This window comes from Tursiops truncatus, chromosome 1 (assembly GCF_011762595.2).
Source record: "Tursiops truncatus isolate mTurTru1 chromosome 1, mTurTru1.mat.Y, whole genome shotgun sequence".
Classification (NCBI taxonomy): Eukaryota; Metazoa; Chordata; class Mammalia; order Artiodactyla; family Delphinidae; genus Tursiops; species Tursiops truncatus.
This window is the reverse complement of record NC_047034.1, coordinates 35659262-35803440: the sequence shown is the minus strand read 5'-3', so window position 1 is coordinate 35803440 and position 144179 is coordinate 35659262. Positions and strand designations below refer to the sequence as shown.

At 37.3% G+C, this 144179-nt stretch overlaps 2 protein-coding genes, 1 long non-coding RNA gene and 1 pseudogene across 12 annotated transcripts; 1 reads left to right on the top strand and 3 right to left on the bottom strand.

The window, feature by feature from the left end:
* Positions 1-25044: 25044 nt before the first annotated feature.
* On the bottom strand, positions 25045-57869 carry CD55 (CD55 molecule (Cromer blood group)). 10 transcript variants are annotated; one of them, XR_012330903.1, is made up of 11 exons: positions 57619-57869; positions 56613-56795; positions 55007-55198; positions 54516-54615; positions 52510-52595; positions 48291-48479; positions 43848-44465; positions 40280-40300; positions 38791-38831; positions 35429-35501; positions 25045-33729 (listed from the first exon to the last, which is right to left on the bottom strand). XR_012330903.1 is itself a non-coding variant. In XM_019918443.3 (10 exons), the coding sequence occupies exons 1-10, from the start codon at positions 57716-57718 to the stop codon at positions 33681-33683; spliced, it is 1611 nt and encodes a 536-aa protein (XP_019774002.2). In that variant the 5' UTR covers positions 57719-57869; the 3' UTR covers positions 25045-33680. The 10 variants fall into 10 exon arrangements, 8 of the variants coding, with proteins under 8 accessions (XP_019774002.2, XP_019774001.2, XP_019774005.2 ...); XR_002172872.3 differs by lacking the exon at positions 38791-38831 and having other exon boundaries at positions 25045-32750; positions 33630-33729; XM_019918443.3 differs by lacking the exon at positions 38791-38831.
* Positions 52824-53227, top strand: LOC109552887 (DNA-directed RNA polymerase II subunit RPB11-a pseudogene; annotated as a pseudogene).
* A 25573-nt stretch (positions 57870-83442) lies between the features above and the next one.
* On the bottom strand, positions 83443-96031 carry LOC109552930 (uncharacterized). Its single transcript, XR_002179839.3, has 3 exons — positions 95824-96031; positions 86380-86547; positions 83443-83956 (listed from the first exon to the last, which is right to left on the bottom strand). It is a non-coding gene; the product is annotated as an uncharacterized lncRNA (long non-coding RNA).
* Positions 96032-136959: 40928 nt separating this feature from the next.
* On the bottom strand, positions 136960-140967 carry LOC101329658 (apolipoprotein R-like). The gene is made up of 4 exons (XM_019952149.3): positions 140837-140967; positions 138987-139157; positions 137689-137864; positions 136960-137097 (listed from the first exon to the last, which is right to left on the bottom strand). The coding sequence occupies exons 1-4, from the start codon at positions 140919-140921 to the stop codon at positions 136960-136962; spliced, it is 570 nt and encodes a 189-aa protein (XP_019807708.2). The 5' UTR covers positions 140922-140967.
* Between the last annotated feature and the right edge of the window lie 3212 nt (positions 140968-144179).

Below are 144179 nucleotides of genomic sequence, written 5' to 3'. Positions count from 1 at the left end.
TGTGCTCTGCTTGGGCGTTCCCTCTCTCTGTTGCGATCCAAAATATGTCACCACATAGAAGCCAGAACAATTGTAGGGGTTAGCTATTTGTTTCCATTTTCTCAGGCTGTAATGTAATGTCTAAAAACAATTGTTCCCTATATTTTATTCAACTTACTTGTTGTTTATGTAGCAGGGCAAGTCTGGTACTAGCTATTCTCTCTGGCCAGATATGGAAGTATGAATTACTATATTTTTAATTTTTAGAATTTCTGTTTTGCTCTGTTTTAAACATGTCTGATCCTCTTCATTATGTCTTGTTCTTGCAATACAATTTCTACTCCTTACCTCTCTTTGAACATCGTAAATATTCTTAGCTTAAGGCATGCTCATATTTTTCTATTATCTGGGATAGATAATACATGGGATTTCTCTAGTTCATTGCTCTCTCTCTCTCTCTCTCTCTCTCTCTCTCTCACTTTCCCTCTCTCCCTTTCCCCCCCTACCCTCATCCCTAGTCCTTTATCTCCTCTAGTGAGTTATACATTTTTACTAGGAACTCTTCTTCAGTGGGAGTTGTTTCCACAGTAATGAAGTGTACTACTTTGTGGTTTCCCTGTGGGACAGGAGCACATTTGACTTTGCCAAGGCCCCACAGGTTTCAGTGTTTATAAGAATTTATCAGTTGGGGTTTTCCATATAGATAAGAAAATGCAAATTCATACGGCACTCTAAGGTTTAGAGGCAGGCTTTCTATTTCTTTTTTTCCTCCCTTTTGCTTCTTTGCTGCCTCACTGGCTTGGTGGGCAGGGTATTCTACTTTCCGTGTTATAGACTGGCTCTCAGATGTATGAAAAGGCCCAGTTCTAGGTGCCAATGTTGTCTGGGATTTTGGGCTCAAGTCCAGAACCCTGGTAAGTGTTAAAACCATGGTCCCCATAGGGATTTACTTCATTCTGTCTCCTCTATGGGTCACTGGGTTTAGCTCTTGCTCACTACATTGATTTTGAATATTCTATTCATTTCTTCTACCTAGGGATCTCTCGTTCTTAACTCCAAGTTCAGCTATGTATTTTCAAAGTTAATTTGCACTTATCGTACCCAGTTTTTCTAATTATTTTGTGTGGGATGAGAAGTTACAAAAGTCAGTCCCATCTACCATATCACCTTGATGTATGTGGAGTATTAAGAAGAGCATCATGCCCACTCTCAATTTCCAGAATCATAGCTTTTAACTCTTGATGAAAGTATATTTATCCTATACTTTGTTCCAAAAATAATGTTAGATGCTAGTGCATGAATTTATTATCTCCTTATTTGGTTATAGGTTACTTAAATGGCATGGAGCATGTTATTTCAATTTGTACGCTCTAAGACTCCTAATGCAACACTGGCCGAATACAGTGTGGAATAAGTATCTGTTGAAAACAATACAAGAGAGCTTTCTAAAAGGTTATTAAAAACTTGTATGTATTAAGTTCAATTTTTTTAAATGAAATTTAAGGCAAAATTTTATTGTTTTTATTTGACTCAAGATACCTGTTAATTAGTTAAGTATGTAAATGATCCCTAAACTAGTAGCTATTTTTAAAGTTTTCTCTATTAAGCTGGTAAGAAAATATAACACTAGAAAAAACTCAGTAAGAAATAATGTCTCCTCATAGAAGCAATGTTTCAGTTCACTAAGGTAGAAGGTGACAAAACAGATCCAATCCTCCAAAATTTTTTTGCTCATCATTAAGTAATTTAGATATACAAAGATACATAGAGAATGATAAAATAAACATCTAGTAAACAGCATAAGAAACAAAACCTTACAAATGGGGGTGAGGGATCAGGAAGGAGTGGGTGGTGGCACCCTTGGGAACCTGTCATTGGACCACTCAGGGACAGTCTCAGAATCTGGAGCCAGAGCAGAATGGGATGCAGAGGCAGGGGACTCTTCTGTGAGGAGGAGGTGAGAGCTGTAGGAGCTTTGAAGTCTCACACTTGTTGCCTGTAGCTCCACAAGGGGTGGGGTCTCCCAGAAGGCTTGTGCAGTGCAGGACTGAAAGGGTCTTCAGTTGACCTCCTAGCTAGAGACTTCAGTAGTTAGAGGCACCCCATTCCTCTTTACTTAAAGAAAATCCCTAGAGACACTTAGCTGGAAACTTATGCAATTGAGTTGCTCCAGACTTCCCTTAAGGAGGAAGGAACTTCTGGCTGCTTTCTGCAAAAAATGAATCATTTGGAAAACTTGGGACTCTGGATAATTTTTTAGACAATTTACCTAAAGAGGATACAGAGAGAATTGGGGACTGGGGGCATGATACAAACTTGAGAAACTTAAGGAGCACAGCGGGGGGGGGGGGGGGTAATTTATTTGCGTGCCTGATTCTTATATCAGAATCTTAGGAAACCTCTCTCCAGAAGGATCCAGGATCCCTGGAGGGGCAAGTAGTAAGGAGTAAGGGCAGGTTTTAGGAGCGAGGCAGCCCCAGTACTAAGCATGACAGACTTGATGGGCTTGTTGTCAAATTGAGAGCAGAGGGCCATGTTTCATTCCACAGGTGACTCCTCTTTCAGAGAGGGACTCTAGAAGAGCCCTTAAAGAAAAAATCTAGCTCATATTGAAAAACGGCTAAATGCAATCAAATATCTGTGATTTACATGGAATTTTAAAATTTAAATTAGAGTTTACTAAGAAAGAGGAAAAGCAGCAATGATGACAGTGATTCTCCGAAGTCAGATAAAGACATCCCTGAACTTGAGTCTATCCTTTTGGCACTTATAATAAATAGATTAACTTTGCTGACAAATAAAATGTTAAACGTAAAGGAAAGGAAGGATTCTGTTTTGGAAGAACTCATACCGAGCTTGCTTCAGTTATTTTTAGAGCAGATTCTCTGCAAGAATTGCTAAGAGAATTGACTCACTCCAGTACCAGGGGCTTTTGAAGCAAATGTCAGGCAGGAATTCATTTCCAGCTCTCTATTAAACACTAGAATCAGCTTACTAATGCTAGAAGAAAGTTTTGAGAGTCTTTAGTTTAACTCATTCAATTTGCAAGAGAGGGCATTAAGGTCCAGAAAGGTAGGTGAGCACAAGTCAGGGACAGCTGGGGCTGGAATCTGATTTCCTGACACCTAGTTAATGTCCTCTCCAGATACAACCAAAAGCTCTTCTGGGCTGGAGAACATGCTCCAAGTTGGCCTATATGTGAAAAACAAGATAATATTAACTTCTGGTTGAGAAGTCATTTGTCCAGACATAATGGGACCTTTCCAAGTGCAGAAAAAATGTGAGCTAGCCTGTACCTGTGATAGGAAGGAAGAAAGTCTAGGTTTCCAAACTCAATTTTAGTCCTAAAATAAAAATCTGTGATTAGCTTTGAGTATGCCTGGTTGGATTATTAGGGCCACAAGTAATTCCAGTCCCCTCTGTTTTCAGAAATGGCTGACAAGAAAGACTGAGCTTGAGATTAGATCTTTGGGTTTTGCATCTCATTATCTCTAAAAGGAGCAAGAGGTGGGAAGGAGGGGGCCAGGAGGCAGAAGTTAAGAGAAATTGAGGTTGCAATTCAGTTACCGTTCTACGTGGAGTATGTACTCAGAATCTACTTTTCTACAACCGCATACAGCAGGTTCCTAAGGTACCACTAAGTACAAGGACCTCCAAGTGAATTTGGAGACTAGTTGTGCAGACTGGTTGTTCCCATGAAACTTGATGGGAACAGAAGAAGATGTGACTCAGCTTTTATCTCTCTCCTCCATTTCTATTGTTACATACTTGTATATAAATCACAATTCCCTTGATGGGAATAGAGTGAAATGTGAAAGGGAAGTACAGGAGGAAGGAAACAAGAACTTTTTCAAGAGAAAGAACCTGACCTTACTCTTCTCTACAGCCAGCCTCCAGTCCCCACATGCACACTTCTTACATTACAGTGTCTTATATATACAATCAACACTTAGCTTGTTTCCTTTTCTTTTTCTTTTTCTCTTTTCTCTTCTCTTCTCTTCTTTTTCTTTCTTTCTTTCTTTCTTTCTTTCTTTCCTTCCTTCCTTCCTTCTTTCTTTCTTTCTTTCTTTCTTTCTTTCTTTCTTTCTTTCTTTCTTTCTTTCTTTCTTTCCTTCCTTCCTTCTTTCTTTCTTTCTTTCTTTCTTTCCTTCTTTCTTTCTTTCTTTCTTTCTTTCTTTCTTTCTTTCTTTCTTTCTTTCTTTCTTTCTTTCTTTCTTTCTTTCTTTCTTTCTTTCTTTCTTCTATTATAAACAAATGTCTTCTGAACTATATAGCATCTTCTCCTAGTCACTCTTCTAATTTATGGCAGAAATCTTAACCTACCAGTAATCCACCCAACAGTATTTTAAGAAGATGGTTATAGGAAAAGAGTGGGGTGGTAGAAAAATATATATTTGTATAAATTGTATGTATTAAAAGCTTCTCAAATTTCTGGAGTTTTTTTATTTTAATGGTCAGTTCAATTCAACTTGACATACATACTTTTATGAAGTATTTTTCTATCTTATCTGCCCATAACCTTCTTACATTCAGGGACCTCATCATTCTCTTTATTATGTAATTTTACAATAACTTATGTTCCTATTGGGCTTAAGCATTTGTATGAGTATTATTTCACTTAATCATTATAATTGTCAAGTGGGGAGAGGTCTTATAAAAAGTACTGAATTTTGAATCTGGAAATCTACCATAAATTTCCATTTCTGCCATTACCTGTTTATTGAGGTTGGATAAGTTATAAGATCTCTTTGCACCACATTTTCTTCATCATAAGACAGAGTCATAAACACCTTTCTTACCCCCTGGCAAAGTTGTAGGAAGGGTTGAGAGTATGTGTGTAAATGCAGGAAGTACTGTAGGTTTGTCAAGTGTTTATTTACATTGTTATGGGTAAAGAAATGAAGGCTCAGAAAGACTCAGTTGGTAAATGAGGGAGAGTCATTACAAAAGTATTTAAATTTTATACCTGGAACTTTTTAAGGACAGTGTTAATAACAAACCTTAGCTCTAAATGTTAGGACGAGGCAGAGCTGATACAATGGCCATATAGCTAATTGACTTCTTCACATAAATAAGAAGTACCAGTATCTTTACTATATGTTTTTAGAATTTTACATTTTTTAGGAAGACACCTTGCTAATATTTCAAAAACTTGATGCTACTATTTGAACGGAAGAAAGTAAAATTTAAATAAAGATATCACTCAGCAGAAAATAGTATTTCCTCCCTTATAACAGCAAGAGAAATTGTGGAGACCCTAATGATATGTACCCAATAACAACCACAGTAATTCCTATTTATTCAGCACTGCAGATGTCTCACAGTGTGGAAATACAGGAAATAAGGATAAGATGTTTCCTTATTGTCCAAGTACTTGAAATATATTTCCACCACTAGATGGAGACATAATCATAACTGACAAAATTCACTTTCCTCTTCAAAAAGAAAAAAGGACATCACCCTCTAATAACTGCATATGGAAAAGAACATATGCATTAGCTATACAATATGATAATTTGAAAAATCTTGTTTTAAATAATTATATAAAGATATAAAGCAATGACGTGAAAATTACAATAACTCTCAAATTCAGTATAATTCTTGTACTTCTGATGATGAAGATAAATAATTTCACTTGTTCCTCTTTCTGAGGCATCAAAAAAGATAAATTACAAATTTATCAGAAATTATAAGTCTAGATGATTCCTAGTTTTCCTAAAACCTAAAGACAACACAGTGCTTTTTGTCTCAATAATTTTTCTACAATGAATAGTTCTTTTGTCTTGATTTACATTGGGGTTTTTTTCCCCCCCCTACAGTAAATAATTCTGTTTTCTTGGGAGCAGTGTGGCATACTGTCCTATCACAAATTACCTAAACTTAGTGAAAGGCCTTTTTCTCTGAGTGGGACTTTCAGTAGGGGAAAGCCTGGACCGGCTGCTTAACTGTAAGCCAACCTGGTTAAAATATATTTCCCATCATCTCTCCTACAAAGACTCTCAGAAGCATATTATATAAAAGTCATTCTATGGTTTGTAACATATCCCCTGAAAGTATGGGCTTCTGAATAGTTATTTTAATAATGTTAGCCCTGGTTATAATATTCAAATTCATGTATGTTTTATCAAAGATATAGGTACTTGTGAGTCTTATTTTTAAGGAAGAGCTTTGAAATTTTGTTTATTCCCATTATTCAAAAGATAAAGTAAAATCCAGAGTTTTGTTGAATTCCTTATTCAAGAGGAGAATTAAGAGTCTATGTCTCTTTTAAATTAACAACTGTTTGAGGGTTGAATGATTAAGCTGAGGTGGGGTGTATGCTGACAAATGTAAGATCAACCTCCATCTGGGGCTCAGAGGGAAGGCTGTCTGCTTCCATCGCTCCCTGTTGCTGTTTGTTACTGAGGTTGGATCCAGTTGGATTTTTTTTTTATAATGACATGATGAAGTCTACAAGCCTTTGAACTTGAAGGTGGGTTATTAAATTCCTAAGTTCTGCATTTCTGGTGGGATACCTCACCTGATTTGAACCCTAGTCTGATTAAAGGCAGGCAACAGGTTTCTTTGGGCAAAGTGAGGGCCCAGAACGGAGGTTTTGTTTTTGCAGTGTGAGTGGACAGCAGTGGAGCTCTGGAGCTCTGTAGACTAACCTCTGACCTCCCCAGATACTTTGCTTGGTATCAGGACACTGCCACCCCCTGGTGGATAAATATCCAGTGTTATGGTCTAGTTCCCCAAAGCTCACTCCTGGCAGTGATTAGGAACCTGTGGGTAGAACAGTCCTCTGCAACGCCAGCCTCTACTTGCCCAGTTTCAGAGTTAGTTATCTCTTTCCCTTTTTTCTTTGGGCAAAAAGGATAACCATAACCTCCACTTTGCACAAGCATTTGATGGAATTCTACCACTGAAGATGATTGTTTTTTCTTCCCTGAATTAAAAGGTGGGGAATGGGGTATCCAAGTGAAATTCATGATTTATAAATAGGGGCTCTAGTCTTTTAGAAACAGATTAGTTTCAGGATCTACATATTTCCTGAGAAGTGAAATGAGTATATTGAAGATAACCCTGATGTATTCTGAATATGACCCAGGGAAAGTTGATCAAGATCAGTTTATGTGCCTATTTCTTTAATAGAAAGGCAATAACGTCTTTTGAATACGATGGAATTTCCATAGTATTAGTATTAAAAAAGAGGACTAAATGCATATGTAAATCTGGGAGGAGTCTCTAAAATTCAAAAAAAAATTAAAAAAACAAGATAACATTCCTAATATTTTAAATGTGCTAACTCTGAAACTACAGCAATAAAACTACAGCAAACTCCTCTGTAGAATAGATGAAAATGTTAAGTACATGCATTGCAGCCACTGTGTTTGCAAAGACAACAATTATTTATATAGGATCAAGAAATTAGTATTTAGACAAGCAAGTCTTAAAATATTTTCTCTATTTGAAAATGTTGCCTTCCAAGTAAAAATACCGACTTATTAAATGTTATAGCATCATTGGATAAAGAAATAGTGCACTTTGATGAGAGGCGAAATAAAATACATACACATAGCTGTGTAGAAAAACTTAAATTATGAATGAAAATGTTTTTCTGTCCTAGTATTAACACTTTCTATCCTTTAATCTACAGTTAAAGCCCTCTGTGTCATTGCTGAATTACAACATAAAGAAAAACAACATATTAATTAGCAGCAATCCAGTAATTAATAGTCATGAAAAGGCCAAAAGAGAAAAACATTGGCGGCATTAGGCCTAAACTGTTTTCTGCAGTAAAAAGATAACATTTAATCAAGTAACATACATATAAATAACTTTAGAGATGTGCTTTATTTTTATTTACTTATATTTATTTTGATATAGTTATAGCTTATTATGTCCCAGGCACTATTTTAAGCAGTCTACAAATATTGACAAATTTAATACTCACAAAAATCCTGTGAGGTTCTACTATAAGATTTCTAGATGAGGGAACAGAGAGGTTAAATACCTTGCACAAAGTAACACTGCTAATGATCTCAACGTACAGTTGACCCTTGAACAACTTGGGGGTCATTCACGCACTTGAAAATCCTCATATAACTTTACAGCCAACCCTCTGGATCTGAGGTTCTGCACCCAAGGATTCAAACAACTGCAGATCGTGTAGCATGATAGTATGTATTTTGTGAAAAAAACACACACATAAGTAGACCCACACAGTTCAAACTCATGTTGTTTAAGGGTCAACTGTACTTTTCAGTTTAAAAATTAATAATATAAAATGTCCTTTTGCAATATACTTAAAGTGAATTTATCTAGTCGTCTATAAACTAATACAGTATAAACAGTAAATACTATACTTAGCCGTTGTATTAGCTTGAGCTGCCATAACAAAATGCCATAGACTGAGTTGCTTAAACAACAGAAATTAATTTTCTCACCTTTCTAGAAGGTAGAAGCCAAAGTCAGAGTGCCAGCCAGCATGGTCAGGTTTTGATGAGGGCCCTCTTCCTGGCTTGTAGATGGCCACTTTCTCACTGTGTCCTCATACAGTAAAGAGGGAAGGAGGAAAGCAGAAAGAGAGAGAGGGGGGGGGAGGTTCATGCTCTCTGGGGTTTCATATTGTAAGGATACTCATCGCACATGAGGTCCCTGCCTTCATGACCTCATCTCAACCTCATTACCTCCCAAAGGCCTTATCTGTAAATATCATCTCATTTGGGGTTGGGAATTCGGTGAGGACAAAACCAGTCCCTAGCAGCCATCTTACAAGTGACACTCCCACAGTGAAATGACCATTGAGATGCTACTAAATCCTGCAACTCCTCCTTAATCAGTAAAGATCCAATTATTTTTAATATAGGTTTTATGTAACTATTTTTTTCAATAACACTGCATTGAAGAAGCTGAGCCTGTGTTATTTATTGTATTAGATCTACTGGAGATTATTTATATATTTCCAGTGCAGAGTTCTGGGCTACCAACTACCACCAACCCTGCGGCTTATGAATGTGTACGGGACCCTGGGACAGCTCTCACCTATTTGTTCCAACTGTGGTGCTACCTCTGGCACCTCTGGAAGATGGCACCTGAGGATGGTGAGAGTGGTAGCCAACGTCCTTTATCCTCTGTTCCCCCCTTTATGGCATCCAGAACAGTCACCCACTTCCTCTACTGGTCCATGTGTAAGGCATTATGCAGGGGTGGCCACTTCCATCCCTCCCTCAGAACTTTCTAGATTATTACTCCACAAAGCCAATGAGATCTTCTCAATTCTCTCTCTTGCATCCAACCCACATAGAGATATTGTGCTATGCTTGGACAGTCTTAGGCCATTCTGGAGAAGAGATAGGCATTCTTAAAGGAATAGGCTGCTTTTTCACTTCTCCCACTCCAGCTGATGGAAGGCAGGGATTCAGTCCACGTTAAAAAAAGATTCCATTCTAAGAGCGCAGTGATTATGGCGTAAAAAGTCCAAGGCTAAGACATATAATAAATTCCAAATGCTAAATATAGCACAACTAGAAAATGAAGTATTATTTACATTTTTCCTGGCTGGATAACACTTGCATTTGTAGTTATCATCAATGAAGCCAATATTATAAGGTTGATGACCTTGGAGAGTCATTGAAAGCCAGTGTTCATTGAGAAATGGAATATTTCCTGCCATATCAGTAAATAAAGGATGTCACAGTCATCAGCAATTGCAGCCCTCCAACGTGAGTAGGAAACTCAGGAAGGAAAGAATACCTGCCATCTAGCAGCCATCAGACTGCAGCCACTTCCTATGGTGAGCCCTGAGGAAACTCAGGATGTGTCCAGTATCTGGATACTGGACCCAGATAGCTGAAGTGCATATCAAAGGAATGATTTTGGTGAGCCCAAACTCTTGCATCTTCCCATATATAGAAAAGCACTAAATTCCTTAACTTGAGATATCTGGTTTTCTTTAATTTACAATAATCTTTTGATGTTCCTCACTACCTGCCCTTTGTTGCAAAACTATATAACCTGATTCCCCACCTCGCCTCCTCAGCAGTTCCCTCAGGGTTACTTGAGATGCTGCCTCCCAGGCTTGAAGTCTTAAAAATTCCTGCTGAATAAAACATAACTCTCAACTTTTAGGTTTTAAGTCTACATCATGGATAGTATAATGGATAACCAATGTAATGAGTCATGATATAATTAACAATGAATAAATGATATTAGGGAAACACAGGGATAGGAAGATCTATATCAATATAAACAGGTTCTAAAGAGCCATTGCACTGGGAGTAGTAACAATGTTGCCATCTTTTTCTGCCAGTAGGGGATATGAAATTACCCAAGAATAGCATAATAGGCATATTCGTCAATAAAAAATTGTGGAGAATCTAGGAGCAAACGGAGAGAAATCTTCTTCAAATTATTGAATATTCTGAAAGTAAAAGTAACATGGTTAAAGTTTTATGTCTAAAAGTTAATTCAGCATCAATGTGTGCATTAAATAATGAAATAGTACCTGAAACTTAAAAAAAAAAATACCCTTTATCCACATGAATTAAGTTGGCTTTGGAAATGACACCTATTACACATTTTCTGCCCAGCAATCCTCCCCCCTGGAAACTGACATAGCTGATCCGCAAAGTCACCAGGTTGGATGTTGTGATGAAATATTGTTGCATCGCGACATCATGTCTCTGGCCAAAGAGACTGACCTAAGGGTTGATTGGCCCTTGACTGACCAGTGTCTGCATCTGTTCCCTAAAATGTGGTTGGGTCGAAGAGATTCCACCTTCAGTCTGGGTGTGTCTCCTGAAAACAAATGCCAAACTTGGGAACTGTTGGTTGTCGTGTCTCCTGCCATATATGGGCAAAGTAGCAGGAGGATCTGTGCTAAGAAAGACCAAAAAAAAAAAAAAAAAAGCAGGCACACAGGAGAGTTGGAGAGAGAGCTCTGGCTGCTTTTCCTGTACCAGATCCCACTGTTTGAAGACAGCTATATGATTGTCAATGGGGTCCGTGTGACCCTTAATCCTTACAATATCCCCTCACACACATGAGCACAATTGTTTTTAAGTTTCATTGAGTTGATTTCTGTAACCTACCAAAGGTGGGTCTTAAGAAAACCACAACTAAAACAATCAAAATCACCTATTAAGCTTCTTTTATTATAAGAAGAAGTCAGGAAAAATAAAACCCAATAATTGTAAAGCATTGGTGTTATATGTAAATTTCTTCTTGGGTTTTTAAATACCAAAAACTATATGATTGAAAATGCTAATTTTATTTATTATTTCATTAAGATTTTAAGCAAACTAATAAAACGTAAGATTTTAGAAAATAGCCTATTTCAATTAAAGTGACATTTTATTCAAATTTTGATTGTGGTTTATTGAATGAATTTGCTTAAGATGATATTTTCTTCTATGCCACTTAGCTAGGAGTATCCAGGTTAAAAACAGAATTGCAAAAGTTTGGCGAGAAAGAATTCTGCAAAAACTAAAGAAGTAGGAAACTCATAAGGGAAATGATCTAGAAAAATATAAATTAAATAAATCTGGTTTCAAACTCAATTATAGTAACTTCATAAATACTAATGTACTGTAATTCAGCATTTGGTACCCAGAGACTGGGGTAGATGGACCCCTGATGTATGTACCAGAATATTTCAGACTTTAACAGAAGACACTTAAACATCTAGCTACTCATTCTGTACATATATGAATACTTATGTCTAAAACAGTGGTTCTCATACTTGACTATGTGTAAGAGTCACCTGCGATCTTTTACAAATTCAGATTCTGGATTCCTCACCACTGGAAAATCTAATTCAAATTATCTGGATCTATAACAAGGCATCAGTATTTCTGATGCGGTGAGTTTAATAAACAGCCAACTTATGGAATTACTGAGTACCTTACAGCAGGGGTCCCCAACTCCCAGGCCGTGGACCTCTACCTGTCTACGGGACCTCGGCCTGTTAGAAACCGGGCTGCACAGCAGGAGGTGAACGGTGGTCCAGTGAGTGAAGCTTCATCGGCCACTCGCCACTCCCCATTGTTCGCATTACTGCCTGAACCATATCCCTCCCCCGCCCCCAGTCTGTGGAAAAACTTTCTTCCACAAAACCAGTCCCTGGTGCCAAAAAAGTTGGGGACCACTGCCTTACAGAATTCTTTGTCACTGTCTGATAATTTTGTAAATATACAAGCATTATGTGTAAAAAGAAAATATTAGCAATTGATTCTATTTGGTTTTTTATTAAATATAAAACTAATGGGTATACTAGGACATCTATAGGAAATCTGCTGTAAAGCTGGAGGATTACTTGCCACTATGTGATAAAAGGAGAGAGAGTTTGAGATGAAACCTCCACAGAAGTTGCAAATGGGCTTTGAACATTCGTGTTATGCTGTGTTCCTTTAAAGGTAATTTATAAAGGTTAAATGCATCTCAGTGATATTTTTAATGAGAACTATCTCATCTTCTAAAGTAGTATATTTCTAAAAGCTAGGAAGAAACAAAAATTTCTTCTTTAATAGCTCTGTGAGCACCTCATTTGAATCCTCATCAATTGTTTGATTGATTCTGCCCTCTAGATTAACACTTAATACTAGCAGAGGAAGAGAGGAAATCTGAGGAAAAAATTGTAAAAGAAGCATGATAACCCTAAAAATAAAGCAAGAAATATTTATCAGGAAACCAGCAGTAGAATTCAGAATCTATAACTGTTTATAACTCACAAAACTAGCTTATAAAATATTCGTACCACTGTAAGAATTTAAATAGACTAATAATTTCAACCAAAAACTATCATTTTCAGTCAACAATAAAGCAGGATAAATATCACATCACAAATATATATATATATATATATATATATATATGTTCATTTTGTCATTATTTACTTATTTGTCTTAAATAAATATCTATTAAGCACCTTTAATGGATCAGTACATTGAAAGGGGTGGAAGTGCAATGCTCAGTAGGATAAATATGGTTCCTGCTTTCAAGGAGTTTACAGTTGAGTGATAAGACATAAAATTAAGCAAAACATACAATTACAATAACAAAGAATGATAAGTTGTATGGAACAGTACGTGGGGGATGTGAAAGTGTGCTTTTGGTGCAGCATAAATTAAGAGACAGAGAGAGGTGAAAGGTGTGGTTAGAACAGAGGGGCAGGCAGGCAGATCATAAAAGGTCTCTGTTTTGTTTGGGTGAGAGGCAAATTATACTCAGAGACTGAGATCGTTTTTTTTTCCAATAGTCTAACACAGGTTCACTGCGGGAATTTCACAAGCCAGTAGCATACAATAATAAGTCAATCAAGAAATAACATACTCCAAACCAATGATAAATTCATCACACTATTGTTCCAGGCAAGGGGAGATAAGAGGAATAAAGTCCAAATTTAGTTCGAGAGTTTTGGTTTCTAACCGAGAACCGACGTCCAGCGGCCAGCGCAAAAAATAAAACTCTTGCTAGAGCACTGTTGCTAGGGAACCGACGAACCAGTGTTGGCCGGCCCCCTAAGCTGCTCCCAGGGTTTTCACTGGGACCTGTCACCGGGCTTGAGCCTAAGTGCCTAAGTGCCTCGCCGGGCAGGAACAGATGTCCTTTCTCTCCCTGAAACGGTTGCATGGTTTACTACCACTGCCCACCAAAAGTAGCCTGGTCACAGCAGAAGCAAATGTCTCAAGATCTTCAGAGAGCTAGATCAGCAAAGGGTAGCTTTGTCCTGACCCAAAGTTTAGGATACTCCTCACAAAATCTCTGTATCTTCAGTCTAAATGTACCCTCGTCATAGTTGCTTCCCCACATAGCTGCCGCCCCTGAGGGGCCCCTCAACATCTGACCTGCAAGTGCTTATCAACGACAACGGAAGGGATGATGACATCCTGACCTCATGCTTATAACAAAACAACTTTACTTCTAAAAATGACTTTTTTTTATATTTGTCATAAACAAGTGGATTAAAACGACTCCACTTAAGTTATACATAAGTGGATTTGAAATTATATAAAACCAATACAGGACAGTCATTAAGACTGAAATCTACAGAATAAAACTAGCATCTTGTGTGAAGGTTCTTTGGAGGAAAAGAACTGAGAGAAAATGTCACTCAAAAGTTTTGTCTTTAAAAATGAAATACTCATATATTTCATCAAAACGGGACTAAAATGTTCTGTTAAAACTCATGCTCAAAGAAAAGTTGTGATCATCAAAAAGAAAAATTAAAAACACATATTAAATAAAATCTACCTTGAAATATTTGAAATAACAAAATTTCTGAAAAAATATTTTATTTCAGTATGTGGATAAAATAAATGAAACAAGTTAAAATAAACCATCATAATTTTAACACTATGATTAAATAGAAAAAATAATGAAGCATTTTCAGGTAAAATATTTAATACAGTTTCAAAAAAATATTGATATGATCTTATCATTGCTACCCAGGTTTATGGAACACTTATCACAACACATATTCTACTAAAATGAGAATATAAATCTTAGGAAAAATTACAAAGCAACATTATTGTTTCAATCAGTCGACCATTGTTGTAGCATTATTAATTTAATAAACCACATTTTCCACACCATAATATATGATACCTTAATCATATATTAAGATCCCTCATAGAACCGAGTCTATTCCTAAATTTTATTTGACATTTTATTTAATTTTATTTAATTACTTCAAATGTAAAATTCCTTATAATTTAATAATTTTGGTAGAATTAGAATTAACATAACATCTAAATTAACATAAAATTTTATATTTATTTCTTGATAAAAATGGTTTCCATTAGAAACATTTATTTGAAAATTCAATAAAATCTGGACAGATAATACCAGTGTAATGCTAGGAAAAATGTCTGTAACTTATTAGCCAAAATTTGAGAAAATTTCCAGATGTTTGAATTTGCCACTAAAAGACAATAAATTTAATTATCTTGGAATGATCTAATACAAGATTTAAATCAAGCGAATCTCTTCAAATCATTTCTCAATAAACTTGTATTCACTTCTACACATCAAATAGACATTAAAAAAAATAAGAAAATATAGTGATGGGATATATAAATAATGAAACCTCAAAGAATCATGCGTTGGTGGGCAGGCTATAATAATGTTAGAGGTGCAAAAGCAGTTCAGAAGTCATTCACGCTTTTTCTATTCACTTTGATACAAGTTTGTAATGAGAATAGTTAAGCATCTGAAATGAATTCTTATGAGACCTAGCTTAAATGCATAAAAGCAATGTTAAGAATTTCTTTCCCCTTATGAGAAAAATACATTATTAAAATGAAAGATTAATTTAATAGAAATACACATATACAACAAAATATATAAAATTATGAAAATTAAAAGCTATTGGTGAAAGAAATAATCATGATATACTCTTAAACAGAATGTGCTAATCTTGTTTGCTTCTTAAGATCTATGTATCTATTTTTCCAGGGACAAGTGGATGGTATAGTGGACAAAAATATATAATTTTAAAACTTCTGTTGGAAGATACATACATGTTTAAAACTTGATCAGGAAAATGTTTAAAATATGTGTGTGTGATAATTTAAAATACTGTAAGCTTTGTCATTTTTAAGATGATACCTAATTCACAAATATGCTAAATTACCAAGATCTATTACCAACTAAAAAGATACTTAAGATGGATAAAGAAGATGTGGCACATATATACAATGCAATATTACCCAGCCATACAAAGAAATGAAATTGAGCTATTTTTAATGAGGTGGATGGACCTAGAGTCTGTCATACAGAGTGAAGTAAGTCAGAAAGAGAAAGACAAATACCATATGCTAACACATATATATGGAATTTAAGAAAAAAATGTCATGAAGAACCTAGGGGTAAGACAGGAATAAAGACACAGACCTACTAGAGAATGGATTTGAGGATATGGGGAGGGGGAAGGGTAAGCTGTGACAAAGTGAGAGAGTGGCATGGACATATATACACTACCAAACGTAAAATAGATAGCTAGTGGGAAGCAGCCGCATAGCACAGAGAGATCAGCTCGGTGCTTTGTGACCACCTAGAGGGGTGGGATAGGGAGGGTGGGAGGGAGACACAAAAGGGAGGAGATATGGGAACATGTGTGTATGTATAACTGATTCACTTTGTTATAAAGCAGAAACTAACACACCATTGTAAAGCAATTATACTCCAATAAAGATGTTAAAAAAATAGATACTTAAGTGGATTGTAGTTTTTGCTAATTTATTTTAATCATAATTTATAAGATGATATTATTGGACTAGAACAAATAAAATATTGACTACCCATGCCAATATTTAGATAATAATTATTGTTTTCTTTCTCTTTTAAAATGAATTTAAAATCTTGATAGTGGCCACAACTTTGAACTTCTGTAGAGAAAAAAGAGGGTAGAAAATGGGAGTTACTTTTAGAGGCAGCAGAGCATGCTGATAAGTAGCACTGCTATAGAGTATCCCATTTCTACTTCTTTTTTGTGGAACCATAGGAAAGCCCTTATGTTACAGAACCAATCTTGGTGTCCTCTTGCCTGTATATAGTAAAGCCAATATACTGACACCAGGTTGTGGTGAAGGGAAGTGAAGCATTTACTGCAAAGAGGCAGGCAAGGAGTCTGGGCAGCTCAAAACCTCAAACTCCCAATGTGTTTTAAGAAAGCATTTTTAAAGGCAAGCTGAGGGAAGGGAGTCAGAGGGTGTGTGATTAGCTTGTGCACAATTCTGTGTTTGGCTGATGGTGAAGTGACAGAATAGTGTCACAGGCATTAACATTATCAATCTTCAGGCTCTAGTTGGTCTGGGGACTACTTGCTCATGGTAATCAAGTAGTTAACATCTTCCATTTGGTGGGGGTTTTAGCATTAATTCTCCTGGCCCAACTGTTATTTTTGTCACTACATGTTCACATCCCTTGAATCGTTAATTCTTGAGCCAGGCTTTTGTGACTTAGGGAAGGCCTGGGAGACTATAGCTTTAGATTTATTCAAACACAGATTTTTAAAAGTCTTTGTCTTGTTTCCATTAAAAAATAACAATTGGTACTGTGAAGTAGAGGACAAAACCCAGTGGGAATGCTTTTAAAAGAACCTGCCTTCCTCTAACTTTTCACTGTAAACTATTCTGAACCACCTTAAATGAGGTATCTGCTGAGAAAATCTATGGATACCATGCTGTGGGAAAGCAGAAGCACTGAGAGATTGTATTTTTGTAGCTTCTACCCATTTACTTGTAGGGAACCACAGTATAGATGGATTCAGCATGCAATTGTTAATTAATTTATTGCTTTACTTAATGAAGTCCTAGGGGAGCAAAGTTTACCACGCCAAATTGTCTCTTTGGCATAAGGATTAATCTAGGCTGATTGTTTTTAAGGCCCAAAAGTCTCAGGAAGAATTTTGACCTTCCCCCTAACTGCTTAAAAGAATGTAGATAGAGGACCTGTTCCAGGAAGGGAGCTATCATCATAGATAACTATGGTATGTACCAGGCATGATAGACAGGGAGGAACCTAGCAACGTCTGTTTGTTAAAATTCCTCTCTGTGTCCCATTATCTTTGCCTGGCCCAGCAAACATTTGTTTACCAAACATTTGCTTTTCCATCCCCACTAAATTGCCTTCCCTCCCCACTCCCCTCTTGAAGCCCCAAACCCCTACCCCAACATCCTCTTTGATCTTGAGCTGAAGATGGTATTTAAGATGAGGGTCAGGCATTTTAGTGAGTTATTCAGTTTTCCTGGGTCTCTCCCAGGTATATATGCTACTAAACTTTTGTGTGATTTTCTCTTGTTTATCTGTCTCATGTCAATTTAATTCTTAGACCAGCCAGAAAAAAGTAGAAGGATGGAGAAAAATTTCTTTCTCCCCAACAAAGTGAAAGAGATCTGCTAGCATCAGGATAAGAGAACGAATGTTTAATGTCTGTCTTTTAGGAATAGATATTTCTGTGTTTAGGTTAGAATTATCTACTTCGGGGCAAGAAGTTTGTTCCTTTGTGAGACCTATAGCTTCAGGAGACAAAGTTTTCTAGCACTACAGGTAGACTAGGAGTACAGAGCTGAAGCTCTGGTGAACTCCTATCTTTAGTAGAAGGCTGTTCCTCACCACAAGAAACTGCCACCATCTGGAGAGTGAGAATGCAACGCAGGTGAAGATCTGGTTAGCAGAAGTGGAAGCTCAGGGGAGCTGCGTAAAAGGAAAGCTGTGTGTATTTTTTCTTCTGAATATGTGCTTCACTCTTGAACCTGTGTCAAGCAGGCAAGCAGAAAGATGACCTTTTATCTGCTTACCTAAACTTGTTCTGAGTATATACAGTTCTTTCTTTTCTGTGGAAAAAAAGTGTAGTCACTGTTTAAGGGTCATTTCCTCCCTACCATTTGTGAAAGCCAACATGAATGGAGATGGGGAGTGGCCAGAGGAGGATTTATGCTTGAAGCTGATAAAAGATATTTTCACATATTGAGGTATGGGCAAGACATTCTGGATTATACATGAATTAACTTGAATTTTATGCCAACTAAAACAGCTAGGTTGTGGTCTATCAAACATGTATTGCAATCTGCTTTAATTATTAGGAAAAGGGCACATTGACCAGAAATAATGTCCATGTTAAAGGTTAAATGCATTTTTTCCTGGGACGCCAAGGCAAGTACTCCTTCAATGATAAGACTCCCTTTCCAGGTGCCAAGGCCATATTTTTTTTTTTTTTTTTTTGCAGTACGCAGGCTTCTCACTGTTGTGGCCTCTCCCGTTGCGGAGCATAGGCTCCGGACGCTCAGGCTCAGCGGCCATGGCTCACAGGCCTAGCCGCTCTGCGGCACGTGGGATCTTCCCGGACCGGGGCACGAACTCATGTCCCCTGCATCGGCAGGCAGACTCTCAACCACTGTGCCACCAGGGAAGCCCTAGACTAGTTTTTATTTTAGGGTTTCTCTTTTTCCTGTTAAACCTTTGGAAAAAAGTTTACTCCTGTTCTGTTTCTTCTTCTGAAACAACAATTATGCATATGTTAGATCTCTTTTTGTCTTTCATGTCTATCATCTCTCAGGTACTGTTTTTCAATCACAGTACCTTTTTTTATGACCTTTTTATGTTGTTTTACATGCCTTTTCCATTCTAGCTACTATTACAATTATGACTGTATTTTTCATTGTGTTTAGTCCACTTTTTACTATGACTAAAGAGGCTTTCATTTCTATTTTATCTCCTTTTTTATCCAAAGCTCTGTCATTTTACTTATATCATTCTCTGTAAATGTTGTCTGTTGGCTTAAAAATCTCTTTTTTGAGCTCTCTTTCAGAGATCACATTATAATTTCTTTAAGATTCAAAAGAATTATATTTATCTGAACTTTTCCACTATTTTCTTGATCTTTCTTTGATGGAGTTGGAGGGCTTAGGTTGCTTGCTTTTCCTTTCCATCTTTACTAATCTTTTTTTTTTTTCCTAGTTCTGGCCATACCACGCAGTGTGGAGGATCTTAATTCCCTGACCAGGGATCGAACCTATGCCCCCTGCAGTGGAAGCATGGAGTCTTAACCACTGGACTGTTAGGGAGATCCTGTCCGTCTTTAAATGAGGCCAGTTACTTGTCAAAATATAAGGTGGGAGGAGCAGGCTGTTGTCTCACACAGCCTACCACAATGTTTGTTATGTCCCCTGCCTGAGATGCTCTTCCCTCAGTTTTTAGCATGATGGAGATCATTGTGGCTCCTACTAAAGTCTTTTTGTTTTTTCACAGTTTCCTGTATTGGGATATAGTAATTGTTACTTTGCTTTCCACTTTCACCCTCCTCCACCTCTAGCAGTGTTACTTAGTAGATTACTGGTTTATTATAAGAGGATATAACTCAGGAAGAGCTCAATGGGAGAGAAGCATGGGACAAGGGATGGTGAAAGGGTAAGGAGCTTCCATGCCCTCTCCAGGTGTGCCACTCTCCCCACATTACCAAATGTTCACCAACTTTAGTTTTAATCTATCCTTTTTCTTAATAACAAAGGCCTGCAAAAACAGTTTTCTCTGTGTTCCACATGGTTTGGTGAAAATTGTTCTTCTTTTCACTGTTTTTTAAATTGTTCATTTTTCAATTTTATCTTTAATATAAGGGTGATCTAAGAGTGTGTTTCTTAATTTCCAAGTAAAGATTTTGCTGATCACCTTCTTTCTTTTTATCATTTCATATTTACTATTGTAGCCTTTTTTAAAAGTTAACACACTTTGTGACCAACTATATGATGTCCATGCACAAAAGTTTTATGGACATATGAAAAACAAAAAATATTTTTTATTCTGAAACACATTTTCTCCCACATTTTTACCTCTCTGGAATTGAGGTGAAATTATGGCTGTCAACCCATAGAAATAGTGATGTAATTGTGTAAAACGTTCAGTTCACACATTCTGCTAAGATCAAGAAGTCAAGAAAACACCAGCATCAAAGTGTCTTTGTAAAGTAAGAGTAAAGGAAAACCATCACATTCTCTCTTTGAGTGATATAAGATTCTTTTTCTATGCCGTTCATCTCTTTCTGTCTACTATATCTGATTCTGGCAGAGGTATATTGAAATCTCATTATAATTGTATTTTATCAAATTTAGTGAATTACTAATAATTTTGTTTATATATTTAGATAGCTGCTATGTAGTTTGATATCTACATATTTATGAGTGGGTTTTTTTGTAAAATTTTCCTATTATATCAATATTTTATATTTGCCCATCTTTTTATATTCTATCTTTCTTTACTGATTTAATCATGTCCCTATAGACAAGTTTTGTTTTCTAGCCTAGAGCATCAGTCTTTTTGCTTTAATGGAAGGATAAGATAGTCCATTCACATTTTATATAATGCCTGTAACTTATTTTTGTTGTTACCTATTTTATTTCATTATTTCCTTTTTTAACTTTTTCTTTTCTTTCTTTTTTTTTTTGTATAAATTCATCTCACTTGTTCTTTCAAAGATTAGTTGTGTGTTTTCATCCCTTTCATTGCTCACATGATGCTCTCAAGATCAGAAATATATGAATGTGTATCTTTCTCCATACAGCTGCATTAGCCCAAATTTCTTCTTACATAAACTAGATGAGATCTCTGGAACACTTTTTTTTTCTTTCTTCTTCCTTCCTTTATTCTCTGTCCTTCTCTACTGATGAGGCTATTGGGAATAATGTTACTTTGTTCTTTTGCAGATTTCCTCAATCCTTAAAGCCTCACAAAGTCATTATTTAAAACTTACATTCCAAAATGGTCTATATTTATTGAGAGTCAGGGAAGATTCAGCCTACCTCCTTAGTGCTTTCTTGACCTTTTGGGGATCAAAAGAGTCTAGAAAAATCACATGGAGCAAATATCAGTCTTCCTAAGTAAGTTCATTAGACCAGCGGTCCCCAACGTTTTTGGCACCAGGGACTGCTTCCGTGGAAGACAATTTTTCCACAGATGGAGGGGGGACGGTTTCAGGATGATTTAAGCACATTATATTTATTGTGCACTTTATTTCTGTTACTATTACACTGTAATATATAATGAAATAATTATACAACTCACCATAATGCTGACAGGAGGCAGAGCTCGGGCAGTAATGTGAGCAATGGGGAGTGGTTGTAAATACAGATGAAGCTTCACTAGCCCATCCGCCGTTCACCTCCTGCTGTGTGGACAGTGGTCAGTGGTGGTCAGTGGCCCAGGGGTTGGGGACCCCTGCATTAGATCACTGAACATCACACTTTTCCTTGGGTTTTATGGCTTTTGTTCCTTTGTCTCGAGGCACCAGATATCTTCTTCAATACCTTGCTCAAGACAGGGAATAAAGGTTTATAATATATCTAGCTAAAACCTCAAGCAATCACAAGTTCAGATAATAATTAACTGTTTGGAGCTTACAGTAGCCATTGGCTCAGGCAAGGCAACTAGGTTGGAGTTGGGAAGGAAGAAGGAGAAAGCCCAGTGAAGGTCTCCAAATCCCCAGATTTTCCAGTGGTTTGTTTTGAGAGACTTCATATTATGGAACCATTCTTGATGCCCCAGAATAATCCGTGTTTGATCATGATTGAGCTTTCTTTTAATACAGTGTAGAATTAAATATGCTAATTTCATCTGTATTTATACCATTTTGTACTTATATTAATAATGTTTATTCTATTTTAATAATGTTTTACATTTCTATTCATAAGTAAAAGTACAATTGCAGGGATTTTTTTCATGCAATCTTAATGATGTGTTGGTTATCTTTTGTTAACTCTATAAAATAAAATGATAAGCTTTCCAAATTTATATGATTTGGAATATTTTGAATAATAGAATGAATATCTTATAAAAACTCACTTAAAAAAAGATCCAGTCTTGAAACTGGGGCCATTTGAAATTACAGATCTTTAACAATGTTTCTGATTAATTTTTTGTCATTTTTGAGGCCTTCTGTCCTTTTGGGTCAATTTTAGTCATTTATACTTTACTGAAATGGTTTCCTAAAATTTCAAATTTGCATTTCCAAAGAGCTCGTTTTTTAGGCTGATGTGTGTTGAGTGATAATACATGTCAGGCTCCATCTATGCAATGGACATATAATGAAAAACAGTGCAATACCCCCATAAAGCTTATATTTTAGTGAGTCTGGGGCGGAAAGAAAGCAATCATGCCATTGTGTGATTGTGCAAGGGTGATATTTTTTCCATCACATACAGTTATATGACAGTTCTTTCCACAAATATTTAATTATGTAAAATACATTGTATAGTTTCATTAATGACAAATATCAAGTTTTCTCTAATTGTGTTACACAAGGTAAAATACTACATTTTTACAAACTTACACTTGGATAACAGGAGAAGATAATGTATCTTTAGTAAATTATTAATTTTTATAAACCTTGATGATTGGTTTATGTTCTTAATCTATAAGCAGTAGACGCCAGTGAAAGGGTCACAGTGGTGACATTATTACAAGGATCTGAGGAATGCATATGTTGGTGATGCATTATCTCCTAAATAATAAATAATTTCAAGTATTAACACTACTTTTGGGACGTCTGCACTCCCAGTGCAAGGGGCCAGAGTTCAATCCCTGGTCAGGGAACTAGATCCCACATGCATGCCACAACTAAGAGTTCATATGCCACAACTAAGGAGCCCGCCTGCTGCAATTAAGGAGCCCACATTCTGCAACTAAGGAGCCAGTGGGCTGCAACTAAGATCTGGTGCAACCAAATAAATTAATAAATAAAAATTAATTAATTAATTAAAAAAACACTACTTTTTATAACCATATGTACCTGTTACGTTTATTAATAAAATTTAAATTTATTTAAAAGAGAAAAAATTATTTGATCACCAGGTAAAGTGGTATCAAGACTTCAGAAGCCTCACAATCCTCTACCAAATTCCCATTAAAACAATGAAAAAAAAAAAAAAGGACAAGACCCTAAAAATTCTGTATTATCAGATGGGTGAGAATGAAGCATAGCTATAGATTGTCATACATAATGGCAAGTATATGATGACTCCCCCTTCAAAATGAGAAAATAAAGCTTGACTCAGATTTAAGGTAGAAATATACCCATATAAAATGGATGGGTATAAGTCTTTAAAATGTCTGTAAATGTATCATTAAAGTATTTTGCAATCCACAAAACTCTTATCTATGTCACATAGGTGTACATTTGTGATCTCACAAATCTTGAACTTAAGTATAATTTTTGGAATGGAAACAGAATCAACTAATTTTATGCTCTTTGGAGAAGAACTGTGTATAGAAAAGGAAGACAATCTGCCTGGCCAAGATTAGAAGAAAATCAAAGATCTTGGAAATATTCATCCAAACACAGTAAAGAGCTCCATGACACAGAGATTATTCCTCCACATTCTGTGACAAATTTATCACCACTGTGAACTTTATATCTAATTCCACTTCCTTATTATGAAAATTAGTAATGGACATTGTGTTTTAGGAAAGCTTAATGAAAATAAACCACATACGGTGACATTATTTTCAAATTTGCAGAATAAAAAAAAGATACTATAAACATCCAGGCAAATTAATTGTGTTATCCTCCAATAATCAAATTACGCCTTTGCAACTCTAAACACAGTAAAATAATAGCATAACATTAATAGAGCTTTCAAGAAAATATGTGATTCTAAAGTTCAAAACACTCGTGAAAGCAACTGGATACAGGACGGATGCGATAACCATTTACCTCCTCTTTCTTTTCAGTAGAATTCTCTATTTTTGCATCAGTGCAGAGCCACCTGCAATAGACAATGTATCTACCAAACTTGTGAATAAGTAGAAGTCAGTTGCGTATAAGGAGAACTAGTATGTGTTAATTCCAGAACGTGACCTTAAAAGGAAGAGGTGTGTACCTTTTCTGTCCTTTCTTAATTTCTTGTCTTCGCAATGCAGACATAATCTTTGGATTTTCACCAGCCATCTTGGATCATAAGTGGAAATTATGTTTGAGAATGACAGAGAAACAAGGCAAAATAAGCTGGGGTCTCTAATGATTTTGGTACCAGGTTTGAGTTCAACCTGGAAGTCAGTTTGCTGGAAGTCAGTTTATCTAAGAAATACATGAATTTCCATCACACTTAAGCCCTTGTTATTTTTGTTCTATGTTACATGCAGCTGAACTAATACTGAGATTGCAATAAAATTTTATTCTTAGCTATAGAAGTGTTTAGCATGAACAAATTGCACTACCATTAAAACTACTAGTTGCATTCTATGATACAAAAGCTGAAGTCTTTCTTCTATCATCCTTGTTTTATCTCTCTCCCACCCTCTTTCTATTCTTCACAGTATTTGGTTACATAGTAACTAATCAACGATAGGTTCATTGAATGAAGGAATGAACAAAGGGCCTCTTGCACATAATGAGCTCAGAGAGACATATGCCTCCATTATGAATAAGGATTTGGATCATACAGTTGAAATTAAAAAAATAAAATTGTATACTGAAATTAATATTTTATTAAAAGGAGTGTTAACTTGCAAAAATAAATTCTTATATCCCTTTTTTCTCTCTCATGAGATATGTGAATCTTGAAAACAAAAAATGAAATTAGAGAAATGACATCAAAGCATTGACTCTTTTATTCACAATACAGAACTCTTGGAATCAATAAACTATCATGGCCACAGGAAATCAGGTTCTTGCCCACCAGGAAAAATCTAGAATTACAAGCAAACGTAATGCCCACAATCCAACGTAGCAAATGAGTCAAGTGAACAACAACAATGGTGGGACCAACTTGCCTTGGGACAGATAATACTCCATGCTACAGACAACTTTATGAAGTAGAAATTGTTGTGCCCATTGTACAGGTGAGAAAACTCAGGCATGGAATGTTTAAGTAACTTGACAAAGTACTAGAAGCAGTCTTCAAACATAGACTGCAGTTCTAGAAAGTACTCAGATGAAAAAGCCAATCTCAAAACGTTACATGCTGAATGACTCCATTATATAACATTCTTGAAATGAGAAAGTTGTAGAATGAAAAGTAAATTAGTGGTTGTCATGGGTCAGGGATTAGGGGGCAGGGAGGGGTAGCAGGAGGGAGATGGGTGTGGTTGTAAAAGGGCAACAGGAGGGATCATTGTAGTGATGAAACTTGTACTGTATCTAGACTGTGGTGTTAAAGATGTGAACCTACACATATGATAAAGTTGCACAGAACTAAATAAATATGCAAACAAATGAGTACAAGTAAAACTGAAGAATCTGAACAAGATGTATTAGATTGTATGTTAATATCTTAGTTGTGATATTGTACAATAGTTCTGCAATATGTGACCATTGGAGGAAAATGGGTAAAGGGAACAGGGGATCTCTCTGGGTTATTTCTTCAAAAAACTTGTCAATCTACAATGATCTCAAAATAAAAACCTTAATTTAAAAAAATAGAGTAACATATCAAATTTAGTATTTATCTAAAAGGACATTGGGTATGCTGTAATGTAGTATGCAGAATTTGTTATTGTTTCAATTTATCTAACAACTTTTATAAATTGTATTTTAAGGTGTTATACATGCTGTGAACTTCAACTAAAAAGTAAAAAAATAGTAAAAGTAAATGCATTTTAACTTTCCATAAAAAGAGTGTTCAGAAAATTAGAGAAACTCCTTCTTGCTGTTAGATCAAGGGAGGCTATTTTCTTTAAAAAATTTCAAATCACAAGTGTAACATATGTTAAAAAATGTAATGTTATAGGAAACAGCCAATGGAAATCAACATTTAGACAGGAATTCACTGTGGGTGAAATTTTTTAAAATAAAAAACTATGATAAAAACACCAAAATAAGTATTTTGGGAATTTAATGAAGTATAAACATGCATTAATAACTAAACTAAAATAGGGCAGGTATGAAGCACAGATTGTTAGATATAAAACAACTAGAAAACTTGGAAATGAATAATGAAATCATTTCAAATTGCAATCTCAATTAATTGTATTACCTCTATAGTTGACACAGTTTAAGAGAGAATCAGTGGATTGGAAGACCATACTTCATAGCAAAGAAGAAGAAACAGATTAATATAAAATAGTTCAGACTTGTGGAACATTGGATTAGCCACATTTCAGTGCAGAAAACAGAAATTCCCTTGTTTCTTTAAAAAAAAAAAAAAAGAAAGCTGGGAAGGCTAGAAGTCAGAGAACCATTTTTGGACTATTGACTTCAAAGCCACATCATTGAAGTCATGAGCTGGAGCTCAGGAAGCTACTGCTATACCACTATCTTTCACAACAGATTTTTATTCCCATGAAGTTTGTGACTAGATAAAGCAAAGTGGAAAATGGCCACCACAAACATTTACCTCTGTCCGCTCTTAGCTTTCTAGAAGTAGAAGCAGCAGGAATTTGGCCTATGCCTTCATTCTGACCTCCAAATACTGCTTTTACATGGTAGACGTCATTTGCCTCCAGATTCCCAGCTTCAGTGGAATCTGAGAAATACAGTTCTTAGTTTTCTGACCTGTTTTTAAAAATAACGCTTTGAAAGAGGGTTAAGAGAGGAAATGTATATTTCTAATATAGATTTAGGATCAGTTTCTTAAAATCCCTGCTGGAATTATAGATTGATGTGTGAAAAACTGACATCTTATAATTGTGTCTTCCAATTCATGAAAATGATATATCATTTTTTCAGACCTATAATTTCTCTCAGCAAAGTGTAGAATTCTTTCATATGTTTTGTAAAATGTATTTCTAAATATTTCATGTTTTGGTTGCTAATGGAAATGGGTTATTTTTAAATTTTCTTTTTCTAATTGTTCATTACTTGTACATAAAATTATAATTGTTTGTATATTAACATTGTATCCTGTGACCTTACTAAATTCATTTATTAGTTCTAGTATTTTCTATATACATAATCATATCATTGGCCAATAAAGACAACTTTACTTCTACCTTTCCAATTCATTGACTTTCATTTCTTTTTCTTGCTTAATGGCACTGGTTAAAACCTCCAGTAAAATATTGAATAGAAGTAGCAGCGTAGATATCCACTCTTTGTTCCTTTTCTTAGGTAGAAAGCATTGAGTCTTTCACTGTTTAGTACAATGAAAGTTGTAGGTTTGTTAAAGATGCCCTTAATTAGATTAAGAAATTTCCCTTTTCTTCTTAGCTTGCTGAGAGATTTTATCATAAATTGGTGTTGCACTTTATCAAACCTCTCTTCTGCATCTATTTTTTTTCTTTATTTTCTTTACATATTTTTTTTCTTTATTTTATTAATATGGCGAATTACACTGGTTGATTTTTGGATGCCAAATCAACATTTTACTCCTGGTATAAACTCGATTTGATCATAATGCACCATATTCTTTTATATATTGTCGGGTTTGTTTTGCTAAAATTTTGTTAAGGATATTTGTGTCTATTTTCATGAAGGATATTGGTGCATAGTTCTCTTTTCTGATGTCTTTGGCCTCATAAAATGAGTTTGGGAGTATTCTCTCTTCCTCTATTTTCTGACAGAGTTTGTGTAGGATTGGTATAATTTCTTCCTTAAATGTTAGAATTTACCAGTGAAGCCATCTGGGCATAAGATTTCTTTTGGGAAAGATTTTAAATGAAAATCCAGTTTCCTGAATTAATATAGGACTATTCAAGTTTTGTGTTCTTATTGGGTCAGACTTTATAATTTGTGTCTTTCAACTAATTTGTTCATTTCATCCAATTTTTTGTTGAATTTATTGGTATAAAGTTGAATTTATTGGTATTATTTTTCTTTTAATGACCAGGCTCTGTAGTGAGTGATGTATTCTATTACATTATGATACTGGTAATTTTTGTCTCCTTTTACTCTTTATCAGTCAAAATGGAATTTTATCAGTTATATTGATTTTTTTAAAGACCTAACTTTTGATTTCATTGGTTTTTTCCTATTATTTTTCTTCTTTCTATCTCAAAGATTTTTGCACTTACCTTTATCATCTCCTTTTTTTTTTTGGACTTGATTTTCATGACCTTAACACTTTGGAAGTATACAGCCTAGCTATTTTGTAGAATGTCCCTCAAACTGTTTTTCTGATGCTTCCTTATAACTTGATCTAGAGTATATATTTTTAGCAGGAATACCACACCCAAATGACGCTGAGCTCTTCTCAAGGTGTTCTATCAGTATCAATTTCATGTTATTTTTCCCATTATTGGTAATGTTACTTTTGATCAGTTGATTAACATAGTGTCAGTAAGGTTCAATCTAGGCATTTACCCACAACCACTGTACTGAAAGAATTTTGGACAAGGCCTCCAATAGCCTCCATATTATAAACCTGAAAGTTGAATATTCATCTTCATCTTTCTTTCTTGGGTTCCCTGACACATGTTCTCCTATTGACGACTCCTAAGTATATCAAGCCTGGACACCTTCTCTGAGCTCCAGATTTGTATTTTTGACTATTTGTACAACATGTCCACTTTGATGTCTGAAAGGTATCTCAAACTTACCATGTCTAAAAACAAAAAACAAACTCCTGATCTTTCGTTTACAAAGTCTTCCCCTGCTCTGTAAGTGGCAACCTCTTCCTTCTTGTTGCTCAGGCTAAAAATCTTGGTGTCATCCTTGACTCCTTTCTTTTTAACTGCACACCTAATGCTTTAGCAAATCCTGCTAAACTGAACTTCAAAATATGCAACTTCAAAAGATGCATTCCCATCACTCATCTCTGGGTCCTTACCTCTCCACCCCAGAAACCTTCAGGATGCTTGGCTTGGAGACTTTGAGATTGTGAGCAACATCTGTCTTCTTTGTTGTTTACTGGAATCTTCTCTCTTCCTGGTTCTGCTTCTACCTCCCTCCCCACAGATTAGTCTATGATGAAAGCTAGGATTTCAGAGAGAAAACAAAAAACAAGGAAGAGAGCTGTCTTTAAGCTTCTTTAAGTTTTCTGCTTCCATTTTGTCATGAGGTTCCCATGGCAAGGAAGACCAAAATTTGGCTAGCTGCTTGGAATTGGGAGAGGAAAAACTACAGGGAAAAAATTTTAACATTTTAGTAAATTAATTACCCTACCAGAGTAAAAGAACAATTACTCTTTTTAAAGAATATATAGGAGACTTGAGATGGAAGTAGTGACAAGGGGAAGCAAGGAAAACACCATCACCACCTCTCAACACTGAAGTATCTGAAGCCTGAAAATGAACCAGCCACCACTGGAATGGGCTGCAAAGGAAGAATCAACTTTAGGGAAGATGCTGTTTTTAATTTAGGCAAGGGGGTGGAGGGAACACTCAAGGTGGGCGAGTGGAAAATGAGGCATTTCCACTTTGGGCATTAACCAAAAAACAGTCTCAGGGTGTGATAAGACAAAAACTACTAATGTTCAAGTGTTCCAAGAAATTTGATAGTAATTGTGGGTTAACTATTATAAAATGCAAATTTCTGTGGTGAGCAAGTATAATTTCTTACAACAAATAATTATCAGTCTTGAGAGTAAAGGCAATACAATCTTGGCAATTAAAGTATAATATTTAGGGGACTTCCCTGGTGATTAAGACTCCATGCTCCCAGTGCAGGGGGCCTAGGTTCAATTCCTGGTCAGGGAACCAGATCCCGAATGCTGCAACTAAGATCCTGCATGCCACAACTAAAGATCCCACACACGGCAATGAAGATCCCACGTGCTACAACTAAGACCCAGAACAGTCAAATAAATATATTTTTTAAAATAAAGTATAATATTATAGGAGAGCTTACCTTGGGAAAATATAAAACTATTCAACTTCATGATAACAGGATACAAATAATAAGTCCTACAAGAAAATCCCACTACCCCTAACATACCTGTTCCTATTATTATTTTCTTCAAGGTAACTGGTTGTTAGATATTTTTTCAGCTTTTACCTTTATCTAAGTAGTAAGATACAAAGGCTAACTCAATGTATTTTATTGTCAAAGTTCAATGTTTTCCAATATCTAAAATTCTTGCTACCATAAACTTGTGACCATTGATTCCAACTTTTAATTTAATCACAGCAGAATAAACTATTTGGAATTTATAATTTTACTTTTACACTAAACACATGACATACCATAGTCCTCTCTCCAAGCCTTTCCTACTTTGAGGTTGCTGCACTATTTTCAGTCCCCAATCCTGCCATGTGAATCTCATCTACTTGTCCTTTCTTAATTTTCATCCTGTCCTGAATGGCTCTCAGCCCACCACTCATCCACTTAGCAAAGACAACTTAGGCACTCCGTATATTCTGTACAAGTGTAACACTTATAACTCTACATTCTTTCTCTCAATAGGTGTTATCGTTTTAGTCTTATAAGCAACGTGTGGGTAGATACTGTGTGGTAGTCATTTGGTAGCTTCGCCACCTAGCACTATAACCTGCGCATAGTGGGCTCTCATGTGTTTTTTTTTGTTGTTTTTGGGGTTTTTTTTTTGCGGTACGCGGGCCTCTCACTGTTGTGGCCTCTCGCGTTGTGGAGCACAGGCTCCGGACGCACAGACTCAGCGGCCATGGCTCACGGGCCCAGCCGCTCCGTGGCATGTGGGATCTTGCAGGACCGGGGCACGAACCCGTGTCCCCTGCATCGGCAGGCGGACTCTCAACCACTGCGCCACCAGGGAAGCCCATCATGTATTTTTATGAGTAACTGAATCAGTGTTATCCTTGCTACTACCCCAGGAAGCAGCAGATTGTCACAGAGTAAGCAGAGTAGGTCCTCCTATTTAACAAACGAATGAATTAATAGATGGATGTGAGCCTATTTGCAGAACTCTTAAGGAAGTTAAAAGAATTTCCTAGAATTAGAAGCCATTAGGAAATTACCATTAATCTTGTTAGTTGTGATGATAGTGTGTAGGTAGGAAAAAAAAGTCTTTATTGTTAGAAATACATATTTAAGTATTTATAGTGAAATGCCATGATGCTAATGGAATTTATTTTAAAATACTTTAACAACAAAGAAGATGAAGCAATATGACAAAATAATTATTGTTAAATTTAGTTATGTATATATTCTAGTCTATTCCAACACTTAACATGTAATTGACAAGATGACAAGAACATATTAAGAATCTGGAAATTGATGTGATTGCCAGTTAGGTAATTCAATAACAAGTGATACATTAAAAGTAACTGAAAATGATTCACCCTAGGATAACCAAAGGGCGGCATTCTAAACTACTTATGAAAGGCAGGAAGGGACTCTTTTATTTATAAGTAAATTATTTACATTTAAGAAAATAAATGTCAAATACCACCTGAGACAAAAGTGTGATCAATTATTTCTTTTTAGGGAAAACAAATTTTTCTTTACTTATCTTCTTGAACTTTTTTGGTATACATGTAAAATATAAATAAATATAAATTAAGCTTAATATTACAAAAGAATAAGATTTACAATTTGAATATGAACATCTCACTTTAGAAATACAGAATCTTTTCTTATATTAATATTATAATATCTCTGGAGACCTTTAAAGACATTAAGTCAATAAAGACACCTTGCACCCTTTCACAGGGCTGGTTTTTTTTTTACATTATCTTAAGAACAAAATTATAGCTGATCTATCTGACAAATAAGGAGCTAATTCACTATCTGTACTTGTATGACAAAGGAAGAATTATTCCTTCATTCTGTATTCCTCCTTTGTCACCAAATAACCCAAGAAACTCGACACTCTTGGGTCATTGGCATGTTTTTCCTTTAAAAAATTTTGCCAACTGATTCAGACTCATTTTAATGGAATAAGAAAAGATGAAAATGCCTTTTAGTCAGGAAGGATTATTTTAGGAATAAAAGGAAACATTTTTCATCAGTCTTTGGCAATTTTTCTTAGAAGAGAGTGGTTTATTTGGTTTCAATATCCAATTAATGTTTTTAATTTGTTGTGTCCTTTGTAAGTAAAAATAACATTACACATTTGTTGAAAAAAAATTCACTTTTTTTCCTTTTCTTCTTGCTCACATTCTAAGTATCAACAAATCTTTCCACTTTCCCACACTTTTATGAAAGTAATCACTCTCAATCTTGTGAGTTCTTCTATTTTCAAGAGTCTTAAGAGTGCTGAGAATGTGATTCCAGGACAGATTCGTTTTTCCTTGCTTCGTGGACATTCTTATGCATCTTAAAGACAAGATAACATGCAAAACGAAGAACACTACCACATATACTGTGTTCGCTCCACCAGAAAGTTCTACAAAATTAGAAATATTCTGTGTACTCATGTGCACTTTCTTCTCAACTCTTCTTTGGCTCAGTTAGCCAATAGTTACTAGCATCATAAGCAAAACTGTCAATGTCATACATATATGTCCTGAAAGTTAAAAAAAAAGTTTAAATCAAAATAATTTTATTTACTGGTGATAAACATTATTTTTTTAGTTACTATGTGATAAACCATGAAAAAGAATTAGTTGGTTAATTTGGGGTGCAAAACAAGTGCAAAATTCGTAAGTTATAGTATGGACAACCTCAGCCAGCATAGTTTAGAGTTCGGTAGTTATAGCAATACCAACTAAAACATGACACTTGAGTTTTTAGTTTCTTGAGATTAAGTGGCCAAGCTGGATTCAACTAAGATTCTTTCAGATTAAAAGTCAGTGAAAACTCCCTGGAACAGAAGAAAGTTTAATCAAAAGAAGACACCTAGAAGGTTTCACAGGTACATACATATTAAGTTAGTTTTGCGTGATAATTTTGCCTAACAACATAAAACAGATAAGATCTGTAAACTTGACTTAGAAAAGACACGTTAAAATAGATTTAATATTTCTTAAACACTGGAAACTTTAAAAGTCACCAAGCAAGACGGAGGAGCAAACACAATATGGGCCAATCATCTCATGATGCAAGTAGTCACAATGAAGGCATTCCTATTTGTAAGCCCTAATGTATCAACCTTTTGTTTTTTCCAGATATTTGTAGCATTGTGAGCATCTAATCATTTCAATAAACTGAGTATAAAGCACAGGATGAGATGATGAGTATACTGCTGAAGAGTGAAAGACTGAAGACACGTCATATTAATGAAAGATTTACTGTGTTAGTCACTCGTTCAACAAAGAAAAACAATTCTGACAATAACAGAGGTTTAAGCCTCTATTGTCCTTTAATAGTCACAGATAGATATCAAGCTAATTGTGTTAATGGGCATTTTCCAAGATACAGAAGTTGATTTTATTGAACCATATACCTGTTGTAAATTAATAGAAGGTCTTACTTTCGTAGCATCACCAGTCACAAATCATGAAACAACATTAAATGCTTTGTTGTTCTCATGTGTGTAGTAAGAGCTGAATAGTAGAGAAGGAAAATACTGATTGAATTATAAAAGTTTAAGTTCACTCAAAAAGCAGTATCAGCATTTGCTTACAATCACATTCTTTTCATAAACTAAAATTTATCATATATATCCAACACTTCTAAAAGATGCAAATAAATCCTTTGATAGGCAAACACAAAGGATCACCAGGTGAAGGTACATCACACCATCACATGCATTAACTCTTTCTCCTGTCTCATTAAGATCAAATTTTAATTAACTCAGTATGAAATTCAGAGAATAACCAGGAATGTATAAAGTTAGCTCTTACCCTCAACATCTTATACTTCCAAAATAAGGCAAGTGGAGTGTTTTTAAGTGCACATTAAAACAGGCAAATTCTTTCTTAGAGGTTTGCATGAATTTCCTCTGATTCAGAAATAGAAGAATTAGGTTTACTGCAAAATCCCAATAAAATATAAAACAAATATTCCTTCCTTCTACATTTCAGCACTTTTCATTCTATTAAAAATATGATGGTCTATTATTTTACCAAAGTACCTAAAAAAGTAATGATAGCCAAGAGACAGCCAAGAGAGAGACAACTCATCACATTCCACTCCCCTCATCTACCAAGCCCCAGAGCAATGGTTTTAGAAGTAAATTAATAATGCTCCAATTCAAAAGGAGAACTGGACCAAATGTAAGAAAGTAGAGAAGATTGGTGGTTTATTCTTTTTTCCAGAGTAGTTTTGCTGAGACTTCTGTACCAACTTAATACCTCACATCATCCAAAGAATTGAAATAGGCAATTTAGTAACAGCATTAAAATATAGTTGTTCTTAATTAAGTAATGAAAAAATAGGTATTAGGGCACTTCAGAAAGAATTCAAGTTTATATGAACTCCACAATTAGTTTTCTGCACAACAAAATCTACAAAACAGAAGACAGTCAATTTAAATAATACTCTGTCTACATCAGAGCCAACCATGACTTTATACTTAACACATGTAAATTCAATGCAGGTCAGATGTTTCAAATACTGATCTTTTTTTCTGTGTGTTGTTGTTTTATCACCTGAGTGCTTACCATGTGACAAGTAAGGTTCTAACCTCTTTACAGATGGCAATTCATTTGATCCCATGAAATAGATACTACAATCCCATGAAGCAGGTACTATATTTCCCCCATTTTTACAAACAAGAAAATTGAGGCATAGAGAGGTTAAGCTGCTCACAGCCACATGGCATTTAAATAGTAGACCCGGAATTGGAACCAAGCAGTCAGGTTCCAGAGCCTGCCCTCTTAACCACTGGGCTGATTTTGGCTAGACTGGCATCTGTTAATAAATGCAATTTATTAATAGGCCTAGTCACAGGCAATTTAACAATATGTTAGAGTTTCTCTTTCTAAATTTTTTTGCTTCTGTGCACACACAGATACTCTCATAAATTGTACTGAGTAGAGAAAAAGGTGAGTTGATTAATAGATTGCAATGAGACTTCGGCTTTCAAATCACTTAATGTCCTTGTATATACTGAGAAATCTAAAAATGTTTTAAGACACAGAGTCTGTTCATCCAGGATAGTAATCATAGACAAAAGGAATAAAGAGACAGCATATCAAAAAACGCAATTAAGCTAAGAAAATTATCTACTGGCATACTGTCAAGTTTTACTGGAAAGAAGCTAAGAATAAATTTTTAAAAATCATCAGAATTTCTGCTCACCCTGATTTTCCACTGCCCCAGAAAATTTTGACTAGAATCATGGTACCAATTATTAGAGTACCAGCAACACATCCTTGAGGGGGAAAGAATTTGATAAGACAGTTAATATAGAAACATGAACAATTATATATACAGTAGTTCACAGTGACAAACATATTAATTACGAGGCAAGTTAAAAAATAGGAGACATGAATTATATTTTGCTTGCTTGCTTATGTCACAACTCTGACAGTAAATACTGCATGTTATTTATCTTGTTTTCTTTCAAGGAAAGATGAAATATTTAGAATGAATTATCACAACGCTCAAATAAAATTTGACAGGTTTGAGAGGATTCTAAAGTGTTTCAACCCCACCATGCTTAATTTTAAATGATTTGATCACTGATTTAAATATGATGACTGTATTATATAATTTCAGCACTAGAAGGCATCTTAGAGTTCACGCTCATTTTGTAGATAATTAAACTGAGTCTCAGAAAGGTGACGCGTCCATATGTAGTTAATGGGAAGGCCATTTACTTAGTTTATAAAGGTAACAGAGATGTAGGTATTTTCCCATCATAGGAAAGGTATCATCATCTCAGCACCGAGAGTAAAACATACTTTGCCTATAGAAACGCTTTTCAGTGTTTAGTCTGTTGCAGATAAAATTTCTTTTAGGAAAACTAATATTTACTTTCAAGATTCAATGCACTATTTTGAGTTGAGCAACAGAAAATAATTGGTTAAATAAGTTAAATAACAGCAAAAAACTTTTATACCTTGACTTTTACACATAAACTTTCTTCTTAAAACCACCCATTGCCCTTTCCCCTCACCACCTTGGGTCTCCCTTTACCTCCCCACTCCACCCTCCAAATCCTTGAACTCTACTCTTTTGATCTGTACTACAAAGAAAATTATAGATGACACTAGAAAAGCAACTGAAGGTAATATGACTAACAAGTGTATCTGGTTCCAAATCAGCAAAATACTACAGATGTCGCACAACTGAACGGCCAGGTCGATACATAATTTTAAAAATAGCGGTTTCCACCACAGGTTTTATACTATTTTACCCAATCAATTTCTTTAATTGATCCCTTAGCACCATAGCATTAGTTTGAAAAGACTGTACTCATAAAATAAATCATGGCTCCTCAAAAATTTGGGGTTTCTTTTCCTTTCACCACTTCCCATTAATCCTACCATTTTCAAATGATGCAGAAAGATCCCATTTTCAGTTTGAATGATAAATGAAAATAGAAAATTTTAAAGCAATCCAGAATGTCTGGATGACATAACTTAGGAATATTCTTAGAACACTGATCAGCACATATAAGTGATTCAGGAAGAAAGTGTGTGGAGGTTAATGTTTTAACAGAAAACCAGTGCAAAATACAGAAATTGAGAAATATAATTCTAAATAAATGATTCCTCAATAATTAATAATTAATGAGAGTATTATTTTGCAAATTAGAAACAAAGGAAACTTTAAAGTATAAAGGCAATGATCTTAGCATTCACCCAAAGGTGAATCAGTGTTAATTTAAGATTGACACAACTTGAGCTACATGAAACTATAAAATTATAAATGAAACTATGATTACGATTCCAATGTTCTTAATTATTCATTGAAGAGATCATAGGTAGGAAAACTACATAATTTTAGAAAATGTAAAAGGAGTAATTTAGTAAAATGTTCCCCATTATGTAGAGTTATATTTACCTAGTACTTAAAACACTGCAAGGCAATTTGTCACCTATTATCTCATTATCTCCAATAATTGGCATGGTACTTGTAAATAGTAAAGAGTGTTCAGTAAATATTTATTAAATTGCATTGCATGATATTCTTTTCACAGATGAGAACACTGAGACTGAAAATGAATAAGACAAACAGTTTATCACCAGAGAAAACCTATTTCTAACCCCTGGTTCAGGGCATGATTTTAACTGTTCACAATATTCTCAATAAAAATACCTGAGATTACTCAAACAAAATTTGTATTAGATGGGTATTACATTAATATATAGAGTATCATCTCCATTCCCGAACAACCCAAGTCAGAACCTAACTACAAGATCTGGTATTATCAAATGAGACTTGTCTCCTTTTCTGAAGAAATGTGGATTCATCCAGTCATTTCGAAAGGTCTCACTTATACATCTCATAAAGTGGAAATGCAGTCTATATACTATGAAAAACTAAGAAAGCTATGAATAGGTTTTGTTCTTCCTTATAATTCTATTTAACATAAAGATATAAGTCAATAAGCATGTGATATTTAAAAGAAAAAGTATTTTAGATATTTCACTGAGCATTCTCTAATTTTTTCTTTAATATTCCTCCAACTGACCTATTAATTCCCACAAGGGATATATGAATGTCACACTATAGAATTTCAGCAATGGAGGGAAAAAAAGCAATACTTGTAAAGAATCAGGACTATCTTAATTGTCAAATTTGAGTTCTGCAGCTCTAGGAGAAGAATTTTTCTATCCTTTCAAGTATTAGTGCTGAAGAAGCTAGTCATCTGCGTCTATTTAAGAGCCTAATAGCTGTGTGACCTTGAGCAAGTTAAGAATCTTGCAAAGCCACAGTTCTCTCAGCTAAAAAGTGGAACATAGCTACATTATAGGATTGTTGTGAGAAGTAAATGAAATAATACATAGGCATATTTCAGTACAGTCCTCGTCACACACCAAACACACAAATATTGCTCTAATAAAGGACTGTTCTTATTCTTTGGTGTGGCCAGAGAGAATGATAAAATTATCAGAAATCCGTCTTAGGAAAATAGTGATAAAATAAAAATGAATTCTTAAAGCTAGGATTTATTCAATTTTTAGCACTATGCTAGTAGTTTTCACATCTGTTATCTCATTAAGCTTCCAAGACTTTAAATAGGAATCATTATCACCATCTCATAAATGAGAAAATTGGGAGTCAGAGAGATTAAGCAAATCACTTGGGTTGAATTATTACTAAATGGAAAAAAAAAATCCAAAAGAGGATTGAAACCAAGGTCTGACTGACTCCAAAGCACAAGTCTTCCTTCTATATGACACTGTTGACAAAAACAAAAACAAAAACCCCACAAATATATAGAGCATGTATTCTCAATGGGGTTAGTATCATCCCTAGAGGGGAAAAAAAAATCTCACTTTTTTATGTATAAAGTACAAATGTGCATACAATACATAAATAGATTTATATTACATCTGTAGTATTACTATTTCATAGGGATGATTAAGAAAAAATGCCTTAAAAGCTCCTTGAGGGGGAGAGGGTAATAATGAAAAAAAATTTTTTTGAAAAACACTGATACAGAGCCAGCAGAGAATAGCTTTAAAAATCAAAATGCAGGCTTCACTTACATAGCAGATTAGAAAGTTCTGGGAAGAGTCGTCAGTCTCTACTTCTTAGCAGAATTAAATAGGAAAAATATTAAATACTTGCAAAGTTCTAATATCATTTGTATCATTCATGTGCACTGCAGTGTAATCAATAAAAGCAATTTCCTTGCTATAGAGTTTATCTTTAAAATGAGAAAAGTGACCGCATTCACAGAATACATTTAAGAAGTAAAAATATCAATAATTTCCAGGTTTATATTTTAAAAGTATAGGATCCTAAAGAAAAATATTGTCATATGTCTGATAGAAGAGGGAAGGAGTTCCTCTTTATTTTTGAGCACATGTAGGAATTAAAACTAACCCTAAGGGAAGGTTCCTGGGAAAGCACACAGTATACACTTAAAGAATTTCAGAGAAAATAATAAGCACCTCAAACCTTCATTGAATGCCACTGAGCTTGTAAGAAAAAGCTCACCTATTAAATTTTTAAGCTCATCTATTAAAAATGTCATCAAATCATTAAATCATGAGATTTTCATTTAGAATACATTTATTTTTATTTAAAATATAGAATGAACAAAGTGAATTCTAACTGTTGGAATCTTTCAACATAAATCTTTTAGCTTAAAAGAGGTTCATTTAAAATATAAAAACTATAATAAATAACAATGAAAATAATAAAACAAGTACCTGCTTTCAGTTTTATAGACCCTTGGCTAATTCACGCATGCATAAGATAGGAGACTTCAGCTTATTAACACATAAATCAAAAAATTCATTTTTTAATATTTTCCATTAGACATTACTTATCAATATATGCCTATTTAGCTGTATTGCTTCTTAACAAACATTTATTTTACCATCTTCTTTAGGAGTTTATTAATCTTCTTGTTAATGCATAACATCAAATAATTTATTTACGAACAAGAAAAGGACTAGACCAAATGCTAGAAGAAACTGCAACACAGGTATGTTTTTGGCCTCATGCCTATAGAAACAGAATACTTTTTAAAGATAACTTTAAACCATTGACAGGGAAGGGAAAATGAAGAGGATATAACCAAAGGTAAGACTCTTTGTTTTACTTGGGATAAGACAGACATCCAGAAATGGTCAAGGAGTAGTTTATGATTAATTATAAAATACTTGATGATAGAAACTGTATTGATAACTCTCTCCTCTTGTGGTTCTTTAGCCACTAGAATGAGATGTATTGAGACAACAGGCACACAATAATACTTGATCAATTGGCCAAATGATTTGAAGTTGTCCTAAAATTATCTTGGAACAAGAACATGGTGGGGAATACTTAGGAACGTACCAAGCACCTGATGGTAGTACAAAACACATCGATAAAATGCATTTACCTGTTTTCTCTTTGGCATCCGTAAACACTGTGTTTTAATAGTATTCCTAAGACACTTAAAAGACAATATAATTTTCCAGGAACATAGATTACACTTCCGAAAGCGAGGACAAGTTCTGTTAACTGCCAGAGAGCCACACTTACCCGATGCAATGATGCTAGCAACTAAAGAAAAAAAAAAAGGAAAGAATTACAAAACTAAAAATATTTTAAAGTCATTGATTTGCTAGCAATTTCACAAATATATAAATTTATCAACAACAGTACTTGAAAGTTCAAAAGTAACTCAGATTTTCATAACTAAAAGAAATAATTGTAAATAAATTGATGAAAACAATTATACATTATTAACTTAATCAAGTAACATATATAGCAGTGCTATCTCTATTAAACAGAGTCAACACTATAAACATAAAATACGATAATGAGTTATTGAATACTGAAACAAACACCATGTAAATTTGGTTGTATGACTTGATGGCAAGTCAAGGTTATTGTAAGGATTAATACTAACAAATGGAAGGTGCATGGTACATGACACTATGGAACACACTCAGTAAGTAGTAGCTACTATTAGTTTTTCAATAAGAGCAAAAATAGTAAATAATATTTAAAAGGTAAATTAATTGTATATGAGAGAAATTTGATCCCAAATATTTGTTTATCACAATAATTGACTTAGGTTTAGGTTAAATTTGTTAAACTATCTTGTATTCTTGCAGAAAAAAATATTTCAACAAATTTAGCTCTATAACAAATTTATATAAGGTGGAACTTGTTTCTCTTTGCCTTGCCCTATTAAAAATTGGATGTATTCAACCTAAAACTTTTAGGCCCAGAGATGCCATAAAATTTTAAGAAGTCAGTAACCACATATGTGTTAAAATTAATGAACTGAATCTAAATATATCAACATAAGCCACAAAAGCAATGTTGAGTGCAAAAAGTCAAGTTAGGTAATGAAATATATGGCATACTGTTTAAATTATAAAAAATATACAAAACAATAATATGTACTACTTATGGTGATGTACATGTAGCATAAGAACAAAAACAGAGAGGAAGCTTGCACAATGAGGTATTACCTCACACCAGTCAGAATGGCCATCATCAAAAATTCTACAAATGATAAATGCTGGAGAGGGTGTGGAGAAAAGGGAACCCTTCTACACTGTTGGTGGGAATGTAAATTGGTACAGCCACTATGGAGAACAGTATGGAGGTTCCTTAAAAAACTAAAACAGAGTTACCATATGATCCAGCAATCCTGGGTATAGATCCAGAAAAGATGAAAACTCTAATTCGAAAAGATACATGCACCCCAATGTTCACTGCAGCACTATTTGCAGCCAAGACATGCAAGCAACCTAAATGTCCATCAAAAGATGGATGGATAAAGAAGATGTGGTGCATATATATAATGGAATATTACTCAGCCATAAAAAAGAATGAAATAATGCAATTTGCAGCAATATGGATGGACCTAGAGATTGTCATACTGAGTGAAGTAAATCAGACAGAGAAAGAGAACTATTGCATGATATCACTTGTATGTGGAATCTAAAAAAATGATACAAATGAACTTATTTACAAAACAGAAACAAACTCACAGACTTAGAACATAAAATTTATGGTTACCGAAGGGGAAAGGTTGGGGGCAGGGATGAGTTAGGAAGTTGGGATTAACATTTACACACTACTATATATAAAATAGATAATCAACAAGGACCTACTGTATAGCACAGGGAACTCTACTCAGTACTCTATAATAACCTATATGGGAAAAGAATCTGAAAAAGAACAGATATATGTATATATATAACTGAATCACTTTGCTGTACACCTGAAACTAACACAACACTGTAAATCAACTATACTCCAATATAAAATAAATTTTTTTAAAAAACAATAATATATACTACTTATGGTGACATACATGTAGCATAAGAATAAAAACAGAGAGGAAGCTTGCAGTGATTGCCTTAGAGCAAGAGAAATGGGAGCAGGGAAATGTGCAAGGAAACTTTAACAGTAAGATCTGTAATGTTTAAGTTCCTAAAAATATTCAGGTAATGGCAAAATAGGCCTCAAGATAACCATTATTAAATGTATGAAATCATTATGAAAGTATGGTCATAATGTATAAAACACGATTCTAAAAAACACAACTATCTGATGCCACTGAAGAGTGATCAAAAGCGGGCAGGTTCTGTGACAAACCATAATGGAAAAGAATATGAGAAAACATACATATGTATATGTATATATACATATACATATATATACATATATATATATAAAACTGAGTCACTTTGCTGTACAGAAGAAATTAACACAACATTGTAAATCAACTATACTTCAATAAAATTTTTTTTAAGAAGGCAGGAATTGAAGTTCCCCTTTTAAAAAGGGGAAATAAATGGAGTGAGAGTTTGTGTATTTGTGGGTATTTGGCCTTTTACCTAAAGGAATAAAGAAACATACAAAGGAAATTTCAACAATAATACCTGTAATGTTTTACGTTCTTAAAGATTCTGGGTAATGGCCAAATGAACTTGATCATGGCAATTACAAAATCTGGACAACATATTTTAAAAACAACAATAACAATGATTTGAAGGCATGGAAGAGCAAACTAACTCAGACAGAAACTAATCAAAGCTGAAGAGCTCAGGCAGGGGTTAAGCTGCAGGGAGTGAGATTTGCATGGATGCTGCAGGGGGAAATCCCTAGGCCACTTGGTGCAGGGAGCAGAAAGCCACAGTCTCACTGGTTGGAGAAGTCAGAGAATAGAGTTCAGAATCAACAGGGCATCTGGAAAGTGAGGGGCTGCTGATGCTCTATTTCTTGAAATATGTGGTGGTTATACCAATATTTGCTTTAGAAAAGTTATTAAGCCTTATATGTATATTTCACACAGTTTTCTGTGTGTTGACGTCAATGAAAAATGAAAATAATTTTAAAAATTATCTCTTGGCTCAGTCCTATTGAGATTTTCCAAAAAAACTAAACAAACAAACAAACAAAAAACACATATCTCTATTAGAGAACAAGAATGTCTATTAATATAGCTATACATTAAGCAAGTTGTAAAACAAGAAGACATCTGGGTGGTCTGAAACAGCATTAATTAGTAAGAGGGGTTTCATTCACTCAACAGGTTTTTCTGAAATCTACAGCATATTTTACTCTGCTTTCATGAAAACTGTCATTTAAAGAGTTAATATGAACTATTTCAAAGAACTCTGTTTTTAATTACTTAGAAGATACTATTAAGGTGCTTTACCAAATTAGCAACTCTAGGGAATCTGGAGAGTTCCGTTAGCATGCTTGAAGGATGGGTCTCTGTCAATGAATCAGACCCAGAAATAAACCTTAAGGATTATCCATATTTGAATCTTTGAGGGGTCTTGAGGAATTCAGTGACTCCCTAAAGCTAACATCAAAAACAGAATTTCTTCACTGACCTTAATTTAGCATTGCTTTTATGGAGCCACAACATTTTTCTATATTACTGCAAAATGTTTCTTTCTTAAAGGTGTGCCCTAGCACAATCCAAGTCTGCCTCTGAAGAAAGTCAGAACATCAGTATGAAGACACTCTGCTACAATAAACCAGAGACTATTTAATTTTATAATCCCAATCAATTTGAAATTTCCACCATAGCACCTAAAATCCATACTTGGAAACCTGAACAGAGTAGTCAACTGACCTGAAGTAGAGCTTCCTCCTCCTTTAGGTGTGCTTGTTGCATGAAAACGTGTGGTTGCCCTGTGAACAGCTGGACTCCTTGTTGCTGTAACATGAGCAGAGGTCAATCTTTGTGTTGCATGGAGACTCTTGATCACTGGGGTATGTACAGCAGTGGACTTTTGTGTTGCTCTAAGATTCTGTGTAAGTGAAGATTTTGCCGTGGTGAATCTTTGGGTTGTTGGTGTGGCCTGTGATGCAGAAGCATTTGCCATGATGGGATTCTGAGCTGCTGTAGAGACAGTGTTTGATATGGGGGAATTTGGGGCTGTTGTGGCTGAATCATTTGCTGTGGAAGGTTTCTGAGGAGCTGATGAGACTTCTGTAGCTGGAACATTTACAGTGGTGGGTTTCTGAGGAGTTGGTGGGGCTTCTGTACCTGAAACCTTTACAGTGGTGGGTTTCTGAGGAGTTGGTGGGGCTTCTGTACCTGAAACATTTACAGTGGTGGATTTCTGAGGAGTTGGTGGGACCTTTGTAGCTGGAGCATTCACTGTGGTGGATTTCTGAGGAGATGATGGAACATGTACTCTGGTGGGTTTCTGAACTGCTGGTGTGACTTTGTCAATTTGAAAGGTTTCTGTGGAGGAAAAATGTTATTTAAAAAATTAGCTAAATAATGTTGTCCAAGTTAAAATTTAGGAACCAATTGTTTTCTGTATGACTCTTCTCTTTCCTCACAAACAACTAAATATGATTTTTAGGAAACCAAGTATTCTCATGTATTTCCCAAAGAACTAAAATGTTATATTGTCTTTGCTTTGAAATAAATTATCCCTTTAGGCAACTAAAGTGAATTTACACCCAAGTAGTGTTGAGGTTCTTAAAACTGTTTTCTATGTGAAAAAGGAAACCAAAGTCAGAGTTGGCAGTGATCTCATTCAGTGACACACCCCAAATAAAGATAGTTTTTCTCATAAATTGTCTTCTTTACCTCATGCCAAGACCAAAGAACAGCAGGATGCAACCTTGAACCAACAAAGATAATCACAACATAGTTACTTTTTCCAAAGCTTTCAGGACATGTTAGTGACCTTGGGAACTTGTTTTGTTTCACTTCTTTTTTAAAGCAATAAATTCAATTAGAATAAAATAACTCCCTTTTTCCCCTCTTGTGTTGGTTACCAACTTTACATAGGTTAGTTTAGTTCCTCTTTGGATTTTAGGTGAGATAATAAATATCTCAAGTGCAAATTATGTGAAGGTCCTATTCTGAGAGTCACAAATCTAACATTAAAATTTTAGGCCTTCCGTGCCTGTTTGATTTTGGGTTGCTTATGCAGTCTCCATCATAAGGCAGTACTGAGCAGTGCCTAAGCCTGTTTGACCACATACTAGAGACTGTTGTCAACTTCTCTAAGCTTGTTTTCTCATTTGTAAAATGAGAATTGAAAACAATGTGTCTTAGTGCTTTTATCATTGCTTTAAGTTGCCAAAGTTTTGCTATGAGGTGCCTGGAAGTGGTTTTGGTTTTATTCTGCTTAGAGTCTTGAGAGCTTTTGGAATCTGTTGGTTGATGTATTTCATCAGTTTGGGAAAATTCTCAGTCATTATCTCTTAGAGTATTTCTTCTGCTTCCCTCGCTCTCTCTCTCTCTCCCCTCTTTTTTATCATATGTTAGAAGAGTTTAACATGTCTCAAATGTCTCTTAAATTTGATCTATATTTTACATTCATTTTTCTCTTTGTTCTTCAGTTTTAATTAACCTTTCTTCCAGTTCCCAATACTGTCTCCTGCTACATCCAAATCACTGTTAAACCTATCTATTGTGCCCTTAACTTTAGATATTATATTTTCCCATTGCAGAATGTTTATTTTACACCATTTTTATAGATTCCAATTCTCTGTTGAAGTTCTCTATTTATCTTTTCTGTTAGTATCTTAAATATATTAAACACTTATTTTAAAGTCCTTGTCTGCTGACTCAATTATCCAGATCTTTTTTATTTCATTTTCATTTCTCCTAATTTGGTTATAATTTCTTGCTTCTTTCCATATCTAATAATTTTTTATTATATGCCATACAATTCAGATGATATGATCCACCAAAGGGAGGGTCTCCTTTTCTGATAGGCAGATTGGTTTGAAGTGATCACATCCTCAGCCTATGAGGGACTCAGCCTATGAGGGACTGATTCTGTAAGACTCAGTCTACTTCTGCTCTTGTCTCTGCTCCTTGGAAGTGGACCTTCTGGGTTTTTGATTTGACAGCCTGGTGGATCTTTGTTTCCTCAGCCCTGAGAGACTGCAGGAGAGCCAAGTCTGTCCTTCAGCAGTGTCCCAGTCCAGCAACGTAGCCTCCTTGCCCACACAGCTTCAAAATGAGCTTAAATGTCGTAAGGAGGACACTGGCTGTATGCTTGATACAAGCCTCTTCCTGTGATAGGTTTGTTGTCCAAATACCATAAGGTTCAGGGAGATCTCATTTTGTACTTTGGAAGCTTGGGGTCTAGCTCCCCAGTCTCACCTGCACTGCCAGAAATCAGCAAATGGCTCTTGGGAAAAACTGGGTCAGCATTTGAGGACTTCCAATTTCCAGTGCATTATCCTAGCTTACCACAACTATTGAAAGCTTTGCTAGAGTCTCTCTTTCCTGGCAATGGCCTTTTATCTGTGTCAAGATGGATCCTCAGCCCAGATGGGCCTCAGAATGGTTTGCCTTCACTCCCTACCCCCAGGAATTTTAGCTCATTCAGCCCTAGTTGTTCCCCTGAGGGAACAACCTATGCCTTTAAAATATGATTAAAAAAAAAAAATCTACCCAGTTTTGCAGTCGTTGTCATGGGAGCACTGGCCTGCCATGACTTCCTTGGGCATTGCCATAGAGTTGTAAGCTCTAAATAACTGATGATTTAATAAAACAGGGGAAAGTAAATATGAAGTGGATCAAATGGCTAAATTTTAAAATATCAAAATTTACTCACAATTAAATGAATTCAACAATTAAATGAAATTTTCACCACTTATACTATCACATCTCCATATCTTAATAACCATTTTCATTAATGGTACAGAGAACAAAAATACAATATTGGTGGGACAGTAAATTGGTACAATTTCTTTGGAAACAATATTGTTAATGTTTCAAAAGTTTAGATGCATATACCTTTGACACAGTAATTATACTGCAAGGAATTTATTGTAAAAAATGTATTTGCACACATGTACAATGAACAGATATACAATAACACTTACTGTAGCACCTTTTGTAAAATAATTTTTTTAAAAACTAGAACAAAAACTAAATTCCCTTCAATGGGAGATTGGTTAAATAAATAATATATCCATACAATGAATATGATTTAAAAAAAGAAATATGTATATTTATTTTCTAGAATAAAACACAAAAATTCGTAAACAGTGGCTACTTCTGAGAGTAAGATTAGAGGAGACTTTTACTTCTCATTTTATACAATCATCGACATGGTTTTAATATTACCTCACTATATTTATGTATACCATTTATATGAAAAAACTATTATTAACAAGCAATAGTATTTAATAGAATCTAATTTAATAGAATCTAATTTAATAGAATCTAATTTAATAGAATCTAATTTAATAGAATCTAATAGAATAGTATCTAATAGAATTCAAGTATAACTATAAAAGTAGTATTTGCTTGAATTATATTGGCATTCAAATATGACACTGCTTAAATAAATGCCACCTCCTGGTCCTGTGAAATGTTATAATCCAGCTTCATTGATCTTCTAAATATCTCTTCAAAAATATACTTAAAAAGCAGTTCTAAAGATTCTGAGAGTACAGCCTGAGTATCAAAAAGCACTGAGGGAAGAAGAGGTCTAGAAAGATGAAGAAGAGAGCATTCTCAATAAGAGAGAAATTCTGGAGGCAGAAAACAAATATAATATAATTCAATGAAGTCAACAGGTAGGCAAGAGTTTCTCTTCGTTGTCACAACATATATAATCATCATCTAGATCCCTTAGTTCAATCTAAGATTCTCTCCCAATTAAATAAAATAAACCACTTTATACACTCTTTGTATAAACAAAGAGATATCTATATTGACTTACTGAAAGTAACATGGTAAGAAACAGCAAATTTAAGCTAATTCACTAAAAACATGAGACATATAATGTGTATGTGTACGTGTGTGTGTGTGTATGTGTGTGTGTGTGTGTGTGTATTCATAAAGGTCATGTGTGTCTTTATTTATTTATATGTTACCATATGTTCTCCACATCAGTGGTTCGTCCTTTTTGGAAGTCATAGACCCCTTGTAGATTCTGATGAAAAACTGTATCACCCAGAAAAATGCAAATACGCATATGTACAACATTTTACATTCATTTCTCAGGGAGTTCATAGATTCTCAGATGCCCATATATAGACCTAAAGGCAAGAATAAACCAGAAATATAACTCTGCAAACTGATTACCTTTGCATTCAGGTGGGGGGCCACTCCACTCTCCTTGGTCATCTCTTACAGTACAATTGATAGAGCTCTCTCCATGCAGGGCGAAGCCTTTAATACACTTATATGTTACAGATTGTCTATATGCGTAACTGTTTTGTTTCTTTTCAATCATTCCATGGTCAATTTCTGGTGGTTCTGGACATAAAATTTCTTTAAAAAAATTCCAACATATTTTAAATTAATTAAACTGGCAAAGTATTTTTATAAACAAGTAAGACTAAAATTTGTTAAAGATTTTATTTACAGAAAAAAACGTATTCTTCTAAATTAAGCATTTCATCTCAGAAGTGAGATGAAGCAGGGCAGAGATTTCCATTTAGGGAGTAAATGGACTTGAGTTTAAACCTAAGATGTACCCTTCTTCTTAGAGCAGAGAAGAGGGCTCTGCTTTTCATTCCAAGGAGAAAAGATGCCAAATGAAAGGAGTTGGGAATGTTAAGTGGCAAGTTTGGGAAACAGGAATTTTGGATAGAGCAAAAGATTTTAAATGTCAGGATTAGACTTTGACTTTCAGGATAAAATTTTTTAAGCATGTGTTAACTCTTGGCCTTTTATTTAAAGTAAATCTTACTGAGCAGCTGAATTTGTAAGACAAATACAAGCAGAGTATTGCTTGTTATATTATAAAAAGAAGCCTCTCCCTCGCAGTTGCCCTGATAAAAAATTCAATGGTTCCACGTTCTCTGGAGCCATGAAGTTGTTTTTCTTTCTTTCTTTCTCTCTTTTTTTTTTTTAAGCAGGAAAGCAATGTGATCACATGTGAACATCAAATTATATTACACAAATACTCTTAAGTACCCAGAGAATACTAGCAATTTACGAATTACTTTTAGGCCATTGATCAAAGCAAGGAACAAGAACAAGTTAATCTGATTTACACTGGGCTGGGTGGGCGATGACAACACATATTACCATCAGTTCAGTTCCAACATTTTCTGAGCACCTAATACATACCGGGCATTGTTCTATAAATAGAAGCTAAAAACGGAATAAGATACAGTTCCTCTGTCTTAAAATACAGTAGAAAAAGACATTCAAAGAGATCATTTCAATACGAAATGGTGAGGATTATCACAAAAGCATGCACAGTGGTGTGGAAAGAGAGAAGAGGGACAGTTAACCAGCCTGGGGGGTCAGGGAAAGCTTCTAGGAGAACTACAAGAGCAGACCCTTAAGAGGAAAAAAAAAAACTAAGCAAAAAACGGGCTGAAGGACATTCCAGGCAGAGGCAGTGTCACAAGGAATGATGGGAGGGCATGAAGAAGTCTGAGGTATCTGGACAACTACAGAAGTTTGCAAAGGATGAGGGCAAGACATAAGCATGGAGAAGCAGGTAGATCATGTCTAGCCTTGAACACTGTATGGAGGAGTTTAGACTTTGTACACAATGAGGAGACACTAATAAGCTTTAAGAAGGAAAGAGACAAGTCACATTCGTGTCTTAGATGGATCACTAGGTAGAGTATAGATGAAACATTAATGGAGTGTAAGAATGGAGGCTGGAGGCCACTGCAATCAGTATCACTTGTGAACTCCAGCAAATGGGACTCCTGCCTTAGCTCCCACAGCTTAAGAGTCCATGCTCTGGCCCTCCTCTGGCTGTGCCTCTCTCTACTAGATGGGGAATCTGCAGGGCTGAGGGGGTATGTTCAATGAGAGCTCCTCCCCCACCCCATTCTAAATCATGCTACAGGAACTGGCAGCCAGAACTCCCTGTGCCAACACCCCCTTCAAGTCTTCGCCTGGTCCATACTCTTGAGGATGGTCTATACTGTGGATGTGTTCACCTTTAGGTCAAAGTTCAATGGAGTAGGGATAAGGGTTACAGGGGACGTGACTTGGGTGTGTAGGCCGAGCGATCCATTTACACACATCAGAGACCCCTCACAGTGCAAGAAGGGGGCGCTGACTTGAGAAAGTCTGTGTCTTAGGCCAAGCGACTTCCATTTATACCCTTGTCCTGGACCCTGAAAATGTTAGGGGTGACCCTTATCGCAATAGTCCAGACAAGGGATAATAAACTATATTAAAAGTGTTATAGGTGGAAGATAAAAGACAAGTTTGAGGGCTTCCCTGGTGGCGCAGTGGTTGAGAGTCTGCCTGCCAATGCAGGGGACACGGGTTCGTGCCCCGGTCTGGGAAGATCCCACATGCCGCGGAGCGGCTGGGCCTGTGAGCCATGGCCACTGAGCCTGCGCGTCCGGAGGCCTGTGCTCCACAATGGGAGAGGCCACAAAAGTGAGAGGCCTGCATACCGCAAAAAAAAAAAAAAAAAAGACAGGTTTGAGAAATAGATTAAGGAGTAAAGGAAAATGATTTAGTGATTAGAAGTGAGAAGATAAAGAGAGGGGCCCGGGACGACAGATATTATCTAGCAGGGATTGATTCCAGGCTAGCATGTACTAGCAGTCTACTAAAATTATTTTTGAAAAAGAAAATATTGTCAGAGAGAGAGGAAAACAGATCTTTCTGATACTGAGGCTTTGTTCAGAGGTAAACAACTATCACTCTTGATTGATTTATAACCAAGGATAATTTTTGAATATGTCCGTTGTTCATTCGTTCTGTATATCCACACCTCCATATCCACATCCACACATGGACATCAATGCTGTCTCATGTGTTGATAGAGGCCAGGGCTGCATACTTGCGGTAAAACAGCTCATTGCTTAAGAATTTATACTTTCCACTTGATGTTTTTGGTACTGTCAAAACAGAAAAGTTATGTGGAAAATCAACCCTAGGAGAAGTAGGGCTTTAATAGGGATAATTGAAGACACTGGGGTTGCTGAGGACAAAGGGCTCTTTCCTGCAGGGTTCAGATGTCAGTGCCTGCTGAGTTGCAGAGACAGATAAAAGAATCAAAGAGGAAAATATGAACATCAGGATGTTCACCACAGAGTTGAAGATACCAGACAGAGAATAGAACCTGGCCTAGCCGTGGGCAAGCACGAAAAGAGAGTGGGTTTGCAGTGCAAAAGCTCTACTATGCTGGAATACGTGCTTGGTGTCCACATTTGTGACACTCATGACAGCAATTGCTTGTAAAGATATTGGCCTCAACTGGGAAACCACTTGTTCAGGCTTTGTGACAAGTTGTTGCCTGTGTTAGAAAAAGATATGGTCCAGCCCCTGCTTGCTTTCCATATTTGGTTCAGTATCATTTACAGCATCCCTTACTGGATGGTGGAAATAGGAAAGGTGATAGTGGGTAGTAGTGATGGATATTTGAAAATAATAATGAGAAAAAGGGAGAAATAGTAGCTATGGGAGGGCAGGGCGCCAGATGGGTGTGGCTGGAGTAAACTCCTGGCTGGTAAGGCTTCATTTTATTTGTCTTCGTATCAGTTGACCCCACACATTCCCTACCATAGAGTGTCAGTCAATAAGTTCTTGATAAATTACACTGCATCTACTCTAGTCTCCTGCTCCTAAAACCCCCCAAAACTTGCACTTAGCAATAATTTTAATGACAATGAGAGAAATAAAGCCAACTTTTTAAAATATTACATATATTTATTCCTCTCAATTTTCAGGAGACATATGTCTCTAATGCACATACATTTAACTTGATATGTCCATTTAGGAAATTATCTCTGTGTCCTATTCCCCCCTTGAGAAGATAAGATTTTCAAGTACAGAAACCATACTTCTTCTTTATTATGTAAGGTTATTTCTCTAATGATAAAATAATATACCACACTTTAAAACACTTCTACATAACTACCTCAGTTAATAATCCTTAAAGGAACACATAGGTAACACTAGGCGTTAGAAGACTTATGGGTTTGAAATCAAGAGATCTGGGTTAAATGCTTTCTTTTGCCACTTATTTTGGCATACAGGATCAAGTCATACAGACCCTCTGATCAATGGCATTTTAATCCATAAAATTAAAAATTATGGGGGGAAAAACATATCTATTTTACTTGATTCTTAGAAGGAATGGTAAGATGACCAAGAACAATATAAACCTTAGTTTGTTTTTAATCCTTTCTCCGCACAGTTAATAAATTAAGAAGCATTACTAATAGAGATCTTTAAATTACATAAAACACACACACATTGGAAGGTGAGGGTACTACAGATACATACTGTGGGTTATTCTTAAAGAGCAGGAAGCAATTTATTATTAATTATTCAGTCCCACACCTGAGTGCTTAGAATTTTTCAGTCTTACCTTGGCATTCTGGAAACGGATCACTCCACTCCACACTATTTCCCGCAAGAGAACAGTAACTAGAAGTTGCACCAACTAATTTGTACCTAAAACAATGAGGGAAGAAAAAAAATTAAGTTCCATTCACATATATTTGACTTCCCTTAAATTCTCCAGATTATCATCTTAAAATATTTATGACACCAGTAGATAGAGACAAAACAATAGTTGATAAAAGTCCATGGGGCAGTTTAAAGGAAAAGAAAAAATTATATCTAAAAGGGTGACATTAAAGAATAAAAAAAGGCGGCTTTGGAGGCGGCTGCGACGCTAGGATGAACGCCCCTCCCACCTTCGAGTCCTTCTCGCTCTTTGAGGGCAAAAAGAAGATCACCATTAACAAGGACACCAAGGTACCCAATGCCTGTTTGTTCACCGTCAACAAGGAAGACCACTCTAGGAAACATCATTAAATCGCAGCTGCTGATGGACCCACAGGGGCTGTTTGCTGGCTACAAAGCACACCCCTCCCCCCACCTTGGAACACAAGATCATCATCCGCAGGCAGAGGGACTACAGCCCCCAGGAGGCCTTCACCAATGCCATCACAGACCTCATTAGTGAGCTCTCCCTGCTGGAAGAGCGATTCTGGGTGGCCATCAAAGACAAGCAAGAAGGAATTGAGTACTGGGCCGCAGGTGGACAAGAGAACTTCTTCCAGCCGTGGGCCTCCTTGTAGAAATTCCAGTGAGCCCCTCACCCCCGACACCGATGTGTCCTGTACATAGTTTTATCTTCCTAATAAAATGTGGCAGGAAAAGACCCAGCTGTGACTTCAAAGCAAATGGACCATCAGTTCAGTGGAGGTTGCGGACCTGTTCCAAAGCCACGCAGGGGCCTCATTTCAGGACTGGTCCAGAGACCCAGATTTCTGTCTGAGGAGGTGGCAGGAACAAACTCATTCTGGACAAAACCTGGGAACCTGGGGCTGCCAGGCAGCGTCTCAAGCAGAAGGAAACTGAAAACCCATATGCTTCCAGGAGTCTCTGCTCTAGAAGACTCAGCTGCCAGGCCTGCCTCCCAGCAGCTCTCCCCAGGCTTCTCTTACATAGTAGAGTTTAATAAAAATATTCACCGAAAAAAAGAAAAAACAAGTATAAGACAGGCAAAATATTTTTGATTTGGGTAGGGCACATGTTAGAAAATAGTAAAGTGTTTTAAAACATTTTTAAAAGATACAGATGCTTAAATATTTTATATTTCTGAGTTCTAAAAGATCACTACAGACACCATAGAATAATAGAATGTACTTCTATTTAAAGGGTTCAAAGTACCCCCAGATTTAATATTAATGATATTAGTGATCCAAACATCTATGTTTAGTACAGGAGACAAGTGATAATGATAGTTTTATAAAGAACAGGGATACACACAGAGAATAAAATATCATAATTCAATTTGCAGATATTAACTGAGAGAATGAGTATAAAGGTTTTAGCAGCACCTGAGACACTGACAATACTCAGTGAGTAAGTTCCTTTTCCCTGCATAGAGAACTTATAAAAGATCTTAGGTCAGAATGATATTTTCACACTAGGAATAATTGTTTTTAACCCATGATATTTTATAACAGATTGTTCGTATATAGAAAAAACAAATGCAAATTCATTATTTAGGTAAAGAATGGTTTCATATTTAACACTGAAAGGGTTTAATTTCTCCAAGGATCATCAACTTATCACAAGTATTTTCCTATACATATCACACTTAAAATTTTATAGTGAATCACATATGTACTGAAATCTAACCATTGAGAGAATTTTGGTGGTATTATAAGAAATCTTCCTTTCTTGCCCCATTTTACTAAATTTAACTGTGATGAGTTCATGATAAAGGATCTTTGAACAGAGGGGTGGTTTTATTGCTACTAGCTTGTAAACACTGGCTACAAATCTAAAAGCTTCCATCTTAAATCCTAATTTGTTTTTCCATTTGTTAAATATAGTGTTTCATATACCCAAACTTACCCTGTATTACATGAAAAATGGATGGGCGATCCAAATAACAGGTCATGTGTTATACTGACATAGCCATTTTTTATTTCTCTAGGGTTAGCACATGATTTTTCTAGAAGAGAATACAAATTGATTTTTTCAATTAAATTATCAGGCACATCTATGCAAATTCATCATCTGAACCATTGATATTACTTATCCTTAGACTATTTAAATCGTACCTTCATTTTATCAGTTTCAAGAAAGCAACATATTTAGACTATACACTATTTGATTTTAGGTAACCTTAAACTAATTAAATGAGAAATCAGTGAGTAAAGTAATATTTCTAGCTCACAGGTATTTAGTTTCCCTAATTTAAAATAAAATGGTTCCAATGGTTCATTTAAGAATCATTCTAAATAATAACATGTACACATAGAGTTCCACTATGAGTGAAGGAAGAAACACTATTTTCCCCAAACACCATATGATTAAGAATACTCTTTAAAAATTATACTCACTTTTACAAAATTCATCAGGTTTGGACCATGTAAAATTCTGAAGGCAAGTTAGTTTTCCTGAGAGAGAATGGTCCCTCATGTAGCCCAAACGGCAATCATATTCTACAGTGGAACCTTCTGGGAAATAATTCTGTTTGGTATAAGACTTTTTGAGAGATGCAAAAAGTAGCCTGGTTGGAACATCACAGCTACCTAAAAGTATTAACAAAAGCAACAACAAAAAAATTAATATCACTTTATTTTATAACCTATGTTTAATTATCTGGTCCTATATCACTCCTTTTTCTATACTTCTTTGTACATATTTGGTATTTATATTAATGTCACTATGGCACTGACAGTGTATCAAGCGTATTCACATATAAATTTTCATTTCCTAGTTACTAGAGGCCTGTGAAGTAGATTTGGTACATAGAAGTCACTATGCCCACAATTTAGAAAATATAACTCATTTAAGTTGCCTGGCATAGTTCTGGAACTGACTCAATGCCAGTTCCCTTATCCTGCCCCATGTAGCACAGGGGTAGATGATAACTGGTATTTCCAGATCCCTGGGCTAGTGTCCTGGACAACGATAATAGTTAACAATAATAGCTAATATTTATTGAGTGCTTCTAAATGTTTTACACATATAGACTCATTTAATCCTCAGAACAACCTACGGGGACAAGGATCAGGTGAGCCAATGGTGGACCTAAAAGTATTTACAAACTGTAAACATCCAGGCAAATGTGAATTTATAGTGGCACGGTATAGTGGAAGGGGCACTGGATTTATAGTCAAAAGACTCAAGTTTCCACCCTGGCTCTCCTGCATAAGGGAGCTCCTGATCTCAAGGAAGTTGTTTAACTGGGGGCTGCTTTCTCAACTGTAAAATGTGGATAAGTCCCTAACTAACCTCAGGGAGTTGTCGGAAGGATTAGATGAAGTACTATATGCAGAGGAGTTATAAACTCTAAAACATGATACATGTGCAAAGACTTATGTACTTCAACCTCCTGCTTTGTATCATGGATAGATAAAAAGTTAAAGGTGATCTCACACCTGATTTCAAAAAATACTTGTGGCAGTTTCTATCTTTACTGTAGCTTCCATTGCTCCAAGTTGTTCAAAGGCAGGAATCAAGTCTTACCTTTATCTTTACTTGTATATGTCAAAGCTAATCTAGGGCTATGCCTATAATGATAGATTTTGAGATAAAAATTGAGAATTTTTAAAAATATCACTACAGAGTTGTATTGGGTAAGTCCTACTTTACAAAATGAAATTTAAGAAAACAGAGGATCTCTGTTATGTGTCTCAAGGTAATTGCCAAATGTAGTTATATATAATTTACTCCCTTAACAGTACCTATTGTTTATTTTTGCTATTACTCAGTTCAAGAGTTACAGTGTTAAGGGGGAAAAAAAACCCGTTAACGAAGTGCAGGACCTATTCCAGAAAGCAATGCCGTCAATTAGCTAGATTGTGGAGTGCCAACAGGTATACCCTGGCGATTAATAATGCTAGAAAACTATCGATTACCAGTCACTCCAAACAGGGATAAAATTAAACTTAAGAAACATTCCATTCCCATAACTTTTCTAAAATGAAATGAAAAACTTACGATTACAAAATTCTGCAAGCTCTGACCATTTATTATCCAGACAGACCACTGAGTCTGCCTTGCCAGGAACTTTTACAAAGCCTTTGTTGCATTTGTATGTTACTGTGCTTTGTTTGGGAAAACTTGTAAGAGCTCCCAAAGCTGGTTGGGCATTAGGTACATCTGGGGGAAGGCTGCAGTCACCTAGGGAGGAAAAAACAGAACTGAAGGAAATACAACTTTTCAATTCATTGCAGCATTCCTTTCCCAAGACGAATAAGGGAAGCAGCAATGGCTTTCTATGCCCACATAACATTCCCATCCAATGCTCAGCTGACATACCGAGAACTTGCTAGGCTTCCTGTGTCAATTAATTCAAAACTAAAATAGTCGAAAATAAATTCCTGCCCTTCGTTATCTAATATATACATACATATATATATATACACACACACACACACATATGTACACATATGTACATATATAATATATATATAGTGCTTTAGACTTTCACATACATACTGTTGCTAGGCACACAATAAAGACAGACGCCCCCTTGGAACGTTACACCTGGAGGAGATGACAGCGCAAACTTGTAGCGCCAAGTCTGTACACGACTGGACCCTGTTGAGAGGTGAGAGTGGTCAACTATTTGGCCTTCCACCCTTAAGGAGATGCTGAGGATTCGCTCTATTCGAGCCCTACCTTTTGGCTTCCGGGTGTTTGCTCCCTGTACCCTCCACGCCTCACTCCTAAAACCCTGCCAGCTGCGGTCCAGCACAGCAAGCTTCCTAACTGCCGGCTAGCAGCTGAGAGCCTCTTCCCGTCCCCAGAGATCGTGCCAGTAGGAGCGCTGATAGAGGTAGAGGATTACGGGAACAATTAGGGATGCCGACATTCCTCAGCGACCCTGGTCCGCCGACTTTCCGGTTGTTGTAGAGACGGGCCCTGCCCCTCCCACACTGCCTAAAGGTTTAGCCTGAGGGGTGGGGGGGGGGTCCCTGGGGGGTCCCCGACCCCCACTCACCCGACGTAGCCGGAGGACGCAGGAGCAGCAGCAGCAGCGGCGGAGCCAGCCCGCCCAGTAGGCGCAGCACAACTGGGGCGCTCCGCCGCGCGGGACTCATGGCGAGCGGGGACGGGGATCCGGCGTTGGGGCTCCGCGGTCTCTGAGGTTAAGACCAAGCAGGCAGGCTCGAGCCAGGAGCTGGAAGTAGGAGCAGCGCCCGGTAGTTCTTCAATTTGAGTTAAATTAGCGCCTTGGGCGGGGCCAGGGCTCTGAATCTCCGAAAGAGATGGGTGGAGAAGGGCTTTGCTCACACCAGGTGCTGGGCTGGGTAAGGGCGGGGGCTCCATCGTCAGTGGCCTCTGGGGACCCAAGCAGAGGAAAGAGGGATCCTGGGCAAGGAGAGGAGCTCTCCGGTGCTGGACGCTGGTGGGGCGGGGGGAGCTGCAATGAGTCGCCAAGTGGAAATGTAAATATCTGCTTTCTTAAGTAAACAAAAAAATGGGGGAACTGAAGAGAGAGCGGAATGGTTAAGAGGCGCAGGCTTTGCTCCCCGGGAGTCTGAATTAGTTTAAGTGGAAATTAAGCGCACTTGAGTGCTACAAAGCTGAGCTGTATGTGCGTTGGATTTTGAGTTTGCTCCCGGAGCTGAGAAATAGGGCCCACACAGGGACATGGTGTCTTCAACTAGGAGGTCTGTCAAATGTCAACAAGAGGATGGGAGAATAAAAACCACAGTGTGTTATCTCCTAGGAAACTCTGTAATATGAAAACAGCAAGTGGGAAACCACCCCAGAAAACAGGTCAAGAAACACAACAGGGAGTGAACATTGTTTTTACCGTGTTTGCATGAGAATCGCTTTCCTCTCCAGGGTTTTCCTTATATACCAAGGACACCTCTTGAATTCAACTTAGGGACTATTGTAGTGTGACTACAGATAGAAAGTCACCATCCTGTGGAGTATGCGTGTGTGTCGGGCCGGGAGAAAGGTGACAAAACAAAAACTGAGCACCAGAAAGCTAAATGGTAGTATGGTGGATTTTAAGAGGAAGGTTTGTTAGAAGACCTTAAGTATATGCCAGGGGTTTGCCAGGCTGGCCACACCTTAGAATCGCATGGGGTTTGTCAGGGGCGGGGGGTGTTTTTAAAATCCAGATGTTCAAGCTACACCTGACAAGTTAAATTACAATCTCTGGAGGTAGGACCGGGCATCAGGATTATTTAAAGCGCTCCAGGTAATTCTACTTTGCAGCCAGGTTGAGAACCACAGAGCTATATGGTGCTGGTCAGAGTGAAGATCCACCCAGCCCAGGACTGTCTCTGTCAAAAACACTAAAGGAGACTGATGAGAAGGCCACTTACTCATCTTCAAGGAGAGTAACTCAAAGTACATGTTTCCCTTAAGTAATTTACCTGATCTGGTTAGCAGAGTCCTAGCCTAGGTTTCCTATGCCCTTCAAACACTTTACCTAATTAAATGGAATCCCTGACTTGGAATTATGCCTTGTACCACAGACCAGCTGTGGAATCCATGACCCCTATCCTTTCCAAAATGCTTTCTGATCACTCTTTATTGGTTTGTATGAGCTTTATAAGGAGGAAAACAACAGTTTTGACAACAGCGTTTTCTCTAACTCATGCTTACTGTACTGAATGGAACCTTGTGTCACCCAGTGCGTTCCAGCCCTGTACAGATTCCAGGAAAGGAACTCCTATAGGCTTTCATGACCTATCAGTATTAAAATGTTCTAGAGTTTAGAAGGGGGGTAGGGGAGGTGCTTTTAAAATCATCTAATATGATCTTCATATTTGATATTAAAACACCTTATTTTTACTCCCATATTTGACATAAAAACACAAAGTATATCAGGGCCCAGCAGTGTTTTAGAAGTAATACCAGGTCTTCATTTATTCTTCCAAAGAGCCTCCCATGACCTTAACTACCACTCCCTTCTGCCACATCATCATAGGCAGGTAATGTACATTCCTGCTTGAGCTCATAGAATTCGTGTGAAAGGCAAGGTGGCATCATAAAAAATAGTTGAAGGTCAAGTCCAGTTATGGAACTGTTAGAAGACTTCACTTTGAGGCTTAAGACTTAACTTAGAGCTCTCTAAGTTTTTATTAAGTGAATATAATAGCTTTTTATCCTAAGAAAACAATGAGGTCTGCAAAAAAAAAAAAAAAAATGTCTCTCACCCAGCTTAGCCACACTAAATGCTCTAAGCATTTACCTTCCCAACTACTTAGTTGATAATACATTATTTAAAGGAACTTTTATGAGAAATAACTGGGTGGACTCTTTAGTAACACTTTTAGTAATACCACTCCCAGGAAATTTCAACATTTCCTCAGAATGTTGCAAAAAGAAAAAAAAAGAAATCCAGTATCCATTTATGCAATTTAGCAAAAGGTTCTATAACAAAAATCTATACATGATTAAGAAAAATTAAATATGCAAACTCATAATTTACTGAAGATTGTTTTGGCCTCCATTTGTTGTGTTCCAGTCACTTCATATACATTATATACAATTTTTCCAATACAACTTCATGAAGTGGAGACAACTGTCCACATTTTATAGATGAGGAAACAAGCTGTGTAGGCAAACAATTTACCCACATCTGTGCAGCTACTAAGTGACGAGGCCAGAATCTAAATCCAGTTTGTCTGATTCCCAAAAGTACACTTACCTATCTTACCCTACCACACTACATCCTTTTTGTTGGAATCAGTCAGCAAAGGTTTCTTCTGTGTGGAGGACACTGAATTAGGCAATTTGGGGAGGTGATCTGAGACCCAGCTGCATCTGGTGTCAGCAGTGGTGCTGAGCCTTCATACTTGATCTACCAAAAACCAGCTATGTATTCTCAGGGACTCATGTACCCATTGATTAAGAAAGAGTTTGGGACTAAAATAGTCTCTGTAGAGCTCTCCAATTCCAAAACAGTGTTTATATAACTAAATTGAAAAACATTCAACAAAATAGAAAATAGATCTATGATTTTGGCAGAGGTTAGAAAACACGGCTCCCACCGCTGTCCCAGGAACCATCCAATGACTACATCAAAGGTTTTTAATAAATTGAGGGCCACTTAGTACTCAGAAGCACACTAAAAAGGTGCCAATACTTGTGTTCCAGAATCTGTAACCTAGGAGAGAGGTTTTACATGATAAATACTGTGAGCATGCCACAATCAACGTAGTATGGGGGTTCAGAAAAGAGAAAAAGGAACATGGCAATTGGGGTGGAAGAGGCTAACGGCCTAGTGATTCAGCTAAATATGAAAAATGAATATCAGTGCAATAGGGAAAATATGAGAAAAGATAAGAATGGTATGAGCAAAGGTTTGGGGTCAGGAATATCTCATTTGATTCCACAAATAGTAAGGAGTTTCCTTTAGGGAGAGCTTGGGGAACTGAATTGGACTCATGGAAAAAGAGGTTGAAAGATAGGCTGGCAACAGACTTGAGAGAGCCTTAAACAGAAGGCTTCCACATTTTATGCTATTCAGAAGCACTGGAGGCCAGTTGAAGATTTTAAGCAGGAAGTATGAGGTTAATTTGGCAGTTGTGTATAAGATGTTGCAGTGGGAATGACTGTGAGTAAAGACTCAATTTAGCTAACTATGCAATGGTCCAGTGACTTCAGATTGGAGGACAGAAACGTCTTTAATTTTAAATTAATAAATCTATATTAAGGACACAATCTTGTTCCTCTTAAAATCCCCTGACACAATTATTATAGCCATTTGAGTTTCTATGTTTGTTCCGACCAAATACATTTCAATGGAAGAACTCAGAATTTGGTGACTGATAAGGAACAAGGGAAAAAAGCATTAAAGCCAGCTCAGTGGTTTGGTGTCTGTGAGACTAGAGGCCCTATTTGAAAGAATTTTCTATTCCAAAGTCAAGAGGTAATTTAGGGAAGAAATAAAAATTTGACTGAGCACTTGTTGAATACAAAATGCCTGGACAGGGTGTCCATTTGGAGATGTACAGCATGAGATGAAAATGTAGGAGAGATTAGGCTGAAGCGTGGATGAGACCTGGCTTGAAGGCGAGGTAACCAAGGGAAGGAGTGTAAACAGAAGCTCAAAGGCCAGAGGAGTGAGCCTTGCTACCCCCCCTCCCTGCCACCCCCCACATTAGAGTACAAATAATAAAGTGGAAGGAGACCATAGTGGAAAGGGAAGAGGAGAACGTAATTTCCTGAAAGCCTAGAGACACAAAACCATGAGCCAAATATTATCACCCCAGTTATAAGTGAGACAGTTGGTGTTTAGGGAAGTAACTAGCCTCAAATCACTTGGCTTATGAGGGGTGGAGCTGAGGCTTAGGATCTTAACTCCTGTTACACTGCTCAGCATCACCTCCTCTGGGAAACCTCCCTGACCATGACATCAGACCTAGTACCAAAGTACCCCAGTCTTTCAATGTCTTTCAGTGCCTCAATTCTAGAAAATCAGTCTGTTTCATATTTGCCTTCATAACTCAGCCTAGAATTATCCCCAATCAGTCTTAAAATGGCCAACAAAACCTTTTTATTGAGGTATTTTGTCATGCAGCTGCAAACCAGAGCAGCTGTGCTGTGCAGAATAAGTAAAGTGTATTCTTAAAAAGTAAGTGAAAACAAATGAGCAGACTCCCATTTCTTATAAAGGGAGTTTATTCTCCAGGAATTCACTAATCAAGGCATCAGTCTACTACATCAGATATAGCTTTCTTTTTTTCCACTGGGTGCAGGTTTAGCAATACCCAGTAGAAGTGACCTAATACCGTGAGACATTTTCACCTGGCACAGTGGCATCCTGCCCTGCCTCTGGCTTCCTTGTGTGTGAGGAAGGGCTCAGCAGCCAAATGGAAGCGTGATGCTTGACCCACATAAGCAAATGTTTCTTTGCCGAGCCCTAATTTTGTGAGACAGCATGAATTTTTGCCAAAGTGGAGGTGGTGGCAGGAGCCAGAAACGTGTGTGTGGTGTGTGTGTGTTTGAGTATATGTCTATGTGCATGTATTTATGTGTATTAATGTGTGTGTGGCTGTGCATCTGAGAGGATGTGGATGTGTGAGTGTGGTATGTGTATTTACATCCATGTGTAGGTATGTATGTTCATGTGTGTGTGAGTATATGTGTATGTGTATTAGCGTGTGTGTATGAGTGTGTGATGGAGGACAACATAGCACAAAGACTGAGGTGGCAGGCTTGGAAGTCATACTGACTTAGTCTCAAATACTGACTCTATTGCTCCCTTACTTTCTGTGTGGGCTGGTATCCAACCACTCTGTGACACAAATTGCTCATTTATAACTCAGGTGTGATAATGTTGCCTACCTCATAGGGTTTTTGTGATGGACAAATGAGATGATGTATGTAAAGCATTTGGAATATTGTTTGTATTTAAAATAAATTTGTATTTAAGGATCACATAACATGTGCTACTCTTAGTCTGAGGCTTAACCTAACTGCTTACCCATCACAGCAGTGCCATGAGTAAACTACTATTATGTCCATTTTCACATGATAAAACTGAGGCTCAGAGGAGAAAATGATCAGACCAAAGGATACAGATGGCAAAGCCAAGATTTGAATCCAGGTCTAAGTAGCTTTAAAATTATTCTACTTCTGGGCTTCCCTGGTGGCACAGTCGTTGAGAGTCCGCCTGCCGATGCAGGGGACACGGGTTTGTGCCCTGGTCCGGGAAGATCCCACATGTCGCAGAGCGGCTGGGCCCGTGAACCATGGCCGCTGAGCCTGCGCGTCCGGAGCCTGTGCTCTGCAACGGGAGAGGCCACAACAGTGAAAGGCCCGTGTACCGCAAAAAAAAAAAAAAAAAAATTATGCTACTTCCACTACACATTACTTTATAGTTGTTGGTATATAATTAAAGCTAACTGTTCCTTGATATTTCTCAGAAGTATTCATTAGTGGGTAAATATTTCCCTACCACTTCTCTTTTAGTTGTCAAATAAAACCCAGTTACCTAAAGATGAGCATTTCCTTGGGATAAATTGTATTTTCTCATATAAAGCCAAATAGTTTGCTATAAAGAAGGCAATTTACCTCAAACAAGCATTAACTGCAATCACTGTTGAAAATGCTCTTTCCTCAAGGTCTCCGTCTATTACCACCTCCTCTAAGACTTCCATGGTATCCTTTCTTCCCCCCTCCTATACATTAATCCTTGTGGTTCGAAGCACTTGGCCTCTCCCTGCTGGTACTTTCTTAGTCTGTTCTGCCACATATGGGCTAATTGTAGGACCAGTCTAAACTGCAAGGAGATTTGAACTTACTGAGGGCAAGTATAAGATCTAATTTACCATTTTATCTTTTATTCCCTAGAGCAATTCCATGCACAGAGTAGGCACTGAATAAATTGTCGTTAAGTTGTATTTACCAGTCTATCTCTTTTATGACCTTGGAATTTATTGACTTGTTTAATAAATACTGCAGATATATTAAGTAAGATTAGGACTGAAAACATTATTTCAACCTTTGGCCGTTCCTCCCTCGTAATTCATAGTTTAGGTAAACTTTCCCTGACCTCTGTATCAGATTAGAACTTCACTAGGTAGAAAAGAGAGGAAAGAATTTTCCAGGATGAAAGAACTATAAAGAAGATTTTGAATTTATTTGAGAACTATATGGAAGTAAGCTCAGTTTTATATTCGATCAATCACCTCTCTTTCTACTTCAAACCTGCTTCATTCAAAGAATGGTATCTTTATCCACCCAGATTTAGGTACCTCGCCATCTATTGCTTTCATCACTTGAAGACATTTTACCAAAAAAAACAGTATTGGAATGGCCAAAATAAGCACGGGGGAAGAAAAGCTCAACGTCATTATTCATCAAGGAAATGAAAAGCAACAAGGCAATAAGCTACTACTAAACACCCATTAGAATGACTAAAGTTTAAAAAGACCTTTCATTGGTGAGGATAAGAACACCTGGAATTCTCATACACTGTTACTGAGTATGTAAAATAGTACAACCACTTTGGGAAACACTTTGGTCGCTTCTTATAAAGTAAAACAGATACCTTATGACCCTGCAATTCCAATTCTAAGTATTGACCCAGGGAAAATAAAAATAAGTTTACAGAAGACTTGCACATAAATGTTCTTAGCAGCTTTATTCCTAATTAGCCACAACTGGAAACAGTTCAAATGTCCATCAACAACGGAATGGATAAACAAATTGTAGTGCCTGCATACACTGGTACTTCCATATCTACTCAATATCGAAAAGGAACAAATTAGTGGTACGAACAACAACATGAATGAATCTCAAAAACATGGTGAGCCAAGAGAAGCTAGAAACCTAAGAGTACATACCATATGATTCCATTTGTGTGAGGTTCTGGAACACACAAAATCAATTTACTGTGATAGAAATCAAATTAGTGGCTGTCTAGAGTGGGCACTGCGAAGGGGTAGGAGGACTGGTAAAAGGGCAACAGGGAACTTCTGAGGGCAACAAAAATGCTCTGTATATCGATCAGGGTGGTGGTTATGCATGTATGCATTTGTCAAAACTCATCAAACTGAATCCTTTAAATGTTTCCATTTGGCTTATATCAAGTGCACCTCCATAAAGTTGATTAAGAACCATAAAATGAGATCAAAGTTTTCAGTTCTGGAGTTGGTGGGCTTTAGCAACAAAGGACCAAGTAAATCATTATGTCGAGGACAGCACAATCAAACGTACCTCTTCCCTTTTTGCCCCCTAATTTAGTAGATCAGTTTTAATTAAGTAGTGTTAACCTTGGTTGTGCAATAATCTTAACCTATAAGGAACAACAGTAGTGGCCTTTGCTGACTTCCAAAAAACTGAGTTATTATATATGAGAAAATTGACAACATGACAAAAAATTATAACCATGTTGGATCCATCTTCTGATTTGGGTAGTATAATCCTGGTTGTTTACTATATTCTGAGAGGCCCGGGGCCAAATCAGAGGGCTCACCATTACCAGAACATCCGTGGGAACTTCCAGCGTGACTTACCATCAAAAGGAAACCAGGAAGATTCCATTAACTGTATAGTTTTGACCCCCGCTTGTTCTCACTGTTCCATCTGAGGAGCTGCGAGAACAAGCCACTAATTTGATTTCTCAGAGCTAGTGAGGAGAGTTTCTGGCTCTCCTCCAATGACCTCTCCCATGTAGTGAATCCCCACTAAACCTTGTGCCAGCATAATGTGGGGGACAGATGTGATGACAGCAACAATTCAGATGCTTGGAGGGTCTCGTTGCCTCTAGGGTGCCCTACACTGATATCTCAGTTAGTCCTCCATCCTCTCCTTGAGATAGGTGCTATGATCCTCCCCTAAGGGAGTTTCAAGGATTACCTAACTAGTCCAGAGTCATACATCTGGTAATGATCAGGGCGAAACTTGAACCCAAATCATCTGACTACAGATTTTTCACTTGGTCCGTCATACCACTCACACCTCACAATATATGTCCTGCAAAATGAAACGGCAACTCCTGCAGGCACCACTCCAAGCACATGATTTTCACTCTAAGTGTCAGTGGGTACTAACTGGATCAGATATCTCTTTCCCATAATCTTTACTGTTTCCATGAATTCAGGATTTTTAAACAACAGTAGGATGAATTAGGAGAATAACTGTACCCACACTTAAGAACGTACTATGTCCATTTTCCCAGTTATCTTAGAAAATACCTGTAAAGGTAAATGCAATATAAAAACACATAAATATAGACATAACTAGAGTGTGCTTCTGATGTTAATTATCAGACCATAGTTGTGCCTACTTGGACGTTTTCCATGAGCTATTTCCCATGTGTCATTATCAGTTGTCCTTCAGGGGCAGCAGTGTGGTTAAAACAAACGGTCATTTTGTTGTCTCACTAAGGTTTTGCAGTTTAACTCTTTCACCTCCACCTAAATAGAAGTTATGTTTAAACTGGCTGCTCATTTCATACTCTCTTGTTTCTCCTAAAGATGTTTATCTGGAAAATTAGCCTAAGGACGTAATTCACAATTCAGAAAAAAAAGACTTTAAGCAAAAAGATACTATACTTATATAAAAAAAACTTTTTTAAAGTACTTAAATATCCAATGATATTTGGTTACATACCTTTTGGTATGTATACCCACAATACTGAACGTTATGTAGTGATTGAGTTATATATACAAATAAATTTGTAACGGAATATGAAATGTTTTATTACAATGTTATTCAAGCAAGATAAAAATTATAAATTCTATACATATTATGATCATCAATCTATGTATCAACATGAAAACAAAGTTATATATAAAAGAGATTGAAAAAAAATTTGTAATGAGGTGGATAGACCTAGAGTCTGTCATACAGAGTGAAGTAAGTCAGAAAGAGAGAGACAAATACCATATGCTAACACATATATATGGAATTTAAGGGGAAAAAAATGTCATGAAGAGCCTAGGGGTAAGACAGGAATAAAGACAGAGACTTACTGGAGAATGGACTTGAGAATATGGTGAGGGGAGGGGTAAGCTGTGACAAAGCGAGAGAGAGGCATGGACATATATACACTATCAAACGTAAGGTAGATAGCTAGTGGGAAGCAGCCGCATAGCACAGGGAGATCAGCTTGGTGCTTTGTGACCGCCTGGAGGGATGGGATAGGGAGGGTGGGAGGGAGGGAGACGCAAGAAGGAAGAGATATGGGAACATATGTATATGTATAACTGATTCACTTTGTTATAAAGCAGAAACTAACACACCATTGTAAAGCAATTATACTCCAATAAAGATGTTAAAAATAAATAAATAAATAAACCCAAATGTCAACTAAGGATATATCTGTGGAGTATGCTTACTGATTTTTTTCTTCTTTCTATTTTAATTTATTTTCTCTATTGAGCATACATTACTATTAATTCTAGAAATCCTTACTCTCATTTTAAAAGAAATCCTATCTGCTGATTCAAGATCATAATTGCTCAGTATTTGATTGTGTTGGGTTGTAACTTGTTTGAATCTAGTGATCTGAACTTATTTATTTGAACTTCTTGCAATTTAATTCCATTTTGATCATATCAGTTCCATCCTTTCTAGTTTGAAAAAAATTTCTCCTTGGTAGAGAAGACAAAATCCAACATTTTTTGGCAAGTCTTGATGGTTCTTCCCATCCAGAATCCAGCCCTTTCTTTGCACTCTCGCTAACCCCAGTCTGATCTTGAAAACTCTCATCCAGACTGTCACAATAAGCCCTTCCGTGTTCTTCCCACTTCCTCTTCTCCTATCCATTGATTATGGGTACCGTGTCCAGATTAAACTCCCACCTGCTCAGTGATGACTTCCCATTTCCACAGGATCAAGTTCAGTTTTCTTAGCCTGCCGTCAAGGCCCTTTGTAATTTGACATTAGGTCCTTCCTGCCTTGTTCTCACTGGTCTCGTGTGTGGATGAACAAAACTTGCAATGCCCTGGTCAAATCACCTTCCTTGCTGACCTCTGGCATCCAGTTCCCACCTCCACATCCTGACTTACTCACAAGGAATGCCCTCGCTGCCCAGCTTGGTCCAAGTAAATTCTTCCTTGACCATTAGCCTGAAGGATTCTCACTCTCCTCTGAATCTTACAGTAATACACGTATTTTCCCTAAAATAATGCTTACATGCATTTGAGACATCTCTTCTAGCATTATGTTGAACTCTTTTAAATCTCATAAGGTCATTTAGTTCTGTTTGTTCTTCTCAACTAGGACATAAAGCAGTCTGACACAGTGGATAACAGCGTCAACTCTCAAGCCTTCTACTTGGGTTTGAATTCTGGCGCCATCTCTTATGAGCTCCATGACCCGGATAAGTTACTTCATTTTACTGGGCCTCAGTCTTCTCATCTATAAAATGGAGATAATAATAGTATCTAACTCATAGAATTAAGTGAGTTAATTTAAAGTACTTGGAACCATGCTTGGTGTGCATTTTACACCAATTAAATATTAGCTGTCATGGCTTATTTTAGTGTGAGGATTATGTTTCATTGTTCTTTATATCTTCCACAGCTCTTAGTAAAACAATGTTTTACTAGAGAATGATGAATAAAGATGTACATGTATTTGCTGATTATTCTGTTAAGGAGACCACCTTTATATTACAAATTGGTAAATCTTAGGAATTTATTAATAATCTATGATGTATCAACACTATATTATGTGCTGTACACCCATTATTTTACTAAATATTCACAATAAATCTTTTTCCCTACATGGCTTTATATGTGACTTTTAATATAAATTTTAGATTATATGTGTGTGTACGTGCAATTTAAAAATCCAAACAGGCTTCCCTGGTGGCGCAGTGGTTGAGAGTCTGCCTGCCGATGCAGGGGACACAGGTTCGTGTCCCGGTCCGGGAAGATCCCACATGCCGTGGAGCGGCTGGGCCCGTGAGCCGTGGCCACTGAGCCTGCGTGTCCAGAGCCTGTGCTCCGCAACAGGAGAGGCCACAACAGTGAGAGGCCCACGTACCGAAAAAAAAAAAAAGAAAAATCCAAACAGTACTTTTTAAGGGCATGAAGCAGTAGTTCCCTGACCCAGCATCCTCCTAAAAGGTAGCAATTTTCAGCACTTTTAACTATATCTTCAGGTATATACCTCCATAACTCTATTCTTCATGTCTTACTATTTCTTTATCAATTTTAGACCTTATCTGTTGACTTCTTCTTATGGAAGATTAGAACTTAACTCTCTTACACCCCTACTCTCCCCACATACTTCCCGTCTCCCTCATGCTCTCAATATAGTTATATAACAATCTTTACTTAAAGTAATATTCAGTATTTATATATTAGTACTATAAATATTAACAGATTCGTATGTAGTACATTATTATTAACTTTTCTTTTTGCATTACTTTTTAAAATATTTCTTTCCATTGATAATTGCCTCATTCTACTGTTTGCTCACTTTTCTATGTACCTCTCACTAACTTTACACAGAACTGTAAAACTCCCTAAAATATGGTCAAACATTAAATAAACTATGAGTTCCATTTTTTTCTTCCTCTCGGAGTACAAACTTTTGTAGTATTTCATTATCTTATACCAATCTGTACCTCTGTCATCTTGGGACTTCCTTTTATCATGATTCTGAGAATTAACTTTGCCTCTTTTGTTATTATTGTTATTGGATTTCCTGCTTCCTGCACCTCTGTCTTCTTGTCTTGAGTTTCTCCTCATTTTCATAGCTTCCTGAAAGGGGGAGGGGGAGCATTGGGGATAATTTTCTCTTTCTAAATTTTTTGAATGTTTGAAAAATCTTGGTTTTACCCACAAACTTGACTGAAAGTTTGTCTAGGTTTTTTAAATCTAAGTTGAAATTTCTTTTCCTTAGAATTTTAAAGGCATTTCCCTATTGTCATCTATTTTCAGGATTACTAACTTCCAGAATTTAGATGTCATTCTGACCCCAAATTCTTTATGTTTGGCCCAGTTTGATTCTCTATAAAGCTATACTTTCTTCTCTTTGAGCTTGGAACTCTGAAATTTTATCTCAATACGCCTTGTATTAGACTTTTTCATTCGCTCTGCTGGACAAGTCAATTTAGAAATTCATATCCTCCAGTTTTGGGAAGTATTCTTATATTATTCTTTTGATAATTTTTTTTCTGTATTCTCTTCCTTAAACTCCTATTAGTTAGACCATTAGTCCTAAGATTCCTATTAGTTCTCTAAACTTTGTATCTTTTTTTTTCTATCTTTTATCTCTTTGTCCTTTTGTTATATTTCCTTAAAGATGTCCTCAATTTTATCATTCAGTCCTTCTATTGGACTTTTATTACTGCTATGATCTTTTCAGTTACCATTAGCTCTTACTTAGTCTCTGAATATTCCTTTGCTTTTACCAGCATCCTTTTCTCATTTCATAGATATAATATCTTTTTTTACAGATGATGATATTAATTATGCAGGTTTGGTTTGGTTTTGGTGGTGGGTAACTCTTCCACTGTTTGCACTGTCTGCATGTGTCTTCTGAGTTCCTTTTTTTTTTTGTCTCTGTTTTTTTTAGTTTTGGCCTCTGTTTCTCATGCTGGAGGCTCTTCTCAGCTCTCTTATGATTTGTAATTTTCCTTTAATATTGAAGAGTAAGGCTCCAAAAAGTTGGTACAAATCCCTCTGTGTGTGTATGGTCCAGGTTGGTTTCCTCATTGGCTTGACTGTAGAGTTATTGACAGTAGGAAGTAGCCCCATATGTTATTGTCTGAAAATATTTTCTCTTAGGTCTATCTGTTTCTCTAGAAAGAAATCCTCCAAAACCTTGCCTGGGATGGAACAGAGAGGTATAAGCCTGGCTACTAACATCCTGGGATCTTAATATTTGTCTTTCTTACCCCTCTTCTTTTGCTTTCTGTTATCTTAGAGTCGAGAATTACTCTGTCTTGATTTTTCCACTTAATACCCGCTTCCTCCTGCCAAGGTAGTCACCTGGATGCTCTGGATATGAGAAGGATCCTTGGAGGTCTATATACTTCACGTATATCTTCAACCCATTCTCCTAATTTCGGTTCAAACCCTCTTTCCCCCATCTTCAGAGGTTCTTGGTGCCTCCAGTTTCTCAGCTTTTCTGAGGTTCTTCAGCATAAACAGACCAGTTTCTCCCTCTGCAGGCAGTTAGGTTTTAACTTCCTACTCTCTGCTAAATTAGTTACTGTTCAGACACCCGTGTGCATATCCTCACCCATGGTCATTCTCTTATGTTTTTCTGCCTTAAAAAAAATTCCTTTCCTGGACTTCCCTGGTGGTGCAGTGGTTAAGATTCCACCTGCCAATGCAGGGGACACGGGTTCAATCCGAGGTCTGGGAAGATCCCACATGCCGCGGAGCAACTAAGCCCGTGTGCCACAACTACTGAGCCTGCGCTCTAGAGCCCGTGAGCCACAATTACTGAGCCCGCGTGTTGCAGCTACTGAAGCCCACGTGCCTAAAGCCCGTGCTCCGCAACAAGAGAAGCCACCACAATGAGAAGCCCACGCACTGCAACGAAGAGTAGACCCTGCTCGCGGCAACTAGAGAAAGCCCGCGCGCAGCAGTGAAGACCCGATGCAGCCAAAAATAAATCATTCATAAATAAATTTATTTTTAAAAATTCCTTTCCTATCACTTTAGTGGCATTTTGGGAAAGAGTATAATAAACATGAATATTCATTTTTCATCATTTTAAACCAGAAGTCAGTGTGTGTGTGTGAGTGTGTGTGTGTGTGTGTGTATATATATATATATATATATATATATATATATTTACCACTTAACTATTTCGTGTGATGCTATTATCACTTAAAGAACAGAAACATCTTTATCAACCAATATTTATTTTAGCATCTGGGTAGGAACTTTGAGAAAACTAGATATATCAATTAAAAATAGAGAAAAGAGTCAAGAGTTTAAAAATCTTCTTTGTCCTTAGGACAGAAACATCCAGCAAGTAAGGCAAACTGTGGATTAGTTGTTTCCTTTTAAATGGCTTAGAGAGTAGGCTCTTCTTATCCAAAATATTACCTCAAATGCAGCAAAGTGCGTCAATACATGGCCTCCTAAGCCAATCGTGAGTTACTAAAGAAAATCTTCAGGTTTTAGTCACGTTTCTTAATAAAATCATTTGACAAAGTGCTATTCACCATGGATAAAGTAATGGGGCATGTTGACCCAAGGAGAGCCTTCCTTCTCTAAAGCAGCCAATATGGAAGGGCGGCCAAGGATCACAGGAGCTCAATCTGTGCACAGAGCACTAATATTTTTACTTCTAACTGACGTACTATTTCAGAAATAAAGTTTTTATCATTTCAAATATGTGACAAGTCCAAGCTTCCAAGAGGAGGTCCCCAAACTAAGAATTTTTCTGTGATGATATCAACATGCACTTAAAAGGCAAATCAGATTCTTGGAGAGATGTCAGTGGTTTTAATCTAGGGGCTGAAATTATGTGGCTATCTGTTCCTGGTGAACTAAGACCAAAATATTAAAAAGAAATGTAAGTAGTTCTAGTGTGGATGATACAATTTGAAATCACTTCAAGCTTTATTTATTCATTTCAAACCCAAATTCAGCTATTTCCAGAGCACATGATTCCCTCAAAGTCCCACCAATTATGGGCAGAAGCTTTATCTTGGCAATGTTTACAATGAGGAAAATCTGAATGTTGGTGATGTTTCCAAAGAAAGCTTTTTCTGCTGTGAAGGCCCCACAATGTCTAGTATATTTTCAGGATAAGCAGATATAATGTGCCGATGTTGCAAACTTGCGGCCTGCATGCTGGACCCAGGACTCAGTGTGTATTGTTGTCTAGGCTCCAAGACTCCACTCAGGCCCTGGATCCCATCTTTACCTCTCCTACTCTAGGACATTCTTCCAGCAATTGTCTCCCCTCTCACCTGCATCATCAGTTTTTTCTCTCAATTGGATCTTTCCTGCAAACATACACACATACTCTTATTTCTCTGATTTTCAAAGAAACAGAAGTCCTCTCTGGACCCACTTCTCCCTTCAGCCACTGTCCCATTTTATTTATTTATTTATTTATTTATTTATTTATTTATTTATTTATTTATCTATGGCTGCGTTAGGTCTTTGTGGCTGTGCGGGCTTTCTCTAGTTGCATCGAGCAGGGGCTACTCTTCATTGCAGTGTGTGGGCTTCTCATTGCAGAGGATTCTCTTGTTGTGGAGCACGGGCTGTAGGTGCGTGGGCTTCAGTAGTTGCAGCATGCGGGCTCAGTCGTTGCAGCATGCAGGCTCAGTAGTTGTGGCATACTTGGGCTTAGTTGCTCCACGGTACATGGGATCTTCCCAGACCAGGGATCGAACCTGTGTCCCCCTGCATTGGCTGGTGGATTCTTAACCACTGTGCCACCAGGGAAGTCCCCCTGCCTCATTTTTTATTTCCCTTAGGACTCTTCAAAAGATTTGTAAATAATTTCTGGGTCTAATTTTTCTCCTCCTTGAACTTATTTCAATCAGGATTTTGCCCCTCCCCCCATCGCTTTACTAAAACTGCTTTTATCCAGGTCATTAATGATGCTCACACTTCTTAATGGTCATTTCTTGGGACTGGCAGCAGCACGTGGCACAGTTGACCACTTGTTTCTTCTTAATGCACTTTCTTCTCTGGGATATCACATTCTCTTGGTTTTTCCTCTATTTCTCTGGTTGTGTCTTCCCAGTTGGCTTTGCTGCCTCCTTTGAATTTCCCCCAGTCCTAAAGACAGTGCTTTAGTGCTCAGTCCTTTGACCTGTTCCCTTCTCTATCAACACGTATTTCCTTGATGGCATCTAGTCTAAATGGTTGGTATGATTCCTAAAATTATATGTCCAGTCTGAATCACTCCCATGAATTCTAAACATATCTACCCAATTGTCTAATTGACAACTCTGCTTGGAGATCTAATGGGCATTTCAAACCTACCAGGTAAAAAACCGAGCTCCTATTTTTTACCCCACCTCCAACATCAGTTTTCCCCATCGTAGTTAATGAAAACCACATCCTTCCAGATCAGGCCAAAAATCCTGGGAGTATTATTTGATGCTTCACTTTTTTGCACATCCTGCGTAGAATCTATCAGCAAATTTTGTTGTCTCTACATCCAAATACATCCCAAACCTGACTCCATCTCCCCACCTCCACCCTTTACAGTCTTGTCTGAGTAGGCTTCATTTCTAGATTGGATGACTGCTTCCGCTCAGGTCTCCTGGTCTGTCCTGACTCTGTAGAAGTATGTTCTCAGCATAGCAAGCACAGACCCTCTCAGCTCAGATGTACCAGCAGTTTCCTGTCTCTCCCAGGATAACAGCTCAGACCCTGACGATGGCCAGACAGACCTTGTAGGGTTCATGGATTCAACCATTCGCAGACTCAACCATCATGTAGTACTGTAGTATTTATTTTCTTTTTTATTTATTTTTTAACATCTTTATTGGAGCGTAATTGCTTTACAATGGTGTGTTAGTTTCTGCTGTACAACAAACTGAATCAGCTATACATATACATACACCACCATATCTCCTCCCTCTTTCATCTCCCTCTCACCCTCTCTATCCCACCCCTCTAGGTGGTCACCAAGCTGATCTCCCTGTGCTATGTGGCTGCTTCCCACTAGCTATCTACTTTACATTTGGTAGTGTATATATGTCCATGTCACTCTCTCACTATGTCCCAGCTTACCCTTCCCCCTCCCCACATCCTCAAGTCCATTCTCTATGTCTGCATCTTTATTCCTGTTCTGCCCCTAGGTTCTTCAGAAACACTTTTTTTTTTTTTTAGATTCCATATACATGTGTTAGCATACGATATTTGTTTTTCTCTTTCTGACTTACTTCACTCTTTATGACAGATTCTAGGTCCATCCACCTCACTACAAATAACTCAATTTCATTTCTTTTTATGGTTAAGTAATATTCCATTGTATATATGTGCCACATCTTCTTTATCCATTCATCTGTTGATGGACACTTAGGTTGCTTCCATGTCCTGGCTATTGTAAATAGAGCTGCAATGAACATTGTGGTACATGACTCTTTTTGAACTATGGTTTTCTCAGGGTACATGACCAGTAGAGGGATTGCTGGGTCATATGGTAGTTTTATTTTTAGTTTTCTAAGGAACCTCCATACTGTTCTACACAGTGGCTGTATCAATTTTCAATCCCACCAACAGTGGAAGAGGGTTCCCTTTTCTCCACACCCTCTTCAGCATTTATCGTTTGTAGATTCTTTGATGATGGCCATTCTGACTAGTGTGAGGTGATACCTCATTGCACTTTTGATTTGCATTTCTCTAATGATTAGTGATATTGAGCATCATTTCATGTGTTTGTTGATAATATGTATATCTTCTTTGGAGAAATGTCTATTTAGGTCTTCTGCCCATTTTTGGATTGGTTTTTTGTTTTTTTGATATTGAGCTGCATGAGCTGCTTGTAAATTTTGGAAATTAATCCTTTCTCAGTTGCTTCATTTGCAAATATTTTCTCCCATTCTGAGGGTTGTCTTTTCGTCTTGTTTGTGTTTTCCTTTGCTGTGCAAAAGCTTTTAAGTTTCATTAGGTCCCGTTTGTTTATTTTTCTCTTTATTTCCATTTCTGTAGAGGTGGGTCAAAAAGGATCTTGCTGTGATTTATGTCATAGAGTGTTCTGCCTATGTTTTCCTCTAAGAGTTTTATAGTGTCTGCCCTTACATTATGGTCTTTAATCCACTTTGAGTTTATTTTTGTGTATGGCATTAGGGAGTGTTCTAATCTCATTCTTTTACATGTAGCTGTCCAGTTTTCCCAGCACCACTTATTGATGAGGCTGTCTTTTCTCTGTTGTATATTCTTGCCTCTTTTATCAAAAATAAGGTGACCATATGTGCGTGGGTTTATCTCTAGACTTTCTATCCTGTTTCATTGATCTATATTTCTGCTTTTGTGCCAGTACCATACTGTCTTGATTACTGTAGTTTTGTAGTATAGTCTGAAGTCCAGGAGCCTAATTCCTCCAGCTCTGTTTTTCTTTCTCAAGATTGCTTTGGCTATTTGGAGTCTTTTGTTCTTCCATACAAATTGTGAAATATTTTGTTCTAGTTCTGTGAAAAATGTCATTGGTAGTTTGATAGGGATTGCATTGAATCTGTAGATTGCTTTGTTTAGTATAGTCATTTTACATGGTTGACTCTTCCAATGCAAGAAAATGGTATATCTCTCCATCTGTTTGTATCATCTTTAATTTCTTCCATCAGTGTCTTATTGTTTTCTACATACAGGTCTTTTGTCTCCTTAGGTAGGTTTATTCCTGGGTATTTTATTCTTTTTGTTGCAATGGTAAATGGGAGTGTTTCTTTCATTTCTCTTTCAGATTTTTCATCATTAGTGTATAGGAATGCCAGAGATTTCTGTGCATTAATTTTGTATCTTGCTACTTTACCAAATTCATTGGTTAGCTCTAGTAATTTTCTAGTAGCATCTTTAGGATTCTCTATGTATAGCATCATGTCATCTGCAAACAGTGACAGCTTTACTTCTTCTTTTCTGATTTGGATTCCTTTTATTTCTTTTTCTTCTCTGATTCCTATGGCGAAAACTTCTGAAACTATGTTGAATAATAGTGGTGAGAGTGGACAACCTTGTCTTGTTCCTGATCTTAGTGGAAATGGTTTCAGTTTTTCACCATTGAGAAAAATGTTGGTTGTGGGTTTGTCATACATGACCTTTATTATGTTGAGGTAAGTTCCCTCTATGCCTACGTTCAGAAGAGTTTTTATCACAAATGGTGCTGAATTTTCTTGAAAGCTTTTTCTGCATCTATTGAGATGATCATATGGTTTTTCTCCTTTAATTTGTTAATATGGTGTATCACGTTGATTGATTTGCATATATTGAAGAATCCTTGTATTCCTGGGATAAACCCCACTTGATCATGGTGTATGATCCTTTTAATGTGCTGTTGGATTCTGTTTGCTGGTGTTTCTGTTTGTTGAGGATTTTTGCATCTATGTTCATCAGAGATATTGGCCTGCAGCGTTCTTTCTTTTTGACATCTTTGTTTGGATTTGGTATCAGGGTGATGGTGGCCTTATAGAATGAGTTTGGGAGTGTTCCTCCCTCTGCTATATTTTGGAAGAGTTTGAGAAGGATAAATGTTAGCTCTTCTCTAAATGTTTGATAGAATTCATCTGTGAAGCCATCTGGTCCTGGGCTTTTGTTTGTTGGAAAATTTTCAATCACAGTCTCAATTTCAGTGCTTGGGATTTGTCTGTTTATATTTTCTTTTTCTTCCTGGTTCAGTCTCAGAATGTTGTGCTTTTCTAAGAATTTGTCCATTTCTTCCATGTTGTCCATTTCATTGGCATATAGTTGCTTGTAGCAATCTCTCATGATCCTTTGTATTTCTGCAGTGTCAGTTTTTACTTCTCCTTTTTCATATCTAATTCTATTGATTTGAGTCTTCTCCGTTTTTTTCTTGATAAGTCTGGCTAATGGTTTATCCATTTTGTTTATCTTCTCAAAGAACAAGCTTTTAGTTTTATTGATCTTTGCTATTGTTTCCTTCATTTCTTTTCCATTTATTTCGGCTCTGATCTTTATGATTTCTTTCCTTCTGCTAACTTTGGGAGTTTTTTGTTCTTCTTTCACTAATTGCTTCAGATGTAAGGTAAGGTTGTTTACTTAAGTTCTTTCTTGTTTCTTGAGGTCGGATTGTATAGCTATAAACTTCTCTCTTGGAACTGCTTTTGCTGTATCCCATAGGTTTTGGGTCGTCATGTTTTCATTGTCATTTGTTTCTAGGTATTTTTTGATTTCCTCTTTGATTTCTTCAGTGATCTCTTGGTTATTTAGTAGTGTATTGTTTAGCCTCCATGTGTTTGTATTTTATACAGATTTTTTCCTGTAATTGATATCTAGTCTCACAGCATTGTGGTCAGAAAAGATACTTGATATGATTTCAATTTTCTTAAATTTACCAAGGTTTGATTTGTGACCAAAGGTATGATCTATCCTGGAGAATTTTCCATGAGCACTTGAGAAGAAAGTGTATTCTGTTGTTTTTGAATGGAATGTCCTATAAATATCAATTAATTCCATTTGTTTAACATATCATTTAAAGCTTGTGTTTCCTTATTTATTTTCATTTTGGATGATCTGTCCATTGGTGAAAGTGGGGTGTTAAAGTCCCCTACTATTATTGTGTTACTGTCGATTTCCCCTTTTATGACTGTTAGCATTTGCCTTATGTATTGAGGTGCTCCTATGTTGGGTGCATAAATATTTACAATTGTTATATCTTCTTCTTGGATTGATGCCTTGATCATTATTTGGTGTCCTTCTTTGTCTTTTGTAATAGTCTAAATTTAAAGTCTCTTTTGTCTGATATGAGAATTGCTACTCCAGCTTTCTTTTGATTTCCATTTGCATGGAATTTCCTTTTCCATCCCCTCACTTTCAGTCTGTATGTGTTCCTAGGTCTGAAATGGGTATCTTGTAGACAACATATAAACAGGTCTTGTTTTTGTATCCATCAGCCAGTCTATGTCTTTTGGTTGGAGCATTTAATCCATTTACATTTAAGGTGATTATCAATATGTATGTTCCTATTACCATTTTGTTAATTGTTTTGGATTTGTTATTGTAGGTCTTTTCCTTCTCTTGTGTTTCCTGCCTAGAGAGGTTCTTTTAGCATTTGTTGTAAAGCTGGTTTGGTGGTGCTGAATTCGCTTAGCTTTTTCTTGCCTGTAAAATTTTTAATTTCTCCTTCAAATCTGAATCAGATCCTTCTTGGGTAGAGTAATCTTGGTTGTAGGTTTCTCCATTTCATCACTTTAAACCACTCCCTTCTGGCTTGCAGAGTTTCTGCTGAAAGATCAGCTGTTAACCTTATGGGGATTCCCTTGTATGTTATTTTTTGCTTTTCCATTGCTGCTTCTAATATTTTTTCTTTTATTTAATTTTTGATAGTTTGATTAATATGTGTCTTGGCATGCTTCTCCTTGGATTTATCCTGTATGAGACTCTCTGTGTTTCCTGGACTTGATTGACTATTTCCTTTCCCATATTAGGGAAGTTTTCAACTATAATCTCTTCAAATATTTTCTCAATCCCTTTCTTTTTCTCTTCCTCTTCTCGGACCCCTATAATTCGAATGTTGGTGCATTTAATATTGTCCCAGAGGTCTCTGAGATTGTCCTCAATTCTTTTCATTCTTTTTTCTTTATTCTGCTCTGTGGTAGTTATTTCCACTCTTTTATCTTCTGGGTCACTTATCCATTCTTCTGCCTCAGTTATTCTGCTATTGATTCCTTCTAGAGAATTTTTAATCTCATTTATTGTGCTGTTCATCATTTTTTGTTTGCACTTTAGTTCTTCTAGGTCCTTGTTAAAAGTTTCATGTATTTTCTTCATTCTATTTCCAAGATTTTGGATCACCTTTACTATCATACTCTGAATTCTTTTTCAGGTAGACTGCCTATTTCCTCTTCATTTGTTTGGTCTGGTGGGTTTTTACCTTGCTCGTTCATCTGCTGTGTGTTTCTCTGTCTTCTCATTTTTCTTAACTTACTGTGTTTGGGGTCTCTTTTTCGCAGGCTGCAGATTCATAGTTCCCATTCTTTTTGGTGTCTGCCCCCAGTGGTTAAGGTTGGTTCAGTGGGTTGTGTAGGTTTCCTGGTGGAGGGGACTGGTGACTGTGTTCTGGTTGATGAGGCTGGATCTTGTCTTGCTGGTGCGCAGGACAGCATCCGGAGGTGTGTTTTGGGGTGTCTGTGACCTTATTATGATTTTAGGCAGTCTCTCTGTTAATGGGTGGGGTTGTGTCCCTGTCTTGCTAGTTGTTTGGCATATGGTGTCCAGCACTGTTAGCTTGATGATCATTTAATAGAGCTGGGTTTTAGCATTGAGAGAGAGATCTCTGGGAGAACTTTTGTCATTTGATATTACGTGGAGCCAGGAGGTCTCTGGTGGACCAATGTCCTGAACTTGGCTCTCCCACCTCAGAGGCTCAGGCCTGACACCTGGGCTGAGCACCAAAACCCTGTCGGCCACACAGCTCAAAAGAAAAAGTAGAAAGAAAGAAAAGAAAGAAAGTTATTAAAATAATTTTTTTAATTATTAAAAATAAAAAATTAATTAAAAGAAAAAAGAGAGCAACCAAACCAAAAAACAAATCCACCAATGATAACAAGTGCTAAAAACTATACTTACAGAAAATACGGACAGACAGAACCCTAGGACAAATGGTAAAAGCAAAGCTATACAGACAAAATCACAGAAAGAAACATACACATACATATACACAAAAAGAGAAAAAGGAAAAAAATATATATATATACATATATATTTTTTTTAAGAAAGGAAGAGAGCAACCAAATCAATAAACAAATCTACCACTGATAATAAACTCTAAATACTAAACTAAGATAAACATAAAACCAGAAGCAAATTAGACGCAGAAAGCAAACCCCAAGTCTACAGTTGTTTCCAAAGTCCACCGCCTCGATTTGGGATGATTCGTTGTCTACTCAGGTATTCCACAGATGCAGGGTACATCAAGTTGATTGTGGAGATTTAATCCGATGCTCCTGAGGCTACTGGGAGAGATTTCCCTTTCTCTTTTTGGTTCGCACAGCTCCTGGGGTTCAGCTTTGGATGTGGCCCCGCCTCTGCATGTAGGTCACCTGAGGGAGTCTGTCCTTCGCTCAGACAATACGGGATTAAAGTAGCAGCTGATTTGGAGGCTCTGGCTCACTCAGGCTGGGGGAGAGAGGGGTACGGAATATGGAGCAAGCCTGGGGCAGCAGAGGCCAGCATGACATTAGAACAGCCTGAGGCATGCCATGTGTTCTCCCGGGAAAGTTGTCCCTGGATCACGGGACCCTGGCAGCGGCGGGCTGCACAGCCTCCCGGGAGGGGAGGTGTGGATAGTGACCTGTGCTTGCACACAGGCTTCCTGGTGGCAGCAGCAGCCGCCTTAGCATTTCATGCCTGTCTCTGGTGTCCGCACTGATAACCGCAGCTCACGCCCGTCTCCGTAGCTCGCTCTGAATCCCCTCTCCTCGCACACCCCGAAACAATGGTCTCTTGCCTCTTAAGCAGTTCCAGACTTTTTCCCGGACTCCCCCGTGGCTAGCTGTGGTGCACTAGCCCCCTTCAGGCTGTGTTCACGCAGCCAACCCCTATCTTCTCCCTGGAATCTGACCTCCGAATCTGGAGCCTCAGCTCCCAGCCCCCACCAGTCCCAGCGGGTGAGCAGACAAGCTTCTCAGGCTGGTGAGTGCTGGTCAGCAATGATCCTCTGTGCGGGAATCTCTCCGTTTTGCCCTCTGCACCCCTGTTGCTGCACTCTCCTCGGTGGCTCCAAAGCTTTCCCCCCACCCACCCCCGTCTCCTCCAGTGAAGGGTCTTCCTAGTGTGTGGAAACTTTTCCTCCTTCACAGCTCCCTCCCAGAGGTGCAGGCCCCATCCCCATTCTTTTGTCTCTGTTTTTTCTTTTGCCCTACCCAGGTACGTGGGGAGTTTCTTGCCTTTTGGGAAGTCTGACGTCATCTGCCAGCATTCAGTAGGTGTTCCGTAGGAGTTGTTCCACATGTAGATGTATTTCTGATGTTTTTTGTGGGGAGGAAGATGTTCTCTACATCTTATTCCTCCACCATCTTGAAGGTATCCTGCCAGTACTGTAGCATTTATTGAAAAAATCCACATATAATTGGACCCACAAGGTTCAAACCCGTGCTGTTATATGGTCAACTATATTTGCTGATGCCACCAAACCATGGTCTCTCAAAAATAAAGATTAGGAACTAAACACCTTTATGTTTCTAGCAACTACCTTTATGTTTGTCTAGCAGTGTATGACGTAGAAGATACATTCAATAGACGTGAATAAATGGATAAATGAGTGAAGTTGCCAAGGACAGAGATTTGATTCAATTCTCTTTCCTTTCATTAGCTCTCTTTGTCAGGGGCTGTGCACATAGTAGCCACCATCTCATGGACTTATAATAATAAAGTATCAGATCACTTAGCTGCAAATGAGTGATTAAATATCTCTCAATCTTTCCTAGGAATTGTGAGTCACAGGGATCTGGGTGTGGTACATGATTCACTCTGTCATAATATACTACAGGGCTGTTTACTTTCCAAACAAGTCAACTCTTCTACCACACACAGAGCAGAACAGATCCGTTTTAAGAGAGCCTAAAACTAGGATAAACTCAAGAGGCAGAAAACATGACACAGAAAATATACAAGCAAGCGAACAAAATACATGCCATCTACAAGATGCTAATTCATTTTCTATTTAAAATTTTCTAAAAGAAAAAGTTAAAAATGCCAACACAGCCTTGCCAATTCTGTGGTTTCTATTAGTAAATAATATTTTTGTTCCACACTGTCAATTTCAGATTCTTTCTCTTCACCATCTCTTTAAAAAATATCCAGCCTCTATGGAAACAGTTCCATTGAGCAATACTATTCCATGCCTTCTTCTTGCTGTCAGCTCCTGACCTCTCTTTACCACTGCTCTTGATTTATTGAAGCCTTTGTCATCCTCACAGGCTTCCTCTCCATCCAGAATCCACCCATTTTTCAGGCCGTCATCATATCCATGTTTAACATCCTAGACACTTATTTCCTTATTTTCAATGATTTCCCCTATTTCAGCCACCCATTTCCGTAGACACACCCTGGAACTTTTCACCTAGAATTGTTCTGGCTCCAAAAATATTTTGTTAGACACCAGACTCTGAACATAACCTTTAATCAATTACTCCCAATCTACCATTCTTTGTCCTCAGTGAGACTTCCAATACATAGATTCCTCTACTTTCTAACCCTCTCTCAACTCCTGTTTTCATTTCTTCCTTTCTGATTGAGATTCTCTGACCCATCACTTCATTTTTCTTTTCAATGCCCTTAACTTTCTTACCCTGTTCTCCCATTGTACCTGCCTGATCAAATACCAAAGGGATGAACCCCCGTGCAGCCCATTTCGAAATCTTCAGGCAATCTACTAGAGAAAATAAAGACAACCCAATGGCCACTAAATCATCTGGACTGTGTTTCTCCACCAAATCTCTCTTCCATCCTCCATCTCACCTATTTCACACTTTTTCCACTTTTCTCAAATATCTACCCTCTCCCCAACATCTCTCTCTCTAAATCTCAGTGGAGGAGTTTCCCTAATTAGGGAAACACACTTTAAGGTTCACTTCACCAGTGTTTCAGGAGAAGGCAGGCTTTGTCTCTTGAGCCCTTGGAAGCTGCTTCACTCCACTGTCTGCTTCTCCTCAACTCTCCTCCACTCTCCTAAACCCACCAGGAGAAAACCTTTCTTTGCTGCCAATCACCACTTGGAACACATGGACACTGCCTCTTCAAAGTCATGCTGGAATTCAGCAGAGGGGTAAATATAGGACAGGCCACACTTTTTAAAAAAATTCTCCATCCATTTATTCTTTGCAACATTATCATGTAAAGTTATCCTGATACATCAAATTTTCTGACAAGTTGGTGGTAGGTAAAGAGATCCTACTGTGTAATGGGAAATTTAAAAGATAAGCAAACCAAAACAATAACAACCAAAACTCTTGGCTAAACATAACTGTAACCATAGTCCAAGAGAATACAAGGAAAAAGGTCAAAGTATTCACAAGAAGTGCTCTCATGGACAGACCCATTTAATGGCTTTGGCCCCTTGTCCTATACGGCTGCAGGTCAGTCCTCTCCCTACTTTTGGGCTTTGTTATGGCCATGGGATCCAGTCCCCAGCTTCCAGGCAATACATAGGTGGAAATGACGAGTAGGAGCAACTGTCAGGTCCAGGAAGGAAGGGGCCATGTCTGTCTTGCTTGCTCTTGAAATCTAAGACCTAGCACAGAGCTTGAGAGAGAATAAGATTTCAATAAATATGAGGTAACAGAGGAGAGAAAAGAAGAAGATGTAAACAAAGACCATCTTGATATTGACTTTGCCTAAGTTGTGTACTGGCTATTTTTGTGTTTTCTTCTGACAAACCCAGGCAATCTTTGACTTCATCACCTTTTCCTTCGTCTCTCATATAGTCCCTTTGGAGTTCTAGTGGACCTTCTGTAATGTCCATTTATTCTTAAACTTGAAGTTCTTGGTCTACTTATGACTAGCAGAATAAGTGTGGATTATGTCATGTATCTAGCATCTTGATAGATATGTCATATTGCTCTTAACATTTATGTGGATCACACATTATGTAGCATCCCTTCTGTACCAATTTCTATTCTAGGTCCTTGATGAGGGCAGTAAGAACAAGTTCCACATATCAAGATGCTTATCATCTAATAGGTATAATAAAGTAATGAATTTTGTAAAAGATGACACCCAAAAGCAATTTTTACCTTTAATGCAAATGTAATTTATCCATTTAAAAAAGTTAGTCATGTATATTTTCCTTTATCCACTTAATAGGGAGGCACTACATACATCCCTGTTGACAGACTTCATTGAAGAAAAGCAGTCAGAAACAAATTATAGAGATGCTGTAATTACTTCAAATCCAGTGCCTGCTAAACCTTGCCAGGAATACTTTGGCCTCTGTGGAAGTCTCTGTAACCAGGCAAACATGATATTGCTATGGCATTGTCTCTTGGAACAAAATAAAGCCCCAAGGTCTTTGGGGAGTTGAGGCCACTTTGGACTTTAGATCAAATTGGAGTCTAAAGAAGTCAGCCATAAAGTACACCAGAAGCATAGTATATGTTCATATATACACTGAGGTACCCACAAATATAAATCCTGGGTTCCCACTGTTAGTACTCTAAACATGTGGTTAGTTCTTTTACTAGGATGTCTATTTTGTCTTTTAACAGAAGAATAGAACTTCAACTTAAATACTTATTGTTGGAAAGCAAGATTGACTTATTTTAATAGAGTAAACAACTAAAAAGAAAGGAAGTAAGACCAAGAGGTGGAAAACTTTGTTTCTTTTGGTACGGGGAGTGTGGAGGAGTTTCAAAGAGAACTGAACAAACATGATTGTATAGGAAGAAGGTGTAATTACAACAGAGTGAAAGTTCTTTGATGTCGGAAGATGGAAATTGTTATTCAGGCATGAGCACACTTAAACACACATTGCCAGAGCCACTGTATTGAGATTTTAAGCCTATATGAAAATGATGTCAGTAGAAAAGGAAAAAGGACATTTCTGCACAGCTGGAAATTTAATTTTCCTTTGAAGCAAGATTCTCCTACTTCCCAAGCACTTCTGGTTTAGGCACCAAGTCCTGGGCTTAGAATCAAGAAATGTGAGTGCCAGTATCAAATCTCCTAGTAACGAGCAGTCTTACTTAAGGAAAGACAAAGAATAATAGAAACACAGCCATGGAAGAAATTTCAGAATTTTCTTAATCCAACACAAATGCAGCCGGGACTTGCCTGTGCTTCAGTTTTCCATTCTGTCAAACACATTCATCACTTCCCTGCCTCCCTAACAGAACCGTACTGAGGGTCAAATGAAATGGGAGGTTTGAGAGTGGCTCATCCCTATCATCTCTTTTTTCCTTGGGTCCCCATGTTATTTACTCTTATTCACTCACTTTTTTAAATTGCCTAGGCTGGTTTGTTGCACTGCATTTTTCTACCTTGATTTTGAAAGCAAGGACCTATATGTTAAGTATGTAGCATATATTAAGTAAATAAAGAGCCTGAAATATGTTATTTTGTTGAGCAGATACTAACAACTGAAATTCACTATGTGGTTACTATGGCACCAGGCACTGGGCTACTGCATAGTCCTTAGAAGTGGGTAGTATTGATCCTCCTTTTCCATCCAAGGAGACTGAGAATCAGAGAGGCTAAGCAACTCCCCAAGAGCACACAATTAGGAAGTAGTGGAGGAGGACCAGACTCAAATTTTTCCAGCTCCGAGGCCTTTATTCTTTCCATGCAAACAGGATTGATTAAGTTAAAAGTGGTTTGGAAGTGTTAGACATAATTATGACACACACTGAATTTGCCTCAGGGACCTAGGAGATAAGTGCAGGAAAAATCAGGAGGAAGTAAAGGAGGAAAGATCCTTTTGATATTATTGAAACCAAAAGTGAGAGAAGTAGGAAACTATCGTGCATCTTATACCTCCAAGGATACTCCACAGGAAATTTCATTCAGCCTTATCTCCTACCCCTTTCGTCAGCCTAGCTACTGCTCTGCCATATGTTCTACTGTTCTTCTCTTCATATCCAAACGAGGCATAAATCTTTTCAACAATTAGATTCCTTAAATTTAATAACTGTCCAAATGTCTTCCATTTTCTACTTTTCAGATCCTCTTACCTCTTCTTTCTCTCTGGTGGGGCGGTGCAGTGGGCTCAGCTTGGGCACTGGCTTTCAAGGTTTGATTCCATAACGGGTGGAAAACTACAAGCCATGCCCTCAGGGAGCGCTTGAACCCTGCTTTCTGCAGCTTCTAAGCTTTCCCGAGTCACTGGCCACCAAGGATACCTGGCAATAAAAACAATTGCAGTTTTAAATGGCAAATCCTTCAGGAAAAGACTCTTTAAACCTTTCTCAGATTTTTCTACAATTTTAACTCCTTTTTAGCTGCTGCTTTTTAAATTACAGGCAAAGTTCACCTGAAGAAAACTCTAAAGAACAAATAGTCTGAATAGGTGAAATATGAACCTCCTACACTTTTAATTAATTCAATACTTGTTGATTGTCTACTATGTGCAAAGCTTTGTGCAGTGAACTTTGAATTGATGGGAATTCAGATTCCCAAATAGATTGCCAGAGCTACAACATCACATGCACAACAACACCTGGACTTTCCCAAACTTCTCTTTCTCCCACTTGCTATCTTCTTTTTCTTCTGCTCTACATCTTACACAAATACTAACCACTTCTTTTTAATCTGCTGAGCAGAAAGCAATCAAAGTTTTGTTATAAAAAGGTATGAAGATGCATACAAAACATAATCTATGAGTGTTTGGCTTTCTAGAAGCTTGACAATTGTCTTGTTAGTCAGAATTACCTCTAAAAAAGAGAAAATAATTAGTGTCAAATCACATATTACATACTAATATAGATTTCATATTATTGACATTGAGTAAAATATAAATTAAAGACAAAAAAACTTCTAACTGAACGATCGGAAGTCACCACTCAGTATCTTGGTGTATTCCCTCCTGACTTTTTTCTCTCATATTATTTTTTACTTAATATTATATGGTGAACATTCTTATATGAATAAAAACTTTTAAAATATAGTCCATTTCTAAGTTGTCAGTAACTTATTAACCATTCTATTGTTGAATGCTTAGGTTGTTTCCAGTTTTTCACTATTGTAAATAAGGCAAAGATAAAACATCCTTTATGTACATTTTCCCAGTATTTTTATTATTTTATTGGTGGACAATTTATCTCATACCATACACAAAAATCTATTCAAAATTGGTTAAAGACTTAAACGTAACACCTGAAACCATAAAGCTCTTAGAAGAAAATATAGGTAGAAGCTTCTTGACATTGGTCTTGGCAAAGATTTTGGATATGACACCAAAAACAAAGGCAACAAAAGCAAAAATAGACATGCGGTATTGCATCAAACTAAAAAGCTTCTGCACAGCAAAGGAAACCATCAACAAAATGAAAGGGCCTCTATGAAATGGGAGAAAATATTTGCAAACCATATATCTGATAAGCGGTTAATATCCCAAATAAATAAGGAACCCCCTCAAGTCAATAGCAAAAAATCAAATAACTCAATTAAAAAATGGACAAAGGAATTGAATAGAAATTTATTTAAAGAAAACATACAAACGGCCAACAGGTGTATGAAAAGGTGTTCAATACCGCTAATCATCGAAGAAATGCAAATCAAAACCATGATGAGATATTACCTCATACCTCCTAGAATGACTGTTATCAACAGAATGAAAAATAACGTGTTGGTGAGGAAGGTGAGAAAAGGGAGCCTTTGTACACTCTTGTTGGGAATGTAAATTTGTGCAGCCACTATGGAAAATAGTATGAAGTTTCCTCAAAAATTATAAAATAGAGTTACTGTGTGATCCAGCAGTCCTGCATCTAGGTATATATCCAAAGGAAATGAAATCATTATCTTGAAGAGATATCTGTTCTCTGTGTTCATCGAAGCATATATACGATATCCAAGACATGGAAGCAATCTAGATGTCTGTACATGCAATGGAATATTATTCAGCTTTTAAAAAGAAGGAAATACTGCCATTTGCTATGGATGAACCTTGAGGACGTTATGCTAAGGGAAATAAGCGAGACACAGAAGAACAATTACTACATGACACCACTTACATGAGGGATCTAAAATAGTCAGATTCTTAAAAACAGAGAATAGAATGGTAGTTGCCAGGGGCTGAGGGGAGGGGAAAACAGGAAGGTAGTAGTCAAAGGGTACAAAGTTTCAGTTATACAAGATGAATAAGTTCTAGAGATGTAGTGTATAGCATAGTGCCTATTGTAAACGATACTGTATTATATACTTAAAACTTTGCTAAAGGGGTAGATCTTATGTTAGGTGATCTTATCACACTCACAAAATAATAACGAGGATGGGAGAAAAGTGTTGGAGGTGATGGATGTGTTTATGGCATAGATTGTGTTGGTGATTTTCATGGGTGTATACCATTCTACCTCCAAACTCGTCAAGTTGTATACATTAAATATGTATGCTTTTTGTATGTCAAACACACCTCAATAAAGTGGCTTTAAAATGATTTATTTTGGGAATGAGTCTCAAATACAAAATTATTACATCAAAGTCTTCTAAAAGAAATTTCATGTTGTTTTCCAAAAGAATTACCAACTTGTAATACTAAGAGAAAAAAATCTATTTACCACACTCTCAAATTTATATTCAACTATGATATCTGCTTTAATAACTGGGAGGCACTCTGAGTTCCCATGACTCTCTGACAATAAGCTTACTGGCAAAGTTAAGATTTTGCCTTATCCCATTTCATGTTCCAGAAACAATTTTTACAGAATCTGATTTATCTACACAAAACATTTCTAAATGAACTAACAAACATTTCCTGAGTGCCTACTCTGTGTGAAGAACTGTGCCTGGTGCTATGGAAAATACAGTCCTTGCCCTCAAAGCACTAATACAAAACAGAAAGTAATAAGAAACATAGAAGAGATACAAATAATTTAAGGAGAAGATAGAACAGGGAAACACATTTGGTGAGTTGGGCAGATCTAATATCAATTGCTTTGAGTTTGTCCTTTTTGAATTAAGAAGAATAAAATACTAGAGACAGAGCTTTGGGTCTAAGATCCTTTTATAGAAGGCTCCGGCAGAAGTAGGACTTTATTTAGAAATTTTGGATTTCCTTAAAGTATTTTATGTGATGGAATGAAGAAGTCCTGTGATTATGTTCATCATTATTTCCACTAGTATAAATATCTTCCATAGTGTTTCAAGTAGAATGGATATACAAATCAATGTTCTGTATTGCAAATACTCTTGATTTCTATGTATTTTGAGGTCTTTGCTTTACCTATATATAGTAGAGATGAAATTGATTCTTACAGTAGAGTCACATAAAAGGAAAGGCTGAGACCTTGGCCTAGTGGGATCCAGGCTATGTGTACTGGACCAAAAAACCAAAAAAAGGAAAGAAAGGAAGATGTTCTGGTTTTATCTTAATACTTATCACCCCTTAAATTCCCAGTGATCTAGAGATGCATTATGCAATATGGTAGTGGCTGGCCACATGCAGTTGTTTAAATTTACCTTTAAATTAATTTAATAATTAAATAAAATTTAAAGTTTAGTTTCACAGTCATACTAGTCACATTTCAACTGCTCAATAGATAGTCCATGTGGCTAGTGGCTACTATACTGGACTGTGCACCTATAGAACATTCCATCATTACAGAAAGTTCTGTTGGACAATATTGTTCTAGAGTGTTAGGTAGTTCAGTAGGCTCACTGTCTGGGAAAAAACTCGCTGTTTTCCTCTACTCATACTCATAACACTTCTGACACCAGATACATGGGTTTTCCACACCAAGAAATTCTGACACTGCCTGGAGTTAATGAAGAATCCACAGGTCAAGGGCTCAATTACAAAAGACTGTCCCTACCCCTTCAGATGCCAATATCAAGTAGTGGTTACCCACAACTTCTGACTTAGCTACAAATCTGAGGTTCCCATGACCCTCTCTGTGAGTTCAGTAATTTGCTAGAGTGGCTCAAAGAACCCAGGGAAAGAGTTTACTTACTATTACTGATTTATCACAAAAGATATTTTAAAGGATACAAATGAACAGACAGAAGAAGAGATACTTAAGGCAAGGTTTGGAAGGGCCCAAGCACAGGAATTTCTGTCCCTGTGGAGTTGTGGTGGCCCACCTGCCTGATACATAGATGTGTTCACCAACCCGGAAGCTCCCTGAACTCCATACTTCAAGGATTTTTATGGAGACTTCATCAGGTAGGCATGATTGATTATTAACTCAATTTCCAGTCCCCTCCTCTCTCTGGAGAATGGTGGGTGGAGCTAAAAGTTCCAAGTTTCTAATCATGGCTTGGTCTTTTTGGCTCCATTCAGGAGCCCACCAAGAGTCACCTAATTAGAACAAAAGATGCTCCTATCACTCAGGCAATCCAAGGGTGTCAGGACCTCTGTGTCAGATGCTCTTATCACTCAGGAAATTACAAGACTTTTACAAGCTCTGTGTCAGAAACTGGAGTCAAAGACCAAATGTCAGCAGGAACCAGTAGGAGAAACCAATATATGTATTGCTTATTATTTCATACTCATGAAAAGTCTTAAAAGTTTGAGTGGCCAATATTTAGAGATTTTATAATTAGAGATGAGAGATCCAATTTGCTAGGCATGAGGAAAGAGGACATTTTCTAGGTTATAGTTAACATTCTTTGAACATCAACTATTTTCAGAGCATCTTCTGAAAAATGTGACCTAGAATAGGGTAAAGAAAAGAAAAATGCTGAACACTAAGATATCTAAATCTATGAATTTTTTGGTTATAGATAGAATAATTATATGTCCCAACTTACCTGGGCAGTCCCAGTTTGCACCTGTTTTCTTGGTGCATGGTTATCGATATTATGAGTTCTCTATTTTACTCTCAAAGTGCCGCAGTTGGAATGATAAATTATATGGTCATCTTACTGATGACAAATTGAAATTATAATGGAGTAATCACACTTCAGGCATACAAAAATGGAGTCTGAAGGACCATTGGAGACCTGGTCTCAGACACATCTCTGCACCTTGAGAACTTGAACTTTCTTTGAACTGTACCAGACCCAAGGACACCACCAGCCGTATTCAGAACAACATCTGCCAGCTGCAACCTTAAGATCTCAAAGTCTTCCGTTGGAACCATGTTGGATGCCAACCAATACTTACTTAACAAGCACCCTTAATGCTTGCCAGCTCCAATTATAATTCTTGATAAGCAAACCATATAACTAACTGTAACCTTGCAGATTTTTGCCTTTTATAAGCCTCCCCGACTTTGTAGTCTGGTGGAACACAATTCAAGTGTGTCTTGAATCTGAGTCTCCCAGCCTGCAGTCCTAACACACCCCAAACCAACACCTTTTTATTTCAATCAAGTCTAAATTTCTCAAATTTTGGTTAACACTACCTATAGTCTCATTTCCTCCTTCCCAACTGAAATTTTGTAAATAGGCAAAACAAAAGCCTTCTAAATGTAGATTTCCTGAAGTCAGCTTCGCCCAGGTCCCATTCAGGTCTATGTGCTCAACGACAATAAAACTGTCCCCCACATTTTTACTTACTTGCCAACTTACTTGTGGCAAAGTTCCACATGTGATCTTGGACTTAAGTAATTCTCTTAAGGATGAACAGTCAAGAGAGAACACTGTTTAACTAGAATGCAGAAATATATGAATGACTTAAGGTGATATAAACTACATCAAGTGCTTGCATTTGTCTTCCGATCAACAGGTTTCCATGAGTGTGATAAGGAAAAAGAGGCTTGACATTGAAAGAAATGCAGAAATAGAAATATTTAGAGGAAAGAGAACTGATCTGGGAGTCAGATTATGTGAGTTTTTGCTAGTTTAGCCATATGTATGAACCTGGGTTCCCACTTTTTATGTCTTGTCCCTATAGATTTCAGTTATCTAGAGGGAAAAATTATGATGTAAATTTAAAGCATTCTTCATTTGAGCCAACCTGAACGTCTGAACATCCTTCGTCTCCTTAAATATATCAGTCTCTCTCTCACTTTCTGACCTTTGCACATGCAATTTCTTTATTCCTGAATTCTCAGCGTATCACTTCCTCATGGAAATCTCAAATTCCCTGAATCAGGTCAAGTGATCTCAAATTCCCTGAATCAGGTCAAGTGGTTTTTAAACCTCATCAAAGCACTGAGGTTTAATTTCCTATTAAATTGTCAAAATTCTTCCTTTGAGACCTTAAGCTCTATGAGAATAAAAGCCATGACTATTTAATTTTCTTTATACCCCCAGGTCTAGAACAGAATACACATAATTGATGCTCAGTTATATTTGCCAAATGAGTGATTAAATGAATAAGCAAGGCTGTGTGCAAGTCTTCGTATCCAAGGATACAGAGCCAAGGAAAACATGGTTCCTACCCCGAAGGAGCACACAGTTAAAGCCAAACTGGAATGACTTTAATACAAAACAAAATAAGTTTCATAGAAGAGGTACAAGAAAGATTCTATAGGAGGTCAGAGGGAAAGGACAGCACATCAGAGTTAAGAACAGGCTTCTTGAAAGAGGGAGTATTAGTGATAGGCCTTAAAGGAAGGCTAGAAATTCAATAGGCAGATATAATTATATGAAGTTAACATGCAATTTACTGTAAACTTATTATGTACAGGAAGATAGTTTTGGGCACTAAGTTAGTAAGAAGACAAATAGGACAAAGGTCCTGCCTGAAAGAAGCCAGTGATCTAATTGGAAAACATATAGATGTACTAAAAGCTATGGCACAAGGCAAAAATGTATTCAGTGCTAAAATAAACAGTGAAAACAGAGAGCTGTGGGAGCTCAGAGGAGGGGGTGGAGCTGGCAGAGAGAGAGAAAAGGGATCGGTTCTGACTGGGTCTGTCCCTTCCACTAGGGTGGAGAACAGTAGAGCAAAGCCCTGCAGCTGTGGATTTTAATGAACTTGGAACTTGCCTTTGTTTCTCTGGTTGCTTGGCAACGCTCCTTCTGGCTCAGGAGACAGTCACCAGTGCGAACAATTTTTTAAAGGCTAAACTTTAAATCCCCCATTTACCAACAGACCACACTTGTAAAACTTTCCTCCAGATAAGTGCCTATTTGGGCAATGACCTTGGCTGTGTTAAGAGCATTTCACCCAAATTTTACCTTCCCTTCCTGTTTGCCACACCCTCATGGGGTAATCACTGGACTCTTTTTACTTTTTTTACTTCAGTAACTCCCAGGTACATTTTGAACTTGTTTCTTCCAAAGGGAGCTCTGACTGGTTGGAACGTACTTCAGGTGAGATCTATTTATTTCCCCTTTCCCTCTTGGACTCTCACTTGGGGAATTACAGGCAGTGCTGCTCTGCAGAGTCCCCGTGAGGCATGTACCAAATGGTATGCCTAACCCAGCTGGCTGCCTCAGCTCTTGGGATGCTCCAAGGTTGCTCAGCAGTAGCCTGAGCTGGGGCAAGAAGCTTTTTGTCTTCAGTTAAGCTGAGGTTGATACATGGATTCTAATTCCTGCCATGGACACATGGCATGTCCATGGCACCATATCTGTGTAAGTGTCCAGGGGGATTGAAGCATCAATGTCAATACAACTGCTGACCTCACAAATTTGAGGATCCCTTGAATCATCAGCATCATGGCATTTAGCTGATGATCAGAGACCTCTACTCCAGACCACTGAAGATATAAGGCCGGTATTAACTAACAGTTTCTAAAAAGTCCTTGGATATATCATAGCCTATATACACTGTTCTGTGGTTTATAGAATCCTCCCTCACCCTAGATTTCTGGAAATATGGGAAAGTTGGCAGGGAACTTATTTTTTTCTTGGAAGAGGATGTCTTCTAGGAAGAAGGAATATAGCAATTACTCTGGGACCACAGGATGGTATAATGTGACGATGAGATCATCTTGTAATGCCCAAATCTATCTAGTCCTTACCAAAGAGAGAAATGCAATTTATACGAACACCAGGTGACAGCACCAATGCTATCATCCATACTATTGGCGCTAAATGACTTTGGAACCTCTCCCCATTCCACAAAAAACATGTCTGCCTTGCAATGAAATTTTTTGCAAAATCTGGAGGCGTTATTTGTTTAGATCAGGAAAAAAGTTATAAACACTAAAGACACTAAAACATTCATTTTCCTGTTAATTTAAGCATAGCTGATGCAGAGTCAAAATACAACATATTTCAGGGCAGAAATAACATCCTCTTCCTGTCTCTGGCATCCCTGAATGTGGCCAGCCCACCCAAAGGCAACAATTATGCTGAGCAAGTCCTCTGTCATTTGTAAACCAGATGAAAATCTGTGGGAAAAAAAATCCTTCCCATCAAAAAAAAAAAAAATCTGTGAATTTTATGTTTAATTCATGGGGAGGGTTTGATTTTTAATTTATAGTTCTTTAAAATAGATACACCAGTATTCATGGTGGAAACATTTCCCTCTACCCTTCCTGGTTCTTCTGGCTGGTATAATGATTAAAATAGATCATCAGGAGAAAATCAAATTTAATCTTGACCAGAAGGGGCTCCTTAAGAATATGAGGCCCCAAAGGACAGTGAGGCAATTGAGGCTTATATGCTATTCTGAGCTAAGGAGATGTGGGTAGGGATCTGGGACGTCAAAGGGGAGGAAGACAGTTCACTGGGAGATGGGAAGAGCATGCCGTTTGGTAAACAAATGTTTGCCATGCCACTTGGAGAAGTCTTTCTTACGTACGACAAAGTTATCTTTGGTGATGGCCCTCTTCTCGTTCAGGCTCCTCACCTAAATTCTTTTAGGCAGTTAAGGGGGAGGTAAAACAGACAAACAACTTGCTGAGTCTTCTGTTTCTTAAAAATAATCAGCCTAAAATAATCATCATGCCAAAGAGACACATTTTGGGGTGGCAAATTTTGATCCCCTATATCCAAAAGAGGATGAGTAAGGAAAAATAAGCACTCTGTAGGAGGGAATTTAAAGAAAGAGATGCACACCCATGTTGTGTGCGTATTAAATGTTTTGTGAAGTTATATTTTGGAATCAGCAGTCTTACTGCCAGAAAGCTGAAAACTGCTCACTATTGACTCTGAGCCACAAAAACACTACTGACCAAGGGCCACATCCTTCCATTTCAATGATTCAGTTAATGTTTTTTCTCTCAACTGGAAACATCTTACTGTGTGTCTGGGAAATCCCTTTCCACAATATTTACAATGCAAAGCTCTAGGGAGGGCAGATTCTGGCTAGAATCTGTAAACCGGGCATCTCATAGTGGCTCAGTTGATGCTAAAGCTGGTGAGTTCTGGGCACACACGTGCCTCTGGGGCATGCCAGTAACATTACGGGAAAGAAATATGAGTTGCTGGTGAAGGTGGAGAGGGAGATTCCCGCTGCTTACGGGAAAATGATTATAAAATGCACCATGCTGGGTACATACACACCCATCTGAATAACTCAAACGTTTATGTGGTTTCTCTATTAAAGCTAAGAGAAAGTTAAAGGGGAAGATAAAAGACACGTACACAGATAAGAACTAAGATACACCTGACAGCCTTACCTGCCATCATCGTCCTAGGAGTAAGAGATAATTCACAGGCATTCCCCGCTGGACTAGTCATCATTCTAGTTTTTCAAATTCCTTTCATGCTCTACATCCTTATAATTTCCATTCCCTGTGCCCACTACATTTTGAAATTTTGTGTGGTAGAAATGTTCCTTTTCTGCATATTTCTTTCCAACATCTGAAGAGTTTGACTTTTGTTCTTGTTAGCAGGCTTGATCCTGTCGCAGCTTCACATGAGGCAGGATCCCGAAAAGAATGGAGAGAACTGTCTGAACTCAGTTCCCAACTATGGCACTAGACACTTGTGAGTCTCTTCACATGCCCTTGGCTGAGCTCCAGGCATGGCTGGATAAAGCAGAGATGGAAAAGCTTCAGCTGTATTATATTCCCAAAGTCACAAAGACAGGTTTTTGCTTTGTTCTGAATCCCTCTCAGAAGAAAAATACGTTTTTCTCCTGAGGTGGAGCCTCAACAGAACTCAATAACCGTAAAACACTCACGTTGGTTCTGGTTAATTCTCTTCTCCCAATCCTACTGACCTGTGGGAGTACCATGTGGCTTCTGGTCCATCCTGAACTTGGCTAATATGTGTCTTGAAAACTTGCAGCATTCAAAATGCTTAGGCAAGCTCAATGGACAGAGGCAATTACTAAGGGTAAATTTCATGGCTAAAATACCACGTCCTCCGCAAAGCCTTCCAGTTAAAATGGTCTCTCTCTCTGTCTTGGCCCTGAATTCCTTTACACGTCGCTGACATTTAACCAAAACAGCTCTGACCTTCCACTTAGTTATTCTGCTACTGAGGTCTTATCTCTCCTGGTGGAGTTTGGATTGTCAAAGGGAGGAGGCGTTGTTTTAACTTTCCCTTTATTTCCTAGTAACACATGCTCCAATAATCCTGTATTAAGCACTCATTAAATATTTGCTTGATGAATAAAGGATTCTTCCTCCCTTCTCCTCTTCCAGCAGCCCCGTTAGCCTAAATTGATTCCCTCAACATTTTACACTCTAGAGTCTGTTAAAAAGAAAAACTACAGGCCCAAAATGGTGTCGATGGTGCTAAAATCCATGATACCAAACTTAGAATTAATACCTGACTCAATTGCAGTTTCAACCTTCCCCAGAAATATAATCTTGATCAGCCATTCTGGAATTTTCTGGTCCACCAGTGGGGTAATCTGTTGCCTGGGCCCTCTTCATTCCCATCCCCCCACCCTCCAATCCCCCACTCCCCCATCCCCCCTACCCTGCCCAGTAAGAAGCAATCTACATGATAAAACCCCTCCCATCTCTTCACCCCAAAAACATGTCCTGGAATAAAAATAATTGTTTTCTTTTGCTAATAGCTCCCTTGCCCCACCTTTTTTCCTATAAAAATCTCCTGTTTTGTACAACCCCTCAGAGCACCCTTCCAGTTGCGGGATAGGGATGCTGCCTGATTCATGAATCACCTAATAAAGTCAATTAGATCTTCAAGTTTACTCAGTTGAATTTTGTTTTTTTAACAAGTACAGCACTAGTAAACTGTTTTTATGGTTCTGGCTATCAGTATTCATGAGACTCACTGCAGTAAAATCAAACAGTCATCATCTGGGAAGGGCTGGCCAGTAATATCCTTAACATGAAACACTCAGTTTGCTCTCGCCACTCTCATCCTTCAACCTGGCAACAACCCTCAGAGGAAGGAGGGCACAGAACATATTTTCCAGCTAGAGTGTCATTGAAAACAAAGTAAAACAGATAATACTGTGAAGTTACATAAATTATGATGAAAATTGGGATTAAAAGTTTGTTAAATGATACTCATCCTATGAAATTTTGATTACAATCCTAAAGGTCATGCCCATTTACAAATTGAAAGGAAATCTGGCCAGAAAAAACAACTATGACCAATTCTAAGCAGAAAAGACAGGTCATTTGTCCTAAGTGTGCCTCCTGTGCTCATGTTTCCATATCTCCCCCTCTCCTTGCCTCCTGCCCTGATTGATTCCATTGTATTTTCCACCACAAATTGGCCAGTTGTTTACTATTATTCCTGACTTCAAAAAACATGTTACAAACAAATGGAGCGAAATAACTTTTCTCAGTGAGAAAAAATCCTTTTAAGAAGATGCAGAAAAACAGTGATGATTAACACAAATGCATTGTTAATGACAGAAATTCCAGCATTAGCCCAGTCCAGGTGAAAAATAAAATGTATTTTTAAATTTAAGGTAAGCAACTACTGACCCTAAGTATTCATGAGACCAGCTCTAACTGTCATAAAAGTCTCCTGCAGATCTAAGAGGTCAAATATTTCTGCACAAATCACTTATGTTTGTTTTATTTTTGAAGGGAGAGATCATCTCACCCAGCTGTTTGGTGATCTCGCATCCTGGAATGAAAACAGCTAAAGGTCAGTAATAAGTCTTGCCTAAGGCTGTGATGATATTTTCACTTTAGAGTTCTGGGTTTGCCTAGAAAGGAACTGCCAAATCCATTAGTAAAAGGAAATTCAGTACTTCTAACCTTTCGTTTTATAAGAGAATTTTCAAATGAGTCCAACAGTTAGGCAAGTGCCTCTGCTCCTCCCAATCTACCTTCTGCTCTAGACTCTCAGCTTTTCGTTGCTTCTACCACCCTACACTGACCCCTACTTGAACTCCGTGCCATTTCATTTTGGCCAAAGTGTGGACACAAACTCATTTCTCTGTTTCCCCCTTAGCACAGCTAAGACAGATTGGAACTTTCACAAAAGCTTTTCTAAATGCCAATTAAAACCAAAACAGTAAAGGAACCTAAAATACATGAAAACTCTGTGGCACATAGACTACAATTTTCTAATTTTATATGTGCCGGTGTGCATCCAGGAATTATAGAACTTGTCCTATTTTACACCCTATCTGAGACAGTTGTACTTAACCCTAAATGGCTGACAAATTTATAGCCTTCTACCTGTGTTCTGACTTACAAAGTTCTGGCTCAGCTTCCTATGGAGGAAATCATTTGAACATGCTGCTAACCTTCTAGATATCTTGACTACATTGTGGTCAAGATCAAGAGAGATGGGTTTTCACTCTGTCCCCAGGGCTTCTGCCTCCCCTCTCTACCAGCACCAGCAGGGCCTCCTTCTATGTTCTGATCCTTGTAGGCAGAAAAATTTGCCACCCCAAAATGTTCTCTATGGCATGAGGATTACTTTAGTAGACTGATTATTTTTAAGAAATAGAAGATTCAGGAAGTTTTTCTTGTTACCTCTTCCCCTTTAACTGCCTAAAAGAATTTAGATAAAGGAACTGTTCTTGGAATAGAGCTATTACCAGAGTTATCTGCAAAGAATATGGGCTAGGTGTGGTGGGAGAGATCAGAGTCTACTCTGTGTCTCATTATCTCTGCAAAGCCCAGCAAACATTTGTTTATCAAATGTTTGCTTTTCCGTCTCCATATAAATTGCCTTTGCCTCCTTTGAAGTCCCAAACCACTACCCCCAACATTCTCTTTTGTCTTTAGCTGAAGATGGTATGTAAATTGAGGGCTTAGGCCCTTTTGATGAGTTACTCAGTTTTCCTGTGTCTCTTCCATGTATACATGTTATTAAACGTTTGTTTGATTTTTTCTTATTGATCTGTCTCATGTCAATATAATTCGCAGACCAGCCAGAAAAACCTAGAAGGGTAGAGGAAAATCTTTCCACCCCTACACCAGAGAAACACTATTTTAGTCAAGTGATTGATGGCCATGAAGGACTCCGTTCCTTAGGTGCGAGACTCCTATTCCCACACACCAGAAGATGCCTTCATCCTGTAGAGGTCCAATAATATAAGATACCATAAATGATTAATTAATATAGCATTCCCCTGTCCGTACAATGAGAGTGGGTGAGGAGATAGAGGCAGTTCAAGAGCTGTACTTCCCCCATAAAAATCAAATAAGTTATCCCCCACCCCTGAATTAACATTGAAAACTACCAAGTTTTTTTCTGTCCCAGTAGCTTGTCATTGGGTTCATGTCATTAGAGTGTTTATTGAAGCAAAGAGGCTTGATGACTTTTCCAACACTATACTGTTTATATGAAATGACAACTACTGATTTATCTGCATAAGATTTCTATCAATAAAATTTTTCCTTTACGCTGGTCTCATGTGATCAGCTTGCCCAAACCTACACAGACCCTGAATATATTTGGTAAGGTTGCATGAGTCTTTGCAAGGACAAGATATGTGGTGATAGTTGGGAGAAACTGGGCTTGCCATGGACAAGCTCAAGTTAGAGGATTAGATATTTGGTCATTAATGTTTGTCATTATAAGTTCAGTCATTCTAACCTCATGACGAATGTCAGGAAGCTAATGAATAGGAAAAGGAACCTGCTGACTTATGGCCAGAACTTCCTCTTCTTTAAAAAGAATGGTGAATGAGCTGAAACAAAAGGCTCCACTTCTATCGTTTGGCCTCTGAAGCCCGAGAAAAGCAGGAAATGGACTTCTGACCTATTGATTCCACCGAGTTCATAAACATGAATTCAGACAAAAACAAAATGTTTTCTATTTATTGGAAAAGGAAACAGGCCTAGAAAAAAATTTTTGCTCAGCTCTTGAATGTCTAATTAAATTCAGGATTGTTTATTTGGAATAAACTATGCCTACATGAATAAAGTTATCAATTTGGAACCTTCCTGCCACCCACCTCAACCCCCTTTACCAATAAGATGTGCTCTAGCTTGTTCCTCCCTGCCCTTGTGCCTAATTTTGTTCCCGGCCTACTACTTACGCCTTCAATTTCCTTCATCCTTGCTATTTACTTCTACTACCCAACCTAAAACAAACAAACAAACCAAAACCATCACCCCTGCTTTCCCGTCAAAATAATCCAACCCTGCTCTCCAACGTCAGACTTTCCTACTAGGCCTATACTCACAGCTGACCTTGTTAGACAGGCTCAACTTGATTGCCTCTTACCTTAACAGAAACGTAGCTATCTTGATATTACTTCATGCCCAGCCTGCCTTTCCTCGTGAAATCCCCATCTTCCACTCCCACTTGTTTTTTGACGGAAGAGAAATTTCTATCCTATTGTGCCTTTCAACCCATTAATCTATTTTTATTAGAAGTCTTTCCAACCCTTGATCGTTACACTTACTAACTTCCAGAATATTAACCCACTGCCAACATGGTTTTGTTTTGTTTTGGTTTTGGTTTTTTTGGCTGCCCCACTGCACAGCATGTGGGATGCAGGATCTTAGTTTCCCAACCAGGGATTGAACCCATGCCCCCTGCAGTGGAAGCACAGAATCCTAACCACTAGACCACCAGGGAATTCCCCCACATGGCTTTTATTGATGATATTTGCTCTCTCATTTTTATTTTCCATCCAAATTCCTGCTACTATCATTCATTTTGTGAGCTACACTTTTAAAAACATTTATGTGTCAGGTCTATTTGCATCTACTGCTTTGGCCTCTTTGACACCTTTATGCCCCAATTCCTGTTTCTCCAGCTCTGCTGATCTTCATCGGCTCTGCACTTCCCACCAGCATGTCCCCACTCTGACCCTAATCATCTCAAAACCCCTGAACTCCATTTACATATTAAACAAGTAAATGAACAGATTTGTAATTACAAAATAACAAGATTTATGAAAAGTACTAAGAGAAAATCATGGCGGGGCCCACTTTAGATTGGGAGGGTGATGAAAGTGCTCTCTGAGGAAGTGGCATTTAAGCTAATGTATGATGAATGAGGAGGAATAGCATGAATGTAGGGCCTGAGATAGAAAAGTGTTGGGTGTATCTGGGGAAAGGCCAGTGTGGCAGGAGTAAGCAAGAAAGTGGCTCCAAATGAGGTTGGAGGACTAGATAGGATTCTAATCATGCAAGATTTTGTAGACCATGTTATGGTGTTTGAAATATGTTCTAGGACTTCCCTGGTGGTGCAGTGGTTAAGAACCCACCTGCCAATGCAGGGGACACGGATTCGTGCCCTGGTCCCAGAAGATCCCACATGCCATGGAACAACTAAGCCCGTGTGCCACAACTACTGAGCCTGCGCTCTAGAGCCCTTGAGCCACAGCTACTTGAGCCCACATGCCTAGAGCCTGTGCTCCACAACAAGAGAAGCCACTGCAACGAGAAGTCCTTGCACCACAACGAAGAGTAGCCCCTGCTCGCCACAACTAGAGAAAGCCCATGTGCAGCAACAAAGCCCCAACGCAGCCAAAAATAAATAAATTTATGAAATATGTTCTAGGTGCAATGGAAAGTCATTAGCAGTTTTAAGCAGATTAATAGAATAAAGTTTGCATTTTAAAAAGGTCTCTGGGTTTCTCAGTGGAAAATAAGTTAAAGAGAGCAAGAGTAGAAGTAGGAAGAACAGTTAGGAGGCTATTGTAATTATTATAAATCAGAGATAATGATGGTTTGGACTAGAGAAATGGTGGAAGAGATAGAAATGTACTTTGGAAGTAGACTCAACAGAATATGAGACTAGATTAAATTGAGAATCTGAAAGCAGGGAAAAAATCAAGGGTGGCTCCTAAGATTCTTACTTGGGCCCTGGGCAAGTGATAATATTATATACGAACGTAGTCATGATGGGAAGGGGAGAGATTTGGTAGTGTTAACAAAATTCAACTGAGTAAATTTGTAGATCTAATTGACTTTATTCAACAATTCATGAATAGGGCAGCATCCCATCTAGTAAATAGAAAGACACTCTGAGGAGCCGTACAAAATAGAAGTCTTTTATAGTCAAAAGGGGCATGAGACAAGGACACCATAAGGAAAAGAAAGGACTATTTCAGACAAGGTCACCTTCCTTTGGGAGAAGGCAGATTACCTCACTGGTACTGACCAGGAAATTCAAGACTAACTGGTTAAAAGTCACATTCCTGGCAGGGGCTGAAAATGCAGCTAGGTTAAGTATTAAGACTTGGTTTACTGACACAGAGCTTAGCACAGCTGACTCCATTTGGGTCCTGTTGTTTCTTTTTAACAATATCTACGGGTCAGGCATGGCAGACAGAGGAGGTAAAGAACTCCTCTTGGTACACATTAAATTTGAGATGCCTATGAGATTTCCAAGTGTAGGTGTCAAGTAGGCAGTCCTGCCCACCCTCTGCCATAACTGTCCTGCATTTTCCAACTCTGGAACACTTTTAGTATCATCTATATACTTTGCACTTGGGCCCAGGCTACAGTACTCCTGAGGAAAGATCCAGAACCATGAAAATCTGACTCACTGGAAGTGTGGCAGAGAAGGCTCACTGCTCACCAAAGATCTGTAATCCTCTTTCTTAGAAACCAGTTTTAGCTATGAAGCAGCTGCTCAGACAGCTTTAAAGACAAGGGAATATGAGCATAGGTGAGGGATAATTCTTCCAGGAAGAGGTGGTTAAGATGTGAGCCTACTTTCTTTATATTCTCTCTTTCCCTCCTGACAGTTTGATGCAGATAAATAGGGTGACTTTGGAAACCACGTGTTGAAAACGATGGAGACACAAGAGCAAGGGCCCAAGTCCCCAGATCACTGCCTGGAGGAAAGCTGACCAGGAATGACCTTTTTGGAATTTACAAAATGAAGAAAGAAGCTTCAACTTATTAAACCACTGAAATTTAAGAGCTTATTTGTCATAGCCATTAGCATACCTTAACATACTTAATTAACATCCATTTCCCATTGGACTTTGATTGTTGCTTAAATATCTTTTGTATCAGGAGTTATAGTGGGACCTGATTTATATATTTTTGTAGGAACTCTGGGACATCTAGACAAACCATTTAGTCCTTTTATGGTCAATGCCATAAGAATTGATGGAAACTGAGAGTAAGGTTCCTGGATGCCTAGGTTTACTATCTACATTAAAAAATGATTAACACTGCCAAGAACATTGCTCAGAGGTAGGAGGAAATTTCAAGTTCTATCACGAGGGGGTATATCACAAATATCCCTCACTCAGACTCAGTCTGTAGGAGAATTTGGTCAAAGACAGAAGGGGTTAGATGTTTTTAGAAAGCTAGGCTCCCTTTCAGGGATCAAATGAAATATGATTGCTTAGAGGTTGAATTATCTAAATTGGACTACAAGATGTGACACTTCCTGTGGAAATGTTCATCCACTTGGAGTGAAGAGAACTGCAGATCTCAGTGGTGGGGTTGTTGATGAGAAACTGTATGCAGCAGGAACCTCTAGCAGGATGGAAACTGAGAGCTGTGACCAGAGCAGTACTGTAGTAGAATCAACATAGTGGTGACCATCCAGGAAGGAAATCGGAGCTAGCACTGGTGGGTAGTGGTCTGTGTGTAACAACAGGAAAGTAAGGCCAAGAAAAACAGCAACACAAGGAAGGTCAACCAGAACCCCCGGGTGTATTCTCCCCTGTGTCCTGACTGCCATCTTACAGTTCCTTATCAGAGATGGTCGGAGCCAATGGAAGAGGGAAAGAGAAGGGTTAGAAGGAAAACCACTTTTATGGAGCAAAAAACTAAAAATATGTGGCCGTGTTTTTTCTAGAATTGTAATATAAATCTTCTGTTTTTTTTTTTTTTTCATATTTTCCCCCCTTTTAGAGACAGAGGTTATGCATTTTCTAGAGTCATCTGCTCGGTTTCTAAGGTTGTGTTCACAGCAGCCATCTCATGACTTCTTGTTGTAGAATGTAGAGATGGCATAGCTCCACACCTGTCACTTGACCCACCCTTGGATAACCTCCCATCCCACTTGACCTAGGTGGAGGCATTCTGTGTAACCCCAACATATTTCTCCTCAGATTATTCCTGTCTATAACCATATTCTCATATGGCACTCTTAGCTCTTGTGGACATACTTCTCTTATTTCCCTTCTCTGTCTTCCTCTTGGGCTTTGTCCCTCCATTATACCCTGTCACTAACTACCTTTTCTTAACTTTAAAACACTTGATGACCCGAAATCAGATTTGCTTGACTCTGGTGCCCACTCATCTATCATCCTATTTTTCTTCCTATTTACTTGCTTATTGTGCTTATTCTCTATTTTTTCTTTCCAGAATATAAATTCCACAAGGCAGCAACCTTTGTCTGCTTTTTTCACCTCATTGTAAAAGTGCAGAATACGTGGTCTATAAATATTTGTTGCTTTAGTAGCCACAACTCTATAAGGTAAATAAATTTTAAATCCTCATTTTATGAATAAGGAAATTGAGACACAAAAATGTTAGGACACGCAGCAGGTAGATGGAGGACCTATAATTTGAATTGGCAGTGGATTCCAGATTCTGTATTCTTAACATTACATTGAATGTGGCACAGCAATTTATTTAAAATTACAGTATTGTTTATTTAAAAATTATCATCAGTCATACTGACAAAGGTCAATTTTGTGGATATAGTCATCAACTATTGTTTGAAATATTTTTAGGAGTCTGTATTATTCCAGGATCTGTTCATACATTTTGTCTGATGCTGTTTAGTGAACACAGATGTGGAGAGCCCCGAAGAGAGCTTTTAAAATGAATTTTGTTGTAGATTTTGAGCAGTGGGAGCTGAAGTTATACAAATGGCAAGGTGATCCCTGGAAGCAGAATGAACTATGCCTGGAAAACCTGGAATTTTGTTTTTAAGTTAGACGTGTACCACTTTGCAAAGTGCATCCCTAAGGATACATCAAACATACATTTTGTGCTAATGCCAAATGGCCAGGTATTAAAGTATAATATTTGAACAAATGGAGACAAACACTTATTATCAGTATCACGGAATGCATCTGGATGCTGCAGGAGAAAATTAGACTTTAACCCAAATCAGTTTAATAATTATTTCAAATGTATTATGAATATTTAATAGTCAAATTTTTTAAGTTTGATATTTTCATGGAGGAACAAGAATTCATCAGCACTGCCAGCTGCTCGATTGCTCCTATGCTCACTGAATCACTTCCCTGTGATACTTCGTAGGTCTTCACTTTCAACTGACCTCAGAAGAAGAGCAAGATATTTGGGGGCTACTTCATTTTTCCTTAACAATTTCTTCTCCCCTTCATATGTCTTATAATAAGTGATTATATTCAGATTGATGATAATATATCATGAATGTTACATATGATTTAGAATTTTTCTTTTTTTGTCACATTTCAAGTGGCCAGCTTTGACATTCTCCTCTCTATTTGTTTTGGTGAATTCCTTATAGAACTTGCTCTTTAAGATGTAGTGGCCTAAATGAAATAAGATAATTCAATTCAGCTATCAAAGGTCATTTCGTTTAACACAATGAGTGCCACTGTATCAAGCAATTTTATAAAAATGATCGCTTTGATACAATCTAATCTATTATTCTGCCTTGTATTCTGCCCATATATTAATTACTTAATTTATGAGATGTTTGTTGGATAAAAAATTATGTTTCCCGTAAAGTCATCTGTGTAATGTACTCTCAATATTTATATTGACTATCAAACTATTTCTCTACTTATTTAAATGTTAAAAAAAATTTAATATACAATCAATAGCTTTAACAGTCATCAGTAATCACAGGGTGTATTTGTGATGATACCTGTATTTTATATATATATATATATATATATATATATATATATATATATATATATATATATATATATATATTCTTCAACTGACTGATAGGATCTTAGTATAAAGCACACAAGCAGACTTTTCACCCTGAGTTACATCTAGAATACCTACCTATACTTATGAGAGAATGTTCGGTAGTGCCTATAAATCTGAATGACATTCTTTTTAGACATTACCACCACTGTTACTCTGATTATCTGTGATTAGATATGGCCTTCAGGAATGCCAGGCATTACATTGCAAGAGACATTCAGCTATCTGGCCTTCCACATGACAAAGCTGAATAGCAAATTGTGGTCAAGCACTGAGGCTACTGGGTGAATCTCTGGTAGCTACACCACTAAAATGGTATTGTAGGCTGGAAGGGTAGTTGTTCTAGTGTGAAGTCTAATGTGATGGTTTTCCTGGGACACATGGGTAAGGGTAGGCAAATGCATTCCTGGTCTGGGTGCACGTGTCACATGTTAATGTGAATTGAAGGATGTCAGTTGTAAGTACGTCACCAGAGACCCCCTGAGTTCTGCTCAGCATTTTCGAAGTGCACCCTAATTGCTTGGATTATCCCTAAATGGGTTCTGGGCAAGCAGTCATCAAATATGGCTTACCATGATCCCCTTTACTTTGGGAGAAAAAAGCAATAATAGCATTAGCGAAGATGCCTTGGTTAGACATGCTCCCAAATAGTATTCAGAACCATTCTGTGATCTTTAGCAGCAGGAATGTTAGGTTCCACGTGGATAACCACTAATTTCTTCCACCTTCCCCACCAGGCTGGACACTAAAAATACCATCTCTTCTAATCATCCCAAGAAACCATATTACTCACAAAAGATAGAAATTGCATAGCAAGCCTTACAATGACTTTAGATTATGCTCTCATACAAATTCTGAAGTTTGGAATAGGGGCAGACCTGGGAGGGTTGGGAGGACCGTGAAAAGCAGAACCCGTGAGAGAGGGAAAACATCTCCAGCAGAACCTCTGCTAATCGGTCCTCAAGTGTTGCTACCTCCTGGAGGGAGTAGGCTTGATCCTCTCTTGGTACCCCATTGTGAATACACTATGGCCACAAACTAGACCTAGTAAATGGCATGATAAAGGAACAGAGTTATAGCAAAATATCTGAGCCCTCGCCTTTGGACGACCTGGAGCAGTGATCAATCAGGCCAGTGATGGAATTTCAGGTCCCAGGAGATAGGAGCTAAGGCAAAGAACACTGATCTCCAGGGTACCAGTGATCTCATTATTAGAGACCACACAGGGATTGAGTGGCAATAAATAGAAGTATGTCCAGGGGACTCAGGAATACCTGAATTATGCTTTGCCAAATATGCCTCACCTTCCTTCCCTGCCATCACTCTATCTCCACCTCTGCTCCCTGGCCCTGGCTCCCAAATTGGGAGATATAAGGTCAGGAAATGACCTGAGCGAGGGCCTGGCCTCTCAGTTCCTCAAGCTCTGTATCTGCAGTGACATGCTCCTCACTCAGTGACATTCAGCACCCTCTCCAATGGCCATCCTAGACTTTGTCATTACCCAGAACTGTTTCACCTAAAGAATAAAGAATTCAAATATGTCATTTTGTGACCACATCCTTTTGTCTTTCCAGTTTGTTCACTCTGAATAGTCTCCTGATATTGAGATCTTTTAGCAACATCATCAACCCCTCTTCAGATAGAGAGTCAGTGGTGCACATTTCAATCTTTTATCAGTATCTTAAACTGTTTGCCCCTTTGTCCTTTCATCACACGCATCTAACAAAATCCCACGCTTAAATGAATCAGGGCTCAGTTGTTCTATGCCAACAGAGTTCTGGGGAAAAACAAAAACATAAAATTAAGCAGAATGGTACCACTATAAATTTATGACACCAACTTCACCCGGGCCTTCAACCCTGACCCTCTGGAAATTCCCTCTTCAATAAGGTTGCTCTTACATTTTCTACAACATTTTTAATCCTTCTCTACCCTTCTTGAAATGCAGACCTCCCTACTTCTTCCCTCTCTTTGAGGAGGTGCGCTTACTTTTTACTTCAGTGGGAAAACAGAAGCTGTAATAAAGGATGTTTCATATACAACCAAGCAGCATCCCCACCCATTCTTTCCTTTTTCCTCCCATTAAAGGGAGATGTCCATCCTCCTATCTGAGGTTACTTTCTCTGCCTGAGCTCTGAATCTCTTCCTCTATGGCTTTATCACAGAGAAACTTGGGCTACTCTCCCATCCCAGTCTCCTCTATGCCACATCTGTCTATCAGCAATTTATCCCTTAACCTGACGTCCTGCTTCAGCTACTGCCTTCTCTTTGTCTTTACTTTCTTTAGCAGTCAAATGTAATTTTTGTTGGTCTTTGGAATTATAGTGTTTTCTATTACTATTACTTTATAAGTTTATATAAAAATTATGATTATTGTTATATATTACATATATAAACATGCTCACATTACCTAAATACAAAGTGTTAAATAAATGCTTTCTCTTCCTAACCATCTCCCAAATACATACCCCAGAGATAATCACTATAAGATTGTTTGTGTATATGTGTATGCAATATATATAGATGTATAAGAATTTCTTACACAAATGGAATCCTATGATACATGCTGTCCTGCAACATGCTTTTTTCATTTTATACATTTTAGATATCTTTCCACATCAGTGCGTATTAGTACACCTCATTCTTTTTAATAGCTGCATTTAACTTTAATGGCTTTTTTTTTTTTTTTTTTTTTTTTGCGGTATGCGGGCCTCTCACTGCTGTGGCCTCTACCGTGTGGAGCACAGGCTCCGGACGCGCAGGCTCAGCGGCCATGGCTCACTGGCCCAGCCGCTCCGCGGCATGTGGGATCCTCCCGGACCGGGGCACGAACCCGCGTCCCCTGAATCGGCAGGCGGACTCTCAACCACTGTGCCACCAGGGAAGCCCTTTAATGGCTTTTTAATATTCACTGCTCTATCTTCAGTGCCTAGGACAGTGTCTGGCACATAGTTGGCACTCTATGAATATTCGGTGAATAAGTGAATGAATAAAGTACACTGTTTACAAGTGCACTATAGTTGAAATGAGTCCTCTATTGATAAACATTTGAGTTATCTTCAGTTTATTGCTTTTACAGATAAACTTGGCCTAAACAGCAGTTCATACCCTTCCTGTTGAATCTTCTTGTCTGTACATCCTCCTGACTCCCCTTGACTGTGCTTCTCCATCTATTTTTGTTAAAATAGTCTCTGCTTCATGTGTGACCAGCTAAGAAATTGCCCTTGATTGGCATGCACAAGAAACCCAAAAAGAATGAACATATGTGATTTACAGAATTTGCTGGGAATTTCTGTAGTCCTACTAAGGTAGTCATTAGTGTGGCTCACCAATGATTCTGATTCTTTTCCTTCCAGACACAGAGTAGGATAGCTCTTTGTTCCCTTTAAAGGTCCCTTGAAGTGTCTTGCTTCTGCCAGTAAAATGTGCAGTCTTAACGAGCCAGCATGATTGTCCTGTTCCTTCCCCCTACAGCAGAAGCTTCTTCTGCCTAGGTCCCAGAGTAGAGCTCCCCCTGCCAACCCAAGATGGGTATGCAGTGATAGCAAGAAATAAATCTTGTTTGTAAAGCCCCTGAAATTTGGGGATTATTTGCTATGAAAGCCAATCTAGCTCCACCCAACTTCCCTGTGGTCCAAGGCAGGGCCACATCAAGTTCTTGCAGCTGCTTCTATTTTTATAAAGGATTTTAAAAATTGAGTTATAATTAACATACAATATTATATTAGTTTCATGTGTGCAACATAGTGATTTAATGCTTTTATAAATTATGAAATGATCAATAAGACCAGTTACGATCCATCATCATACAAAGTTATTACCCTTCTACTCTGTCATCTTGAGCTAATCTCTCTATAATTGTTATTTTGAGACAGCCTTATCTCCCTCATTGTCCTCCCCCTGAACCACTGCTCTCCCAGGGTATTGCATGTAGTATCTATGAAACCCTTCTTGTTTCCTACTTCCTTACTTGGCCTGATTTGTTAGGACCATGGAGAAGTCTGCACTCTCACTGTGGCATTTCTCTCACACCCTTACAGAGAGAAGCTCTTGGTATCAGAGGGTATGCAGCAGCATTAGGAGAACGAGCCTTCTGTCACCCTTCCTTTCCATCCCCACTCAAGTCCTGAGTTGGGGTTTACTCCCATGTGTTGGAAAGAATGCATCGGGTGAGTACTTCAGCCTCTTCCTCCAAGATCTCTGTCATTTTTCCTTGAGTAGTCTATCACAAAGGCCAGATCAAGGGCCACCTCATCAAAACAACAAAAAGTGAATTACTTCATGTGTCAAAGACTAGGTCAGTCATTTGTAAGCTGAATCTGTCCCACATATAATAAGCCCTGCAACATGTCTGGGGTTGACAAATTGACATAACTGCCAAGTTGATAACTTTAATCCTTTCTGTGGCTTAGCTTAACAAACTGCAAGCACATTAGAAGAGTATTTTGATTGGCTTTTTCTGCAAAACAATCCCAAAATGTAGTTGCCTAAAACAACTATATATAAGCAAGGATTCTTCTGGGCAGTTTTTCTGGTACGGCCAAAGCTCAGCTGATTTCAGTTAGACTAGCTCCCATGTGCCTGTGGTCAGTTGGTGAGTTGGCTGGAGACTGACTAGTTGCCATGGCCTCACATGTCTGCTATCAGCTGAGGCAAAGAAGCATATATCTTACATCAGGCAGCAAGTTAGCCTGGACTTATTCACCCAGTGGTGGACATAGGGTTCCAAGAACAGCAACAGGGGGATCCTAATGCACAAAGTGATTTGCAAGCCTCTGCTTATATCATATTTGCTATTTTTTGTCCCATTGGCCAAAGCAAATGACAAAGCAGCCCAGACTCAAGGGATGAAGAAAGCCTGTACCTCCAATGGGAGGAATTATTAAAGATATAGATACAAGGACAGAAAACACCTGTGGCCATTTTTTGCCATCTGCCACAAGAGGCTTCCTCTAAATAGCCGTCTGATCAGAGGTGGTGTACTCACTCAATATACTCATCCCACTCCTACCAGGACCCTTCAGCAGCCTGAGTCATGTCCTGCAACATCTCTAGTTCCCCAAATCTGCACTGGTGTCTATAGCACAAAACAGCTGTTCTGTATGGCTTGGGATAAAAGTCTGTCACTTTTGTACAAAATTATAGAAATGGTTTCCGAATCAGGAACTCGATATTTAAAATCTGGGTAACACACCATTACTGTGTGAATTTTCAAGAGGTGGAGGAATTAGAGCATTGAGTTATTTTAATCTCGATTACTCCTTAACTTCAAGTATTAGCATTCCTGTAATATTCCATAACTTACTCACAGGTAAACATACTCCTCTCTTGTACCTGGCTTTGTATTCTTGCAATTTTCTTCTTTATGGATTCCAGATTCTAAGGTATACTTAAAAAAGGTCAAATACAATCACTAGAATTATGAAAACACAAACATATTTTATTTTAATATTTATTAACATCCACATTGTAGAAAATCTGGAATTGCTTTGTATAATATGACAGTTATTAGCTATACATATATATATATATACTGCATTTTGAAGATATGGTATAAAAAAAGAATGTTAAATATAACACTAATAACTTTTACATTGATTACATGTCAAAATGAGAATATTTCAAAAACTTGGGTTAAATAAAATATATTATTGAAATTAATTTCAAATTTTTACTTTTTAAATGTAGCTAGTGAAAATTACACACTTTTACCTCTCAGAATTTATTCCAGAAATTTACAGAAAAATAAAGTTTAAATGGTTATATTAATATCAGACAAATTATATTTGAATGTATTTGAGAACAAAGAACATAATGAAAGATAAAGAAGTTTATTGCATAATAATAAAAGAATCAATTTATCAAGAATACATACAAATTCTAAACATTTATGCCCCTACTAACAGTACTTCAAAATACATGAAGCAAAAACTAAAAGCTTCAAGGAATAATAGACAAACCTACAATGAGAATTTTGATACACCTTCTTCCAATAAGTGATAGAAAAAATAGACAACAAATCAGCAAGGAAAGAGAAGACTGGAACCATATTAGCAACCAACTTTACCTAACTGACATTTATAGGAAATGCCTCTCAGCAGCAAAACACACAATCTTTACAAGAACACATGGAACATTTAGCAAGTGTCACATTCTAAGCCATAAATTATGTATCAATAAAATTGATAAATCCAAGGCAGACTGGTCAGGAAGCAAAAAGAGAGATGATGTGAGTTATCAGCATCAGAAATGAGCATCACTACAGATTCTACAGCTATTCAAAGGATAATAAGAAAGACCCAACTGTAAAAGTTAGTAAGGTAAAAGATACTGTATTTTGTGCAAGTGTGGCAAGAACTCTCTTGCATAGTGAAGTATGTTGATACTGCAACTTCTTTCTTGAGTGTGTATCCAAGAGAAAGCCTCAAGAAATTTTCTCTTTGTTTCTTTGTCACTCCAGTTTTTCAATCTCCAAAGACACTTTATGTAACTCCAGGAATGCTTTTGAGTCCTGGGGACTTGAAATACACTGTATGAGTTTTTGGCCTTTCAAGACTATCTCACAATCTTCAGTGCCTACCTGAAAGAAGAAACCAAAAGTGTGATTTCAGAAAGTTTCCCCATTCTTGTAAAGGGTGTGCTTCTTCAGGAAGTCTTGTGGCAGAAGGAAGACTGGAAGATGAAGGATAACCCCGGGACTTATTGATGGGCAGGAAACTCCAGAAAAATACTTTGGATCCTAGCAAAATATTTCCCTGAGAGGTGAATCCATATCTGTATTTAAGTAATAATCAGTATCAGTGTCAAGCATAGAGTGTAAGCAGCAAGGGAATCCCAAAAAAACATCCAAAAGAGCAACGAGTATGTTAGTTCTGCTGACCAACCAGAAATGGAGCAAAAGCACATCATTTATTGGAGAAAAAACCAAAGGCTAGATATCTGGTGAATAAGACTCTCATGTTCACATACCTGGAAGGACCCGTTATAAGGTGGAAAGAGCCAGTAACCACTTTATAAATTAACCCCACAACTGAGATGGTCCTTTAGGACATATTATTTCTTTCCTATTTTATGAGCCATCCTATTTTCCTATCATTTATTTTGAGGTGTCATATGACATAAAATTCGTTGAATATTATTCACCTTCTCACACTTGGGCACATCCAGACTCCGAGATTTTTTTCTCTGAGCAAGAGATATTCTGAGAACCAACCATCTGATAGCCAGGGTCACACTTGATGGTGACAGTTTCAGGGCTGATCCTTCTCCACAGACAGCTTTCCATTTATTATTTCTGGTTTTAGGCACAGAGCTGTAATCAAGACACATTTTCTTAGCATCTTGAGTGTCTCAGAGAGAACACATTTTAACACTGATAATATCATTAAAAAGGGGTTAAAAATATTGCTGAATTCTATCTTTTCTTTCTACACTATTGATCCACTACGGCTACTACTTCTACCAACGCTGGCAACTATCTGAGCTCTGGCTGCAGTCACCTACATGCCAAACACATTACACACATTATTTCATGTAAGCTTTCAGCAACTCTGTGAGGGAGGCACCATGGCTATCTCCATCTTAGAGATGAGGCAACTGAGACACAGAGTAGCTTAATGCTTTGCCCCAAGTCGCACAGCAGCTTTTAAGTGGCAGAGCCAGAGTGAAAACCCAGGGGTTGTTCTGAGCTCTTTATTTCTGCACTAAAGGACCCCTCTTCTGGCCTCAGTTTTCCCCTTTGTAAAATGAAAACAGTGACAGCAACTCAGCTCCTGGAGTTATCCTGAGTGAAATGATGTAAGTAACCTTTAGGAACATTTTCCTTATTCTGCTATAATAGCTGCTCTCCCAATAAAGAGGTCAACCCCATCGGTCAACTCTCTCATGAAAGGTTCCAGGCTGGATAAGAATCTGAGGGTGCTCTTTCTTGGATATTTGGAATTAAACCACAGTGGACCTCACTCAGGCTCAAGCACATGCTCATGACAACTCTACCTCTGCCTGGGAGGACGCTTTCTCTCAGAATCACTTCTGAACCGCTCCACAGTTGTTCTATCAGCTTAGTGCTATTCTGTCCCAGGGAACTGGGATTACCTTTACCCTGAGGAGCCAGTGATGACCATTGTAAAAGAGTGCAGGACATTTTAGCCTCTCCAACCAGAATATATCCTTTCTGACATTCATACTCGACCACAGCATTGAAGAATTTTTGTTCACTAGTATATCTAAAGTGTCCATGTTTAATTCCACATGATGAACTGCAACCTTCGATGGTGAAAGAGAGAGAGAAGAAGAGAGAGTGTTTTTTTTGACTCATTAAACAAAACAGCATTCAACTGAGGTGATCTATTGGAAGACTTTCATCCTTCCCAATCAATTTCATTGCCCATAAGATAACTTGGAATAATTCACAAAGTAGGTGTGTGCCCTTCTACTACCATGTGCCTGGAAATTAAGGAAACTGGGTATATGTATGGGTATATGGGGGAAAGAGAACTGACTCCTCACCTTGTATAGAACTATTTTTTCAATAAATTTAAATATTTAATGGAATGTGTGTATAAGCATTTACTATAGTGTGTCAGGCCATACTTTAACTCATTTAATTCTCCTAAACAACCTTATGAGGTAGGCATTATTATTATCCGTGTTTTATAGATGAGGAAACACAAAGAGGTGAAGTAGCTTGACCAAGGCCACACAATGAGGGAGGGGCTGAGTCAGTGCAGTTCTGCTCCACACAGACCATGCTCTTGGCAATATGCTGCCTCAGTTGAGAGAATGGGCTACTTGGGGACCGTGGAGGACCTTCCGTAATAAAGCTTAGAGTCAGCAATGGAGGAGTCTTTTTTTTTTTTAACTTAAGTTAGTAAAGAAACATTTGTGATCAAGAGACATTGTTCTGTGAAAACTTACAAGGGCTGTGCAAATCCAGAAACCTCAAGTACCTCCTTATCCACCAATCCCAAGAGTACTCTGTGTTTTTGATTTTTTTTTTGAATTTTTATAGAAGAGAATCTTAGAAAACTGTTTTTAAATTACTTGGATAATGAAATAAGAATTAGTCAATATTAAAGACATTATATCAAATTTCATAAAACCTTGTTGGAGAATTTTCATACATTGGTAAATACAGATAATTTTAAGGAAAGAGATTTTAGGGAAGATGTCTTATTGGGACTGGAAAAACTTTCATAGTTTTGCATCTTCTATAAATAAAAGATTAAAGCCATATAGTAACCCTGGGATTTTCTCACTGAAACATTTTCCTGGATTTTCTCATTGAAAACTCATGCTCAGAAATCATTCTCCCGTCTGCCCTGTGTTCCCACGTCTGTATCTTTACTTATGTAGTCTTTTCTCCTGACCATCCCTTTGATCCTCCTCCCCATCTAATTCAGTTCCCTCCTTTTTTGTTCTTTGTGATGTTCTTGGACCCAATTTAAATGGGGGGGTTCCCCACACTTCCAACAAGCAATTCTTCAGACACTAGCTGGGTGTCTTACAATTTAACTCAATTCTGACACTATCTACCCAGAGATAGTGTCAGACCCCACAAGTTAAGGGTACAGTCCTACCAGACTTCTTCCCCCAATACCCGCTTCAGACACCAGTCACAAGCCCAGGTTATCACCTGTCCTTCTGACTGGCTGGCTATAGATTAGAGGTTCCAACAGCCTCCTCCTTGGACTTCAGAAGCCAGTCTCAAGTTTAGGTTGTTACCTGCATTTCTAACCCACTGGCTATAAATCAGAGTTTCCCACAACCCCCTCCTTGGGTTCAATTAATTTGCTAGAGCAGCTCACAGAAATCAGAGAAATATTTTACTTACTAGATTCAGGAACAGCCAAATGGAAGAGATGCAGAGGGCAAGGTGTGTGGGAGGGGCACAGAGCTTCCATGCCCTCTCCAGGCGCCACTCTCCCTGCACCTCCACATATTCACCAATACAGAAGCTCTCTGAATCCCATCTTTTTGGGGTTTTATGGAGGCTTTATTACATAGGCATGATTACTTAAATCAATTTCCATTAGCAATTGATTCAACCTCCAGCCACCATCCTTAGGTGGTGTCCCAAAGTTAGGTCATTAATATAACAAAAGACACCTTTGTTGTCCTCATTACTTAGGATATTATCAGGGTTTTGGGAGCTGTGAGCCAGGAACCATGGATGAAGACCAAATACATATTTTCTGAATGACCAAAAAATATTTTTTCTTATAAATCCCATTATTGTACCTGTGAACATACCTGACTACCCCTGGCACACAACATATAAATCACATTATTGTACCTGTGAACATACGTGACTACCCCTGGCACACAACAATCTTTGGTTTCTCTGAACTGTATAACTCTTGTCAGTAATAACAGGAGTATCTATCTATGTACTGTGTTAAGCACTTCACTTAAAATATTCCATTTAATTATGAAAACAATAACTTATTTGTGTCATTATCATCCTCATTTACAGATGAAGAAACAGACTAACTTAATCAATAAAGTATAAGTAGAAAGACTAAGCAAATAAATCACACAAGGTCATTCAATGAATGAAGTATGTCAGGTATGCCTCCAAAATCTGTGCTCTTAATGACATTCTATTTTCTGTCTCACTGATGTGGCAGTTATATTGTGGTGTGTGTGTGTGTGTGTGTGTGTGTCTGTGTCAGCAGATAGATAAATAGATGGACAGATCTGTATCTGTGTCAACAGATAGGTAAATTGATGGACAGATCTTTATTTTAACTTTTGCATCTTGAGAGCAGGGAGCACATTTCATACCTCTCCATGCCACAGACATGTTCCTCTGAAAAGGGTAGTTCCAAAATACATATTTGTGTGAAGGTGATGTTGTTACTTATACAGAAAGTCTAGAGCTCAAGTATGGCCTTTTCTGAGCCTCATATGAAATCAATTTTTATTAACACAATAGACATAAGATAGTTGTTCTTATGTCTAAACTCCATGGAAAACATAAGGAGCACACTTGCATCTCGTTAGGATACTAAGGCATAACATATAAAGAGTTAAGTCAAAATACCAGGCAGAGTATGGCAAATGTCAAAAGAAAGCAGAAAATATGTACTATAGGAAGAGAGAGAAAGAATACCATGAGTTAAATATGCCAGGAAAATGCCTCCTAGGGAGAGGAATTGGAATTGGATTAGGTAACTGCACTGGTGGGAGGCATTTTATATTGGGGGAGAATTATGTTAGCAAGGGTAAGAGGGAGAAAAATACATGGAAATATTTATGGTTAGTTAATAGGCTAATTTGTCTAGAGACTCATATGCGGGAGAAGTGTGAGAGATAGACTATAAAGTTGGGATCCGAGTATGACAGGTTTTAAACAACAGACTGAGTTAAAGACATAATTCCATAAAAAAATCAAGGAATTATTAAGGGAATGAAAAGGAAGGAGTTTATCCAAAAAATAATTGAGTAGTTCACAAGATTTCTTGACAAATGATATGAGGCATTTCTTCACTGACTTAGTCAAAATGGAAAAAGAAATTCAAAGATGAACATGGAAGATTGGTAGAATAAATACACCACACACAGACACACACATGAGAATGTGATTAGTTACTAAATAAGTAAAAAAATCATCAGGTCCAATTCTCAGTCAAACACTTGAAGAAGTTTATAATCCTATATTGACTCTTTTGCCTAACTTTCAGCCTTTTCTATATTTTGATCTTTTTGCAGAAGAAACCTCCAAAATAAAGGTACCTCCATATCCTCCTTAGAAATTAACTCAGATTTTAAAAATCATATTAAAAAAAAGGAAGGGATCTATATGTTAAAAGAGACTTAAGAGATGTATCAAACAATTGTGATGTGTAGACCATATTTGGATTCTAATTTGAACAAATAAACAGTTACAAAAACATTTATAAATAAGACAATCAGGAAAAGTTGAACACTAACTAGATACTTGATATTATAGAATTATTAATTTTATATATAATAATGGTTTGTGATTATTTTTTAAAAAGAATGCTTTTAAAGATACATACTAAAATCTTCAGAAGTAAAAGGATTTCCTTCTAAATAGCTTAGAGTGGGCAAAATGGATGTGAATATGGATAAAACAAGAATGGCCCTGAGTTGAAAATTGCTGAAGCTGGGTAATAAGTATACGGAGTTTTGTATATGTTTTAAATTATCCATAGGAAAAAAAGAAATCATATTTTCTAATTAAAAAAATCACCTTTAATGCATGGATATTCATTTATATAAAATATAAAAATGTTCTAGTCACATTTCCCCATGGAGTCCTACAGATATTATCAAATCTTCTCAATGCTGATTAATTTATGAACATCACCAAACTGCAAAAAATAAAACTTTACATTTATCAAATATCATTTACAGAGAGCTTTTTTACATATAACTTACAACTTTAGACTCTAGTTAATTTTCTCAGAACTATTGGTAACAGTTCATTTCACTTTTGCTTAATAGATAGTAAAACTATGACAATTGATTAGAAATAAAAAATCACTGAGGATAATAAACTAATTTAAAAATTATAAGCATTTGTGAGCTCATATTTATATATAAGAAAGTGAAGTTACTTGCAATTCATTCTCTTTTTTTTAATTGAAGGATAATCGACCTCAACATTATGTTAGTTCCAGGTGCACAATGTATTTCTTTATATTACAAAATGCTCACCATGATAAATCTAGTTACCATCTGTCACCATACAAGGTTATTACAATATCGTTGACTATATTCCCCATGCTGTACATTTCATCCCCACAATTCATTATCTGTTTACTAGAGCAGACCCCGAGGAATTCATACAAAACAGCTGTTTTGTTTTTCTCTAGTAATAATAATAGTATAAACCTAAAAGTATTAAAACGCTTTGCCAAGAGGAAGGGTATATGGGGTTATATGTATGCATATAGCTGATTCACTTTGTTGTACAGCAGAAACTAACACAACACTGTAAAGCAATTATACTCCAATAAAGATGTATAAAAAATGTCATCTCTTTTATACAATTATGCTTTGTCAGGGACTATTTATAGCACTGTGAAAATTAGAGAACATAGTATTCCTTTTGACTTTCAGAAAAATTGTTAAGCAGCAAATTGCATGTCAAGGGAAAAATGATCTCATGGAAAAATTAACAGGTCACACTATTTTCCACTGCCTCCTCACAGCCCCCACTCCCAAATACATAGAGGAGAGGTAGTCATTACCCTCCAATAAAATAAAACTAGCATCAAAACTAAAACCATGCCTTACCTCCTTTGATGCAATAAGTACACTGCTGAAAGGGGGACATTTTAAATACGTTGAAAGAACCAGAGAATTTGCTTTCCAAATGGAAACTCGTGGTAAATGCTTTCTGAAAGAAATGAGGATTATGGAGGTGACTATCCAGAACCTGATATGTGTGGGTTATTAACTGGGATTTTCTCATACTGCCTGTCCTTAAAGCTGGGGTCACCTCTAAAAAGGCCAAGTCTATTCTATGACCTCAAAATCTCTGTTTATCTATGAACATTCTCTGCAGATATTTTCTCCTCCTTAGCTGTCATTTATGTGATTTTCAGAAACAGTAAAATTTTCATCTTACCAGGAAATTGAAAATATACTGAACCAAAGTAAGAACTAATGTCTCTGTCTGGGACCATCCATTTAAACGTCAAGAGCTTACTCCACACTATAGCAAATGTATGAAGGAAGAAAGGCAAACTCAAGCTTTGAGAATCCTCAAGTAAGGAAGAAGTTTCTTTTAAAAATGTAGCTAAGGCAATGGGTAAATATTACAGACTTGCTCATATTTCTTAAGTACTGAGAAAACAAAGGATATCGAGACTTTCTCTAATATGAATTTTAAGAAGTTTTGTGCAAGAAGTAAAAGAAGTCTCTCCTGGAGACCTGGAAGATCCTGTATCCAAGGAAGGTTGAGATCAGGTGCTGGGGTGATTTATTGTGTGGAAAGAGCACCTGTGAAATTGTTGGCACTAATCCTAGAATCTGGAAGCTGAATCTCTCCCATGAATCCTGATTCAAATATGTGAATGCTTATGGTGGCTTTGTTTGTAATCTTGCAGTTGTAAGAACTGCAAACAACCAAACAACCAAAACGTCCTTCAGTCTGTGGTTCAGAATAATTCTCATTAATAAAAAGGAATGAACTATTGATACACATAACAGTATGGTTGAATCCCAAATGCGTTCTGCCTAGTCCAAAGGCTATATACTGTATGATTCCATTTATATGGCATTCTGAAAAAGCAAAACTTCAGGGACAAGAAACAGATTTGTGGTTGTCAGAGGTTGGGGCTGAGGGAAGGGATTGACTATAAAGGAGCATGGGAGAACTTTTTGGGGTAATGCAACTGTTCTATATTCTGATTGTAGTGGTAGTTATATAATTGTATGCATTTGTCAAATCTTGAAAAACGGTATAGTAAAAAAAAGTGAATTTTACTGCGTGTAAATTATATCTTAATAAAAACAGTAACAACCTACTCCATTAAAAATGAAATGATAAATAAGCTAAAAAAATAAAATGCTTTGAAAATATTTTGGAATTCAATTGTTCCATTAATAAAATGGAAGTCAATAAACAATTTATTATACCATTGATAAAGCAATTTGTTAATTGAAATTAACATTAATAAAACAAATTACTATACCTTCCGCAAAGTAGTGTAAATTACTTCAATTTGATCATACTTTTAAAATTCTTTTTTTAATTTTTTTATACAGCAGGTTCTTATTAGTCATCAATTTTATACACATCATTGTATACATGTCAATCCCAATCACCCAATTCATCACACCTCCACCCCCACCCCCTCATGGCTTTCCCGTCTTGGTGTCCATACGTTTGTTCTCTACATCTGTGTCTCAATTTCTGCCCTGCAAACCGGTTCATCTGTACCATTTTTCTAGGTTCCACATATATGTGTTAATATACGATATTTGTTTTTCTCTTTCTGACTTACTTCACTCTGTGTGACAGTCTCTAGATCCATCCACGTCTCAACAAATGACCTAATTTTGTTCCTTTTTATGGCTGAGTAATATTCCATTGTATATATGTACCACATCTTCTTTATCCATTCGTCTGTTGATGGGCATTTAGGTTGCTTCCATGACCTGGCTATTGTAAATAGTGCTGCATTGAACATTGGGGTGCATGTGTCTTTTTGAACTATGGTTTTCTCTGGGTATATGCCCACTAGTGGGATTGCTGGGTCATATGGTAATTCTATTTTTAGTTCTCTAAGGAACCTCCATACTGTTCTCCAAGTGGCTGTATCAATTTACACTCCCACCAACAGTACAGGAGGGTTCCCTTTTCTCCACACCCTCTCCAGCATTTGTTGTTTATAGATTTTCTGATCATGCCCATTCTAGTTGGTGTGAAGTGATACCTCATTGTAGTTTTGATTTGCATTTCTCTAATAATTAGTGATGTTGAGCGGCTTTTCATGTGCTTCTTTGCCATCTGTATGTCCTCTTTGGAGAAATGTCTATTTAGGTTTTCTGCCCATTTTTGGATTGGGTTGTTTCTTTCTTTAATATTGAGCTGCATGAGCTGTTTATATATTTTGGAGATTAATGCTTTGTCCGTTGATTTGTTTGCAAATATTTTCTCCCATTCTGAGGAATGAGTACATTTGCAATTGACTGTTCTAAACTACCGTCTCTCCATTAACTGAGAACTTCTCTAATTGCTTTCCTGGGGCCCTGAGAACCAGCAACTACTTTACTCACCATGTGGGCTGGCGGGGCAGAGGAGCATGGTCAGAATCCCAAGGAGGTACAGAACTGGGGACTTGCTCCCTAAAGAAGGTCTCATGGTAAGTGTTGACAACCAATCGTGCACCAACCGAAGCTCAACAATCTCAGATGTCACCCAAAATATCTGGAAGGAAGAGAGTGAACTAGCAGCAGCACTCTCCAAACTGGAGTTCAGTTGGCATAACAGTCAGCAAAACCCCAGGGTAAAATACAGGTCAATACTGAACTCTGAGTTCGGAAGAAACTGAGCAGAAGAGGGCAGAATTAGGGCTGAGTCAAAGTGCACTAGAAACCTCAATGCTGCTGACTTTTTAAAAAATGCACAACGTGAGAATTGTGAGTTAAATTTTATTGGGGGCAAAATGAGGACTGTAGCCTGGGAGACAGCATTTCAGATAGCTCTGAGAAACTGCTTGAAAGAGGTGGGGGGGAAGGTCAGTATATATGTGATTTTGGTGAAGAGGGAATACATGCAATCAAACACATATTTTTGCAGAAGGTCTTGTGAGGGTTACTGCTAGTCACGAGGAGCAGATGTCACCATGAGGGAATTTAGTGCTTTTCTAGATATGAGGAGGTACAAGAATTGGTCTCATAAAATCAGCTCCTAAAAATATCTAACTATCTGAAGACCTGTTCTCCCAGTTTTTCCCAGAGCACAGAGTGCCTCATTTCTGCTCTCCACCCTGAACTCCTTTCAAGGGGTGTTGAAAGTTAGCAGCTGCAGTGGCACCTGGCAGTCTTTGTAGAGGTAGATGGCAAGTGCCCATGGCAAGTGCCAACTTGTAGTTGACAGTGCTATCATCAAGATTCGATGCCAGGAGCAAGTAGACTTTCGGAACTCTGAGAGTATTTAGAAGTGTAACCCTAATCTTTTCTTTTTGTGCTAGGAGTGATGCCAAAGGCTCAACTTCTCTGTACACTGGTGCCGAATTGAATCTCAGAGACAGAGTTTTGGGTGAAGTAGAAAAGGATAGCTTGCCAGGCAAAGGGAACACAGCAGCCTCCTGCATTGAAAAACTATGTGTCTCAACTTGGAGAGGACAGTGAGAAGTTTTATTGTAATGGTTCAAAGAGGGCGTGATCAGCTCATGGACATTCTTCTGATGGGTTGGTTGGTGAGGTACGTAGGAGTCAGCATCATCAACCTTCATGTTCCAACTGGTCTCTCGTCTACATACTTGTGGGCAGCATACCTTTCATTAACTTCTCCCATCTGGAGGAGGTTTCAGTAGCTACAAAGCAGCTCAAAGGTATTTTTGTGTGTATCCATTGATGGGGAGCCAGGACCTTGCCCCAAGTCTGCACTACTTTTTCTCTTGACTGTTTGTTTCTCCGTGGTCTTGGATCCCTTTCCTTCCCTAATTAACAACTGCTTGAATCTGCCCGTTGGAACTCAGGGAAGGTCATGGAGGCTGAATGAAGCCTATTTCCTTGTAATCAAAGAAATGAGGAACAAAGAAAGGCTTTGTGCCCAGGAGTCCCACGGGGCCCTACCTGGGTATCAGGAGTGGGAAATTGCTATCTTGAAATGTAAATAATTAATTTCCAAGTAAAAAGATAAACAAGGGATTTTTTTTTAAAGCACTTTGGTTCAGAGTGGGAGGTTTCAGCAACTTTCAAAGCAAAACTTGAGTTAGGTCAAGCTAAGCATTAAGTCCAGTGGAGTTTGGAAATTAGTGTGCGAGGAAGCCATTCCTGAGAAGCACTGCCTATTAGGAAAAGTTGTGACTTTGGTTATGAGTTTAGGCTGCCAACAGCAGGATGAAATTAAAACACAAACAGAACAAACACTGATGGAGAAAGTTGTTTCCTTCCTGAAGTTCTAAAGCTTAGTGGGGAAAGAGAGGCATGAAAAGAATCAGGAATATAGATGGGCCTGAAAAAATTACTTAGACAATATTTGAGTGGGATATTCCTTCTTGTTATTCTTGATTTACTTAAAACACCTAATGAGTCACCCTTTGGTGCCATTCTAATCCATTAGAAGAGGGAAGAGTGGTGCCTGAAACACTGAAAAAGCATGCACCAGACTTTGAAGTGGTTGGAAGTGGTTAAATAAGACGAACATTCTTGAAGACCTTAAGAATATTCAGAATGTATTCCGTCAGCCAAAAAATACGTCCAGTCCTGTGTTATATCTCTGACAAAAGCAGCAAAAGACAAGTGTTTACATGCATAATTTTTATCTTTAACGTGAAGTAATAATTGAAAATATGCCGATGTTTATTAAAAGAAAACAATGAGTTTTGGCAAATGCCTGAAAACGACCTTCCTAACAAGCTTAACTGCAGACTGTTGTAAGAGTTCGAAATCCAAAGTGCTGACTCTCACCAGAGATAACTAAGTAAATTATGGCATAATATTGACCATAACATAACCAAATTTCAACCTTCCCAGAAAGGAAGGAAAGCAAATAAATCCACCATGAATTTGCTTTAATTTAGAAAGATAATTTGAGGTACTACTGAATATTATTTAGAAACAAAGGAATTTAAAACATTCACTAGAAGACAATTTTGAATTATCCCTTCTATCTATTAAGCACCTATTATGTTCTAAGCACTTTCCATAAACAAGTCTATTTAATCTTACAACAATCCTATAATTTTTTTATCCCTTTCTTGAAAAATGTTAAGTAACACTTGCCAAAAATTTTACAAGCAATAAATGGATGAACCAAGATCTGAGCCAGATATGTGCTTTCCACTATAACTTAGTACTTTTTAAATAATGTAAATAATTGTCAAAGAAAAATAGATAACTAGGTAGACATGATGAAGGTAAGGAAATGGGGTTAAGATCTAGAAAGCAGAAGCACTGTCTCTCTCCTCCAATCAAGTAAGGACATAATCAAGAGCTCATTCATACATATCAATGAGTGATATTGATATTGATACAACCCACTCATCTTATTCTCATTTTTATACCCGTGTGTGAATGTATTCAGTTCTATACAGTTTTATCACATATGTAGGTTTGTGCATCAACTGTGACAGTCAAAATACAGAAAAATTCCATCATCACAAGGAATTTTTATAACCACACCCATCTCCCTCCTGGCTATCTCTTCATCCCTCACCCCTGGAAACCACTAATCTGGTTTCCATTTCAAAAATTTTGTCACTTTAAAAGTGTTATATAAACAGAATGGCATAGTATGTAATCTTTGGGTATTCGATGTTTTTTTCATTCAGCATAATTCCTTTGACATTCATTCAAGTTTTTGTGTGTGTCAATAGTCTGTTCTTTTTAACTGCTGAGTAGTATTCCATGGTATGGATATACCACAGTGTTCAACCATTCACCTAATGAGAGTCCCCACATCCTTGCCAGAATTTGATGTTGTCACTATTTTTTATTTTAGTGATTCTAATAGGTGTGTAGTGATAGCTTGTGGTCTTAATTTGCATTTCCCATATAGCTAATGATGTTGAACATCTTTTCATGTGTTTATTTGCCACTTATAGATGATCTTCAGTGAGATGTTTATTCATGATTTTTGCCCATTTCCTTATTGGATTGTTTTTCACTGTTGAGTTTGGAGAGTTCTTTATTCTAGACATTAGTTTTTAGACAGATATATGATTTAAAAATATTTTCTCACAGACTATAGCTTGTCTTTCATTCCCTTCACATGGTATTTTGCAGAGAAAAAGTTTTTCATTTTAATGAGGTCTGATTTATCAATTTTTCCTTTTATGAATATCCTCTTATGGCTTGTGGTGTCAAGCCTAAAATCTTTGCCTAGCCTTATATCCCAAGATTTTCTCCTTTTTTTTTTCTAAAAGTGTTATAGTTTTACACATTACATTTAAGTCTTAGATTACATAATGTTTTTCCTGTGTTTTTTCATAAAAGTTCTTTTGATTTTATGTTTCACATTTAAGTCCAGGTTTCATTTTGAGTTAATTTTTATATAAGGTATGAGGTTTAGATCAAGGTTAATTTTTTGCCGATAAATGTCCAGTTGCTGTAGAACTATTTGTCAAAAAGGCTACATTTTCCCCATTGATTTGCTTTTGCCTTTATCAAAAATCAGTTGAGCATATTTGTGTGTAGATTTATTTTTAACTGTCTAGCATGAGCTGTTAATTCAACAAGTATGTATCGAACCCCTACAATGAGCCAAGAACTCCTCTAGGTGCTGAGGGTGCAGTACTATCCAAGGCAAACAAAAATTTCAATACTCATAGAGCTTATTGTCTAGTAAGAAATATAAATATATACAAAAATAAAATTTAATGTATAACATAAGGTCAGAAAGAGAAGTACTGTGAAAATAATATAATGCAGGGTAAAGTGGTAGATAGTAATGTGTGAGGTGGGATGGGCAGCATATATTAAACAATATGTTCAAAGAAGTTCTTTCCAAATGATTGACACCTGAGTGAAGACTTGAATTAAGTATGGGAATAAACCATACAAATATCCAGGGGAAAAATTTACCAAAAGAGATAACAACATGTCTGTAAACTTAAAAGACTGAATATGTGTAAGAGTATGTGGAGTTCTGTTTTCAGTATAGCTGTGTAAGCTTCTATGGTTCTACTCTCCCACAGATAACTATTATGAACTCTGGACAAGATATGGAGGCAGGGAGCACCTACCTAAAGGGACTAGTGAGTGAACCAAAGTGAATACGTTCTAGAAAGCAATAACTATGAGAGGAAGGGAACAGCATAGCACAAGTTTCCATTTGTTAAGGGCATGGGGGGGATGGCTAACACTTCAATAGAAAACCAGTTGACTTTCTGGCCTGGAGAAACAGAAACAGAGTTTGGAACAATAAGAGCCCTGGAAAATGAAGGGCTAAAAATTAAGAAGCCAGAGAGAGGGGGAGATCATACTCTCTGTAAACCCTGCCCCAGTCTCTGGCTGATCTCTGAATCACTTATTAATGACTGAAAACAGCCCACCTGAGGATAAAAGAACTGAACTAAGTTTTGAGCTGCTATCCAAGACAGAATTTTCAGTTCGAGTCCAACTAAGTTAATTGCCTGCTTAAACAAACAGAACCTGTCTTTTGGAGGGAATATAACAGAATTCATTAACAATGTCCAGGATACAATCCAAAATTACTCGACATATGAAGAAACTAGAAAACTTGAACCATTCTTAAGGGGAAAAAAAGTCAATAGACTATCCTCAAGATTATCCAAATGTTGGAATTAGCAAACAAGATTTTTAAATAGCTACTGTAACTATGCTCAATGATGTAAAGGAATAGAAGCTTATTAATCAATAGAAACAAGAAATCTCAGCAGAAAAACCAAAACTATATAAAAACACCAAAAGAAATTCTGGAACTCAAAAATACAATCTTTAAAATAAAAATGTTACTGGAGGAACTTAACAGCAGAATGGAAATGACAGAGGAAAGAGTCAACAAACTTGAGGATACATTAATAGAAATTATCCAATCTTAAGAAGAGAGAGAAAAAATATTGACATGTAAAAAAATAGAGTTGCAGGGGCTTATGGAACAATGGAAAGATTTAATATACATGTAGTTAGGGTCTCATAAAGAAAGAAAAGAAAAATGGGGCAGACAAATTACTTGGAAAAATAATGATCAGAAATTTCTCGAATTGTGGAAAGAGGTATATTTACAGATTCAAGATGTTCAATGAAACTCAAGCAGGATAAATATGAAGAAAACCATATCTAGGCACATTATATTTAGACAACTACAAATGAAAGATTTTTTAAAAAATTGTTTTTGAAAGCGTCTAGGGAAAAAACATTATTTACATACAGAGAATACATTGAATGACTGCTAACTTCTCGCCAGAAGTAATAGAAGCCAGAAGACAGTATACCAGCCTCTCTAAAGTGCTGAAGGAAGAACACAGAAGAGCAATAGATCATGTAGGGCTTGGTAGGCCCTGTTGGGACTTAGTCTGTGAAGGGAAACTAATCAAGGATTTTGAGCAGAGGAACAACCCCAACAGGTCTCCATGGCTACCAGGAAGAAAAAGAGTGGAAGCCTATTGGAGTAAACTGGACTAGAAATGATGGTGTCTCAGTCCAGGGTGATAGTGGTAGATGTTATTAGAAATGACAGGATTTGAGATATATTTAGATTCTATTGTTGATCTCTATAATCATTTCTTTTTATACACTCTCAACCTTCCTTCTTTAATCTTTCTTGAACACAACTTGTTTGAAAAGACTTTCAAAAGGGAGGTGGAGAATAATGGTAAGTAAAAGAGCAAAGGACCAAAGGTCCATTTTAGGTCAAAGAATTGCTGTAATTGGAGTAACAAATAAAAAATAGCCCAAAGAAACAACCAAATTACATGACTGATTAGATGTAGAGTGCAAGGGAAAGGGAAGAGGTAAAGAAACCAGTGATCTTCAATCTTGGAGAGAATGGTACTATTTTAATAAAATATAATGACTCAGGTGCAGAGAGTAATTATAGGATAAGCCCTAATGGCCTATTAGTTTGATTCCAAGAGATGTCTCAGTAACTAACCCTTGTTCCAGTTTAGGAATGTATTGGGGGTGGGCTCTGTTAGCCAAGGAGGCTAAGTTTTTATACCGCTAGTCATTTTGTATATTGCTGAGGTACACCTGGCCCAGATGAGTGGGCTCAGCATTTATCAAAAGTGGCCAGTGTGTAGAACTGCTTCAATGTTATAAGGCAATGCTCAGAAGGGAACATCTGAATTTCCAGATGTTCTGATGAGACTCTTACTCACTTAGATGAAATCATCTCAACACTGAATCCACTGTGATGATTCTGAAGTTTGGAAACTTGACCTCTGCCTAACCTGGAACATGTGACTGATCTCTCTGCCCTATGTCCAGACCTTGATGACATCCTTCTGTATTTCTATATGTTTTATATAAGCAAATGATTTGATTTACCCAACCAAGCATCTGATCTTCACATCAATCTGACCTTCCTCTTGACATTTGTCAATACTGTAAATACTATCACTGAGTAGATTAGTGATAACAGTGGGGTTGACGCACAGTCTCCACACATATTATCTCTAAATCTCTGTGAGGAAAAAGTTGGGACAATGAAGGGGAGAGGTATGATATTGTGAAAGCCAGGTTATTTACCATCTATAGTTTGAGATACCTAAAACTTTGAGATGTATAATGGAAGGTAGAACTTACTAGTGGGACATAGTAACTATGCCCTTAACTCCCAAGGATCTGGTCTAGTAGAATAATCTGGAGAGCAACAACAATGAAATCTGATACCCTGACTATTATTTCCTGCCCCAATAAAAATCAATGAGCCAATAGAGGAAACCAAACAACACAGATGAAGCATGTGGCTACTGGGACTTATTCACATTGTCCCACAAAGCTGGTGCCACTGTAAACTTGGGGGTGTCAGGTGTAGCTGTAAAGGCGCAAAACGTGGCAGCCAATAAAGACATTGGAAAGATGAATTCTACAGTGAGAAAAATGGCAATTTCTCCTGTATCTGAATGCATTATTAATAAGAATATTCTAAGTAAATGGAAAACCTGTCATTACCCAAACCCTCCCAGATCACTAGGGTATGGAAGATCCACCCTTCTTCCAATTTTTAATTTAATTTATATTAAAATATATTATATCCCAAAAAGTGCAATTAAGTATAGAGCTAGTTGGCTTTTCATACATTGAATTACACCCATGTCACACCATCCAGATGAAGAAACAAAATATTACCAAAACCTTCATAGCCCTCCCCATGCCCCCTTCCAAGGGGGATTGCTATTCTGACATTGAACACTGGATTTCTTTTGCTTGCTTTTGTACATTACATAAATGAAATGAAGCAGTATCTATTACTCTGTGTCTGGCATCTTTCACTAAATATTTTATGTTTTGAAATTCATCCATATAATCATTCATTCCATTGTTGTGGTATATTTCATCATGTGATATATCACAGTTAATTTATCCCCTCTACTACACATAAGCATTTGGTAATTTCCAGTTTGGGGCTATTGCAGATAGGGCTGCTACAAACATTCTAATACATGTCCATTGTTGAACAGATGTATGCGTTTCTGAGAGTTAATATCCAGGAGTGAAAGTAGGCATGTGTTCAGCTTTGGGAGTTACTGTCAAAGAATTTTCCAAGGCAGTTGGACAAATCAACACTTTCAACAGCAGTTTTTCAGAGTCATGGCTGCAATACATTCTTGCTAACACTTCGTATTTTGTCATTTTAGCAATTCTTCTTGGTATGTAGTGAAATTACACTGTGGTTTTCTTTATTTTTTTTTACTGAACAGGATATGTATTTTGTATCAGTCTTCATGCCCCACTGTCATCCTGGGGTTTTCATTTTAATTTCCCTGATGACTAATGAAGTTGATCATCTTTTCATATGTTGTTGGCCAGCTGGATATCCCTTTTTGTGATGGCTCTTTCAGGTCTTTTGTTCATTCTTTTTGTGGGCTGATTATATTTTTCTTATTGGTCTGTAAGAGTTTTTTTTATATATTTTAGATATGAGTCTTTAGTTGGACATAGGTATTGCAAATATCACTTCCCATATAGGTTGTTACAAGATATTGAATATTGTTCCTTGTGTTACATGGTAAATCCTTCTCGTTTATCTATTTTATGTATAGTAATGTGTACCTGTTAATCACATACCCTTAATTTATTCCTTCCCCACTCCCTTTTCCCTTTGGTAACCATGTTTGTTTCTATGTCTGGGAGTCTGTTTCTGTTTTGTATATAAGATTATTTATTATATTTTAGAGTACATATATAAGTGGTATAAAATAATATTTGTCTTTCTCTGTCTGACTTATTTCACTTAATATGATATTCTTTAGGTCCATCCATGTTGATGCAAATGGCAACATTTCATCCATTTTTATGGCTGAGTAATATTCCATTGTGTGTGTGTGTGTGTGTGTGTGTGTGTGTGTATATATATATATATATATATATATATATATATATATATATATATATACCACATCTTCTTAAACCAATCATCTGTTGATGGGCATTTGGGTTGTTTCCATGTCTTGGCTATTGTAAATAGTACTACTGTGAACTTTGGGTTTCATGTATCTTTTTGAATTAGATTTTTCATCCTAAAGACCTGATTTTAACTTAATAACCTTTCAAAAGATCGTATCTCCAAATACAGTTACATTCTGAAGTACGAGTACCACAGATTTGAACATATGAGTTTGAGGAGGACAAAATTCAGCTCAACTCAGTAGCTATTTTTTGAGATATAATTGACATACCACAAAATTTATCATTTTAAAGTCTACAATTCATAAAGTTGTGCAACCACTATCACTATCTAATTCTAGAACATTTTCTACACCCCAGAAAGAAACCCCCTACCCTTTAGCAGTTACTCTGCATTCCCTCTCTCTCCTATCCCCTGGCAAATACCAGTTTACTTTTTGTCTCTATAGAGTTGACATTTCATATAAATTAAATTATACAGGATGTAGTCTTTTGTGTCTGGCTTCTTCTCCTTAGCATATTGTTGTCAAGGTTCATCCACACTGTAACATGTGTCAGTACTTCATTCCTCTTTATGGCTGAATAGTATGCCATTTATGGATAGACCACATTTTGCTTATCCATTCATCATTTGAGTTGTTTTCACTTTGGGGTTATTATGAATAATGTTGCTATGCACATTCATGTGCATGTGTTTGTAGGAAGATATGCTTTCAATTCTCTTGCATATATGGTTGAAAATTAACTGCTGGATCATATAGGGGCTCTAACTTTTTGAGAAACTGTCAAACTTTTTCCAAACAACTACAGCATTTTACATTCCTACCAACAATGTATGAGTGTTCCAATTTCTCCACATCTTCCCAACATTTGTTATTTTCTACTAAAAAAATTACAGTCATCTCAGTGGGTGGGAAGCAGTATGCCACTGCAGTTCTGATTTGCGTTTCTCTGAGACTAATGATGCTGAATATCTTTTCATGTGCCTACTGGCAACTTGTACACCTTCTTTGGAGAACCTTAATGATATCTTTAAATAAACAGAAATGTTTGTTTTAATATTAGGCAGTTTATAAATTTTTTCATAATGCCTTTTATGTTGTTGTGTATAAGGTTATCTTCCTACTTCAAGATCATGAAGATATACTTTTACATGTGTTATTTATTTATTTTTTTACTTTTCACATGTAGATCTATAATCCACTTTGGATTTCTTTTTGGTAAATGTAAGGTGAGGGTCAAAATACAATATTTCCATGTAGTTCTACGATTAACGTAGGAAATATTCATTGAAAAGACATCACTTCCCACCACACTGAAGAGTCAGATTTTGCACAATTAAGGTAAATATACTACTGTAAATATAAATTTTATAAACATATATGTATGTATATTTTTTTTCTGGATATAGTCAGCTTGATTCTATTTGCACCAACACCCACTGTCTTAATTAATACACCTTTATAATCCATCTTTCTTGAAGTCTCTAATAATATTAGTTCTCCAGCTTTGTTCTGCTTCAAGATTATCTTGGCTATTCTTGGCCCTTTTCATGGCCCTGGGGTCTCGTGATAAACCCAGAAAATGAACAGATCACTTGTTTTTGTACTTGGCCCCATAGAAAAAATTCCAGTCAGCAGAGAGTTTTAAAAATTGATCTTTTGTACTAAATCTTAGCTCATGGAATTTAAACATCCTTTTATGAAATGATTTTTGAACACTTACTGTGAACAAAGCCCACAAATGAAATGGTAAGTACAATATATGACAGAGGTTAGTTCTACCTTCAGTGGGTAGTGGTCAGAGATACTCAATAGAATCAAAGGGCTATAAATGATGCAATATAAAAATAATAGTATGTTGATAGAGGTTGACAGGTGGAAAGGACAGTGAAGTTGAACATAAACTTAGAAGCACACATTTCTTCATTTTACATGGTAGTACATATAAGTGTTAGAAACTCAAGAGAAAAGACTAAGGTCGATAAATCAATAAGGAAGGGATTACAGAAATCTTCTCAGATGGCATTGAACATCTCCTAAGAAAAGACCGATAGATATATGTCCCATTTAAAAATAAAACAAATATACAAATAGTTAAACCTTCTTGCTGCCCACCATGCTACAAAGAAGTTCACCAGTAGAGACGCCTCACACAACATGCAGAGATATCAATCAATATTTAAGGGTCCCACTCTTTTGTATGAATAGAGAGAAAGGAATGTCCCCCAAACTCCACCTATAATTAGTATTTTCAGAGACAGAAAAAATGATATTGAATCTATGATGAAAGAACAGAATAATACATTAAAAGAACATGTAGAGAACAAGAGCAAGTTACTGGAAATTAAAATGTGATAGATTTTAGTCTTCAATAAAAATCTTAAAATACAAAGTCAGGAAAATCTTCCCAAAAGTAGGCTGCAAAAAACAAGATATGGGAAGTAGGACAGAAAAAAAAAAACGTTAAAACAATATTTTACTAAAGGGAGTTCTGAGGTGGGTGGGGTGGAGGGATAAGACAAAATAAAATGAAAACAGAAAATAACAGAAAAAAATTCTAAAATTTTTCCCTGACCTAAAGGTTATGTGTTTACAGGTCAAAAATTCCCAACAAGTACCCAAGTTACTGTATGAAAAACATATTACAGCAAGGCCACAGGGATAAAGAGAAGATACTAATATCTCCCAGAGATAGAGAGAGAGAGAGAAGATAAAAATCAACACTGTAACAAGAACTGGAATACCGTGGATTCTTCCATAGCAGAAATGGAAGGCACATGGCAATGGAAAAATGCCTTCAAAATTCTGAGAACACAAACTTCTACATGCAAACAATCTATCAATTAACTATGAGAGTAGAAAAAAAAAGTTAAACATGTAAGGACTCAAAAATTTACTTCCCAGTCACCTTCTGAAGGATCTGTTCCAACAAAAGTGAGGAAATACACCAGAACAAAGACTTGGAATCAAAGTAATAAAGAGAACAGCAAAGAGAAGACCTAAGATTTAAAAGTAAACCATTTATTTCAGAATCACTGAAAAGAGAGCCTGGGAAGAAAATATCCAGGAGTGATGGTGGAGAAGCATGTGGAATTAAAACAGCATCTGACATGTCTGAGCATTAGGAAATAGATTGCTAGACTATGACAGATCTTTCGGAGCATGTAGCAAGAATCAGCAATAGAAACATAGAAAACTAAACAAGAAAACAAGATAAATTATTAATGCCTTAAAAATTAAAGAGCTATAAAGCAATATATTCACAGATCACTGTTAAGCTTACCTTGGCTTAGCAAAGATCAAGATTTGCTTAATCAGTCAATACATAATGTTTAAAAATAATAAACATAAGTATAATAAGAATATTATTTGGAAATATGTGGATAAACATCGTAACACAGAGCTAAAGGAGTTGAAAATGGTTGTTTTGGGGGAAAGAGACCAAAGGGTGGAATTGAGTGGATCAGAATCTTAGGGTTTTCATTAAAAGGTTTTTTTTGGATTATTTGACTTTTTAATTATTTGCTTGTAATACTTTAATAAAATATTAAATTATTAAAAATAAAGTTGCGTAAATAATAGAGGTTTAAGTACATTATTTAAAGCCTTAAAGATAAGTAATAGCTAAAAATATATAAAATTAAATGAGACTGACCAAAGGAGAGAGAGAAGAGAGGGAAAGTCGACGCTAGATTGATCAATTTTGTAGCAGGAAATCAAAATATATGTTTAGAGATAAAAAGTCGTGTGATATGAGTTCATATCACATGAGGCAGAAGAGGGAAGAATCTTTTATTTTTTGTAAATCCCTTTGTAAGGTTTGAATTCTTGTTTTCCTGCACATATATTACTTCTATAATTATAATTTTGTGTAATTAATTTAGAATTAACACATGAAAAGATTGTGGCATAATTCACATCAGTGTGGAAAGGTCTCCACACTGCCCTGGATGGAGACTTGCAGGGGAGGAAATATGAGACTCAGGTTTCAGAGATGCCTCTGAATCTTCTCTACAGCTTGGCGCCCAGACCTGGAATGGATAGTCCTTTGTTTATCTGAGTACATTCATGGATTTTTGGATATGAAATCCCTGAAACTAGGGAAAGACAGATTGCTAAAATGCTTTCCCTAATAAAGTAAAAAGAAATGGGTTTCCGAGGCAGTGATAGCAAGAACAGATGAAGTGTGATAAGGAGTGATTGGAGGAGGGAAAGCATCAGACCAGAAAATTCTGGAGGCTGGCAGGGTCATGCTGAGAAAGTCAGCTAGAAGAGGTTCCTGGTGGCAGGGAAAGGCAATGGTCTTTTAAGATCACAGTTATGTAACATTTGATGTGAAAGTCCAGTCTTGTGCAGCCAGCCAGACATCCCTCTGTTAACTCAAGAGCGTTAGTAAAAGTCTGCTATGCAACTTTCTTATGTGACTGCTATTTTGAAGAAATCAAAGAAAAGAGGTGATGTTCTCTATAATTGATCAAGATGCAGTGAAGAACCAGAGGCCAGCCATAGTAGCTAAGTAAGCATGAGTGAGAATGACATTTGGGGAGGCAAAAAAACGGAAGAAGAGGTGACCATAAGAAATTATAAGGCTCCCCAGAATATCCAGAGATACAAGAATAACACGTGTGGGATAAGCATTGAAAGCTCTACCCAGGCCCTCAGACCTTTGTACCATTTCTGTGCTCTACTCTGCAGGCTTCTGTGTACTCTGGTTTCTTAGGGTTATACTTCCACTCTTTTGGGAGGACTCCCCTCAGGCTGCAAGTCAGCTTTGTAGTCACACAGAAAGAGTTGGATGCCCTGGGGGCTCATGTGCCCACAGAGTGTCCCTTTACCAATAACTGACTGGTACAGCAGAATGAAAGCCCAGTTCCTTTACCTGGAATTGGGACAAAATGTACACAAACTTATAGTCCACGGTTCCCTTCTGGGTCAAGGTTAAGCCACCCTCCTTCGACTTTGCCTGGTCACCCTACTACGTGCCTTCCCTGTCCCATCCTGCTTACCCTACTCCTTTTCCCATTTCTCCTTTGAGAACTTGGAGAAGTTCCTTAATAAATTACTTTCACACAAATTCTCTTCTCAGGGTCTGCTTCTGAAGAATCTGTCCTAAAAGAGACACTAAAGCTATTTTAGTTGAAGTATTAAAGAAAAGAGTGATCACACTGGATGGGAAGACTTGGACATGCTCAAGAAGAATACTTGGGTTTCACACAGGCTTTCAAAGGCATCCAAGCTGGTTATTATTGGATGGAGTGTATGTCAAGCAAAACCAAATATACCTTAAATATAAAGAGGAACTGAGAAGTTGTTCCAGAGAAAATATTGGTAATCAATAGAAAAAGAAAGGAAAAGACGGAGGAAGACGTAATATTTGACCTGGGCACTGAAGGGTGAGTAGGAAGTGAAGATGTAGTGTAAATACATCTCAGACAAGGCTCCAGTATGAAAATAGAAAAGAGGCATTAATTTGAGAAGCATCAGGAAGTGATTGATATAGGGCCCTAATTTCTCATTCCAAGGGAATCAAAGTGAAAACAAAGACACTGCATTTTTGACAGGTGATTATTTATTTTTGCCGTTCCACCAAACCTAAGGAAGCAGAAGCTTAAAATGAGGTAGGATATCAACCACCAATAGTTCCACATTAGCAGTGGCGTCAAAAATTTCAAAGATTCTTCTAACACAGGTATTTTTTCAGTAAATAATAGCACTTAAGGACCAGTAGAGTTGCTAATAAGGGAAATGTATCTAATTCTCTGTTTTTAAGAGGAAGAGAGGGGAAATAGATGTACTGATTTTTAACTGGTGCTCCACTTCAAGTCTGTAGCTCCAATCTTTCAATCTCCAGAGACAGTTTATACACCTCCAGGGCCATTTTTACATCCTCTGGATTTGGGAGACACTGCATGAGTTTCCTGCCTGCGAGTACTTGTTCACAGCCCGAGAGAACTTCCTAAAAGAGATAAAAGGATGGTTTGAGAGGCTTCTCTCCAAACTGTGAAGGTATAAGATTACTTCAGGATGCCTATTGATGACAATAAAATTGGAGTATCAAGACCCTCCTTAGGACCGATGCAAGAAATCAGAAGATACTTTGTGCATCTCAGCAAAGTATTTGCCCTAAGATCGAGACCAGCATTGCTCTAAGGCAGCAATGAAACTAAGCAGAGAAGGAACAGCACTGCAGAAGATACCCGGGGAACTTCTTCAGGGTCAGCTGAAAGGATGGATCTGACGTCTATGCAAAAGCATAGCACTTACTGTAATAGAAAATGTAGAGCTGGGAGCCAGGTTGCCTATATCTATGGAACCTTCCTATCTAGGGGCTTGGTCTTTCTTGCTATAAAATAAGAGAATTAGAACTTGCTTTAAGAGCTCAACATGTGCTTTGAGAGTAAAAATGCTGATTCTGAAATTGATTTAAACAACTCAGAAATGAGTCCCAATAAAAGTCAGATCTCATCAGTGTTGGCTGGAACAGTGCTCTGGAGCAGGTTACAATTTTTACAATGTGATAGAATACCCCGAAGTGTCTGCCACTTACCCACTCACACTTGGGCACTTCTGGGTACCAGGTTCTGTTCTCTGAGCAGATGATACTCGGAGAGCCGACCACACTATAGCCAGAGTCACACTGGACAGTGACAGTTTCAGACTCAACATACTTATACTTGTCCAGAGACAAAGTTCCATCTTTTATCTCTGGTTTCAGACATAGAGCTATAATGGAAACACGATTTTGATCATTTTGTGATTCTCAGAATAAGATTTTACAATAGGAAAGAATACTGGGGGGTGAGAAACACTGATAGTAAATTTTGCCTGCAGTCTGAGAGTTGTTCTTTAACTACGTTTATTGTATTATTATAACAATAAAATTAATAACAACAATATTAATGTTAATGTATAGCTATCACCAACATAAAACACTATTATTATCTACACTTTGCTGGAGAGAAAAATTAGGTAAAGACAATTTATGTGACTTGTCTATGGTTGCGTAGCTTTTAGGTGACATGATTATGATATAAACCTAGGTATTGTGGTCTAAAATCTGAGTTTTAAAAACTACTGTATGTCAAAACCTGACTCTTTTCAGCATCTTAAGTATGTAATTTCTATTCTTATGCCCTTAGTATCTTCCTGTATTAAATGGAGACAATGGTGGGAAATTAGACACTTGAGTTGCTGTTAGCCGTGTGGTAAGAAAAAAAAAAAATGCACACCTAATCTTGGTCTCATATCAGGTCAGCTTTTCTATGAGGACGTGATGACATGCACCAGGTACTAATGGAGATACCAGATACTTCAAGGACGTTTGGGATTTTTCCATGAGTCCTCATTCTAACTTTCACAAGAATTCACTAAAATTTTGCTGAATCCTCACTATTCTCTTAAATTAAAAATTATTATCTCTAACTCTTGAATATTGATAAAGGTAGTACTGTAGAGCAGTGTGAAAACTACGATCCATTTAATGTGGTGCTGGGTTCATTGACTACTTATTGGAGAAAAACAAATTTTGACCGCTACTTTACACTATAAACCCGTAGGAATTCCAAGTGGGCTGGGGATATCAATGTGAAAGGTAAAGCACAAAGCTCTGGAAGATAACATAGAAGAATATTTTTGAGACAAATATTTTTTAATACCACACATATTTTTTAAACAGCACAGTACCACATCCAAGTATTAAATACAGGAAATGAATAAATAAATACATACATACATACATACATACAAATTTCTAAGTGCTGCCTCTCGCTGGGGAGAAACCATACTGTCAGAACTTGCATGGTGGTCCTACCATCTTAGCAAGGGCCATCAGTAAAGTGGAGTTACCTTTACACTGAGGAGCTAGAGATGACCAATGTGAATTTCTGCAGGTGATTTTTTCTTCTCCAACCAGAATATATCCTTCATCACATTTATACTGCACCACAGTAGTAAAGGAAAAAATTGGACTCACATCTTCATAGGATCCATGGGCAATGCTAGGAAACATGTCGCAGTCTTGAATGGCAAAAGAGAAGGGTCGAAGAGAATGAGCTAGAGTTTAATTAACTATTCAGAGTGATGGACTCTTCCCATTTTATAGAACAAAGTCATTAAATTATACTGCTGAGGTATGTTTCATTTACTTAAAATCACTAGGAATGATTTATTGAGTTCTTAACCACTTGCTAGACACTGTGTTAATCATCATATATATATTATACCATTTAATCCTCATGCTAACTCTCTGAGGCCGTATGAGCATTAGACCCACATTAGAGAAAAGGAAACACAACCGTATAAGGTCACAGCTAGTAAGTACCAGGAACATGAATCAAATTGAGGATTCAACTCAGGTTTGTGTTAGTACAAAGTCCACTGTCACTTTCTGGAATTCTGCTCTCGGTACTGATCATTGGACTTTCACTTTCTACGGCATCAGTGGATGCTTAAAGGCCATAAAATGAAAGTCTGGGCTGAAGAACAATACTCTCCTGTGACTTGCAAAGTCTAGCAATGCTCCATATTTGATTAAGCAAGTAGCTCAGAAACCAGTTAGAAAACTCTTACCTCCCTCACTTAAAGACAATGTCAGGAATTTAAGACAGGTCAGAAATTTAAATTATTTTAAGAATAATAGTTGGGGAAGTATTTTTATAAAGCTTTCGATATCCTGTGAACACCACCTGTAGTCCCAGGTGAGGCTAATGTGTGAGAGAATTTATGCTTCGCATTGAGAGAAGGACCCTCAGGAGATCACTGAGAAAACCTAATGTGGCTCCTTTCAGGCTGGGGGGACATTAGTCACAGCGAACTAGTGTCCAGCTCCTGTCTGAGAAATCTAAAAGGCAAAGGATGGGCTGTCTAGTGACAGGCACTCTAAGGCTCTAAGGTGAGACTGAAGAACAGATCTCTGCTGCTTTGAGGTTGGCCTGGACTCCTGACATTATCAGAAGCAAGGCTGAGTTAGCACTTCAAGTAGATTAGAAATGGGCTGCATGAGAAAGACAGTCATGGTTTAGAATTCATGAAGTACTCTATATTTTTACTCTAGAAAATTTACTCCGTATTTGTAATAACAGAAAATATTTTTGTTTATGGATGGAATTTTTAAAAATTAAGCAATAACTAAGATTATAGATGGTATAATTAACCTATTTGGAAAGTAATCTGTATTAAGCATTTTAGAGCATTTAAATTCAAGAAATTGATTTAAAAATTAAAGATTATTCCTTGCTAAAGCAGCCTCACAAGAATTTTTGCATTTCAACACTTTGTTATTCTAGACACTATAAAATCCTCTATCTGAATTGGAACAACTTCTTTTATACTTAAATTTTATTTCTTATTAATATAGTTCATTGCACTCTTTCAAAAGATTATGATATACCATCATTTCACTGAATTTGTTTTGTTTTTCTTTTTGTTTTTTTACATCTTTATTGGAGTATAATTGCTTTACAATGGTGAGTTAGTTTCTGCTTTATAACAAAGTGAATCAGCTATACATATACATAATCCCCATATCTCCTCCCTCTTGCGTCTCCCTCCCACCCTCCCTATCCCATCCCTCTAGGTGGTCACAAAGCACCGAGCTGATCTCCCTGCATTTCACTGTATTTGATTAATTCTTAATTGGGTATTTTTCTACATATGTTAGAGAAAATACCCCCTTTTCCCATAACCTCTGTACTCACCACACAAGCAGGAAGGGCACAGCAATAGCACCAAGACCCCCAAAAAATGCAGTGCTGGGAAAATGCAAGACAAATTGGTGGCCATGGCACAGTCTCAGAGGGGCCACAGTGGCGCTCAGCTGTTCTCAGACACCTTGGATCAAGATGAGGAAAAGTAAGCAACAGTTGAAATGGTGCCTAAGCAAAGAAAAGCAGCCTTGACAAAGCCCAGCTATGTGTCAGTAAAGGGGAGGGATTAGGGGAGTGACTAGAAGGCCAGGTGCTTGGCATAGCTCTGACAGGGACAAGCTCAGAAGGCTCCTTCTTGGGCAGAAGCATCTGGAGGCCTCAGGAATTCTGTATGTATTTACTATTGTAACCCCAAGACTTTCTTGCAGTTCAGATACAGAACATGATGAATTCCTTTCTGGATTTATATACATGATGTTCTCTGAGTAAACAAGAACACATGGTGCAAGGACTTCAGCTCATGATGCACAGTGTCTGATGCACAGTTGTCTCCTCAGGAGGTAGAAGCCATAGCATGAGGGAAGATAAGACGTCTGAGAAGCAGTCCCTGTCCAGGGAGTGCTTTCTTTAATCAGGGTATGAATTGCTCACAGATAAATAGGTTTTTTAAAAGTCTAGAAAATTGTGTTTCTCCCTAGATAGCCCACAGTCTAGCCAGAACAGAGTAAAATGTCTCTCAGTGTGAAAATACTAAAGATCTTGCCCAGACAATAATTATTCTCACAATACTTCAGTAGGAACTTCTTTTCCCTATTTCCTGGGTCTTCTAATGCACATAAAAAAGCAAATAATTCACTCTAGGAAGATATTCTAGTGTAGAAACTATTTTAGCCTGTGTTTGTAGCACAGAAAAAGCATGCACAGAAAGTTAAATTGTTGAGGATGATGAGTTAAGAAGAAAGGAAGATTTATTATGACTCTCAGAATATCTGAATGATGCTGGATTTGAGTGAAGCCCAAAATTTTGTCTCTAAGCACGAAAAGACAAGTGGATGGAAGGCACATATGTTATTTTTCATGGATTATTAACCATCAAGACTAAGATTTCTCTTAACCATCTGGGACTGCCTGTCTATTCATCCAGATCATTTCCTAAATTTTGTCTCCTTTAGTGGGCCAGAAGAAACTACTAACGTGGATTCTATACTTTGCCCACCAACTGTGGATTACTGTTCCTAGAGGAGATGAAGATAGTTGGCTAAACAAAAGAGAAGACTAAGTTCTGGGAACTGTCCTAATGAGCTTCACTACTCAGCTGACCTGGAGTGACTCTACATATCAATAATAGCCAAAATGCCTACTTATCAAAAATAAATGAGGAGCATTACTAAATATGGCTGAGTGAACACCTTTGGCATACTAAAGAAAACAAAATTAAATTTCAACTTCCTAGATAGAAAGAAAACAATAGGAAGCCTACTAAATGGCTGCTGCCTTTAGAAAGAGGAGCCACAATAAAGCAATTTAATGATTAACGAGAAAGTTTTGCTGAGCTGCTTTTAATCTTTAAGCACGTCATATACCAGAACTTTACCTAAGTTATCATAACTGATCCTCAGAAAAACCTGTGACCTGGTTCTTACCTTCCTCTTTGCATAGATGAGGAAACAGGTTCAAATAGATTAAGTAAACTGCCCCCAAACATTTCAGATAATGAGCAGCTAAGCCAAATTCTGAACCCAAGACTGCTTATAAATTCAAGATTTTTTCTTTATACCAAAATAATTTCCACTTACTGGCCAATAATGGTTTTCCTTCAGAACACTGAACCAACCATTTGGGAGTAAATCAGCATTGTTGGCCTTTACTCAATAGTAGTCTTACCCTCCAGTTGCTGCTGGTGCTGCAGTTAATGGCTTGGACCTGTGACCTCCTCCAGAGAATGTGCTGGGATGGCAAGAAACACCCCATCCTGATGTATCTAGGAAGTTATACCCTGTCCCCCAGGAGCAACGAATGCCGACTGATATTGGAATACAAAAGCTATGACTCCTTGCCTCAAGGCTGGACAAAGCTGTGGTGCAATCTACTCTCTAGAGCCACCATGGATCAGGTGATTCTCCACTTAACCTGAGAACAGTCCTTGATCAGCTCCTTTCTCTCCGTATCCTGCTGCTTTATTCCCCTAGAGTTGTTTTTTCTTTTTGTTTTTGCTGAAGATCACAGCATCAAAAATTCACATGCATCTGAATGCCTTCTGAAGAAGCTGACTGAAGACAGTTTGTACCACTAATGCATCTAGGAAGCAAACTCTAAGAATGGGATTCTAGAATTGGATCATTCTTCAGCCAACTGACCATCAAGACTCCATCTCTGGTGATTCATGAAATATTGATAGTCCTGGCTTGCTGTATCCTTGCAACAAAAAACATTTTTACCTGGTAAACTCTCATGGCATGTAGATGGAAGGAGATGCATTGGCTGTGCAATATCTCTGACATTTGAGAAGTGTAATAAAAATAGCAATTATTAGGATTTTGCAAGGGACAGTTGAGTACCATTGATACAGGCCTGAAAGTGAGAGCTCAACACAATCAATCACAATTCAAATCCAAGTGTGAAAGCTACTAGTTACTATTTAAAGAAACCGTTATCTCAGGTAGCTGGGAGGCTAATCATGCTAAGGACCAGGTTCAGGGTATAATCATAAAGGAATACTAGAACTTCAATAAAAGGTGAATTCTTAGCTCTGGCAAGCCTCCTACTCAGACTCAGGACCCTTTTGGAAGGAATGGTGCCTTTAGATTTTCAATGAGGATATCTGGGTAGTTGCACTACAGAACCATGAACGCCAGATTCCCCTAAACCCAAAAAGCCTATATAATTGGTCCAGTATCCCTTGTTATAAGATAGTGCCCCTGTTGCTTGAAGACTATGCAGAGGAATCAAATGTGACAGATATCTTATAAGGCCATAATTGCCCTTCTCAAGATTTACCCCCCACCTCCCCTCCAGGCATCAGACCAATAGCTGGAATCAAATCTCAGCACGAACTGACTAAAGGCATGCCACGCCTGCTGAGGGAAGAGAGAAATCATATGCAGGATCTATGGGACCTAGTTAGCATGAGTTTGGAGATAGGAGAGCATGTCTAGGAGGGGATCCCAAAGCAGGATAAGGGAGAGTTTGTCAGGATAGGGGATATTCTCCCTTAACACAAGATTTAACACCCTGGCAAGTGCCCTGAGTGTCAGTTCTTACATGTTTCTGGATGATTTGGGAAGGTTAGTAAAAGTGATAGTCAATATTAAATGTGTAGAGATGTCAGAACAGCCGTGGCAGGCTAAGTAGGAAGTGATCAAAGGCTCAGAGAAGTAGACGTGTTAGAATGATC

Excerpts from the sequence above, each read along its gene's own strand:
- CD55 (XM_073802660.1), bottom strand. The coding sequence starts at position 57,718 with ATGAGTCCCGCGCGGCGGAGCGCCCCAGTTGTGCTGCGCCTACTGGGC. Across the intron at positions 54,616-55,006 it reads ACCTGATGAATTTTGTAAAA|AAAAATCATGTGCTAACCCT; the intron begins GTGAGTATAATT and ends ATTCTCTTCTAG. Across the intron at positions 40,301-43,847 it reads AGGAGGAAGCTCTACTTCAG|TTGCTAGCATCATTGCATCG; the intron begins GTCAGTTGACTA and ends TTTTTTCTTTAG.
- LOC101329658 (XM_019952149.3), bottom strand. The coding sequence starts at position 140,921 with ATGGCCACCAATTTGTCTTGCATTTTCCCAGCACTGCATTTTTTGGGG. Across the intron at positions 137,865-138,986 it reads TCTAGCTCCTCAGTGTAAAG|CTCTATGTCTGAAACCAGAG; the intron begins GTAACTCCACTT and ends TTTCCATTATAG. Across the intron at positions 137,098-137,688 it reads AAGTGCCCAAGTGTGAGTGG|GAAGTTCTCTCGGGCTGTGA; the intron begins GTAAGTGGCAGA and ends TATCTCTTTTAG.